The sequence below is a fragment of the Ovis canadensis genome, chromosome Y (genome assembly GCF_042477335.2).
Source record: "Ovis canadensis isolate MfBH-ARS-UI-01 breed Bighorn chromosome Y, ARS-UI_OviCan_v2, whole genome shotgun sequence".
NCBI classification, from domain to species: Eukaryota; Metazoa; Chordata; class Mammalia; order Artiodactyla; family Bovidae; genus Ovis; species Ovis canadensis.
In genome coordinates, this window is record NC_091271.1 from 391,020 (window position 1) to 535,198 (window position 144,179).

The window sequence follows — 144,179 nt, forward strand, 5'->3', positions numbered from 1 at the left end:
AAACCAAGCCTGCAGCAGTGCTCTGCAGAGCCGCTCGATAAAGACGACTTTGATGAAAAGATGAAAGCGTGTGGAAATTGTTATATTTGGTAGGTGAAATGCTTTCACTCAGGGTACCCGAGAGATTCTCGTGCGTCCTGTGAATTATTGATTTGTTTAGGAGACGGGGCTTCCCTGGTGACTCAGATGCTAAAGCATCTGCCTGCAATGGCAGGACACCCGGGTTCAATCCCTGGGTCAGGAAGATCCCCTGGGGCAGAAATGGCAACCCACTCTATTATTCTCCCCTGGAGAATCCCCATGGACAGAGGAACCTGGCGGGCTGCAGTCCATGGGGTTGCAAAGAGTCAGACAGGACTGAGAGGCCAACACTTCTCCACGCACCCAGTGGAGTATTACGCAGCCATGAAAAGGGGGGAAGGCCTGAAGAGGCTGCAGCGTGGATGGACCCTGGGCTCGCGGCGCTCACTGAGACAGGCAGACACAGAAGGACACGCGGTGTGTGATTCTGTCATGGGAAACGTCCTGAACAGGCAGATCCACGGACAGGGAGTGGATTCGCGGCAGCTAGGGGCTGTGGGATGGGGGAGGGGAATGACAGCTCGAGGGGAGGGGAATCTCTGAGAATGTTCCAGAACCAGACAGAGAGGGTGTTTTCACAGTTCTGTGAATACACTCAGTGTCACTGCTGGTCAAGTTGTGTAATGAAATGAAATGAAGAAAAGGTTAATCTGAAAAAGTCTGCCAAGATGGGAGTACTGAAAATCGTAGACAGAGAAGGAGGCCTTGGCGGGTGGGGCTGGCATTGAAACCCACCCCACACTCGAAGTCTCTGAGGCCAGCTTGCTCTGACGTCCGTTCCCACGACATTGCGGCCGGAGGCTTTGCCCCACCTGGAAGCCAGCATGTGGCCATTGTCTGCGTCCCGGGCCCTTCGTGGGGCGGCCTTCACTCCACACAGCGCACGGGACCAGCCCCGCAGCACCGAATGCCTCCCACCCTTGGGTTTGGGGCCACTTCCTCGCACGGCACTGGGGGTTGTCTGGGGATCTGCAACTGGGCATTTCTCGAGCCAAAGAGTCTTCTTGAAAGAGAGAGGTGCTGTCGTCCTAAGACATAGGGCAGCCCGGAATGTCTTTGAAAGGCATCATATTTCATCCGTTACCTCTGCTGAATTATTCACGAGGAGGTCTCCAGGTTTAGCTGGCTGTGGTTACCTGTGTGAACGGCAGGGTTTGCAGAGACTGCCTCCCATCAGGTCTGCAGGGTCAAGACGAATGGTCCCCTAGGCTGGGGACACAGGGGTGTACAGCTTCTTAGCATGGTCCTGCATTGCCCTCCGTTTACGGGGCTTCTGATTCCCACAGTAGGAGCAACCCCCACCCTCCATGCTGCACCCAAAGACTGAAATCTCGAGCACTTTTCAGGGAAGAAGCCACCAAACAGGCAGCGGAGCTGGTCCGTTAAGATATCATCCAAGACTTAACTGACCTTTGCATGCATGCATGCTAAGTCGCTTCAGTCATGTCCGACTCTCTGCGACCCCATGGACTGTAGCCCACCAGGCTCCTCTGTTCATGGGATTCTGTAGGCAAGAATACTGCAGTGGGTTGCAATTTTCTCCTCCAAGTGATCTTCGCTACCCAGGGATTGAACCTGCATCTCTTCTACCTCCTGGTTGGGCAGGCGGGTTCTTTATGACTAGTGATACCAGTTTCAGTTTGGTTCAGTAGCTCAGTCATGTCCTACCCTTTGCAACCCCAAGGACTGCAGGGCACCAGGGTTCCCTGTCCATCACCATCTCCCGGAGCTTGCTCAAACCCATGTCCTTAGAGTCGGTGGTGCCATCCAACCACCTCATCCTCTGTCGTCCCCTTCTCCTCCTGCCCTCAATCTTTCCCAGCATCAGGGTCTTTTCCAGTAAGTCAGTTCTTTGCATCAGGTGGCCAAAGTATTGGAGTTTCCGCTTCAGCATCAGTCCTTCCAATGAATATTCAGGACTGATTTCCTTTAGGATGGACTGGTTGGATCTCCTTGCTGCCCAAGGGACTCTCAAGAGTCTTCTCCAGCACCGCAGTTGGAAAGCATCACTTCTGTGGTGCTCAGCCGTCTTTATGGTCCAGCTCTCGCATCTGAACGTGACGACTGTGTCTCCTCACTTTAATGATGGGCTTGTCAGCCATGGGAGCAAGGGCGGGGTGTGACATTATTAGTTTAAACCAGAATCAAACATGCCCCCGTCTTGTAAATTCAGGGGTGGGGAGGGGGTGAGATTGTCCCTTCCTGATTCCAATCCATAAATCGTTCCTGTGCAGGCTCAACACACCATGACATGCATGATCCGTGGCCCAGCCTCTGGCTCCGGCTGGCACCCGGGGGACACATGCAGCAGAGTGCGCGTGTCCCGCTTGTGGTGGCGGCCCCGTGCACTCTGTTTGAATATGAAGTGGGAGTCCGCCAGCTAACTGCCCCCCCGAAACCTGCTTTGATCTGAACACCAGGCTGATCTGGATGCTGAAACCTCGGCTGTTCAACCCCATTCCCATTCAATCCGTTAGGCCGGCTCTCCGCCGGGCTCCTCGTCACCCTGACTCCTAATTTGACAATGACAAAGAACTCTGGGGCGATTTTAAATTTCATAATTTTAATCTGTCAAGCCTGACATTTAATTACTGCCCTCTCTAACCCGTAGCCAACGCGCGCGGGCTGGCTGCCATTGGCGTTCCCTTGGAAGAAAAGGAAAACAAAAAGATTTTTTTTTTTTTAATTTCTGCCCCCGTGGAAGAGTGGATTAATAAAATCGGGCATTAAGTGCCAGGTGTAAGACAATGTGGTCAGGAGGCTCTATTAGCCCCAAATGTAGACAGATGAGGTTAATCATATTTTGAAGTGTGGCTTTTTATTGTATTAGGAGTGATGAAGGCTCCACTCGGCCCCCACGTGAGAGGTTTGCTGCAAACGTGAAATACGAGGTGTGAGGAGCAGGCTTCGTAGGATGGGTGAAGTGTGCTCGCCACGGACACCATGGTCCCGGCCACCCGAGGATCTGGGGGACTGGGGGAGCCATGCTGGGGTGTCATAAGGGTGTCACCTATGATATCTGAGGAGACAGAGGACTTCTTGGGTCTCTGGTCCTTATGATATCTGAGGAGACGGGGGTCTCCACGGTCTCTAGTCCTTATGATATCTGAGGAGACGAGGGTCTTCATGGGTCTCTCGTCCTTATGATATCTGAGGAGATGGGGGTCTTCATGGTCTCTAGTCCTTATGATATCTGAGGAGACAAGGGTCTTCATGGTCTCTAGTCCTTATGATATCTGAGGAGACGGGGGTCTTTGTGGCTCAGGTCCTTATGTTATCTGAGGAGATGGGGGTCTTCATGGGTCTCTGGGAGCCATGCTGGGGTGTCTTGTCCCTTATGATATCTGAGGAGATGGGGGTCTTCATGGTCTCTAGTCCTTATGATATCTGAGGAGACAAGGGTCTTCATGGATCTGGTCCTTATGATATCTGAGGAGACGAGGGTCTTCATGGGTCTCAGGTCCTTATGTTATCTGAGGAGATGGGGGTCTTCATGGTCTCTAGTCCTTATGATATCTGAGGAGACGGGGGTCTTCACGGTCTCTAGTCCTTATGATATCTGAGGAGATGGGGGTCTTCACGGTCTCTAGTCCTTATGATATCTGAGGAGACGGGGGCCTTCATGGTTCTGGTCCTGATGATATCTGAGGAGGCGGGGGTCTTCATGGTCTCTAGTCCTTATATTTGAGGAGACGGGGGTCTTCACAGTCTCTAGTCCTTATGATATCTGAGGAGACAGGGGTCTTCATGGTCTCTTGGCCTTATGATATCTGAGGAGACGGGGGTCTTCACGGTCTCTAGTCCTCATGATATCTGAGGAGATGGGGGTCTTCATGGGTCTCTAGTCCTTATGATATGTGAGGAGACGGGGGTCTTCATGGTCTCTGGTCCTTATGATATCTGAGGAGATGGGGGTCTTGCTGGGTCTCTCATTGTTATGATTTCTGAGGAGACTGGGGGGCCTTGCTGGCAGGTCTTTGTTCAGTCGCTCAGTCGTGTCCGACTCTTTGTGACCGCATGGACTGCAGCATGCCAGGCCTCCCTGTCCATCACCATCTCCCAGAGCTTACTCAAACCCATGTCCATTGAGTCAGTGATGCCATCCAACCATCTCATCCTCTGTTGTCCCCTTCTCCTCCCGCCTTCAATCTTTCCCAGCATCAGGGTCTTTTCCAAGGAGTCAGTTCTTCCCATCAGGTGGCCAGAGTATTGGAGTTTCAGCTTCAGCATCAGTCCTTCCAATGAATATTCAGGACTGATTTCCTTTAGGATGGACTGGTTGGATCTCCTTGCAGTCCAAGGGACTCTCAAGAGTCTTCTCCAATGCCACAGTTCAAAAGCATCAGTTCTTTGGTGCTCAGCTTTCTTTATGGAAAAGGCAATGGCAACCCACTCCAGTACCCTTGGCTGGAAAATCTCATGAACGGAGGAGCCTGGTAGGCTACAGTCCATGGGGTTTTAAAGGGTTGGACACTACTGAGAGACTTCACTTGCACTCTCACTTTTCTTTACGGTCCAACTCTTATTTTGGGTTGATGGCAAATCATTCTGAAATTTCTCCCTCGCAGAGCGGTGTGTGGTCCCCCACCCGCACCACTTGTATCCTCTGTTCCCAGGGAAGTCGGAATAAACTCAACCCAGCATCTGTTTATAACACTTTTGTTAAAAACGATTGTTTGTTTATTTGGTCTTAGTTGCCTTAATGTGGGCTCTAGGTCCCAGACCAGGGATCAAACCTGCGCCCTGTGCATGGTGAGTAGAGTCGCAGATGCTTGGAGCAACACGGCAGTCTCGGTGACCCTTTTTAAAAACAAGTGCTTTTGGATTTGTATGTGCTGTGCTAAGCCGCTTCAGTCGTGTCTGATTGTTTGTTACCCCAAGGACTGCAGTCCCCCAGGCTCCTCTGTCCATGGGATTCTCCAGGCAAGAATACTGGAGCGGGTTGCCATCCCCTCCTCCGGGGGATCTCCCCGCCCCAAGGATTGAACCTGAGACTTACTATGTAGCCTGCATTGGCAGGCGGGTTCCTTAACACTGCTGCCACCTGGGAAGCCCGCTTTTTTTATGTTTAGTTTGCTACTATTTAGTCTAAATGTTTTTGTCTTTGTCCATAAATGGGCTTGACCTGCAGTTTTGCTTTAAAATAATTCCCCGCTCAGTTCCAACCTCATAAAAATGACTTTGGAGACTCTGGAAAAGTTGCATAAAGTTGGCAATTTTTTCTTCCTTAAGTATTCATTAAATTTACTAGCAAAGATATCTGAACCTGGTAATTTCCCTGTGGCGAATTTTAAAATTATACGTTAAGTGTTTTGAATTCATGTTTTTATTTCTAAGAACTCGTCTGTGGTATCTATGTTTTAAATGTTGGCACGAACTTGTTTTTGAATCTCTTTATTTTTTAAAAAGAAATATAAAGGCTCTACAGACATCTCTCTTCTAATATTTGCTTTTTAATGTTGCTTCTTTGCCCCTTATTTTTCCCTTGGTTGGTCTTGTCAGGGGTATACAATTTTCATTAATCTTCCCACACAGTTTGGTTATGTCGATTTTTTTTTCGGTGTTATGTTCATTATTTAATTGATTCATTTCTGTTCTTCCTTTGGGTTTAAGGACTTTTCTGACGTTTTAGATAACATCTTCATTGAGATATAATTCACATATCATAAAATTTCACCATTTTAAAGTGTGCAATTCTGTGATTTTTTTTCCCTCTAGGATTATAATACATTTTTTCCAATTATACATACAAGTGTGTCTATTGTTTTTTAAAATTCTTTTCCCATTTAGATCGTTATATAATCTATACACTGCTGTATTTAATGTGGATAATAATCAAGGACCTGCTGTCCAGCACAGGGAACTCTGCTCAATCCTCTGTAATAACCTTATGGTCACCGGGGGAAGGATGGGGACGGGATGGCCAGGGAGTCTGGGATGGACGTGGACACACTGCTGTATGTAACATGGAGAACCAGCGAGGACCTACCGTATAAGACAGGGAACTCTGCTCAATGCTTTCTGACTTTTTGAGTTGGGTTTTTAACTCACTAATTTCCAGCCTTTCTTCCTTTCTATAAAAGAACTCAAAGCTGTAAATCCCCACCCCCAAATCTGCTTCCACAGTCCTTTGGATTTGATAGCTCATGTTTTTATTACCATTCGGATTGAAACGCTACCTAGTGTTTGTTCTGATTTTCTCTTTGGCTCGTGGGTTGTTTGAAAGTGCAGTGCCCAAGATTCCAACTCAAGGCATTTTCTAGTTATCTTTCTGTTATTTATTTCTAGCTTAATTGCACTGGAGTGGGAAAATGTGCTCTATATTATTTCAGCCCCTCAAGTTTGAAGACTTTTGGTTAATGGCTCAGCATACGTTTAAATGGGCTGCAAGGCGATGGTGGGGGCATTTCTGGAACCTTCTGCATTTGAAGCAAGATGGGGGTTCTGGAGGCATTCCGCCTCAATCATTAAAACCTCCCAGGAAAGGAGGAATTAGGCAAGGCTGTGTTGTCTGCTTGCAAATATCTAAATGTCAGCTGTGCGGAAGAGCCATTTGAACTGCCTTTCGCGGTCTAGTGTGTGGGATAAGGAATTGCGCTCTCAAGGGACCAGCTTCAGGGGCACACGGAGAAAGAACGTCCAAACACCAGGGAGAAATAGCTTCTTAAAAAAAAAGAACTTTTTATTTTGTGTTGGGATATCGTGGCTCAGACAGTAAAGAATCTGCCTGCAAAGGAGGAGACCCCAGTTTGACCCCTGGGTCGGGAAGATCCCCTGGAGGAGGGCGTGGCAACCCACTCCAGTATTTCTGCCTGGAGAATCCCAGGGACAGAGGAGCCTGGTGGGCTGCAGTCCTTGGGGTCGCAGAGAGTGGGACACGACCCAGCGACTATCACATTCCCTTTTTCTCATGGCTGATTACCAGTGCTGTGATAGGCCCAGGCAGACAGCAGAGGGGCTCAGGCACACACACACACACACGCAGCCACTCTCCCCAAACTCCCCTCCCATCCAGGCTGCCGCGTGACACTGAGCAGAGTTCCCTGTGCTGGACAGCAGGTCCTTGCTGGTTCTCCATGTTACACACAGCAGGGTGTCCATGTCCATCCCAGACTCCCTGACTGTCCCTTCCCCCACCCTTCCCCCGGCGACCATACGTTCATTCTCTAGGTCAGTGAGTCTGTTTCTGTCTCGTGAGTAAGTTCACGTGTCTCATCTCTTTTTAGCTTCCACATGAAAGGGCTGTCACTCCGTGAGAAATCGCTTTCTAATGAGGGGGGTGAGCCTTGAATGCCTGAATGCATCCAAGCGCGGCCTGGACCCTGGTTCCGAGAACACTGAACACAGGTCCGAGCAGGGCTCAGAGGCTCAAGCCCAAGACCCAGCAGGTCTCTTCCAAACCCGCTGCAGAGGACGGCTCACCGCCACAGGCGCCAGCGTCCTCCACTCACGCCCACGGAAGCCAGATGCATCCCTCAGGCACTGAAGCGCTGCTCTGCGTCTTTCTGGAGCACAGCGCGTCTCCAGTGGAAAGAATGGCCTGGTCACCCGGGCAGAGACAGCAGATTCCTCGTAAAATGAACAATTGTGCAACACGCCACCGTCTGACTCCGGACATTATCCTTAATTCATCCCCGAAGGAGACAGAACCGTTTGTAGCCATGCAAGAAAGGCGCCCCTTCCCCAGGTCCATTTCAATCCACCACCCTGCCCTGCCAAAAAAAAAAAAGTCCTGAAAGATCAAATTTTCTTCTCTTAGGATATCCATTTAAAAGCTCAGTCCTGAGTCATCAAGTTATTTCTTTTTTAAAAAAAGTCTGTATTTAATCTGCACAAGTCGCAAGGGCCTTCAATTTGCAATGTGAAGCTGGGGTGACTTTCGGAGCTTCGTACGGCGCTGTTTACGGCGGAACGGCCAAGCACATGAGATTTCTCGGGTAATTTCCCGCAGTAAATGGCTCGGGGGCGACTCAGAGAAAGAAGGGGACCTGTAATTTCACAGGGGATTGGGGAAAGGCAGGTGGCTCAGTGGGAAAGAAGCTGCCTGTCAAGGCAGGAGACACAGAAGACAGCAGTTTGATCCCTGAGTCAGGAAGCTCCTCTGGAGGAGGAAACGGCACCCCACTCCAGTACTCTTGCCTGGAGAATCCCATGGACAGAGGAGCCTGGTGGGCTACAGTCCATGCGGTCGCAGAGAGTCAGACGTGACTGAGCAACTAAGTACGTATATACACACATCTCATATACATGTACCTTTTTTATACATGCACACACACACACACACACACACACACACACACAAGCATCTGAAAAGTGGCTTTGGTTTCCAGCTAAAAAAGAGAAGATATGTGAAACCTATTTTTGAAAAAAACCACATCCACCTCCGTCCCCTCTCAACCTTTCTTCTCACTTGGAGTCCATGTGTTTGAACAAATGTACCCTTAAACAGATACTTTTCAGAAGCTGCGGTCAGTGTAGCTTGGACTCCGGGTCTAGTTTTGAGGGTAACTGACATATTTTCTCGAGAATCCCTTTTCCCTCTGAGCCTCCTGCTTGGTAGATGTGAAATAAGTATTATTGGAGACAGCGATCATTCCCGTGTGTTTACGCAGCTTGCTAATTTTAAGCGAGTACAGAGTGCGTTTATAAACGCCCGGCCCCCTCGTCGCAAGAAGCACAGGTTTGTCCGTCCCCACGCCTTCCCCCCGGCATGTCTGCATTTTTAAAATACAAGTCTGACCGAGATCTCCGAAAGGCATCTGAAAAATGTCTTCATGTGTATAAAGCCTTCATCTCCCCATGGCCGGACGGCTCAAAAATAGATGAAATGGGATTTCTGAAACGTTCCCAGAAAATCCCTTTTGGGCTAAAACTAACATTCGGTGCTAGAAAAGAATGGGAAATCATAAAATACTGAAAGAAAGGGGGGCTTAGGCTAGCATTATAATTTCAGTCGAAAGAATAGGCTTGTTATACTGACATGAAATTCATACTTGCGGTAGCGCTGGGAAATGTGATCGGGTGATGTGGAAAGTAGACAGCCTTTCAGTCACTTCCATTGCAAATCCAAAGCACACCGCCGCAGATGTATGGGATTCAGGATCCCCTATTTTTGGCAACAAAATGTTATCATTAGGGTTTTTTTTTTTTTAATAAACTTTTATTAGAGAAAGAGTTACCAGCCTCTAAATGATCAAAAGTCACAGTTTTATACGCCGATCCCGCCCTTGCCTTGTTTTATCAAGAAAAATTTAATGTTGCCACCTTTCTGAATCTTGCCAGCTCTGGGATAAGACAAGCCTTCCTGTGAGCTCCACGAGAGTTAAGAGTGGGAAGAGCTTGGCAACGAGACACCGTCAGTGCGAACTCGAACGCGGAGGAGAACGTGACACAGGAAACGGGTTCATCTGCTCCGTACATTTTAGACGCTGAAAAATGAAGTGCTTTGGACAGAAAGAAATGTCAGATTTTCTCTCCTCCCCACCCCCCACCCCACCACTCCTGGAATGTTCTGCTAACGCTGAACCGAAAAGAAATTGAAGGAGAAAAGGAAAACTGAAGGAAAATAATGCACGTACTTTAGAGTCTGTTTGGAGGGTGAAACGGCATTTAGAAACAAATTGGGTAGCTGGGATGTTTCTATTTGGTTGCACGCTGGCCGCTGATATCACCAGAATCCTTTTCATGCTTAAAAAATTAGGCTAGGTTACTGGTCTTCAGTTTCGATTAGATCACTGCAAAATGAAAAATCCAGGCGCACCGAGATATTTTTAAGGTGTAGTATTTCCAGCGTGCACAAACATTTACCCTGCCTTCCCTGTGGGATGGGGTTTGTATTGCTCTCTGTGGCTCCTTTTTCTGCTGATCTGTTTTCCATCTCCGCGAGGCCGCTTGAGTTGTTACCCGTGTCCAAGTAATTCTATATTTTAGACAGGTGAGGTTAGAAATGACCAGTTTACCCTGCGGCCACGGGATACACCATCTATGTTAATTTCCTCTTCATTTCTTCTGGCGAGTCGACTATTTCCCTGAAATATTTTTATTATGATTAAACATGAGTCTTTAAATATTTAAACCACCCCCAAGAGTGTGTATGTTAATTCTGAAAACTGTGGCTGTGTTTTCCATCAATCTTCCCACTGTATTTTTTCCCCCCTTTCTTTCTTTCCACTCCTTGCTTCAACCATCATCCTGGTTTAAGGAATCCAAATCTCACCCTTTCTGTGGCTTGAACCGGTGTCTGGAGTTTCGGTTCTAGAATCCCATCTGTTCTGGGTACAAGTGCCTGGGTAGCCTGTGTAACCAGTAACTCAAAGCTCCCTGGGACTTTTCTGTCTCTCTTGGACAATAAGAATCCTGCAGGTAGGCTGCAAGGTTGGGGCAGAGGCTCAGAGACGTTGCGTAGGTCTTTCTGCAGTTTTTTTCTTTCTGTTTTTTCTTTTCCTTGGTGGCTTGTCAGGCTTCCCACGTGGCGCTAGTGGTAAAGAGTCTGTCTAACAATGCAGGAGACATAACAGATATGGGTTCAGAAAGATCCCCTGGAGGAGGAAATGGCAACCCACCCGAGTATTCTTGCCAGGAAAATCCCATGGGCAGAGAAGCCTGGAGTTGCAGGAGAGTCAGGCACAGCTGAGCAGCAGTGGACATGACTGGGCAACTAAGCACCAATGGCTTGTCACAAAACGGCTACGGTAGCTCCTGCCATCACGTCAACATTCCAGATGAGGCGAATAAGAAAAAACAACCAACAACATGGCAAAGGGGGGGGGTGCATTATCAAGAGAAGCTATTCCCCTTTTATAGAATTTGTCTGTAAGCCCCACCTGACAACGTGGCTGCCCCAGTGGGGGTGGGAGACTGGAAAAGCAAAGAAAAGTATGTATATAGTTGGGTATCTGGGGAATCCTACAAAATGGGAGTTGAAGAGCAAAGATGGTGGGGAGACAGGAGAGAGAGCGCAGAGTTTTCTGCATGCTCAGGTGAAAATACCGCCCTCCTGTTTCTTTCATCCGTGTAACGCTGGTGCTGGGAGTTTAGTTGCTCGGTCGTGTCTGACTCTGGAGGGACTGTGGGTGACGCTTTGTGGTTTCTTTCAGGGCAGAGAAAGTAGATGGTCTGAAAACGACAGACCCGGGAGGCCGATTCCCTTTCTGAGTCCTCTTTCCAGAGCAAGACAAAAACATTCCCAGGACAAAGGTGGTGTGTGTCTCCTTTACCTTCAGGGACCCGTCGGCACAAAGTTTGCAATTATTTTCCCATTAAGGAGTCAGACCAGGGAGAGAGGGTAACACAGGCGTAGGGTCTGAGAATTAATCAGCCTGGAAAAAGCTGGGGGACTCCTTGGACCCATGGGTGGCTGAGCCCACGGCCGAGGGAGAGCCCTGAATTTGTTTTATTCTCCTTGTCACAGACAGAGGATGACTTAAAAATAGCGTTTGCATCCGAAATGCTACCATTTGTCTTCCCGAAAGACTCCAAATTTCCCCAAACCGTTGCAAAGAGCTGGATTAAAAGTCCGGCCATCAATCCTGACCAGGGCACTATACCTCAGCGATATGTGTTTCCAGGAAGGCTTGGTGGAAGACATTAGCTGGGCAAGTGTTCAGTCACTCAGGCGTGTCCGGCCCCATGGACGGTAGCCCTCCCGCTCCTCTGTCCATGGGCGTCTTCCCAGGCAAGAAAGAACACTGGAGTGGGTGGCCGTGCCCTTCTTCACATCCGCTAGGAAAAGGTGCTCCTAAAAATATATTTCCCCGGTGGACACATCCAAGGACCCTCACTGGCCCCCGGGGCTGAGTCGGTAATTCCCCTTAATTTTGCTTCTGGTCTCACAAGCTTTCCATTGCATGAAGGAAAATTATCAGTGTTCTTAATACAGTATTTATTCACAATATTTTCAGTGGGCCATGAGTTAGGTTCCCTGAGATGAAAGATGATTTTAAAAATTGCTAAAGGTAATGATTTTTTATAGCTTAATTTAGATTATATTGAAAATTATGAGAGGGGGGAGAGAGTTTAAAAAAAAAAAACAACTCAGGATCTCTGATACCTTAATAAACATCTCCTCGTGTTTGCAATTTAAATACTAACCTCCGTCATATATTCTGTGTATTCATATTTCAACAATAAGCATTCCTAGCATGGTAATATCTTTATTTCCATACTGTGGCTTTAATATACCACGGAGGGGCTGGGAGCAACGTTTCACCCAATAATTATTTCCGTTAGAACCAGCAGGCTTTAGAGAAGGGCTGTGGCATTTTTTCCCTAGGTGGAAAAAAAAACACTTTTTTTTCTTGCCTCTGCTTTAGATGAACAAGTGGGAAAAAAAAAAAAAAAAAAACTGATTCGAAGTAACTCGTCTTTGTTAATCCCAGACTCCTAATTTATCCCTTCTGCACGTTGCCCCTTTGGTCACCACAAGTTTGATTTCAAGAACTGTAAATCTGTCTTTGCTTTGTAAAGAAGCTCACAGGATCTACAGAGACACAGGGCTATACAGAAAACACGTATACAGCAAGGACCTACTGTACAGGGCAGGGAACTCTACGGAATCCTCTGTAATGAATCTATGGGCAAAGAATTTTAAAAAGCAGAATCCATGTTTATGGACTTATCTGTTGAACCACAAATCTAAAACAGAATGAAAATCTGCATGGAGCGAAGTGTTAGTTGCTCAGTCGTGTCCGACTCTTTGCGACGCCGTGGACTGTAGCCCACCAGGCTCCTCTGTCCATGGGATTCTCCAGGCAAGGATACTGGAATGGGTTGCCATGCCCTCCTCCAAGGGATCTTCCCCCCCCAGGAATCAAACCCACATCTCCCATATTGCAGGCAGACTGTTTAATGGTGAGCCATCAGAGAAAGCCCAAGCATAAGTGAAACCACAATACAGAATAACTCAATATGCTTCAATAACCTATACGGGAAAAGAGTCTAAAAGAGAATAGATACATGTCTGTGTATCACTGAATCATGAGAGCACTTCCTGATGCTCAAAAGGTAGGGGACCACTAGTTGAGAGGAATGGAAATACATCAAGAAAGAGATGGGAGGAGAAAAGTGTCAGGCAAGAGACATAACAGGGAAAGATGGGTGGGGGGGCAGCGGGGGGAAATGGACCTTGTTTCAAAAACTAAACAGAGGTGGAATATTCAGCAGAATATTCAGTCAGTTCAGTTGCTCAGTCGTGTCCGACTCTTTGCCACCCCATGATCCCCAGCACGCCAGGCCTCCCTGTCCATCACCAAGTCCCAGACTCTACCCAAACTCATGTCCATCGAGTCGGTGATGCCATCCAGCCTTCTCATCCTCTGTCGTCCCCTTCTCCTCCTGCCTTCAATCTTTCCCAGCATCAGGGTCTTTTCCAATGAGTCACCTCTTCGCATCAGGTGGCCAAAGGATTGGATTTTCAGCTTCAGCATCAGTCCTTCCAGTGAGTATTCAGGACTGATCTCCTTTAGGATGAACTGGTTGGATCTCCTCGCAGTCCAAGGAGCTCTCAAGAGTCTTCTCCAACACCACAGTTCAAAAGCATCAATTCTTCGTGCTCAGCTTTCTTTATAGTCCAACTCTCACACCCATACATGACCACTGGAAAAACCATAGCCTTGACTAGACGGACCTTTGTTGGCAAAGTAATGCCTCTCCCTTTTAATATGCTGTCTAGGTTAGTGGAATATTACTCAACCATTAAAAAGAAAGAAATAATGTCATTTTCAGCAACACGGATGGACTCAGAAGTTGTCATACTCAGTGAAGGAAGTTAGACAAAGAAAGACAAATCTCATATGATATCACTTATATGGAGACTCAAAAAAGGAATGATACCAATGAATTTACTTACAAAACAGAAAGAGACTCATGGACCTAGAGAATGAATTCATGGTTGCTGGGGGGACAGATGGAGGGGAAGGGATAGTTAGGGAGTGTGGGATGGACATGGACACTCTGCTGTATTTAACATGGAGAACCAACAAGGACCTGCTGGACAGCACAGGGAACTCTGCTCAATGTCATGTGGCAGCCTGGATGGAGGGGCATTTGGGGAAGAATGGATATAAGCATATGTATGGCTGAGTCTGTGAACCTATGACAAACCTAGACAGCATATTAAAAAGCAGAGACATTACTTTGCCGACAAAGGTCTGTCTAGTCAAAGCTGGAGTTTTTCTAGTAGTCATGTATGGATGTGAGAGCTGGACTATAAAGAAGGCTGAGTGCCAAAGAATTGATGCTTTGGAACTGTGGAGAAGACTCTTGAGAGTCCCTTGGACTGCAAGGAGATCCAACCAGTCCATCCTAAAGGAAATCAGCCCTGACGATTCATTAGAAGGACTGATGCTGAAGCTGAAACCCTAATACTTTGACCACCTGATGCAAAGAGCTGACTCATTAGAAAAGACCCTGATGCTGGGAAAGATTGAAGGCAGGAGGAGAAGGGGGAGACAGAGGATGAGATGGTTGGATGGCCTCACCAACTCAATGGACATGAGTTTGAGCAAGCTCCGGGAGCTGGTGATGGACAAGGAGGCCTGGCGTGCTGCAGTCCATGGGGTCGCAGAGTCGGACACGGCTGAGTGAGTGAGCCCGCAGAACCGATGGCTGAGTCCCTGCACTGGTCACCTGAGGCCATCTCAACACTGTTTATGGACTCTACCCTAATGCAAAATAAGAAGCTGAAAGGAAAAACGATCCATATGCTACAAAGTAGGACCTTGTTTATCCATCGTATTCAATATCCTATGATAAATCATCATGGTAGAACGCCACTGTTACACTCAATGGTTAAAGACGGGCCCCTCCTCATGGCAGATCCCTGTTGCTGTGCTGCAGAGACCAGCACAATATTATAAAGCAATTGCTATTCAGTCGCTAAGTCGTGTCTGACTCTTTGCAACCCGACGGGCTGTGGCACACCAGGCTCCTCTGTCCGTGGGATTCTCCAGGCAAGAAGACTGGAGTGGGTTGCCATGCCCTCCTCCAGGGGATCTTCCTGACCCAGGAATTTAACTCGGGTCTCCTGCATTGCAGGCAGATTCTTTACTGTCTGAGACACCAGGGAACCCCCTATATTTCAATTTTAAAAAAAACCCCAAACACTAAAAGCATAGCACGATTCGTCTCCATTCTGTTTCTAAAGCAATGCTGGAGGCTTGTCCTGTCACAGAGATTTGTAGATGATGGAAACAGACCCTTGATAAGGGCATGGTCAGCAGGGTCCAGGTAAACACCAGAGGCTCAGCCCCTGCTGAGCCTAAAATGGCCTGTCTTGTTTTTTCTTTTGGGGAGTTTCTAAGTTCTCACTGTCTGCTCTGCTTTGTGGGTGACTTCATGAGAAACCCCCAACTCACTGACTGACTCATTTCTGTGCTCAGTGAGGCCAAGTGCTAGCTAAATACTTGAAGACTTCACTTTTCTGGAGAAGGAAATGGCAACCCACTCCAGGATTCTTGTTGGAAAATCCCATGGACAGAGGAACCTGGTGGGCTACAGTCCATGGGGTCGCAAAGAGTCAGACAAGACGGATTGACTTCACACACACACACACACACACGCACCAACATGATTCTCCCGGAAGCCCCTAGTAGGGACTCAAGAAAGTAAAATTTTCCCTTTTCATCCGTAGAACTCAGAACGCCTGTAAAGGGGACCCCCACATGAATGAGTTTGGTGTCGTTATGAAGCGTTAGTTGCTCACTCATGTCCGACTCTGTGTGACTCCATGGACTGTAGCCTGCCAGGCTCCTCTGTCCATGGGATTCTCCAGGCAAGGATACTGGACTGAATAGCCATTCTCTTCTCCAGGGGAATCTTCCCAGCCCAGGGACTGAACCTGGTCTCCTGCACAGAAGGCAGATTCTTTACTGTCTGAGCCACCAGCTGGTTATCGGCTTGGAATGAATGAGTCACAGCGTCCCTGAATCTCATTTTCCTGTGGCCAAGATGAGACGCTTGTTTGTTGTTTTTCTCTGCAGGAGGAAAGAAAAAGAAAAAACAAAAAACAATATAAGGTCCCATAGAGCTGGCAGAGTTTGGCAGTGATGGTTTCACAGAAGGGCTGGGTGGCAATTACATGAGGTGAGCTCGGATCAAAATTCTCTGCAGCAGGTGTGTCCTGTTCTAGACCTGATGAGAAAGAAGTGGCTCCCCTCATCTCCCCTTTCATTGGAATGTGCCTTTGAGTGGAAATAACTTCCCCTGGCACCCCAGCCTCCACACACGCGCACACACACACACGCACACACACGCATCTGCATCTCCAGTCTCATCCTGAATGCTCCTAATGTGATTCAATCTCCTTCTCCCGGCGGTACCATTAATATTTTAATTTAATCAGAATTTCTTGAACTCGCTTGCCATCCCAAGTAACCTAGTTACCTGTCAGCCTGCATCAGCTTGTCATATTAGAAGGAATTGTCCCCTGAATCTAATCTACTTTAAATGATTCCGGGGTGTGCATGTCTATAAATCATAGCATGGCCGTGCTGACACGGGGAGGCGTGCGTGTGGGTAAACACGGCAGGCAGGTTCTGCACCAGCCAGGGCCGGGGCAGGGGACGGGGCCTTATCTCTTTCTCCTCAATTCCTTTTTGGCTTTTCATTCTGTTCCTGGGGTTCTCAAGCCAAGAATACCGAAGTGGTTTGCCAGCCCATTTGCCAGGGGACCACCAGAGGTTTTGTCAGAGCTGTCCACCATGACCCATCCATCTTGGGTGGCCCTACATAGCATGGCTTGTAGTTTCGCTGACTTATGCAAGGCTGGAAAAGATCCTGATACTGGGAAAGATTGAGGGCAGGAGGAGAGGGGACGACAAGGAAGAGATGGTTGGATGGCATCATCGACTCAACGGACATGACTTTGAGCAAACTCCGGGAGATGGTGAAGGACAGGGAAGCCTGGCATGCTGCAGTCCATGGGGTCGCACACAAAGAGTTGGACACAACTTAGTAACTGAATAATACACTGATCTCTGAGCTCCAGGAGGAAAGAATGTTCTGTTTATATAGAAAAGTACGATAAAGGTGAGTGCTGCATGGGGTTGCCCAGGTAGGATATGTTGACTTTCCATGGTGAATTTGGGGACAACTGTCTAGCTTGGGAACACAGTGGCCCAGCCTCTGGGCTTCTCACATGGCTCAGTGGTAAAGAATCCGCCTGCCAATGAAAGAGATGTGTTTGATTACTACGCTGGGAAGATCCCCCTGGAGCAAGAACTAGAAATCAACAGTATTCTACCCTGGAAAATCCCATGGACAGAGGAGACTGGTGGGCTGGACTTTATGGAGTGAAAAAGAGTCAAACACAAGTAAAATATGACAGAAACTAGGGGGTTCTGATGAAAATTTGACAGAGACTAGAGGGTTCTGAGGGAAAATCTGACCAAAAGGAGGAGGATCTGAGGTAAAATTTGACAGAAATTAAAGAGTTATGAGTTAAATTCTGACAGAAAGAACAAGGTTCTGACAAGGAAAATGACAGAAACTATGGGATTCTGAGGTGAAATCTGACAGAAAGAAGATTCTGAGGTAGAATCTGACAAAAACTAGGGGGTTCTGAGGTAAAATCAGACAGACTAGGGTGTTCTGAAGTAATATCTGACAGAAACTAGGGGATTCTGAGGTAAAATCTAACAGAAAGAGGAGGTTCTAAAGTAAAAGATGACAGACATAGGGGGTTCTTAGGTAAAATCTGACAGTAACTAAGGGGTTCTGACGTAAAATTTGAAAGAAACTAGGGAGTCCTGAGGTAAAATATGACAGAAAGAAGAAGGTTCTGAGGTAAAAACCTGACAGATATTAAGGGCTTCTGAGTGAAAATCTGACAGAAAGAACAAGGTTCTAATGTAAAACATGAGAGAAACTATGGGGTTCTGAGGTAAAATCTGACAGAAACTAGGGGATTTGGAGGTAAAATCTGACAGAAAGAGGTTTTGACGTAAAATCTGACAGAAATGAGGGATTCTGAGGTAAAATCTGAGAAGAAACTAGGAGGTTCTGAGGTAAAATTTGATAAGAATTCAGGGGTTCTGAGGTAAAATATGACAGAAACTAGGAGGTTCTTAAGTAAAATTTGACAGAAACTAGAGGTTTTGAGGTAAAATCTGACAGAAATGAACATTTGGAATACTAAGGTCATGGCAACCGATACCATCACTTCATGGCAAATAGATGGGGAAACAGTGGCTGACTTTATTTTTCTGGGCTCCAAAATCACTGCAGATGGTGAATGCAGCCATGAAATTAAAAGACTTACTCCTTGGAAGGAAAGTTATGACCAACCTAGACAGCATATTAAAAAGCAGAGACATTACTTTGCCAACAAAGGTCTGGCTAGTCAAGGCTGTGGTTTTTCCAGTGCTCATGTGTGAATATGAGAGTTGGACTATAAAGAAAGCTGAGCATTGAAGAATGGATGCTTTTGAACTGAGGTGTTGGAGAAGACTCTGGAGAGTCCCTTGGACTGCAAGGAGATACAACCAGTCCATCCTAAAGGAAATCAGTCCTGAATATTCATTGGAAGGACTGATGCTGAAGCTGAAGCTCCAATACTTCGGTCATCTGATGCAAAGAGCTGACTCATTGGAAAAGACCCTGATGCTGGGTAAGATGAAAGGTGGGAGGAGAAGGGGACAACAGAGGATGAGATGGCTGGATGGCATCACCAACTTGATGGACATGAGTTTGAGTAAACTCCAGGAGTTGGTGATGGACAGGGAGGCCTGGCTGTGCTGCAGTCCATGGGGTTGCAAAGAGTTGGACACGACTGAGTGACTGAACTGAACTGATGGACAAAAAGAAGGTAGTTCTGAGGTATAATTTTGTTTCTGTCAGATTTTATCTCACAATTTGTTTCATTATGTCACATTTTCCTGCGAACCTAGTTCTCCAAAATTTTCCATCAGAACTTCCTTCTCTGTTAGATATTACCTCACAGCCTTCTTCTGTAATTTTTACCTCACAACTTTGTTCTTTCTCTCATATTTTATCTCAGAATCTTTTTTTTTCCAGATTTGACCTCACAGCCTTCAACTTTATTCACATTTTGCCTCAGTGAAGTGAAGTCGCTCAGTCACATCTGACTCTTTGCGACCCCATAGACTGTAGCCTACCAGGCTCCCCTGTCCATGGGTTTTCCAGGGAATAGTACTAGAGTGGATTGCCATTTCCTTCTCCAGGGGATCTTCCGGACCCAGGGATCAAACCCAGGTCTCCCGCGTTGTAGACAGATGCTTTACCGTCTAAGCCACCAGGGAAGTCCACCCAACTATCAAAGTTTACCTCTGTACTTCATTATTTCTGTCAGATTTTCCCTCTGAATCTCCTACTTTGTTAGTTTTCACCTCAGAACTGCTACTTTCTGTCAAAGTTTACCTCTGAATCTCCATCTTTCTGTTATTTTTACCTCAGAATCTTATATCTGTCAGATTGTACTTCAGTATCCTCTACTTTCTATCAGATTTTACCTCAGAACCACCTTGTTTCTGTTAGATTTTACCTTAAAACCTCCAACTTTCTGTTGGACTTTGCCTCAAAAATTCTTTGTCTGGTTTTACCTAGAATCCACTAATATCTATCAGATTTTACCTCAGAACCTCCTAGTTTCTGTCAGATTTTACCTCAGAACCCCTACTTTCTTTCAGATTTTACCTCAGAACCTCCTTCCTTCTGTCAGTTTTTATCTCAGAACCTCCTTCTTTTTGTCAGATTTTACCTCAGAGTCCACTATTTTTTGTCAGATTTTACCTCAAAGCCTCCAAATTTGTGTCACATTTTACCTCACAATCCAATAATTTCTGTCAGATGGTACCTCAAAACCTCTTTTTTTCTGTCATTTTTACCTCAGAACCTCCTTCTTTCTGTCAGATTTTACCTCAGAACGTGTTTATTTTTTCAGATTTTCTAGAGAACCTTTTTTTTTTTCTGTCAGATGTTACCTCAGGTCCTCTTTTTTTTCTTCCTGGTAATACCTCAGAATCTCCTTCCTTCTTTCATTTTTATCTCAAAACTTCCATCCTCTGTCAGATTTTACCTTAGAACCTCCTTTTTTTCTAACAGATTTAAACTCAAATCTTCCTACTTTATTTAGAAGTCTGTCATTACACACCAACACAGACTAGTAAAATTAGACCCATTTTATATCTTCCACCCCTCATTCTTCTAGTGTCGCTTTCCTGCTCTGCAGAAAGAAAATTTTTAAACTGGGTTTGTGAGAAGGAATTACATTAGTTCTTTCCCTTCCATTGCATTTTTGCAATGATAACTCCATTTTTCAGCTTTTCCAAGTTTAAGGGTAAACTGGACTATTTTTTCCCGGTTTCACCCTTAGTTGAATTTCCACCTCACTTGGGGAAAATTATTTGTAGGTTTTTTTTTGTTTTTTGGTTTTTTTTTTTTTTTTTTGCTGATACAGTTTTTAAAACCCACTTTTGCCTTGGTGGGTCCATGGTGCAAAAGGTAACTACATGGGTTCAAACTGGTTATTTTTAGCAAGGTGCAAGACCAAAAGAATTAAGCATGTGTATGTGGCAGCAAGAGCACCTGATCATTTTCTCTGGTTGTGTATTATTGGCTCATCCTAGAATGAAAGCCGGAGAAGGCAATGGCACCCCACCCCAGTACTCTTGCCTGGCGAATCCCATGGGCGGAGGAGCCTGGTGGGCTGCAGTCCATGGGGTCGCTACTAGTCAGACATGACTGAGCGACTTCACTTTCACTTTTCACTTTCAGGCATTGGAGAAGGCAATGGCAACCCACTCCAGTGTTCTTGCCTGGAGAATCCCAGGGACGGGGGAGCCTGGTGGGCTGCTGTCTCTGGGGTCACACAGAGTCGGACACGACTGAAGCGACTTAGCAGCAGCAGAATGAACTGACTTGGTGCTATAGTGGATAATTAACGTGAATTTTATTGTTTGCCTTTCAAAAACTGGGTCAACCCCTGAAAACACTGTAAAACAGTCAGGCCCCCACCAGGAACTGAAGTTCTCCAGGCATGGATGTCATGCTGTGCTACAGACCTGCACCATTTCCACAGATCTGCACAGCATCCCTGGGAGATTCATTTGGAAAACTGAGAAGTCCTCTCCTCTCTGTGGATTGTGTTACAAATGAGCTTCTTCTCTGGAGGTGCCATGGAGGACCTCACAGAATTTAACCTTTCCTCTCTCCAGGCTTCCTGTGTTTATGAGGCCACACAGAAGATGAGAATCAGAAAATGCCACAAAATGGTGTATATATATATATTTATCATCATGCAGATGTGTTTACTGGAGAAGGAAATGGCAACCCACTCCATATTCTCGCCTGGGAAATTCCATGCACAGAGAAGCCTAGAGGACTACAGCCCATGGGATCACAAAGAGCTGGACATGACTTAGAGTCTAAACGATAGCAACAGATATATTTATCATCCAAAATCAAAATAACTGCAGCCGTGAAAGTAAAAGACGCTCGCTCCATGAAAGGAAAGCTACGACAAACCTAGACCGCGTGTTAAGAAGCAGAGACATCACTTTGCCAACAAAGGTCCATCTAGCCAAAGCTATGGTTTTTCCAGTGGTCATGTACAGATGTGAGAGTTGGGCCATAAAGAAAGCTAAGCACCAAAGAACTGATACTTTTGAATTGTGGTGTTGGAGACTTTTGAGAGCCCCTTGGACTGCAAGGAGATCAAACCAGTCCGTCCTAAAGGAAATCAGTCCTGAATATTCATTGGAAGGACTGATGCTGAAACTGATGATGGCCACCTGATGCAAAGAACTGACTCATTTGAAGAGACCCTTATGATGGGAAAGATTGAGGGCAGGAGGAGAAGGGGATGACAGAGGATGAAATGGTTGGATGACATCACTGACTCAATGGACATGAATTTGGGTGGACTCCGGGAGTTGGTGATGGACAGGGAAGCCTGGTGGGCTGCAGTCAGTGGAGTTGCAAAGAGTTGGACACGAGTGAGCAACTGAACAATAGCGTTTATGATCAGAGGCGGCTTGGTCCAACAAGATGACTGGGTTGTAAACGTTCAAGGTGGCTCGTGAAAAAGCGTGTTTCTTCATGCAGGGGCTGGCACGTGCAGAAGACCACCAGGACTCCATTCTGATGCTGACGACCTGTTTCCTGGGTATGAGTAGGTGGTCAATTCAGCACACAGGACTCCAGGCGTCCGAGACAAAACCCAATGCATAAATTATTTGCAAGCTCAAGTACCAGCAATTTTTCTTTTTATGAGCCCATAACAATGTCCCCAGGGATGCGTGTATGAATTTCTGGAGATCATTGCATTTTCATAGCCTTGGCAGAGGCCAGAAGGTGCTGCTTTCGATTTGGAATGTCTCGACTCATAACTAAGAGTCATTTGGGTGGGTTTTTTAATGTCTGATTTTTTTTCTTTTTTTTTTTGCATGAAATATGGATAGCCTAATCCGTGCTGAGAAGTCTTCAAGGGGGCTTTTTTGGGAATGAAAATTAGACTCCGGTGCTTTCAAAAACATGTTGGGTGCCAGAGTCTGCTATCAAAGCTTCAAGCGTCTGTGTGTTCCCGTCTGTCTGCTGATTCCTGACGACGGGTTTGCAGAACTCAGATGCTCCAGGGGTTGAGGGAGATTTATTTCAGAACAAGGAGGGTGAGCCAGGCTGCAGGCAAGGACCCAGGGCGGGACAGCCGGAACCCTGCCTGCTGTCTTCACAGGGCAGTTGTTGTTTGCAATACCACTGATGGGAAAACTGACCAAGTGCAGAAGGGGAACCCTGTCCCCTCTGGCAGGAGATGTCCCCCAGGTCCCGGGCACTGATTTCTGAATATTGAAGCTGGCTCTATGGGAGGAAGTGGCCGTTGAGAACAAGGACCTCAGTCTTGGAAATTTCATGGTCAAGACGTGTAGCTGCTGTGTTTCTTGAGGCTCCCGTGAAAAAAAGGGTCACAAACCAGGGGAATTAAACAAGAATTCCATCCTCCCTTCACCCCTGGGGAGCTTCCCTGGTGGCTCCGTGGTAAAGAATCTGCCCACAATGCAGGAGACCTGGGTTCGATCCCTGGGTCGGGAAGATCCCCTGGAGGAAATGACAACCCACTCCAGTATTCCAGGCTGGGAAATCCCCTTGACAGAGGCGCCTGGTGGGTTGCAGTCCATGGGGTCACCAAGAGTCGGACATGATTTAGCAACTAAACCACCACCGGCATGTAACAGAAAGCAGTGTCTAATGTGCGTCGTTCATACGTGTGACATCACACATGTGTGACGTGTGTGTGCACGTCTGTAGATACACATGTGATGGACACACACAATGAACAAGCGAAATAAGGAAGCTCTCACCATCTCCAGAAACCAGAGCACCGCAGAGGTTAGTTCAGAAGACGCGGACCCAGAAGAGGCACTTCGGACCTTCCCTTCTGGCTGTTGGAACCAATCCATCTCTCAGCACGAGCAATGTAATGAGAGGTCGTGTGTAAACACCACTGGGCTGTGCGTTGGGATTTCTGCACCTTTGTGTTCAGTCGCTCAGTCGTGTAGGCTCTTTAGCCATGCACTTTAGCCCACCAGGCTCCTCTGTCCATAGGATTCTCCAGGCAAGAATACTGGAGTGGGTAGCCATGCCCTTCTCCAGGGGATCTTTCCAACCCAGGGATCAAACCCAGAGCAATGGGGTACTACCATTCCTAAGCCATCTTCTGCACCTGGGCCAGGCTGCCTGGATGGAGGACAAGAAATGAGATTTAGAGCAGCTGAATAGCAAATATGGGGCGTGCGCACTCCTGCACTCTACCCCATCTTTCTCTCGATCGCAAAGGAGAGACACAGACATGAAGGAGAAGGCACACGAAGTCACGGGAGGGAGGCGGCCACCAGCCCAGGGACGGGCACCTGGAGCTCGCAGAAGCCGGAAGAGGCGGGAAGGAGCCTCCTCTGGAGCCTCTGCAGGGAGCGCAGCCCTGGGACCCGCTGACCTCAGATGTCTGGTCTCCAGGCCTTGGGGGGCGATGGATGGAGGTGGATTTAAGCTCCCCAGTTTGGGGGTGTTCTGTTACGGCCGCCCACCTGCCACAGAGCGTGAGTGTTGGTGGCCAACTTGCCCCACAGGAGATGAAAATCCTGTCTCCCCCTGCTTCCAACTGAAGGATCAGACGTCCCTCCCCTCTGCCCCATCAGGGATGACGAGCATCTTGCTCAGAACTGAGGCACTTCCGAAACGCACCAACACTTTGGCTGCCTGATGCAAAGTCCGGGCGATAGTGAAGGACAGGGAAGCCTGGCGTGCTGCAGTCCAGGGGGTGGCAAAGAATCGGACACGACGGAGCTACTGAACATCAAGAACAGAATATAAACCCCGAGACGAACTCTGAGCCACGTGGTTTCCACCAGCCGCAAAGCAAGTCCGTTACGTCAGGCACCGCCCATCGCCACGTGCGCCTTCCGGACAGGTGGAGGAATTTGAGCTTTTTTCCTAAAAGCCACGAGAACCCCAGCACTGGGAGGTGATTAACAAGTACAGACAGGATCTAACCGGTGTTCTAGAGAATTCTGACGAAGGAGAGGAGAACAGCTTGCAGGAAAAACACCAAGAGCAGAGCGGTCATCAGGAGGAGGTGTTTGCTCTAAACCCATGGGAACAAAAATTAATACTTGAAGGAAAACTGTTTCTCTGCTCCAAGCTCTTTCGACACCCAAAGTGTTTTCCACACAGAACAATCTTCTGGTTCTCTTCAGACACTTGCTGGGTGCCCTACCATTCAGGTCAACCCTGATATGACCTGACTTAGTTCAGACCCCACTGCGGTAAAGGGCTCAGCCCCCCAGGACGCCCCCAGTTCAACTCCGACCGCAAGGAGTGGGTCCCCAGGTCACTCACTTCTGTCCAACGTGTCTACAACCATAGGGTCCCCACGACTCTCTTCCTCGTAGAACTTAGGGAACGCTAGACTTAACGTTTATCCTCTAGGGACCAACAGCCACAGGAAGAGATGAAGGCGAGACCCGGGAGGGTCCCCAGTGCAGCAGCTTCTGTCTCCGTGGAGTCTGGGGGCAGCACACTCCCAGCTTGTGGGTGGGTTCCCCAACCCTTGAAGCTCCCTGAACCGTGGAGCTTCCATTAGGTAAGACTGAGTAAATTCCTGGCTGTCTGTAGCAACTCAGTCCACGGCCCCTCTGCCCTCCATGGAGGCTGGGGTTGGGAGGAAAAGGACCAACCCTGTAACCACGCGGTTGGTTCCTCCGGCAGCCAGCCCCCACCTCCCAGAGCCGCCTCAGTAGCATAAGCCCAGGTGCGGCTGGGCTTGTTCTGAGTAACCAAAGATGCCGTCTCGCCTGCATCACTCAGCAGGTTCCTGCGGCTTCCCTGGTGGCCCAGCAGTTAGCACCCCATGCTGCCACTACCTTGGCACAGGTTCGATCCCTGGTTGGGGAACTATGATTCCCGTATGCTGCTTTGTGAGGCCAAAAAAAGAAAAGAAAAAGAAAAGAAAGAAAGATGTTTAACTGATGGACATGTCATTCACTCAAACCAATTGCAGTGGAGGGGGATAAACTTTCCTATATCCTCTTATGTTCTGACCTGCTGCTGCTGCTGCTGAGTCGCTTCAGTCGCGTCCGACTCTGTGTGACCCCATAGACAGCAGCCCACCAGGCTCCCCTGTCCCTGGAATTCTCCAGGCAAGAAGACTGGAGTCGGTTGCCATTTCCTTCTCCAATGCATGAAAGTGAAAAGTGAAAGTGAAGTCGCTCAGTCATGTCCAACTCTTAGCGACCCCATGGACCGCAGCCTACCAGGCTCCTCCATCTGGAGTGGGGTTCTGATCTGAGGGCTGCAAATTAAACTGACAAAAAAGCTTAAGTGGAGAAAAAAACTTGTTTCAGATACATATAAGGTCTTCCAGAATAGAAGGTTTTTAACCTCAAGGAAGTCTGGCCTGGGGGCGGGGGGAGCGTTCTATACCATTTAAACAAATGATGATCAATTTAGAAGCGACAAGACTCAGGAAATGGAGTTTTGGGGCTTCTAGGAAGGTACATTATGGGAAGTTATATATTTAGGAGAATCTAATGACTGATAAGGGTCAGTCCTATAGGAACTCAGTCCTGGAAGAACTGATGCTGAAGCTGAAGCTCCAATACTTTGGCCACCTGATGCAAAGAACTGACTCCTTGGAAAAGACCCTGATGCTGGGAAAGACTGAAGGCGCAAGGAGAAGGGGGCGACAGAGGATGAGATGGCTGGATGGCATCACCGGCTTGATGGACATGAGTTTGAGTGAACTCCGGGAGATGGTGGAGGACAGGGAGGCCTGGCGTGCTGCGGTCCGTGGGGTCGCAAATAACTGGACGCGACCGAGCAGCTGAACAACAACAGGAATGAAGTGGCTGGAGTGGGTGTAAGGTCGCCACAGAGAGAGAAGTGACTGGGCTTCTCCCGTGGTGAGTTGGCCACGCAGGCAGAGAGACAAAGAATGGAGAAGGAAACAGGCTTCCCCCCGAACGAGATACCCGCCGGTTCAGCGAGCTGCAAAGCCCCTGCCAGCGAGCACTCGTGGATCGACGCCAGGCCCGAGTCACATCTTTGTAAGTCCTCGGTGGGTCAGATGAAAATGCACCCATATCCCCAGCTACTCACGGTGCAAAGTCACCTCTGGGCTTAGCTGGAGTCCTTTTTTTTTTTCCCCCTCAAAAAGTTACACTTCCCCCACCCTTTTCCTCCTTGCTGCCGTTAGCTGGGGCTGGAAAAGGCCCATAACTCTAATTGTCATTCCTGTTTCGGGGCGAGGTGGGGGGCGGGTTTCGGGAGGCGGGGCGCCCAGCCCTGTCGTGACCTTGCTCCCCGCGCCAAAGAAAAGGCTGGACTGCATCCCATTTTGCTCACTCTCATTTTCCTGCCCACTTAACAAAATTATATTCAATGAGCTGTGGGAGAAATCCACAATTACGGGCCATGTAATACAATTTCTGGTATATATTCAGGAAGGAGGTGGGGGGAAAAAAGTCCTACATTTTCTTTCATTTCTGTCAAAATCAATCAAATTGTACGAAACGGAACGTAATCTCTTAGAAAGACAGCGCGCATTTCCAGCGAAATAAGCCTCCTCTACATGGTAACACGCACATATTTAAGAGGTGTCTGTCTTAGTTTTTTTAATCATGCCTAATTAGTTTCTTTCTTTTTTTTTTTAATCACGCACACAACGAAGGCTCTTGCCTGCATAATTTATGACATAGAGGGGCTGGTGTCAGAAATCAAATGTTGTAAATTAAAAATAACAAGTTTGAGGCGAGTGATTCAATTAAAACCCGCGAAAACATTGGATTATGCATAATTGAGAGGTTGTACGCGGGCCTGCGTGTCACGCTTGTCAGTTTGGATGGAAAGATTGGATTGGGGATGTCAGGGGTGTTTAAATCAAGTTGGTTAAAAAAAATGGGAAAACAAAGATGATATTTATTATTAACTTCCAGTTTCAAAAATGACACCAAGAGGTCTTTAAACTGAATGCTTACACGGGCAGCCTTTATTTCGAGGGTAAAGTCTCAACACGTCAGCCATCAGCTGGTTGAGTGCGTGCTTCCGACGGGGGGGCCTTGAGCGTACAGGCAGGACCTCTCCGCACAGACTGTAAGAAAACCGCAGAATGCCCCGTCATCCTTTCAGTCCCACCTCTGCCGTTCCTCTGAATAATGAAGCTGTCTCTAAATACTCTTTTCCAAAAACTCGTACGCATGGTCTTGGCAGAGACTTATGACCGTCTGGATTGCGTGGCAATTTCCCAACCGGGAAGAGTCAACTCGTTCTATCGCAACTTGAAAAAAAAAAAAAACCAGGGAGAAAGTTCTGCAGGAGGACAGATTCTCGGAAGATGGGACGATTAGCGTTGGGGGCGTCGCTGTGAAGAATGGGTTGTGGGCCCTAAGGGAGACAGGAAGGCAGGAATTTGTTCCCACCAAAGGTGATCTGGAGGGGCTAAAGGGAAAGAATCCGCCTTCACTGCAGGAGACACAGGCGACCTGGGTTCGATCCCTGGGTCTGGAAGACCCCCTGGAGGAGGGCATGGCAACCCACTCTGGTATCCTTGTCTGGAGAATCCCATGGATGGAGGAGCCTGGCAGGCTACAGTCCACGGGGTCGCAAAGAGTCGGACACAACTGGAGCGACTGAGCATGCACGGTTCTTCAGTGCCTGGTTCAGTTCACTTCAGTTCAGTTCAGTCGCTCAGTCATGTCCAACTCTTTGCAACCCCAGGAATCGCAGCACGCCAGGCCTCCCTGTCCATCACCAGCTCCCGGAGTTCACTCAGACTCATGTCTGTCTCATCAGTGATGCCATCCAGCCATCTCACCCTCTGTCGTCCCCTTCTCCTCCCATGGACTGCAGCACACCAGTCTTCCCTGCCTTCATTATCTCCCAAAGTTTGCTCATATTCATGTCCATCGAGTCGCTGATGCCATCCAGCCATCTCATCCTCGGTCGTGCCCTTCTCCTCCCACCTGCAGTCTTTCCCAGCATCAGAGTCTTTTCCAGTGAGTCAGCTCTTTGCATGAGGTGGCCAAAGTACTGGAGTTTCAGCTTCAGCATCATTCCTTCCAAAGAACACCCAAGACTGATCTTTAGAATGGACTGGTTGGATCTCCTTGCAGTCCAAGGGACTCTCAAGAGTCTTCTCCAACACCACACTTAGAAAGCATCAATTCTTTGGCGCTCAGCTTTCTTCACAGTCCAACTTTCACATCCATACATGACCACAGGAAAAACCATAGCCTTGACTAGATGGACGTTTGTTGGCAAAGTAATGTCTCTGCTTTTTAATATGCTGTCTAGGTTGGTCATAACTTTCCTTTCCGTAGTAGATATAATGGTCGTCTGAGTTAAATTCACCCACTCCAGTCCATTTTAGTTTGCTGATTCCTAGATTGTCGACATTCACTCTTGCCATCTCCTGTTTGACCGCTTCCAATTTGCCTTGATTCATGGACCTGACATTCCAGGTTCCTATGCAATATTGCTTTTTACAGCATCAGACCTTGCTTCTATCACCAGTCACATCCACACCTGGGTATTGTTTTTGCTTTGGCTCCATCCCTTCATTCTTTCTGGAGTTATTTCTCCACTGATCTCCAGTAGCATATTGGGCACCTACCGACCTTGGAAGTTCCTCTTTCAGTGTCCTATCATTTTGCCTTTTCATACTGTTCATGGGGTTCTCAAGGCAAGAATACTGAAGTGGCTTGCCATTCCCTTCTCCAGTGGACCACATTCTGTCAGACCTCTCCACCATGACCTGCCCGTCTTGGGTGGCCCCACAGGGCATGGCTTAGTTTCACTGAGTTAAACAAGGCTGTGGTCCCTGTGATCAGATTGACTAGTTTTCTGTCCTGTGATCAGATTGACTAGTTTTCTGTCCTGTGATCAGATTGACTAGTTTTCTGTCCTGTGATCAGATTGACTAGTTTTCTGTCCTGTGATCAGATTGACTAGTTTTCTGCCCTGTGATCAGATTGACTAGTTTTCTGTCCTGTGATCAGATTGACTAGTTTTCTGTCCTGTGATCAGATTGACTAGTTTTCTGCCCTGTGATCAGATTGACTAGTTTTCTGCCCTGTGATCAGATTGACTAGTTTTCTGTCCTGTGATCAGATTGACTAGTTTTCTGTCCTGTGATCAGATTGACTAGTTTTCTGCCCTGTGATCAGATTGACTAGTTTTCTGCCCTGTGATCAGATTGACTAGTTTTCTGCCCTGTGATCAGATTGACTAGTTTTCTGCCCTGTGATCAGATTGACTAGTTTTCTGCCCTGTGATCAGATTGACTAGTTTTCTGTCCTGTGATCAGATTGACTAGTTTTCTGTCCTGTGATCAGATTGACTAGTTTTCTGCCCTGTGATCAGATTGACTAGTTTTCTGCCCTGTGATCAGATTGACTAGTTTTCTGCCCTGTGATCAGATTGACTAGTTTTCTGCCCTGTGATCAGATTGACTAGTTTTCTGCCCTGTGATCAGATTGACTAGTTTTCTGCCCTGTGATCAGATTGACTAGTTTTCTGTCCTGTGATCAGATTGACTAGTTTTCTGTCCTGTGATCAGATTGACTAGTTTTCTGTCCTGTGATCAGATTGACTAGTTTTCTGCCCTGTGATCAGATTGACTAGTTTTCTGTCCTGTGATCAGATTGACTAGTTTTCTGTCCTGTGATCAGATTGACTAGTTTTCTGCCCTGTGATCAGATTGACTAGTTTTCTGCCCTGTGATCAGATTGACTAGTTTTCTGTCCTGTGATCAGATTGACTAGTTTTCTGTCCTGTGATCAGATTGACTAGTTTTCTGTCCTGTGATCAGATTGACTAGTTTTCTGTCCTGTGATCAGATTGACTAGTTTTCTGTCCTGTGATCAGATTGACTAGTTTTCTGTCCTGTGATCAGATTGACTAGTTTTCTGTCCTGTGATCAGATTGCCTAGTTTTCTGTCCTGTGATCAGATTGACTAGTTTTCTGTCCTGTGATCAGATTGACTAGTTTTCTGTCCTGTGATCAGATTGACTAGTTTTCTGTCCTGTGATCAGATTGACTAGTTTTCTGTCCTGTGATCAGATTGACTAGTTTTCTGTCCTGTGATCAGATTGACTAGTTTTCTGCCCTGTGATCAGATTGCCTAGTTTTCTGCCCTGTGATCAGATTGACTAGTTTTCTGTCCTGTGATCAGATTGACTAGTTTTCTGTCCTGTGATCAGATTGACTAGTTTTCTGCCCTGTGATCAGATTGACTAGTTTTCTGCCCTGTGATCAGATTGACTAGTTTTCTGTCCTGTGATCAGATTGACTAGTTTTCTGTCCTGTGATCAGATTGACTAGTTTTCTGTCCTGTGATCAGATTGACTAGTTTTCTGCCCTGTGATCAGATTGACTAGTTTTCTGTGAGTATGGTTTCATTGTGTCTGCCCTCTGGCAACACCTACCGTCTTACTTGGGCTTCTCTTACCTTGGACGTGGGGTATCTCTTCACAGCTGCTCCAGCAAAGCACTTGGTAGAATATAGAAAGTAAAGCCTTTGGGGTCTAGAATCCTTTGTGTAAATGGGTTTTCTCACTGCAGAGTCCAGACAGCCCTGATCACTGACCTCAGATCCTGACTGTTTCAGGGCAGGTTCTCAGCGGGACTTCTGAGTGGGTGGATTCTGTGTTCCTGAAAGTGTCTGCGTTTCTGGGATGGGACCGGCAGACAGCGGTCGATGGGAAGCTCCGTCTTCAGGGGGTGAAACCTCAGACGGAGGCTCAGCTTGCCCACGGGCGGGGAAGATGCCTCCCTTGGTTGGGTTCACGAGGATGGAGCACATGGAACGCTTGAGGCTGTCGCCAGCTCTCATGTGATGAACCCAGGCTTCAGGGAGACTCCAGGTGAGGAGGTAAAGGAGGGTACAGGCGGTTTCAGGTAGAGGTGAGCTGTTGGAGTCTACCGGGCTGCCGTCCGTGGGGTCGCGAAGGGTCAGATACGCCTGAAGTGACTGTGTGCCCACACATGCACAGCCCTGAGAAGGACGTGACATCCCGAGAAGAGCCCCTGCACGTGGTATCTCCCCCCATTGATTATGTCTGCTTTCCTTTCTCCACAGAATATTCCACAGGAGGCAGGCTAGACGTCTTGCTGTCTTTGTTAGACTTTTTGTCTTAAATATCCCGTCTTTATGCTGTTACGAAAAAGCAGAGCTATCACCTTGCTGACAAAGGTCTGTATGAACAAAGCTATGGTCTTTCGAGGACTCATGTCTGGATGTGAAAGTTGGGCTATATAGAAAGCTGAGCACCAAAGAATTGATGCTTTCTAAGTGTGGTGCTGGAAAAGACTCTTGAGAGTCCCTTGGACTGCAAGGAGATCCAACCAGTCCATTCTAAAGGAGATCAGTCCTGAATATTCACTGAGAGGACTGATGCTGAAGCTGAAGCTCCAGTACTTTGGCCACCTGATGCGAAGAAAAGACCTGACTCATTAGAAAAGACTCTGATGCTGGGAAAGATTAAAAGCGGGAGGAGAAGGGGACGACAGAGGATGAGATGGCTGGATGGCATCACCAACTCAGTGGAAATGAGTGCATGAACTCTGGGGGCTGGTGATGCACAGGGAGGCCTGGCGTGCCGCAGTCCCTGGGGTCACAAAGAGTCAGACACGACTCAGCGACTGAACCGCAAATGTTCTCAAAATTAGTTACCTGTGACTAGGACTCACGACTACCACGAATGTTTTAAATCGATTCGTTTTAAATCCAATGATCTTGCTAAATTCTCCACATTAATTCTAATTTTTACCTGTAATTGTTAAACGGTTACATCGACATTTATATTATGCATGAGGTACGAAAGTTTTACTCCTTTTCTGGTGCATATATTTTTTATAATTTTTAGTTGTTATGTTTTTAAGTAATTTGGCTAAGACCTCCAAGACCATATTAAAATGAACTCGGGGAGAGTTGGGTCCTTACCTGGCAACTCATCTTGAGGCTCTAAGGATTCAAAGTGAAAGAGAAAGTGTTAGTCGCTCAGGCCTGTGCGAGTCTCTTAGAGACCCCGTGGACTGTAGCCCACCAGGCTCCTCTGCCCATGGAATGCTCCAGGCAAGAATACTGCGGTGGGCCGCCACTTCCTTCTCCAAAAGGGAGGGAAGCCAGAGTCTTGGGTCTGGCGCCTTTAGTCCCCTTGGCCATCCTGACACGACGGTAAACGCTTTGTGCTTACAAGCTTCCAGCGTTTCACCGCTGCGTGTGACAACTGCCGTCAATCTTTCATGAACGTCTCGTCAGGTCCAGGGCAGCAGCGACTATTTCCAGCTTGTCCGGGTGTTTGTTTCTAGGTTGATTTGCTTGTTTTCATCGTGAATAAATGCCGACTGGAATCCATTTATCTGCCCTCATGGAGACAGCTGTGTGACGCTTCCCTCTTTATTCTGTAAATGTCATCATCCACTCTTCATTCTGGAGCAGGCGATGGCACCCCACTCCAGTGTTCCTGGAAAACCCCGTGGTCGCAGGAGCCTGGTGGGCTACAGTCCATGGGGTCGAAAAGAGTCAGACACGACTGAGCGACTTCCCTTTCACTTTTCACTTTCATGCATTGGAGCAGGACATGGCAACCCACTCCAGGGTTCTTACCTGGAGAATCCCAGGGACGGGGGAGCCTGGGGGGCTGCCGTCTATGGGGTCGCACAGAGTCGGACACGACTGAGGCGACTTAGCAGCAGCAGCATTCTTCATTCTGAGAATAAGCCTCACTCAGGGTGATCTACTATCTTTTTTATATTGTTAATATTTTATTGATTATTGTTCTATTTCCACAAGAGGCATTATACTGCCTTTTTTGTTCCTAGGTGAACAAAAATGCCAGTGAACAGGCTACACCACTAACATAAAAAAGGGCTGTGACTGAATTCTCTTTTCCTAACTTCTGGAATATTTTGAGTAATAGCATTTTTAAATTCTTAAGTATTTGGTAGAGTATAAGGGTAAAGCCTTTTGGGTGAAGAATTCATTGCGTAAATATGTATAATTACAGATTCTCTCTTGTGTGTGGTTGTAAAACGTTATATTTTCCATTTCTTTGGGTGTCAGCTTGTGAACTGTGTGTTTTTACAGATGTGTTCATTCTTGCTACAGTTTCAATGTTGTAGGCATAACATTTTTCATATCCCTCTCTCACGAAATTTTTAATGTTTTCGGAGTCCATAGTAAGTTCCCATTTTTTAAAAGAGCTTTTCTCGATGTGGCCCCTTTTCAAAGTCTGTATTGAATCTGTCACCGTGTTGAGTTTTTATTTTTCCTCCTGCTTCGGTTTCTTGGTCTTGAGGCACGTGGCATCTCAGCTCCCCAACCAGGGATCGAACTCACACCTCCATACATTGGAAAGCAAAGTCTTAACCACTAGACCACCAGGCAGTTCCCAATTTCCTATTTTTTATCCTTGATTTTATCCTTCTCTGATTTCACTGATCGATATTATCAGGTTTTTCCCCATGCTGTTGCTCTTCAGATTGCAGTGTTCCAAATTAGGCATTCATTTCCCTCTTGATTAACTGAGTTTTATTATGTAATCCCCACTGATTCCTGTGGGCCATTCTTTTTCTAATTTCTTAACAGGTTGTTTTGCACAAAGATTTTTTTTTTCCCCAGATATTTTCTGGTTGTTTTTAAAGTACACATTTTACTTAGAAATATGGGAGGTTTTCGTGGTTTATTATGACTCTCACGACCACCATCACTCAGTTCGAGCTCATATTTCCTTTCATTATTTTTGAGAAGATTGTCCTTAATATGACAACACACTCCCGTGGGTTTTCAAAGTCTAACATTCGTTACTGTTACTTTTTTACCAGAACAATGCGAGTACCTTAGAACACGCGCGTTCACTAACAACGCGAGTACCTTAGAACACGCGCGGTCACTTACTTACTCACCACTGTTCTCATGCCCTGTAATTCTTGCTTCATCTTAACTCCCTGAAGAGGGTGTGGTTTCATCACGCCAATATTTATTCACAGCTATCCACGCTCTCAGGCATCGTTACCACTTCCTGATAAACATTCAACTCCATTCCATGGTGCTTTTTCATATATGATTTGGATCACCCCCCTCTGACTTTAGAGCGTTTCCTTTGGAGGAAGTCTGTGGGTGGCGTATTTTGTCAACTTTTGTGCCCTGAAAAGTGTGTCGCTTTGAGCCCTTTGGGATTTTCTTGACGGATGGCCTATTTCCCTGTCTCGTTCGAAGGAACCGTTCTGAACAGAAGGCAGGCTTCTAGGGACTAAAGGGACAGACCTCGTGAAGAGAAGCTGAGCGCGTGTCCTCAGGCTTGGTGTGTGTTTCATGCTCTTCCCAGGTGGCTCAGTTGGTAAAGAATCTATCTGCCTGCAATGCACGGCGGGAGACCCGGGTTCAATCCCAGGATCGGGAAGACCCCCTGCAGGAGGAAATGGCAACCCACTCCAGGATGCTTGCCTGGAGAATCCCATGAACAGAGGAGCCTGACGGGCCACAGTCCCTGGAGTCACAAAGAGTCGGACATGACTGAGCTACTGACACTTATGTTCTGTGGGTGTGGATCGCAGCAGAAACTCACATGTGATCCCACCTCGCAGGTGAGCACGACCAGGATATCCCGATAATAAGAGGGAGGGAGAGAAAAAACTCGAAGAGACAGAGAGTGAGGTGGAGACTAGACAGATACAGGGACAGAGATGGGGGTGAGAGAGAGACGGCCAAGGCATCTCAGCTTCGCAGATAACACTTCCCTGCTAGCATCCCCTGGCCAAGATTTACAGCTAGGGTGCAGTCAGACCTTGCTTCTGAGACTCAGACGCTGTCACTGCAGGCTTGGAAAGCAGGCAGATCCCTGTGCACACACAGGGGGGCTCGCTGTAAGAGGACAAGCAGAGGGTGCTCACAGATACCCCAAGACCCCAGAGTCGGACCATAAAGAAGGCTGAGCGCCAAAGAATTGATACATTTGAACTGTGCTGCTGGAGAAGACTCTTGAGGGTCCCTTTCACTGCAAGGAGATCCAACCAGTCCATCCTAAAGGAAATCAACTCTGAATACTCATTGAAAGGACTGATGCTGAAGCTGAAAATCCAATATATTGGCAATGTGATGCGAAGAACTCACTCACTGGGAAAGACCCTGATGCTGGGAAAGATAGAAGGCAGGAGGAGAAGAGGACGACAGAGGATGAGATGGTTGGATGGCATCACCAACTCGATGGGCCTGAGTTTGAGCAAGCTCCAGGAGTTGGTGATGGACAGGGAGGCTTCGTGTGCTGCAGTCCATGGGGCTGCAAAGAATCGGACACGACTGAGGGACTTAACAGCAACAGACCCCCCGGGACAGGCGAGAAAGTGACAGGCTCACAGGTGTCAGTCCACACGCCCAGCACGTGTTTGAAGCCACCACAAACTCCTGTAGACAAAAGGGCAGCAGGTCCTTAGCAGCCTGCAAAGATGGTGAGGTCCCAATTGGGAGGCTTGGGCCTCGAGAGTTTCTCTAGCGGAGGGTGGGGGTAGGAGTGAGTGGGGGCGTCAAGATCTGTTTTCTCCTCTCACAGGCAGCCCTCCTGTGTACAGGGAGGACCCCTGCCCCCCAGCTGCTCTCCAAGCCTGCAGTTACACTTTTTTGATTTTCAGCCTCTGCCTAGTTACGCTAATGAGATGAGAATGGGCAACTGCCTGTCCCCCGCCCCGCTTTGATAACCAGCAAAGGAGATTTTAGCAGATTGTTCTGTGGTGTGTTAACTCTTCCCGGGCCCTTCCAAAATCATGACCCTCTTTAAACATTTCCTGTAAACTCGCCATGCCACGGGAGGCGTCTGAAAACCCACGTGGGCTTCCCGCCCCCCCACCCCTTTCGAGCTCTGTTTCATCTCCCTTTGATGTTCGTGTGACTTGCTAAGGTTTACTCTCGGAAATCCTCACGTTTCCTCCTTGAGTGAAATCAAAGTGCGAAACGTGTTAAGCTGTAAGGGCGTCTCGAATTTCTAACCACCCCCGCCCCCAACCCTCAGAGAGGAGGAGGGGAGATTTTCATCAGGAACGGCAGGGCAACGGAGGGAAAAACGAGATGGACAGCAAAAGTGGCTGTAATTTCTGCTGTCCGTGAAATCTGGGTGTTCTGGCTGAAAGGTTAGAGGGGAGTGGAGACGCGATACCGCCCTCAAATTAAAAGCAGTTTCACGGGGCTGAAAATTGCACACACGTTGTGGCGACAAGCTTCTTTCCCTTGCCGTGAGGAAGGGATGCTGAGATTCCGTCCCGGGTCCTCCAGCGGGGAAGGACAGAGATCAGATAAAGGTCAGGATCTCAGCAATGGGGCGATTAACAAAAACCCCTTTCCCCTAAAGACTCAGATTGGAGTAAACATCGCAAAGGAGTTTCCAGGGACCAGAGGAAAACCCAGGGATGTCCCTGCTTCAGGCAACTCTAATTTCTGCAGGCTTAAGAAGACTTTCAGACCTTTTTGAGAGGAAAGAAATGTTTTTTAAAAAGGTGTGATACAATGGCAACATGAAGTATTCGTTTGGGTGTTTATTTACTTTCATGCCTGGGAATTCCAGCATTGTATTTTTTTAAACTGATTTTAATTGGAGGAAGCTGAAGCTCCAATACTTTGACCACACAATGCGAAGAACCGACTCATTGCAAAACACCCTGATGCTGGGAAAGATTGACGGCAGGAAGAGAAGGGGGCGACTGAGGATGAGACTGTTGGATGGCATCACTGACTCGATGGACGTGAGTTTGAGCAAGTTCCGAGAGCTGGTGATGGACAGGGAGGCCTGGTGTGCTGCAGTCCATGGGGTTGCAAAGAGTCAGACACGAGTGAGCGGCTAACAGACACAGAGCATGCAGGCAGTATGAGCGTTCCACCAGAACTGACCCTGAGACGCAGTGTCAGGAAGCTGTCTGCACTGACCGAAAGTAATGAATTCTCAGAAACCGATCCTGTCTGGAGTGTCCTGGGACGACTGACAAGACCTGAGGACCACGGATCACGAAATAATTGCTTACGAGAGCAGCTTCCGACGTCCAAAACTATGCCAACTACGGCAGTGTCTGGAATTCCCAAAATACAAATCAGAAAGACTTCAAAGAAAGCCCGTCTACCCACCGACAACGAGAACAGTGCTAATTAGCAACAATGCTCTTTAATCTATAAATAATAAAGTGATCCCAGAGGTCCCCAGAGAGGTGTAAAAAGAAAAAAAGAAAAAAAAAAACATGCACACAAATGATTTCACAGACTGAGGTCAGTGCTTGACACCAACTTTGGCCAGTCCGTTGGAAATCCTGTCTGGAACTCAGTGGGAGAGACCCTTTTCAAAGGCAAAGGAAGCTTCCCCAAATTAAGGTCTATTTGAACGAGATCACCTTCACTTATGGGACGTTTCCTGGCAGCTCAGACGGTAAAGAATCTGCCTGTAGTGCAGGAGACATGGGTTCAATCCCTGGGTCGGGAAGATCCCCTGGAGGAGGGCATGGCAACCCCCTCCAGTGTTCTTGGCCTGGAGAATCCCATGGACAGAGGAGCCTGGTGGGCTGCAGTCCACGGGGTTGCAAAGTAGCAGACAGGACTGAGCGACTGAACAATCACCACAATAAAATAAAAAGTCTTTTAAAAAAGGAACAAGAATAAATGCATGTCTATGTGTAACTGAACCACTTTGCTGTACACTTGAAACTAATACAGCATTGTGCATCAACTCTGTTGCTGTTGTTCAGTGGCTCGACTCTTTATGACCCCACAGACTGCTCTGCGTACTGCCGATTCAGTCACGTCTGACTCTCTGCAACCCCATGGACTGTAGCCCGCCAGGCTCCTCTATCCATGGGATTCTCCAGGCAAGAATATTGGGGTGGGTTGCCGTCCCTTCTTCCACCATGGACTGCTATACTCCAGTGTAAAATAAAAAGTTAAAAAAAGAATAAAGATGGAAAATAAAAAGGCCAGAGTGGCCCACGTAGCAGATTCTGTAAAGCTCTCAGTGGGGGTGTTGTTAGGAAAGCAAGACTGGGTCAGACCACAGAGGTCCAGGAACGGTTCACCCCATGAACCGCAGCACGCCAGGCCTCCCTGTCCATCACCAACTCCCGGAGTCCACCCAAACCCATGTCCATTGAGTCGACGATGCCGTCCTACCATCTCATCCTCTGTCGTCCCCTTCTCCTCCTGCCTTCAATCTTTCCCAGCATCAGAGTTTTTCCCAGTGAGTCAGCTCTTCGCATCAGGTGGCCAGAGTATTGGAGCTTCAACTTCAGTTTCAGTCCTTCCAATGAATATTCAGGACTGATCTCCTTTAGGATGGACTGGTTGGATCTCTTTGCACTCCAAGGGACTCTCAAGAGTCTTTTCCAACAACACAGTTCAAAAGCATGCACACCCGTGGTGGATTCACGTCAATGCATGGCAAAACCAATACAGGATTGTAAAGTAAAATAAAGTAAAAATTAAAATTAAAATTTTTTTTTTAAAAACGCATCTATTCTTTGGCACTCAGCTTTCTTTAAGTGTGTTTTACGTGTGGGTAATTTCTGGAAAGTTCCCGGCTGTGGGAATGGCTGTACTGGGCAAAGTCAGGCAAGATCTCATCTGGCCTCACAGACCCGAGGGCTCTTTGGGAGACTTAAGATTCTGGACTTTGATTCCTTTGCCCTCCGACTGTGTCATCGTGGCGCCAGGGAGAGGAGAGGTGGGAGACGATTTGACAGTCAAGAGTGGGGAGGTGACAGTGATGTTGTAGGGAGATTAGTGCCTGGGGGAGGGGGCTGGAGTAGGAGAAACCGGAGGGGAGACCCTCAGAAAGGGGCCGCTCGCTCGCCCAGCCAGGAGGTGCTCACAGCCAGGAAACTGTTCTTGCTTGGGCTGAGTGGCCACCACCAATGTAAAGAAAACACACCCCAGAGGTCTTTGAAAGCCTCGTTTGCTCGCTGCCTCCCAGGGAATGAGAGTGTTTATTTTACAAACACAAAGGGTAAGGACCTTCATTCAGAAGCCATTCTGCAAAGCACCGAAAGTGAAGCTGAAGGGCAGACGGCAGTGCAGTTAAAACGTTTCTAGGTACCAGCTGAGCTGTTAGGTTCCTGGAGCCTGGGGATGCATTGGACACAAAACAGGTGGATAGATGGATAGATACATAGCGAGATGATAAAGACAGAGGGATTGATTGATGATAAACATAGATGATAAAGATAGGTTGATAGAAGATAAAGACAGGCAAATACATAGATGATCAGTTCAGTTCAGTCGCTCAGTCGTGTCCGACTCTTTGCGACCCCATGAATCGCAGCACGCCAGGCCTCCCTATCCATCACCAACTCCCAGAGTTCACTCAGATTCACTTCCATCAAGTCGGTGATGCCATCCAGCCATCTCATCCTCGGTCATCCCCTTCTCCTCCTGCCCCCAATCCCTCCCAGCATCAGAGTCTTTTCCAATGAGTCAACTCTTCGCATGACGTGGCCAAAGTACTGGAGTTTCAGCTTTAGCATCACTCCTTCCAAAGATAGAGGGAGACAATAAAGACAGATAAATAAATAGCTTGAAAGATGATAAAGAGAGATGATAAAGATCGATTGCTTGACTGGTAGACGATATTGGTATTATCAATACAGATATAGATGGATAGATACTCTAGTATTAGGATTTAACAGATAAAGATAGATTGATAAGGATAGATATACTGATAGATGACTAAAATAGATTGATAGATGATCTAGATAGATGATAAAGATGATTGATTGATTGATTGACTGCTAGATGATATTGATAGATAAATACAGAGATAGATAGATAAATGGATAGATATTCTAGTGTTGGGATCTAACAGAATATTATGGAAACAAAACAACAAGTAAGTACAGTTACTTACGCGACAACATTCACGCCCAACACTTTGGGACCCCGTGGACTGCAGCCCACCAGGCTCCTCTGTCCATGGGATTCTCCAGGCGAGGATACTGGAGTGGGTTGCCATTTCCTTCTCCAGGGGATCTTCCCAACCCAGGCATCGAACCCAGGTCTCCTGCAGTGCAGGCAGATTCTTTACTGACTGAGCTACAGGGACTTAAGCGAGATGACTGTCTCTTTCTCTCTGATGTGACAGGAAGCCAGAGTGAGCCGTCCAGGGTTGCTATGGAGACCCAGGATGTCAGGCACCCTCCACGGTGTGGCTCCAGCATCCTCAGTGTGTGACTTGCTACTCGTGGTCCAATGTAGCTGCGTGGCCTCCAGCCCTCGTGCCTGCATTCCAGCCAACGGGAAGAGAGGAGAGAACAGCTCACACTTGCTCTTCAGAAAGTCTCTTGAGAGTCCCTTGGACAGCAAGGAGATCAAACCAGTCCATCCTAAAGGAAATCAGTCCTGAATATTCACCGAAAGGACTGATGCTGAAGCTGAAGCTCCAATACTTTGGCCACCTGATGGGAAGAGACGACTCAGTGGAAAAGACCCTGATGAAAGTGGGAGGAGAAGGGGTCGACAGAGGATGAGATTGTTGGATGGCACCATTGACTCGATGGACATGAGTTTGAGCAATCCCAGGAGATGGTGAAGGACAGGGAAGCCTGGCGTGCTGCAGTCCATGGGTCTGCAAAGAGTTGGACACGACTGAGTGGCTAACACTTTCACTTTCACTCATAACGTAAAGTTTACCACATTAACCAGAGTAGACAAGTCAGGGGCGTTTAGTGCTTTGGCGATTTTTCGCCAGCACCACCTCTGTCTGGTTTCAGAGCCTTCTCAGGCCCTCAGAAGCAGACTCTGAACCCATGAGCTATCACGCCGCCTCCCCCAGCCCCCTCGCCATGAGCCCCATTCTGCCTCCGCGCTCGCCTGTTCTTGCCATTCCCCGTCAATGTCATCACACTGCGTGTGTTCTTCTGGGTCTGCCTCTTACACGCTTTCAGCTGTCAGCTTTTCAAATCACAGGAAACCAACACCCCATTCTCAGAAGATTCCAGAAGGTTCTAGCTTTGCAAAATGGAGAGGTGGTCCCCAATCTGGGTGGGGGTATTCCACGTCCAATCCAGGGAGCAAGGCATCTCATCACCTTTGAAAAATTAGTGTTTGTGCTTTCCCCAAGATTATGCTTTTTTTTTTTTTCAGTTAAATGATCCCCATCCCATGATATCACTTGCTAAGTTCCTTCAGTCATGTCTGACTCTTTGCGATCCCATGGACTGCAGTCCACCAGGCTCCCCTGTCCATGGATTCTCCAGGCAAGAGTCCTGGAGTGGGTTGCCATTTCCTGCTCCAGGAGATCCTCCAGACTCAGGGATTGAACCCACGCCTCCTGCATCTCCGGCGCTGCAGGTGGATTCTTTACTGCTAAGCCACCGGGAAGTCCTGTTCAATGGAAACAGTTTCGAATCCCTTCTGACAGTGTTCTGGGAAAATAGCCACTTGTCTTTTTTTAAATCATTGCACTTATTTTTCTGATTGATTCATTTCCTAATGTCTCTGCACCAACTTGAACCTCTTCTCTGAGTAAACCGATTGTGTCTCTGTATATATTTCTTTTAGTGAGATCAATATTTTTTAAAGATTTTTTTTAATGTGGACCATTTTCAAAGTCTTTATTGTATTTGTTACAATACTGCTTCTGTTCTCCGTTCTTAGTTCTTTTGCCCGTAAGGCACGTGGAATCTTAGCTTCCCAACCAGGGATCAAACCCACAGCCCCTGCATTGGAAGGTAAAGTCTTCACCACTGAATCTCCAGGAAAGTCCCAAGTTCAATATTTTTAGGTTGAGAAACTCTAGAAAGTTCATAAATAAGCCAAGACATTTTACTGTGCAAGCCACTTGTGGTGACTGGCTCCATTCAACACCAGTTCATCATCATTATTATTTTTTTTTTCATCAACATCCGTTCATTTTTTTCCACCCAACACTGCTGGTTTGTTCAGCAGACAGGTTGAGCATCTTAGAAATAAATGGTTGCGGATTTAGCCAGCTGGACACAGAGCAGTGCTTCTTCCAGGGTGAGCAGCCAGCCCCACCCACCGCGTGGTCCGGGGATTTCAAAAACACTGAAAGTGCTGGTCACTCAGTCATGTCTGACTCTTTGCAACCCCATGGGCTGTGGCCCACCAGGTTCTTCTGTCCTTGAAATTCTCCAGGCGAGAATACTGGAGTGGGTTACCATCCCCTCCTCCAGGGATCCAGGGATTGAACCTGGATCTCCCACGCTGCAGGCAGATTCTTTACCATCTGGGCCACCAGGGAGCAATCAAACAAGCACAATGGCTCTGGAAGCTCAGTGCAGGGATAAGGAAGCATCTTTACCCAAAGGGCTCAAGGTTTGCAGAAAGCAGAGAGAATCCCACAGGGGAGACCAAGGTGGGATTTTGAATAGTCTAAGCCAAGGGAATGATGCTTAAGCTGAAACTCCAGTACTTTGGCCACCTCATGCAAAGAGTTGACTCATTGGAAAAGACTCTGATGCTGGGAGGGATTGGGAGCAGGAGGAGAAGGGGACGACAGAGGATGAGATGGCTGGATGGCATCACTGACTTGATGGATGTGAATCTGAGTGAACTCCGGAGTTGGTGATGGGCAGGGAGGCCTGGCGTGCTGCGATTCATGGGGTTGCAAAGAGTCGGACACGACTGAGCGACTGAACTGAACTGAAGCCAAAACTGGGAAAGGAGTACATCAAGGCTGTATATTGTCACCCTGCTTATTTAACTTCTATGCAGAGTACATCATGCGAAATGCCAGGCTGGATGAAGCACAGGCTGGAATCCAGATTGCCGGGAGAAATATCAATAACCTCAGATATGGAGCGGACACCACCCTCATGGCAGAAGGTGAAGAACTAAAGGGCCTCTTGATGAAAGTGAAAGAGGGCAGTGAAAAAGCTGGGCTGTAGCTCAACATTCAGAAAACTAAGATCATGGCATGCGTGACATTGTTCATGTCCCATCACTTCATGGCAAATAGATGGGGAAACAGTGGAAACAGTGGCTGACTTTATTCTCATGGGCTCCAAAATCACTGCAGATGGTGACTGCAGCCATGACATTAAAAGATGCTTGCTCCTTGGAAGAAAAGCTATGACAAACATAGTCAGCATATTTAAAAGCAGAGACATTACTTTGCCGACAAATGTCCGTCTAGTCAAAGCTATGGTTTTGTCAGTGGTCAATAGGGATGTGAGAGTTGGACCATAAAGAAAGCTGAGTGTCAAAGAACTGAAGCTTTGGAACTGTGGAGCTGGAGGAGACTCTTGAGAGTCCCTTGGACTGCAAGGAGATCCAAGCAGTCCATCCTAAAGGAAATCAGTCCTGAATATTCATTGAAAGGACTGAAGCTAAAGCTGAAGCTCCAATCATTTGGCCACCTGATGCGAAGAGCTGACCCATGTGAAAAGACCCTGATGCTGGGAGGGATTGGGGGCAGGAGGAGAAGGGTGCGACAGAGGATGAGATGGCTGGGTGGCATCACTGACTCAGCTGGACATGAATCTGGACAAGCTCTGGGAGCTGGTGATGGACAGGGAAGCCTGGAATACTGCAATCCATGGGGTCGCAAAGAGTCGGACATGACTGAGAGACTGAACCGAATTGAACTGAAGCCCACTGGAAGCTTCGAACGCTCTTTCTTGCGTCAGGCCTGCAGGGTCCCTTTGGGAGTATCCTGAGACTTCACAGACAGGCCTCCACGCAGCCAACTCCCTCCCCCTGCCCCTTCTTCCCTCGCGGGGAGTGGTGGGGGACGCATGTGGGCAGAGTCCGTTCCGGCCCCCAGTAATTTCAGGGTGAGTAATTTCCGAGCACGCAATTATAAGTGACTCCAAGACCAAGTGGTCCCTGAAGCACTATGGAGAGGCCTGGATCCCGCCTGTAATTGCATCCAGATCTTAACCTCAGTGTGGCCTGTGTCCTGGCTGTGACCCGGGGCCCCCCGCTCCGTGCTCCGACATATGGGAGGGTTTTGAAAGTTGATTGCTGCGAGCTGATGAAGGGGAGTTATGCAGCATTTCAGAAAGGCCCTCCAACAGCTGCTCCGAGAGAGCATCCCTGCCCAGTTAAGCTCAGCCTTGTCCCTTGAAAGTGATGCCCCCCGGGGTGCAGCAGAGGCAAGAGCTGGAGTGGGGCAAGGGTGAAATGTGGTCAAACAAACAAACAAAAAATTCTTACTGTTTCCAAAAGGTGGGAGCAAAAGGGGGAGATGGAGGAGGTGGAAGAGATGGAGGAGGAAATCGAGGAGGAGAAGGCGGAGGAGGAGGAGATGGAGGAGAAGGCAGAGGAGATGGAGGAGGGGAAGGAGGAGGAGATGGAGGAGGAGATGGAGAAGGAAGGGGAGATGGAGGAGAAGATGGGGGAGATGGAGGAGATGGAGGAGGAGGAGATGGAGGAGAAGGCGGAGGAGATGGAGGAGGAGATGGAGGAGGAGATGGAGGAGGAGGAGATGGAGGAGGGGAAGGAGGAGATGGACGAGGAGGAGATGGACGAGGAGAAGGGGAGAAGGAGGAGGAGATGGGGAGATGGAGGAGGAGATGGAGAAGGAAGGGGAGATGGAGGAGAAGATGGGGGAGATGGAGGAGATGGAGGAGGAGGAGGAGATGGAGGAGAAGGCGGAGGAGATGGAGGAGGAGGAGATGGAGAAGGAAGGGGAGATGGAGGAGGAGAAGATGGAGCAGATGGAGGAGATGGAGGAGGAGATGGAGAAGGAAGGGGAGATGGAGGAGAAGATGGGGGAGATGGAGGAGGAGATGGGGGAGAAGGAGGAGGAAATGGAGGAGGAGGAGATGGAGATGGAGGAGGAGATGGACGAGGAGAAGGGGAGAAGGAGGAGCAGATGGGGGAGATGGAGGAGATGGAGGAGGAGGAGGAGATGGAGGAGGAGATGGATGAGGAGAAGGAGAGATGGAGGAGAAGATGGGGGAGATGGAGGAGGAGACTGTGGTGCCGTGAAGGGAAATGGCTGATGGGGAAGCAGTGCCTGCTTGCCGTCCGCACTCCTTGCCTTGTGGCTCCGTTACGCCACCACCTCCCTTTGTCTCTTCTTGGTTTCTCCTCTGTGCCCCTGTCTGTGACCAATCTCCCCCTCTTACAAGGACCCCAATCATATGGAATTAGAACCCCCCCATGACCCCATTCTGCATCAGTCATCTTTACAGAGACCCCCATCTCCAAACGGAGTCCCCTCCTGACGTTCTGGGGATGAGAGCTTCTCCATATGCATGTGGGGTCACAGGATCCACCCCCCTGGAGGGCATCCAGGGCGCAGACACTGGCAGCTGCGTGAGAGGCCGCCCCCCGCTCGTCGACGATGGCGGGAGTTCCAAGTGTGAACACCGATATGTGGGCCAGGAGCTTCGCTGGGAGAACCATATGGGTCAGAGACCAGATGTCGGAGTGTGAAGATCCCACGCCAGTGGGTTGAGGGTCTTGAAGAAGGAGACAGATCTGGACTGTTCTCAAAGTGAGAAAGCAGACAGCCCTTCTTTGGGCTTTTTTTTCCATTCTTTTTTTTTTTTTTTTCTTCCCTATGCTCTGTAGGCAAAGAGCTGGCTCATTGGAAAAGACCCTGATGCTGGGAAAGATTGAGGGCAGGAGGAAAAGTGGGTGGCAGAGGATGAGACGGTTGGATGGCATCACTGACTCGACGGACACGAGTTTGAGCAAGCTCTGGGAGATGGTGAAGGGCAGGGAAGCCTGGTGTGCTGCAGTCCATGGGGTGGCAGAGAGGCAGACACGACTGACCAACTGAACAAAAACACCGCCAAGTCAGAAGGCTATTTGCAGAGACCTGAGATCCTTCCCGATTTTTCAGACCTGGACCAATACACTCACTTTTTCTTAATGCTGTATTTAATGTTAATATTTTTGATGGTAAAATGCACCACACAGTTATATCCTGTAAAATATACCTTCTGGTATATAAAATATACCATAAACTTTAGCACTGAAACTGTTTTTAACTGTATAACTTCGCTGCATTAACATTCACGCTGTTGCGTAACCTTCCGCACCATCTGTCTCCAGAAATTTCTCGTCTTCCCAAAATGAAACTCTGTCCCCACTGAATGCTGTTTCGTCACGCCTCTCCCCTGTCCCAGATGGCCACTCTTCTGGGTTTTGTCTCTATGGATCTTAAGACTCCTGGGCCCTCTTGTAAGTGAAATCATGTACTATTTGTCCTTTGGCCCATCTGACATTTCATTCAGCATCACGTCCTCAAGGTACATCCACGTGGTAGGCATGCGTGCTGAGTCACTTCAGTCACGTCCGAGTCTTTGCGACCCCGAGGACTGCAGCCCACCGGGCTCCTCTATCCACAGGATTCTCCAGGCAAGAACACTGGAGGGGGCTGCATGCCCTCCTCCAGGGGGTCTTCCCGCCCCAGGGATCGAACATGCGTCTCTTAAGTCTCCTGTATTGGCAGGCGGGTTCTTTACCACTATCACCACCTGTAAAGCATCTGTACTCCAATAATTAAATTAAAAACAAAAAAATAGGAAACAAACAAACAAACAAAAAAAAAAACATAGGAATTCCCTGGCAGTCCACTGGTTCAGACGCTGAACTTTCATTGTTGATGGTATCTATTTGATCCCTGGTTGTTGGGGAATTAAGATTCCGAAAGTTGCACGATGCCGCCAAACACACACACAAACTGAAAAATGGGCAAAGTACCTGAATTTGTCTTTCTCTGAAGAAGATATATAAGCAACTAAGAAGCACATGAAAAGATGCTGATCAATTCGTACGGCAGAAAGCAACGCAATACTGCAAAGCAATTATTCTCCAATTAAAAATCAATAGTTTTCTCAAAAGGTGCTCACCATCATTAGCTATTAAAGAAATGCAAGTCAAAACCGCTGTGAGATGCCACTTCACATCCGTTCAGGATGGCTATTGCCAGAAACCAAAATCAAACAAGAAGGGTTCTCCATGTTGAGAGCGTGGAGCAAGGGGCACGTTTGTGCACTGCGGGGGGGACGCAACATGGAGCAGCCCCTGTGGGAGACGGGGGGACTGTCCTCAGAGCACTAAGCTCAGAACGACCAGGTGGTCCGGACACTGTCCTGGGTGCACGCCTTCTGAGTGGGGACTTGCACATTTATTTGGACACCTATGGTCCCAGCAGAGCCAAGAGTTAAATGCAACCCAAGTGCCCATTGATGGGTGGCTGGCTGGATATGTGGATGGCTGGACGGATGAATATATGATGGATAGATAGTGGATGATGGATGGATGGATGGGTAGATACATAAGTGGGGACTTGGACATTTATTTGTACACCTATGGTCCCAGCAGCATTAGTCACAAGAGCCAAGAGTTAAATGCAACCCAAGCGCCCACTGATGGCTGGCTGGCTGGATGTGTGGATGGCTGGACAGGTGGATGCATGATGGATGGATAGATGGATGGATAGTGGATGATGGATGGATGGATGGATGGATGGATGGATGATGGATGGATGGTTGGACGGATGGATACATGATGGATGGATAGATGGATGGATAGTGGATGATGGATGGATGGTTGGGTAGATACATAAATGGGGACTTGGACATTTATTTGTACACCTATGGTCCCAGCAGAGCCCAGAGCCAAGAGTTAAATGCAACCCAAGTGTCCATTGATGGCTGGCTGGCTGGATGTGTGGATGGATGGACGGATGGATACATGATGGATGGATAGATGGATGGACAGTGGATGATGGATGGATGGTTGGGTAGATACATGGATGGATGGATGGATGGAAGGATGTGTGGATGGGTGGATGAGGATGGATAGATGGATGGATGGCTACATAATGGATTAATGGGTGGATGGATGATGGACGGATACATGATGGATGGATAGATGGATGGATAGTGGATGATGGATGGATGGATGGATGGATGACGGATGGATGGTTGGGTAGATACATGGATGGATGGATGGATGGAAGGATGGGTGATGGATGGATAATGGATGACGGATGGGTGGATAGATGATGGATGGACAGTTGGGTAGATGCATGTATACACGGATGGACGGATGGATGGACATAACAGTGTGGTCCATACACACAGTGGAATATCATTCAGCCTGAAAAAGGAAGGGAACTCTGACACCTACTACTTCATGGATGCCCGGAGAAGGACATAGCAACCCACTCCAGTGTTCTTACCTGGAAAATTCCATAGATAGAGAAGCCTGGCGGGCTACCGTCCATGGGATTGCAAAGAGTCGGCCACGACTGGAGTGACTTAGCATGCATATCATTGGAGTATAATAGTTTCAGAATGTTCTATTGGTTTCTTCTGCACAACATGAGAATCAGACATGTATACACAAATCACCTTCCTCTCGAGCCTCCCTCCTACTTATCAACTGAGCAAGCTTTTGGTTAAGACACAAAAATATGGCTTGCAAAAAGGCCCACTACGCCAGCATCAGTGTGGCTCTGCGTCAGAGAACCAGAAATACGAGTTATCAATTTAAGCCGGTCAGTAAGAAGGTAAGCCCTTGCAGTTGCCACTCATGGGTGGAAATGTGAAGACCCCTCCCCAACACTCTCATCTGACACTGAAGGTTCTGGCGGCGGGGGGGGGGGGGGGTGTATTTATTTCCTTTAATGCTGTACATGGACAAATACAAAAGAAAGAGAAATTTTATTTATGACGACTTCTATTGCGTCTTCACTGAGCTATGACCCAAGGGCCATGTATCTTGAGTCCTCTATGATGGTGGGGGAGCATGGACCATACTCCCACTTTCCAGAGAGACACGGGAGACACGAAAAGGTCTGATGACTGATGCCCACTGTAAAGTGTCCAGGCTGATACCGGACAAGTGAAAGTGCTAATCACTCAGTCATGTCCGACTCTTTGTGACCCCATGGACTGTAGCCCCACCAGGCTCCTCCATCCATGGGATTCTCCAGGCAAGAACACGGGAGTGGGTTGCGATGCCCTCCTCCAGGGGGTCTTCCTGACCCAGGGATCAAACCCACGTCTCCTGCATTGGCAGGCAGATTCTTTACCAGTGAGCCACGAGGGACTGGATCCTAGGGAATTTTCCTCGACGGACATTATTTTTTTCTCAGTGCATCCAAAATGATCTCCATCCTGAAGTTATCTGGAAAGAAAATGTTATGTTCACAGCTATGGAGAAAAGATAACACTTGTCTTTCTACGGAGGGACTAATATTTATATAGCCCTTTTATATTAAAATTTCAGCTCAGTCCCCAGACAGCCGAGAGACATTTCAGAGAAGCGCGCCGGCATTTTAAGGAAGAGGCTCGGGAACTTCAGAGGCGTAGAAGGGGACTGCCCAAGGCGATTCAGAGGGTGAGTTGTAACGCTCAGGAGACTCACAAGTTCTAAGTCTAAAAATCGAGGCTTATTGAGTCATTCTGTTCCCTACACCCGACCTCTTATCTGTTCCTCCTCCATGAAAACCACTGTGACTCAGAGGGACACTACGGTCCTTACGAAGCAGCGCCTCAGCAGGAAAGAACCCGCCTGCCAGTGCAGAAGACGCAGGTTCCATCCCTGGGTCGGGAAGACCCCCTGGAGAAGGGGATGGCCCCCCACGCCAGTTCTTTTGGCCTGGGGAATCCCGTGGGCAGAGGAACCTGGCGGGTTACGGTTTTGTGGAGTTGCGAAAGGGTCAGACAGGATTACAACCACACATTGTCCTTACAATTTTACAAAAATGACGGATGCCCCCTGACACGTTCACGGGCTCTTTGCTGAGTCCTGCAAAAGGGTGAGAGGGTGATGGTTGGAGCGCCCCTGCGTTTCAGCGTCACAAACGCCACGGCTATTAATCAGGGCTCACAGATTCCGGAGAGTTTTGGCAAAGCATCCCTGTTTGCTCATTCCTCATCATCCGTGAAGCAAAACGGACGTTTCAAGCCACGTTTTAAAGGATTAGTGTGTTTACTCAAACAGAGGTTAAGCCCCAAATGGAAGTGGTTGGAAAATGCTTCCAAGTCCTATAGCTCTCACAGCGCTGCAAGCATTATGCCAAGCCAGACAGAGACGGTGTTTTCTCCAAAGCCCTTCTGGACCTGGAAGTTGAGGAGAACCAAGTGGGCCACGTTAGGAACTTTGTGTGGCCTCCTGTTGCCATTCAGCCGCTCAGTCGCGTCCGACTCTCTGCGACCCCACGGACTGCAGCCCGCCAGGCCGCCCTGTCCATCCCCAACTCCCGGAGCTTGCTCAAACTCATGTCCATCGAGTCGGTGATGCCATCCAGCCATCTCATCCTCTGTCGTCCCCTTCTCCTCCTGTCTTCAATCATTCCCAGCATCAGGGTCTTTTCCAGTGAGTCAGTTCTTCACATCAGGTGGCCAAAGCTGAAGCTCCTGAGCTCCAGCTTGAGCATCAGTCCTTCCAGTGAATATTCAGGGTTGATTTCCTTTAGTTTTGACTTGTTTGATCTCCTTGCTGTCCAAGGAACTCCCAAGAGTCTTCTCCAAAACCACAGTTCAAAAGCAGCAATTCTTTGGCCTTCAGCCTTCTTTACGTCCAACTCTCATATCCGTACATGACTACTGGAAACTACGGCCGTTCGATGAAGAGTCGCTTTGGGGAAGTGAAGGTCCGTGATCCAATCAGTGCTGGCTCGTGAAAAGACCGAGAATAGTCAGGGAAATCACAGGACTGGATTTGCAGGTCAAGCCTACAGCCAAAGAATCTTCAGATGAAAGTGTTGTCTCTGCTGCTGGGTCAGTATCACTTGTCAGGATGCATCAATATGGGCTTTCCAGGCAAATGGGGAGTGATACGAACGCACATCGAAGATGACTATCGTGGGCGTTCCGATCTCCATGAATTCGTGGCATGTTTAAGAGGTAATAGAGACTCTGGTCTCTACACGAAGTGCTCTTCTTGAATTTATTTACTTTTGTTTATTTGACCGCACCAGGTCTTGGTTGCGGGATGTGGGATCATCGATCTTCGCTGAGGCGTGAGCGACCTTCAGCTGTGCTGTACAGGAACCAGGAGCTTCCCACTTGGCACTAGTGGTAAAGAACGGCTTGCCAACGCAGGACACTAAGAGACGCAGGTTCGATCCCTGGGTCGGGAAGATCCCCTGGAGGACCTCTTCGAGACCCACTCCAGCCCCAACCCACTGAGAGGCATGGCAACCCACTCCAGTCTTCCTGCCTGGAGAATCCCCTGGACAGAGGAGCCTGGCGGGCTACAGTCCATAGCATCACAGAGTCAGGCACAACTGACTCCGTGTCAACTTAGCGTGCATGTGGGATCTAGCGTTCTGACCAGGTGTCAAATTCGGGCTCCCTGTGCTGGGAGCGAAGTGTCTTAGCCACTGGACCAGCAGAGAGGTCCCTGCAAAGCCGAGGTTTAAGAGAAAGCAATAATAATTTCCCAGAAAGCGAATAGAGGGTGCAAACCTCTGCAACGAGAGCCATCCTCCCATCTTCCTGGAGAGCACCTCCGTGGACTGCGGTACAGGAGCAAGCCCCATCTTTGTCTGTGGCCAGCTGCTTGCAGGAAGCCTGCCTTCCCTGTATCGCAAGGGAAGAGCAAATCTGGCTTCACGTTGGAATCTGTTTCTTTTCACTTCAGCCTTTACCTTCCACTGCTTTTATATCTTTCTTGTAAGATAAGAATGTTGCCTGTAGCCCGAAATTTACAGAAGAGCCCATTCTCAAGACTCTGATCATTAAAGGTGTAACAAGTTTCCATTCATATGGGATAAGAGGTGACAGAACACAGAATAACGTGTCTCGTTGGAGGTTTACAGGAACGTCTTGACCTGACCTACGTGGACAGTTGCAGGAACCAAGGATTCCAGCCCCGAAGTGTTTGCAACAAGAGCCACACCGTCTCCCCGTTATGGTGTCAAAGAAGCCTGAATTCAGTCTTGGGGACAATGGCTCTTTGGGACGCTAGTCCACCATCTCCTCAGCCTGCTGTTTCTGAACAAAGGGCTCTGTTCCTTGCCCCAGCAATGTGTCTCTCCGTTTTTACCTGCCTATTGCATGGTTAGCTGTACAGGCCTGGACTCAGTAACACCTGTTTCTGTCATAAATTAGCGTGTTAATTACATGCACGGGGCTGTCTATTTGCGAGGTGTGGGAGTGAAGGCCTCCGGCTGGGATTTCCAGAGATCCTGTTGCTGACTTGCTCAGGAGAAGTGTTTCACAGCCCGTCTTAATGTGCTCCTGAAAGTGAGCGACAGACGTTTTAACATCTGCACAGCTGTAGACATGTGTGGAGCATGGTTTCCTTTGCTGGCGAGGACGAGATTCATTTTCGACGTGTCCACGGTTGCCTCGACACCACCCAGCAGGCACCCCATTGGAGTAGCCTGACCACTTTGCTACTTTTTATTGCTTTTTTTTTAAATTTAAATAAACCTCTGTTCGAAAATAGACTCAGACATTCTGTGTCACAGACTGAATCTGTTCCCAATTTCTTGTCCAAACAATGAAAAATATACAAGCGCATTTTCCCCGGGACCCCTTCTGACCTTTTCAAAGGGAAATGGCACCCGGCGCAGAGGTTGATGCTTTCTGGATGTTTGATCTGAAGTGGAAGCCACCTGTTTCCACAACTCACTGGCTAACATTTGACTATGCTCCCCAAAGTGGGGCTTTGCAAAACTGACATCCCAGAAGGCTGTAGATCTAAGCTTAGGAAAACAGACAAAGATTTTCTGAAGTGTTTAAATGACTTCTGCTAATTTGATGGTGTTGACTATGGAGATAATCGGTACCAAAGTGAAGTGGGCGCTTATATCATTAGACATATTCCCCAGATCCTTAGAAGTAGAAATTCTCTGTGTGTGTGTTTAGAGAGAAAGAGGGGGAACGACATAGTCGATCCATAGACAGAAATTAGATGAAATAGATGACAGAGATAGAGAAATTTAGATGATTAGTTGATAGAACATGATAGGTACATAGGTGATAGAGAGGGATAGATACCTGATAGACAGATGATGTGAAACATAAATGATGGATCACAGTGAGAGAGAAGACGCAGAGATGACAGGTAGGTTGATGTAGGATAGATACGAAAGATATATGGACCATAGTCAGAAAGATAAATGCCTCATGATCAATCAATTGAAAGATGTTTGATACATAGCTAGATGGGAAGAGAGAAAGCTAGCTAGCTGGCCAGGTGGCCCCCTGGATGGTAGCCCACCCAGCTCCTCTGTCCATGGGATTCTCCAGATAAAAATACTGGAGTGGGTAGCCATGCCCTTCTCCAGGAGATCTTCCCAACCCCACAGGAGGACGGCATAGGAACCCTCTCTAGTGTTCTCACCTGCAGAATCCCATGGACAGAGGAGCCTGGAAGGCTACATTCTGTAGGGTCGCTGAGACTCGGACACGAGTAAGTGGCTAATACTTTCTACTTTCCACCTAGTAGAGCTCACCGTAGCTGGGTCAGGCTTGCGGGGGGGAAGGGGCGTTTGTACTTCTCCATCTCAGGATGCCTCTGGCCAGCACATCTCGCAACTGATGAACAAACGTAGGAAAAAATAACAGCAAGTAATGCCCAGCAGCAGCGTGGTGTGAATCCTCAGGTGTTCCATTCACGGCCACTGTTCTCAAACCGTGTTGACCGAAGGCCGCTAAGCTTTGTTTGCAAAGCTCTCAGAGCCTCTGGCCTTCCCGGTGAATTCCACGTCCTTCTGTTGCCCTGTAGACATCCGTCAGGTGCGCTTGGGGGAGACCCCCCTGGAATTCCTCCACTCGGGACCTCGAAGCCGGAAACAGCATCAAAGCTGCCCCACGGAACAGGCGGGGGCCCTCCCCCTGCCTCTCCCAGAGGCCCCGAGGTGCTGTGCAGTCCGGCCCTGGTGGAAAATAAACTAGTTAATACGACCGGGATCAACCGGCAGGCTTCTCTCTGTGATACATTCACGCAAATTGGATGTAATTGGCTCAACGGAATTCCAAGCAAGTCCTGGCCCGACCTTCTGCCTCATGCTCTGCCGGCTCGGCGGGGAGAGCTGGAGCTCATGACATCATGCAGGCAGTCGGCACATGTTTATACAGTTCGTCGTCATTCTGTCCGTACAGTCTGGAGGCTGGAGAACTTGCCTCTGGCATCCCTGTGAAGTCGGGGACGTGAGAATCGCATGCGGGACGCATGATGTGTGTGTGTGTGTGTGTGTGTGTGTGTGGTGGGGATATGCATGTGTGTGTGTGTGGAGGGGATATGTGTGTGTGCGTGTGTGGAGGGGATATGCGTGTGTGTGTGGAGGGGATATGCGTGTGTGTGTGTGTGCTAAGGGTGTGTCTGTGGTGAGTGTGGGTCTGGGTACTGAGGGCTGTTTGTGTCTGTGTGTGTGGTGGGAATATGTATCTATATGTGTGTATGGAGCAGGTGTGTGTGTGTCTGGAGGGGACATGCGTGTGTGTGTGTGTGTGGTGGAGATGTGTCTGTGATGAGTGTGGTCTGTGTACTGAGTGGTGTGTGTGTCTGTGTGTGTCTGTGTGTGTGCATGTGGTGGAGATGTGTCTGTGGTGAGTGTGGTCTGAGTAGTGAGGGTTGTGTGTGTGTGTGTGTGTGTGTGTGTGTGTGGTGGAGGTGTGCCTGTGGTGAGTGTGGTCTGTGTACTGAGTGGTGTGTGTGTGTGTGTGTTTGTGTGGTGGAGATGTGTCTGTGGTGAGTGTGGTCTGTGTACTGAGTGTTGTGTGTGTGTGTGCGTGTGGTGATGTGTCTGTGGTGACTGAGGTCTGAGTAGTGAGGGGTGTGTGTGTGTGTGTGTGTGTGTGTGTGTGGTGGAGGTGTGTCTGCGGTGAGTGAGGTCTGTGTACTGAGTGGTGTGTGTGTGTGTGTGTGTGTGTGTGCGCGCGCGCGCGCTGGTGGCCTGGATCTGCTGGGCGTGAGGTGGATATCTCCTGACAGACGCCGGGAAAGCGTGCTAGGAGCTAAGGATGCCAGAACACGCACAGACGAGCCCGTGAGTTCGCCGAGCCCGTGCACGCGGGTCCGCGGCTGTGCCTCCGGTGGACCCCGCTGCGCACGCGCCCGCAGGCACAGCCTTGGCAGGCCGCACCCTGTCCGTCCCAAGCTCCACGCCGCGTCCACCGGGCATGGGCCCCCTGCCTTTGCCTAAATGGTGTCCTAAGGCTGAGCCGGAACATCGGGCTTGCCAGGGAAACGCAGCACCGACGGCGGAACGTTCCTTTTATTTTCAGGAAAGCAAAAGGGAAATTTTCAGGGTCAGCACGTCCAAAGTGAAGGGCCTCCCCGACGGCTCAGCGGGGTGAAGAGCTCACCTGCCAAGGCAGGAGTCGCAGGAGGCCTGGGTTCCATCCCTGGGGCGGGAAGATCCCCTGGAGGAGGAAGTGGCCACCCACTCCAGTATCCTTGCCTGGAGACTCCCAGGGACAGAGGAGCCCAGCGGGCTGTATTCCAAAGGGTTGGAAAGAGTCAGACAACTGAGCACGTGTGTACACACACAGGCACGCACACGCACACACACACACATGCGCGTACACGCACACAGACGCACACAGACGCACACACGCACGCACACAGACGCACACACGCACGCACACACGCACACGCACACACGCACGCACGCACATGTGCACACACGCACACGCGCAGCCTTGACATGCACTGTTTGCCTGACATCTAGCTTCAGCTGAGCTTCCTGCCCGTGTAAGGGCCAACCATAGCCACCTGCAAAGAAAACTAACAATTTTCAAACCTCCCTGCCCCCCCGACAAAGTTGCAAATTGGTTTAAACCAAAGCCAAGAAATCTCCTGCGTGCATGCTACGTCCCTTCAATCATATCAGACTCTTTGTGACCCCAGAGACTACAGCCCGCCGGGCTCCTCTGTCCATCGGATGCCCCAGACAAGAACTCTGGAGTGGGGTGCCCTGCCCTCCTCCAGGGGATCTTCCCCGCCGTGGACTGAAACCACACCCGTCACGTCTCCTGCTCTGGTGGGTGGGTTCTTTACCACCACCGGCACCTGGGGAGCCCCCTGAAAACCATGTACATGGTATGAATTCCCGGCAGAGGTTAGGAGGGCCCTGGGTTACCCAGCAGTGGCAAGCTTCTGGTGGAGTTTGGGACAGACAGAGGTGATGGGGTGGCAGACGCAGGAGGGGCGAGTGTGAGCAGGACGCCCCCGTGGAGACAGTGGAGTCGGGTCCACTGGGGGCTGGCTGGCGGGGGCCATCTTCAGGCCAGCCCATCGGGATGGGAACCCCAGAACCCGTTTGTGAACTCGCCACAAAGGAGTGTATAAATGCAGATGAGGCATGACGGAATTAAAGTCTTTCTGAGTCGCAGGCTGGCCGTGGCACCCCGCCAGCTGCGAGGCAGCCGGCTGGCCCCGCCGACCCACGGTTCCAATTAGATGCCGGGATGACCTCATGCAGAGGGTATACTGCCCGAATATTAAAAATTCCTGGGGCAAGTGGCGTTAGGGAGAAGGGAAGGAGGGGGAGGGGTGTGTGCGCGCGCGCACGCACGTTTCATTTTATTTCAACACCCGCTCCGCCGGCCGGCGCAGCGGCGAGAGGAAATTGCTAGGTCTCAGCTTCGTGTTTGAGTGGATGGAAGACAGATTTACAACACATGGAAGAAACAATTAGGACGGGGGCCTCCGCCGACTACAAAGTGAGGAAATAAATTCCCATAATGAGATGTGTGGGGGTGGGGTGGGGGGAGCGCGGGGCAGCAGTGGGCTGCGTGCTGGCATCCAGAGGCTGCGGCGGGTCGCCGTGGAGCTGCCCTCAGCCACACATGGTCCACACATGCCTCAGCTCCTCCCGCTCATGGTTTCGTGAGGCGCTCCCTGCCACCCGGCCCCAAACTCTGGCCCGGGAATGTCACCAGGCCACACAGGGATCTGCAGAGCGAAGCCTCAAAGGTCGGCTGGGGCGTCAAGGAAGGGACAGGAAGAAGACAGGAGTGGCGCTTGTGACGATGCTGGGCAGGCGTGCTTGCCTGCAAGCGGGCAGAGCCCCACAGACGCAGAGGGACTGACCAGAGGTGCCTTCAAAGAGATCAGTGAGGGCAGGGGAGTAGTATACAGCCATAGAAAGGAGGGCGGCTGGTGGTCTCCTGGAAATGGAACCACCCACTGAGTGCTCTGTGTCTGCTTCCCTCACTGAGCCAGTGTGCGCAGGGTCCACCCTCGTTTTAGCCATTGGCCGAGGCTCACTCCTTTTCATAGCTGCATAATATTCCACTGTGTGCATGGACACCCCCATGCTGTTTATCCATCTATCCATCTACGCATCCACACACCCATCCATCCACACACCCATCCATCCACTCATCCATCCATCCACTCATCCATCCATCCACCCATCCACCCATCCTTCCATCCACACATCCATCCACTCATCCATCCATCCACCCACCCATCTATCCATCCACCCACCCATCTATCCACTCATCCACCCATCCATCCACTCATCCATCCATCCACTCATCCATCCATCCACCCACCCATCTATCCATCCACCCATCTATCCATCCACCCATCCATCCACTCATCCATCCATCCACCCACCCATCCACCCATCCATCCACTCATCCATCCATCCACCCACCCATCCACCCATCCATCCACCCATCCATCCACTCATCCATCCATCCATCCACCCATCCATCCGCTCATCCATCTACTCACGCCCCTCCCACAGCCCGTAGCCACCACGAACCCACCTCCTGTTTCTGTGGACTTGCCTTTTCCGGACATTTCCTACAGACAGGATCACACTCTGCGCGTCCTTGTGTGTCTGCGTCTCTTACTGAGCATGGTGAATTCATGCTGTGGCCTGTGCCAGAGATTCGCTCCTTTTCATGGGTGTGTGATATTCTGCTGTGTGGGTGGGCCCCCATGCTGCTCACCCGCCCATCCATGGATGGCTTATCTTTTACACCCTTCAGCCACTGTGTGACTTGCCAGCTATTTTGGAAACTGTGTCCTGGTGCCGTGGAGTCTCCGAGAAGCTGATGGGGGTGAACGGAATTCATGGGACACATTGCTCTCTCTCTCCCGTGACCTGCAAACTTGTAGTAGGGTATGGAAGCCTGGTGAGTTCACACTGAATTGCGCTCCTGCCGCGTCTCACCACACGAGGCAGGATGTCAGTGTCCATCGTCCTTAATTAGAGCCTTGTTGGTAGCGGCCAGCCTTTCCAGTCTCTGCAACGTCCCCCATCTTTCTTTGTGTGTGGATGGTTTAAATGCATAAAAATGATCGTCATGGCTTCCCGGGTGCCTCAGGGGATAAAGAATCCGTCTGCAGTGCAGGACATGCAGTCAAATGTGGGCTCGATCCCTGGGTGGAGAAGATCCCCTGGAGGAGGGCACGGCAACCCACTCCAGGATTCTTGCCTGCAGAATCCCCATGGACAGAGGAGCCTGGCGGGGCTACAGTCCATGGGGTCCCAAAGTGTCAGACACGCCTGAAGCGCCTTAAAACACGTGCACTCACGAATGACCATCACACGGATTTGTGTGCTTATGTTTCAGCTGCAGAGAGGCACAGCTCCGTAATTCACTCCGCATTTCTGAGCTCAGACTCTTTCAGGACTTCCCCGGGGTCCAGCGGTTGGGACTTCCCCTTCCAATGCAGAGGGTGCGTGTCCAGTTCCTGCTCAGGGAACTAAGATCCCACATGCTTTGAGGACCAAAACAACCGAAGCATGAAACAGAAGCAAATATTCTAACAAATTCAACAAAGACTTTAAACATGACCCACATCCATAGGTATACAAAAGTCCACTGACGTATGGCAGAAACCAACACGATGTTGTAAAGCCATTATCCTTCCATTTAAAAGGTCAGTGTTCATTCCAATCCCAAAGAAGGGCAAGGCCAAACTACCACACAGTTGCACTCGCCTCACATGCTAGCAAAGTAATGCTCAAAAGTCTCCAAGCCCGGGTTCAACAGTATGTGAACCGAGAACTTCCAGTTGTGCAAGCTGGATTTAGAAAAGGCAGAGGAACCAGAGATCAGATTGCTAACGTTTGTTGAATCATAGAAAAAGCAAGAGAGTTGCAGAAAAACATCTATTTCTGCTTTATTGACTATGCCAAAGCCTTTGACTGTGTGGATCACAATTAACTGTGGAAAATTCTAAAAGAGATGGGAATACCAGACCACCTGACCTGCCTCTTGAGAAACCTGTATGCAGGTCAGGAAGCAACAGTTAGAACTGGACATGGAACAACAGACTGGTTCCAAATAGGAAAAGGAGTACGTCAGGGCTGTATATTGTCACCCTGCTTATTTAACTTCTATGCAGAGTACATCATGAGAAGCACTGGGCTGGAAGAAGCTGGAATCAAGATTGCCGGGAGAAATATCAATCACCTCAGATATGCAGATGACATCACCCTTATGGCAGAAAGTGAAGAACTAAAAAGCCTCTTGATGAAAGTGAAAGAGCAGAGTGAAAAAGTCGGCTTAAAACTCAATATTCAGAAAACTAGGATCATGGCATCTGGTCCGATCACTTCATGGCAAATGGATGGGGAAACAGTGGAAACAGTGATAGACTTTATTTTGGGGGGGCTCCAAAGTCGCTGCAGATGGTGACTGCAGCCATGAAATTAAAAGACGTTTGCTCCTTGGAAGAAAAGTTATGACCAACCTAGACAGCATATTAAAAGGCAGAGACATTACTTTGCCACAAAGGTCCATCTAGCCAAGGCTATGGTTTTTCCAGTGGTTATGTATGGATGTGAGAGTTGGACCATAAAGAAAGCTGAGCACCAAAGAATTGATGCCTTTGAACTGTGGTGTTGGAGAAGAATCTTGAGGGTCCCTTGGACTGCAAGGAGATCCAACCAGTCAACCTTAAATGAAATCAATCTTGAATATTCATTGAAAGGACCGATGCTGAAGCTGAAGGTCCAGTAATTTGGCCACCTGATGCAAAGAGTCAGCTCATTAGAAAAGACCCTGATGTTGGGAAAGATTGAAGGCGGGAGGAGAAGGGGATGACAGAGGATGAGATGGTTGGATGGCATCACTGACTCAACGGACCTGAGTCTGAGTAAGCTCTGGGAGTTGGTGAAGGACAGGAAAGCAACTGAACACCAACAACAACAAAAAAAATTTTAATAAATCGATAAATAATTTAAAATTTTGGATTGTTAAAAAAAATGACCCACATCAAAAAACCTTTTTAAAAATCCCTCCCTCTAATGCGTTCTGCTGTAGCTCACTCACTGTGTCATGTCTGACTCTTTGCGGCCGCGTGGACTGTAGCCTGCAGACCCCTCAGTCCGTGGAACTCTCCAGGCAAGAACACTGGAATGGGTTGCCATTTCCTCCTCCAGGGGATCTTCCCAATCCAGAGCTCAGATCCAGGTCTCCTGTATCTCAGGCAGATTCCTTGCCATCTGAGCCACCAGGTAAGACCACCTCATGTGTAGATAGTCGGAAATACACAATGCACGGGAAGACGAGAAATTGAAAACATTTTTATTTTTTTAGTTTTCAAAAATCAGTTTTTGGAAAAGTGACTCCGTGTTCTGGTTTCCTCCAAAGGTAATGCACGAGCCTCTCTCTCTGTCTCTCCCCTTCTTTCTGTAGTAGAGGGAGTCAGAGATCGGCCACATTTGATGAGCTTTGTAGGATTCCCGTCACTGTTGATGTGGGCTCTTGCTTAGCATCATCGCAGATCGGGGCAGCCCTTGTGATCAGCCCCAGTGTCCTTTGAACATGAAACAATCGCTCTTTGATAGCTTTCATGCCGACTGGGGATATAAGAGGCCCCCAACTCACCTTGTGTATTTCCCACCCGGACCTGGAGGCGTTTATTCCTGGGAGTCTTGGCACCGGACAGCCAGTGAGTGTACAGGGAAAGTGAAACCCGGTTTTCTTGTACAGAACAAGCCGGTGATGCCAACAGCTATGGTTTTCTTTGTCCATTTCTGGGCTTCTCTGCTGGCTCAGACGGTAACGCATCCACCTGCTGAAGCAAGAGACCGGGGTTCAGTCCCTGGGTCGGGAACATCCCCTGGAGAAGGAAATGGCAAGCCACTCCAGGATTCTTGCCTGGAGAAACTCCAGTATCCTTGCCCTGGAGAATCCCATGGACAGAGGAGTCTGGTGGGCTGCAGTCCATGAGGTCACAGAGAGTCAGACGGGACTGGGTGACTCTCACTGTCACTAATCGGTTCGTAGGGAATAGATAATTGGTGATTTGCAACACATGAGACAGAATAGCATATGAAACATGTCAGAAGCTTTAAGATCATAATATGTCATTGTACACAATACTTTCAAATGTTATCAGCTTTTGCATTGGGCATATTTTTCTTAAGATTTTTCTTTGATGTGGACCGTCTTTAGTCTTTATTTGTTACGTAGCTTCTGTTTTGCCTTTTGACTGTTTTTGGCCACGAGGCAAGTGGGAATCTTAGGTCCGTGTCCAGGAATCGAACGCCTGTCCCCTGCATTGAAAGGCAAAGACTTAACCCCTGGATCACCTGGGAAATGCCAGATAGCACATATTTTGAATTAAAAGAAATAAAACAAAAAACAGTGGCCCCAACGCTTTCCAAGAGAAGATTCTACTCAAGGTGACTGCCGTCTCTGTGTGATAATTCCCTCCCGACACCCTCGCTATTGAATAAAATTCAGTAATACAATTTGCTCAAATCAAACCCCACTTAAGGAGTCCATCCAATTTCCCGAGCCACCAAGTCTGAAGGGGTTAATGCTCTTTTATGCTTGAGATTACCATTTTATGACCCATGCTTTGCGAAAGACCCATTATCATAAAATTGAGAAATCCCATCAAACCCCCCCTCCCAGCTCCTGCCAAGTGAAAGAGAACAAGCGTGTTTTGTTTTTTTTTTTTTTCCCCACCCGAGCAAGTCAGACGGTTATGCTAGGCAATTACCGGGTGACCGCGTCGCGGTCTGTGTGCTAAGGATTAAAAATGAAAATTAAAGTAATGAGGCATGCGTTGGATTTAAGGAAGCGTCGCCATACTTCACTTGCGTTTGTATTGAATTATTTAAACCCTCTCCGCCTGCCCGCACGCATCCACTTGCGTTTGTAGGCTTGTCGTTGGGGGGAAGACAGGGGCTTCCTCCTTCCCGGGAAGGGGAGTCTAGGGGAGCTGCTAATTAGTGATGTGATTTTTGTTTAATGAAGGGGAAGCTTGATCTGGGGCTGAGTCTGTTCCCCACCCACAGGAGGCGGAGGAAGGAAAGGGGGGTGGGGTCAGGTATTGATTGACAGGTCATTCTCCGTAGACAAGAGAAGGTCCTCCTCCCGGAAGGCGGTCTCTGCTGGGAAAAGGACGATTGATCCGACCCTAATTATGTGATAATCTTCTCATCTCCAATCTGCAGACCGAGGCAGGCGTCTACACATCCCGCTTCTGGGTGTTAGGACGCATGGGTTCTTGCGTCTCTTAAACCCATCCCTCGAAATCCCAGGCAATTCTTTCCCTGGTTTTGTCTTCCAGTGGTGACCACAGGACCTAGCTTTGAAAATACCAATTGTCCACCATCTTGGGGCTTTTTTTTTTTTTAATTGGAGTCTAGCTGATTTATAATGTTGGATTCGTTTCAGGTGGACAGCAAAGTCACTCAGTTATACATACATACAGACACACATATATGTGTGTGTGTGTATATATGCATGCCTGCATGCATGCTGAATTGCTTCAGTCGTGTCCGACTCTGCAACCCCGTGGACTGTAGACCCCCACGCTCCTCTGTCCATGGGATTCTCCAGGCAAGAATACTGGAGTGGGTTGCCCTGCCCCCCTGCAGGGGGTCTTCCCAACCCAGGGATCGAACCCAGTTCATCTCCTGCATTGGCAGGTGGGGTCTTTACCCCTAGCACCACCTGGTAAGTCCATAGAAATAGACATAGACATAGGCATAGGCAGCCCACTCGAGTCTTCTTGCCTGGAGAATCCCGTGGACAGAGGAGCCTGGCGGGGCTACAGTCCACAGGGTTGCAGAGAGTCGGATACCACTGCAAAGACTACACAGCAGCCCTGTGCATATACATCCATGTAAATCCACTCTTTTTTTTAGATTCTTTTACCATAAAGTTAGTTACAGGCTATTGAGGGTTCCCTGCGCTATACAGCAGGTCTTTATTAGTCATCCATTATATGTTGCTGTTTTAGAGTAGAAAATGGCAACCCGCTCCAGTAGTCTTGCCCGGAAAATCCCATGGACAGAGGAGCCTGGTGGGCTACAGTCCATAACATCACAAAGAGCTGGACATGACTGAGCAATTGAGCATACATACGTCCATACATACACGTTGCTGTAGAGTTGCTAAGTCGTGTCTGGCTCTTCGGTGACCCCATGGACTGTAACCCACCGGGCTCCTCTGTCCCTGGGATTTTTTCCCAGGCAAGGATACTGGAGTGGGTTGCATGCCCTTCTCCAGGGGATCTTCCTGACCCAGGGATCAAACCCGTGTCTCCTGCATTGGCAGGGGGATTCTTTATACACACACACACACGCACACACATACATAATGTGTGTGTGTATATACAGATATCTATACACACAGTAATATATGTTAGTATAATATGTGTATATATGTACACTAGTATACTGTGTCGTATACACATTATACGTGTGTCTATACACTCAGGCATGCGTGTGCATACATGTATATGCACATATGTTCACATATGTTCATGTGTGCGTGTGTACACATGTGAGTCGTGAGTGTGTGTGTATATAGATGTGTGTGTGTGTGTACATGTGTATATCAGTACTAGTGGGTATACCCAAGCAATCCAGAAGAATCAGTTGCTGAACTCCTGCTGTGTGTTCTACGATAAATGGATGGTCTAAGGTGTGGTTTTGATGGCAAAGTAACCACCACCACTTCTGATTCTCACGTGAGACATTGAGTGTCCCTCATTAATAGACCAGATTAAGATACTCTCTCACCGGTTGACTAGGAATTTCACTCAATCCTGGGCTCGCCCCTCCCACCCAGCAAGCCCTTTGGGGTTCTTAACACAGAAGTGTTGAAACGCAGCTCTCCGGATATGCTGTGTTGAAAGAGGTTTCATCAGGGTTTAGAGTTTTTCCTTTCAACACAAGAATCCCACTAAAAGAGTCTGGATGGGGGGGGGGGAGTTAAAAAGTCTTAGAGTGTGGAAAATACAGCTCAAATAACTAGCTAGGGGGTGGCAACAACCTGAGGTCCTGCCTGCCCCTGTCTGCACGTCTCCAGCATGGCGAGGGCCCTGTGTGTCTGCATCACCGCCTCACTGGACAGGAGCTCGGGCAAACTCCGGGAGGGGGTCAGGGACAGGGAAGCCGGGAGTGCTGAGGTGCGTGGGGTCGCGAAAAGCCGGACACGACTTGGTGACTGAACAGCAACAAGAAATAATTCCAGAAGGCGGAGAAGCAGAAATGCAGTCTGCAGACTGGGAGAAAACATTTGCAAATGGTTGACCTGATGACGCTCTGGGGTCTGGGGGATGCTGAAGAATGCTTGCAATCTGGCAATAAAACGACAGCCTCATTGGTTGGTAATACAGGGTAGGCAGAGGTGAATCAGACATTAGTCTATCGCTAGGACTGAGCTTAGCATTGCCTGAGTACTAGTGCAAGAACAGTTCAGTTTAATAGTGTTGGTAAGTAGTCCAGTATTAATATTTGGTGTTAGTTTGGTATTGGGTTATGCTTCCTATGAGGAATTAGCTCAGGGTTAGTGCTGACTTAGCGTTACTTGGCTATTGGTCCAGTATTAATATTCAGTGTTAGTTTGGTGTTGGGTTATGCTTGCTATGAGGAATTAGTTCATGGTTAGTACTGACTTAGCGTTACTTGGCTATTGGTCTAGTATTAATATTTGGTGTTAGTTTGGTATTGGGTTATGCTTACTATGAGTAATTAGCTCAGGGTTAGCACTGACTTAGCGTTACTTGGATATTGGTCTAGTATTAATATTCAGTCTTAGTTTGGTATTGGGTTATGCTTACTATGAGGAATTAGCTCAGGGTTAGTACTGACTTAGCGTTACTTGGCTATTGGTCCTGTATTAATATTCGGTGTTAGTTTGGTATTGGGTTATGCTTCCTATGAGGAATTAGCTCAGGGTTAGTACTGACTTAGCGTTACTTGGCTATTGGTCTAGTATTAATATTTGGTGTTAGTTTGGTATTGGGTTATGCTTACTATGAGGAATTAGCTCAGGGTTAGCACTGACTTAGCGTTACTTGGCTATTGGTCCAGTGTTAATATTCGGTGTTACTTTGGTATTGGGTTATGCTTACTATGAGTAATTAGCTCAGGGTTAGCACTGACTTAGCGTTACTTGGATATTGGTCTAGTATTAATACTCAGTCTTAGTTTGGTATTGGGTTATGCTTACTATGAGGAATTAGCTCAGGGTTAGTACTGACTTAGCGTTACTTGGCTATTGGTCCTGTATTAATATTCGGTGTTAGTTTGGTATTGGGTTATGCTTCCTATGAGGAATTAGCTCAGGGTTAGTACTGACTTAGCGTTACTTGGCTATTGGTCCAGTATTAATATTCAGTCTTAGTTTGGTATTGGGTTATGCTTCCTATGAGGAATTAGCTCAGGGTTAGTACTGACTTAGCGTTACTTGGCTATTGGTCTAGTATTAATATTTAATGTTAGCTTGGTATTGGGTTATGCTTCCTATGAGTAATTATGCTTCCTATGAGGAATTAGCTCAGGGTTAGTACTGACTTAGCGCCACTTGGCTATTGGTTTTGTGTTGAGAGCTCTTACGTACTTAGTATTAGCATTTAGTTCAGGGTTGGTTTTGCTTCAGTCTTTCGTTTAGTATGTCAGTTTCCTCTTAGTTTGCTATTATATTACTTTGTGTGTAGTACTGGTAATTTGTTTACTCCGAGTACTTAGCTTTTTATGAGTTCGGTAGTTTGTATTAGTGACTAGATTTGTATTTGGCTCCGAGTGCTGAGTTTGGCGTTAATTTACTATTTAGAATTATTATTTAGTATTTAATTCCATATTACTATTTTCTTTAGTGTTAGGTTTGCGTTAGCTTTTAATATTTAGTATTCAGTTCAGTTCGGTCGCTCAGTCGTGTCCGACTCTCTGCGACCCCATGAACCGCAGCACGCCAGGCCTCCCTGTCCATCACCAACTCCCGGAGTTCACTCAGACTCGCATCTGTCGAGTCGGAGATGCCATCCAGCCATCTCATCCTCTTGTGTTAGTGATTAACTTAGTACAAGCACTTCGCTGTAGCTCAGATGGTAAAGAATCTGCCTGCAATGCAGGAGGCCTGGGTTTGGTCCCTGGTTCTGGAAGCTCCCCTGGAGAAGGGAATTGCAGCCCACTCCCGTCCTCTGGCCTGGAGAATCCCACGGACAGAGGAGCCTGGCAGGCTGCAGTCCTCGGGGTCGCAGAGAGTCGGTCATGACTGAGCGACTAGCACTGCTGCTAGCATTCACTGTGATATTAGTCCGGGCTTTGTTAGTATTAACGTTCTGTTCTCTATTAGTTTTCCATTCGTTTAATACCAGTATTATGCAGTATTTGGTGGTGTTAGTTAGTCTAGGATCAGCATTTAGCTTAATGTCTGTCTGCTGTTTGCTTAGTCCTACTATTTAAGTTTACTTTTGTCTTTGTTCAGTATTAATTCAATATTTAGTATCAGTAGTCGGTTCGGTGTTAGTTCTTAGTTTAGTACTAGCCTTTTGCGCGTCAGTTCTTAATTTAGTAGTGCTGTAGAATAAGTGTCTAGTTTCGTATATACAGCACTCTCGCCTGGAGAATCCCAGGGACGGGGGAGCCTGGTGGGCTGCAGTCCATGGGGTCGCTAAGAGTCGGACACGACTGAGCGACATCACTTTCACTTTTCACTTTCCTGCATTGGAGAAGGAAATGGCGACCCACTCCAGTGTTCTTGCCTGGAGAATCCCAGGGACGGGGGAGCCTGGTGGGCTGCCATCCATGGGGTCGCACAGAGTCGGACACGACTGTCGCGACTTAGCAGCAGCAGCAGCAGCTAGTAATTAGTTTCATAATAGTGTTTAGTATGTAATCAGTGTAGTATTTCTTTAGTACAAGTACTTAGTATATACAGCTAGCGATTAGTATTAGTATATAGTCTCAATCTGGTATTTGTTTAGCACTAGTAATCATTGATACTAGTAACTGATGTTTTTGAGCTGTGGTGTTGGAGAAAACTCTTGAGAGTCCCTTGGACTGCAAGGAGATCCAACCAGTCCATCCTAAAGGAAATCAGTCCTGAATGTTCATTGGAAGGACTGATGCTGAAGCTGAAGCTCCAGTCCTTTGGCCACCTGATGAGAAGAGCTGACTCACTGGAAAATACCCTGATGCTGGGAAAGATTGAGGGCGGGAGGAGAAGGGGACGACAGAGGATGAGATGGTTGGATGGCATCATCGACTCAACGGACATGAACTTGAGCAAGCTCCGGGAGTTGGTGATAGACAGGGAGGTCTGGCGTGCTGCAGTCCATGGGGTCACAAAGAGTTGGACACGACTGAGCAACTGAACTGAACTGAGTAATTAGTTGAGCATCACTCTGGTACTATTATTTTGTTCTGTCTTAACTTGATACTAGTTTAGCATGTAGCATTAACAATGACTTTGGTGTTAGTATTGGTTTAGTATCTAAGTGAAAGTGAAAGTCGCTCAGTCGTGTCTGACTCTTTGTGACCCCACGGACTATACAGTCCATGGGATTCTCCAGGCCAGAACACTGGAGTGGGCAGCCTTTCCCTTTTCCAGCGGATCTTCCCAACCCAGGGAGCCAACCCAGATCTCCTGCATTGCAGGCGGATTCTTTACTAACTGAGGCACCAAGGAAGCCGGGTTTAGTATGCAGTGTGAATAGTAGTATTCTACAGGTGAGGAGCCCCCATGTGACACCACAGTGTGAATATTGGTATTCTACAGGCCGGGTTTAGTATGCAGTGTGAATATTAGTATTCTACAGTGTGAATGTTAGTATTCTACAGTGTGAATATTGGTATTCTACAGTGTGAATATTAGTATTCTACAGTGTGAATGCTGGTATTCTACAGTGTGAATGCTGGTATTCTACAGTGTGAATGCTGGTATTCTACAAGCCGGGTTTAGTATGCAGTGTGAATGCTGGTATTCTACAGGTGAGGAGCCCCCACGTGGCACACTGACGGTCCATTCATCTGATTCTTTGACTCTGAAAACTCTTGACTCTTGGCCATGAACAATGAAAATTAAACACTTCTGGGTCCTTCCCCCGCCTCCGCTGCTCACCTCGAGTGTGCTTTCTCAGTTAATATTGTGATTCTGCGAGAGGTGTATTTGTGACTTCAAAGGTCGCGCTCCTACCCATTTCCAACAGGATCCGTTGGCTCCCCGGTCTCATAAAATCACCGCTTTTATCCCCCGTTCCACCGCGTCCTCCCCTCCCCCATCAGATCTCAAATGAAACTTGAATGTATCGTTACGATACTCGGCTTCCCCTGCACCTTCAGACAGGCCTGTGTTTTACGTGCGTACCGGTTCTTCTCAACAATAAAATCCAATAACTGCCCTCTCCGGTGGAACAGCTTACATGGCATGCACTGTTGAAATGAAGTAGTGGAGAGGAGATGAAAGTCCAAACGTTAAACCAGCACAGAGGGTGTGAGCGTGCAAAGTCTGAATAATGTTAGAAAAGCATCTGAACTTTGTGGAGGTTTTCCCAGCCTGGCCCGTGGAGGTGCCCCACCTCCTGATTTTCCATGTGGGTGTTCACCTCCATTTTCCTGGTGCTTGTTTTCAGTGTGGAAGTTGTTGTTCAGTTGCTCAATCGCGTCTGACTCTTTGCGACCCCATGGACTGCAGCACGCTAGGCTTCCTTGTCCTTCAGGATCTCCCAGAGCTTGCTCAAACTCATGTCCATCGAGTCGGTGATGCCATCCAACCATCTCATCCTCTGTCGTCCCCTTCTCCTCCTGCCCTCAGTCTTTCCAAGCGTGAGGGTCTCTTCAAATGAGTCAACACTTAGCATCAGGTGGCCAGAGCACTGGAGCTTCAGCTTTAGAAGCATCCGTCCTTCCAATGAATATTCCAAGGTTGATTTCCTTTAGGATGGACTGGTTGGGTCTCATTGCAGCCTGACGGACTCTCAAGAGTCTTCTCCAACACCACAGTTGGAAAGTGTCAACTCTTTGGCGCTCAGCCTTCTTTATGGTTCAGCTCTCACATCCGTACACGACTACTGGAGAAACCATGGCTTTGAATATTCACACCTTCGCCGGGAAAGCAATGTCTCTGCTTTTTAGTATGCTGTCTAGTCTTGTCTTCACTTTTCTTCCAAGGAGCAAGTGTCTTTTAATTTCGTGGCTGCAGGCATCATCCGCAGTGATTTTGAAGCCCAAGAAAATAAAGTCAGTCACTGTTGCCACTGTTTCCCCATCTATTTGCCATGAAGTGATGGGGCCAGAGGCCATGATGCTAATTTTTTGAATGTTGAGTTATCGAAGCCAGCTTTTTCACTCTCCCCTTTCACCTTCATCAAGAGGCTCTTCAGTTAAAAATGAAGTGATCTCGAAAGTAAAGTTTCTGACACAGTGTAGAGAATTGATGAGGTGGGCTTGCTTTTCTGTGGTTTAAAAAACAGGTCTGCCCAGTGAACTCTAGTTCAGCATTGGGGACAGCTTGCACAGAGTCGAAGGAAGAATCAGCTTCTACACTGCCTCGTGTATGAGGAGGACCCCACCTCCCACACAAATAGAGCTTTCACAGCCGCTTCCGAGGTCTGTGCTCCCCACGGACTAGCTGCAGGAAAAATGGATGTTGCATGACCCCAGAAGAGCAGGTGATGGGACTCGAGGCATGAAGAGCAGGTGATGGGACTCGAGGCATCCAAGCAGGAAACTTCAAAGTCGACCGTTTATCCTCGTGTGGACCGTTGACCGATCCTTTGATGGCCGAGGTACACTGAAGGGACAGCCATTGAACAGGGTCTGAAAGCTTTGCCCCTGAGATTTTCTGCCTCCGACAGTCCTTCTAATCACCTTTTGGATTCTAACACCCTTTCTCCAGCTGTGTCAAGCCATTCATTAGGTTCCTCTGAAGTCAAAATCGCCCAAGGACTGTGCTGTGGACGTCACCATCAGCCTGTGCTCTGACCCAATCTAATGTGTCTTCAGACATTACCACGTGACTGCCTGGTTTCTGTTTAATGACCCTCTGTTGAGGTCTCTGAGGTCACCGTTTACCATTTGCGGTCCCCTCTTCTCGAGCAGAGATTTCCAACGTGGCGCTCCGAGTCTATGCCAGCTGATGAGAACCATCATCTCGGAAAGAGTGATGAAGCCACACGCCTTTGAGTCTACATGCTGGAGAGCTAAAGAGACTGGTCAGCTGGAACCCGTCAGGCCTGAGTCCCTTCCCCAGGACACGCCTGCGTCTCTCAACACACTGCACTCAACTGAGGCCAAACTGAGAGCGGCCTGACCTGGTTGAGCCTGCCCTCGGGTTTACGCCGTGTTATGCTGTTTTTCTGGGCCCTCCCTGCTGGCTCAGTTGGTGAAGAATCTGCCTGCTGCGCAGGAGACCCAAGTGCAATCCTTGGGTCGGGAAGATCCCCTGGAGGAGGAAACGGCAACCCACTCCAGTCTTCTTGCCTGAGGGATCCCACGGACAGTGCATAGAGGAGCCTGGAGGGCTACGATTCATGGGATTGCGAGAGTCGGACTTGACTTAGCAACTAAATGGCGTTAGTTTAGATTAAAGGATAGATACCCTTGGTTCTCTTACTGGCTCGTTGATAAGGGCTCACAAACAATCCCGTTATTTTCTCACCGCGCCCAAGTCTTACTGACCTTCACGCGCGTTGTTAAGATGGCCTTCGCGTCAACCACCTTAAGCCGGCTTGGTCCAAGGTTTACGTGGGGAGAGGAGTGTGTGTCTTCACGACATTCCACCGCCTCTTTGTCTCTTTCTCGGATATCGCCCACAGGGCCTTTTTGCTTTGGGAGGACGTGTTCACCAAGCTGTGTGCAAGCATTTGACCCCTAGTGAACGGGTGAACTGTTCACACGGTGCGAGAGGGAGGGTGAGGGGTGGGGGTGGTGAGGGGGATGCAAAAATAGAATCCTTGCAACATGGTTTGAATAAAAGATGGCAGTGGGATGAATTCCGACCCGTAAGAAATGCAGACATTTCAGGGTCTCGGAGGACTCGTGGGAACGTTTTTTTTTTTTTTTTGCCAGGGGTGGGGGGTGGGGAAGGGTGCAGAACCGATTAGCATTCTGTGAGTTCGCATTTGAATTTTATTTCTGAACCGTGTCCCGGTGTCAAGGCAAGCGTTTGCCGGGGTGAGCTCTGCAATCATTAAGTTTTGCATAAGCAACCTTCGAAATCTGGCTGCAATTGACTTTCTGCTCTGCAGAGCGCCAGTGCAGATGGACCCTGAGAGTGGGATTGCTTGTAGAAATTAGGCAGCAGGGGGTTGGGGGAAGTCTCTTCAAAGAAAACGTTTGTGCCTCTCATGGCTGAGAGGGAAAAGTCTGCCCTGGAAATGAATGAGATTCTGTGACTCAGTTTCCCTGTCAGGAAGGGAGAGTCGATGCCTGACTAATGGTTAGCCACGGACCAGGTACCCACCTGGAATGTGAGCGTCTGGGGAGGCTTGTCTGCCCCCTGACAAGAGAGAGGCTTTGTCTCTCTCTCTCTTGCCCTCTGTCTAGCTCCCATCTGCATAAAGTTCTAGAGAATTCTCTCTGGTGTCTTCTGGGGAAACAGTGAGTAAAGAGCTAAGGAGCTAGGGATGGTCTAGGAGTCACTGTCTTCCTCTTCTCCGGATGGTTCCAAAAATTCTGCTCACTCTCAGCCACCACCTCTGTTCTGCCCAGTGGCTCGCCTTGTTGGATCTTTCTCCGTCTTTCTCTGACTTTCATAGATGTTTCTGTCTGTATTTATACCTGCTTATCCAACATCTACCAAACAAGCACCTATCATCGCCTATGTGGTTATCTACCATCAACCAAGCTGTCTATCCCTTTTATCTGTCTTTATATCCACCTGTGTCTACGTGCATCTGCCTTGGATCTCATTCATCTGTCTTTCTATTAATCTGCCTGAGTATCTGTCTAGGTATCACTATCATCTATAATTCTATGCATCCGCCTATTGCCTGTCTACCATCTATCGGCCTATCTATCTCGTCTACCTTGATATCCGTCTGCCTCTATGTTCACCTACCTGCTAACTATGTATCTGTCTATCACTATCGTCTATAACTCTCTCTATGCATGGGCCTACTGCCTACGTGCCATCCGTCAGCCTGTCTATCTCGGCTACCTTGATACCCATCTGCCTCTATGCGTATCTATCTTTCTTTTATGTCATTTTATCTATTAATCTACCTACTATGTATCTATCAATATCATCTCTATGCATCGGCCTATTGCCTGTCTACCATCTATCAGCCTGTCTATCTCGGCTACCTTGATACCCATCTGCCTCTATGCATATCTATCTTTCTTCTATGTCACTCTATCTACTAATCTACCTACTATGTATCTGTCTAGCACTATCGTCTATAACTCTCACTCATCCGCCTATTGCCTCTGTGCCCTCTGTCACCCCAGCTACCTTTCGGTCGACTTTTGCGTCTATCTGCCTCCATATCCATCTCCCTTTTGTCTGCCATTCCACCTGCCTATCCTCTTCCCAGGTGGCTCAGTGGTAAAGACCCCACCTGCCAAGGCAGAAGACGCCGGGGACGTGGGTTCCATCCCTGGATCAGGAGGATCCCCTGGAGGAGAAGACGGCCACCCGCTCCAGTGTTCTTGCCTGGGAAATTCCGTGGACAGAGGAGCCTGCTGGGGGACAGTCCATGGGGTTGCAAAGAGCTGGACACGGCTGAGCGCAGCACAGACACATCTACCAAGGTATCTCCCTGTCTGCCTCCCTGCTCAATCTGTGAGTCCATCCACTATGACCCAGCTACCTGTTTATCTACAACTTTCCAACCTATCTACATTTTACCTTTCTTTATATTTGCCTCTATATTCCTCTATTTTTTATTTGTCATTCAGCTATCTCCTTACGTGCATGTCGTATCTACCTATCCACACCTCCATCCACCTCTCATCTATCTGTTTATCTGGGTGCTAGGTTGCTTCAGTCGTGTCTGACGCTTTGTGACCTCATGGACTGTAGCCCTCCAGGCTCCTGTGTCCATGGGATTCCCCAGGCAAGAACACTGGAGTGGGTTGCCATCTCCTCCTCCAGGGAACTCTTCCCGACCCAGGGATAGAACCTGGGTCTCCTGTATTGCAGGCAGATTCTTTACCATCTGAGCCTCCGGGGAAACCCAACATCTCAGGAGGCACAATAAGAAGTGAGGCGTGCAATTCTGATGGAGCTCTGATTAAAAAAGAGAGAGAGAGAGAGTGGCCATCTCTGAAAGCCTTAGATGAGACATTCACGTCCAGGGTTCAACATCACGCCGTTGGGTTGCACTGAGTGTCTCGGAAAGCCAGACAGGCATGACAGGTCCCTCCTCCTGTCTTTCCATGAAATACACACGCACTGCTCCATGGACATGGCAAATTGTTTGGAATTATCCCGAAGGTGACTCAGTTAAGAGCACTTCCTCTCAAGCCCACAACCTCATGGATGCAATGTCAGCCACAAATCCCATGAACTTGGCCACCGGCCTTCCCTGGACCCAAAAGAATTCCCATCTGCAGGGCTTCCCTGGAGGCCCAGTCGGTACAGAATCCGCCTGCAATGGAAGGGGCCGAGGTTCGGGCCCTGTGCTGGGAAGAGCCCCTGACAAAGGAGACGGCCACCCCCTCCAGCATTCTTGCTTGGAGAAGCCCATGGGCAGACGAGCCTGGCGGGCTACAGTCCCTGGGGTCGCAGAGAGTCGGACACGACTGAGCGAGTGAACCTGAGCTGAAGCGCCAGGGGTGTCTGAAGCCCGTAGCCACGCTGGGTGCGGCGGTTCTCAGACTGCTTGCCCTGCGTCTCCTCCTGCCGTCAATCTGCTGCTCAGCTCAGCCCTTATTTTTCTAATTCACCTCCACATTCTTAATGTTTATGGCTCCATAGAAAGCAATACGCGCTTTGCCGGAGAGAAGGCATTCTGGCTTCATTCCGTGCCGAGCGCCTCTCTGTCCTCTTCCCGCGGCCGGGACTTGTCACGGCTCCCCCAGCCGATCCATTTTCTGAAATATGTAAAAGCGTGCGTTTGAAACATTGATGAGCACGCATCGCGGGGCCGTGAATCAACGTATTTAAAGATCAACTCTTACGGCTTGAAAGATACAATGTAATAAATGACTGGAGGAGCTGATTAAATAGTGAAACTCTGCCGAGGCATTTAATCTATCTATCTCCCGCGCCGTTTACCGGGGGAGCCGGCCGCCCAGAGCGAGAGCAGTGATTGCAAATTATGTGACAAGCCATAAAACGAAAAATAGAAAATATACTGGATGGAAAGTAATAATATTGTAATCAAAATGTATCTACTTTACACCGGAGACAAATGCACCGAGAATAATTCCAGACGGACACACTGTGCCTTGCTTCCGCAAGGGTGGGGGTCACTGCTACCAAAGGAGGATTGTTCGGGCTGACCTCAGAGGACACGAACTTCTATCGAAGTAAGATCGGGCCCAGTAGGTAACGCTGGAGAGCCTCCCCCTGAGGCGACTACAGGCCAAGGCCGTCGCTGTGGACATGAACCCTAGCCCTGTCTTCGCTGCCACCTCCACTGTGTGTGTTAAAAACAACAGCCCAAAGTGAGTCCTTCTAAAGAAATAATAATACTGTTGCTGGTGGCGTGGTTTGCCTTGTTGATGTAAATTCTTCAAGAGCTCTGTTGGGCGTTTCCCAGGGTGTCTGTGGCCACTGACCACAAACCAGGGCATTTGTACGAAGAGGAAATCCACCCTCCCCCAGCCCTGGAGACCAGATGTCTGAGGTCCAGGGGTCCCAGGGCTGAGCTCCGTCCAGAGTCTCCAGGGGAGGGTCCTTCCCGCCTCTTCCGGCTTCTGGGGGCTCCAGGCGTCCGTCCCTGGGCTGGTGGCCGCCTCCCTCCCCTCTCTGCCTCCGTCTCCACGTGGCTTCTCTGCTGTGCCCGTGTCTTTCCTCTTGTGTGTCTTATAAGGACCCTGTCCCTGGGTTTAGGGCCACCCCCATCCAGGAGGACCTCATCTCAGACCCCATCACCTCTGCAGGGACTCTGTGTACAAATGAGCTCCCACTGCTGGTTCCAGGGTGTCAGACATGAACATTTCGGGGGGTGCGGGCAGGGACCAATCAACCCTTCACAGGGGCACACTTGTACGCCCCCTTTCATGGGGTCAGGCACTCGGCCATGTGACTTGTGTGTCCCACGCATGTCAGTGGAGGGAGCACAGACAGACGCATGCCTGGGTTTGCCCTCGCTGTGAGTCTACATCACCGTGAGAAGAACTTGCCTTGAGGGTAGCTATGGCCCTTCATCGCGGGTCCCGGAAGGAGATACGAGGAGCCCGGTGCACACCCTGGGTGCACACTGGTAGCAGTAGCTTAACAGATGCAGGGTGCAGCCCTGGGACAGCCTGTTCCCTGCAGCTCAGGTCTGAAGCCCAGGGTCCTCGGTCTAGCCCAGCCCAGCTGGACTACAGCTGACCCACAAATCTCCTACGAAAAAATGTTGTGTTTTGGCCACTGAGTTCCAGGCTGATCTGTTACAGAGTGCTCTTGTGGCAGCAGCTGACAATCACGACAAATAGCGTATTAAAAAGCGGAGACATCAGCCCGGCTGACAAAGGTCTGTCTAGTCAAAGCTTTGGTTTCTATACAGAAAGTCATGTCTGGGTGTGAGAGCTGGAGCATAAAGAAGGCTGAGTGTCGAAGAATTGATGCTTTTGAACTGTGGAGTTGGAGAAGACTCTTGAGAGTCCCTGGGACTGCAAGGAGATCCAAGCAGTCCACCCTAAAGGAAATCGGTCCTGAATATTCATTGGAATGACTGGTGCTAAACTTGAAGCTCTAATCCTTTCGCCACCCGATGCGAAGAGCTGACTCGCTGGAAAAGACCCTGATGCTGGGAATGATTGAGGGCGGGAGGAGAAGGGGCCGACAGAGGATGAGATGGCTGGATGGCATCACTGACTCGATGGACATGAGTTTAAGCAAGCTCTGGAAGGTAGTCAAGGACAGGGAAGCCTGGTGTGCTGCAGTCCATGGGGCTGCAAAGACTCGGACACAGCTGAGCTACTGAACAACAGGAGGACAGAGCTCAAGGGCAACAGTTGTGATCTTGAAACGCCTTTCCACTCAACGTACAGAAATTCACTAAGGAGACTTTCTAGTGCCTCGTGTTACGAACTAGCTCCTCATGGCTTTAACGAAGAACATACTTGAGCCAATTATTTTTCTTTTTTTAGTTCTTTAGGCCTTTTCCCTACAAATGGAGCTATTTTTATGACAGTGATGTCGGAGTGCCCCAAAGATTGCAAAATGATTACGCACGCTCCGCCGCAAGATTTTAATAATTACGAAAACATCTGAACACAATTAGAACTTCCTGCGTAACTCCTCAGTTCCTGTTGGCCCGACGAGTCGCCTCTGTGGAGTGAGGAACTGTGAGGCATTCTTTACGCTACGGGGCAATTTAAGAACCAAACAGAGTCCTTCCTTCTGAGCCGGGGGAGGGGAGCGGGTCTCTGGGTTTTAAGGGGCTGTGTGTCCCGTAGGCCATTGTCAAAAGGTCCGCTTGCCCAGAGCACAGCATGAAACCTGGCATCTCAGCTTCTGTCTTTGCAGGTTCCCCTCTGGAGAGGAGAGCGGCCAGTCCCCAGAGACTCTTCTCATCATCACTGGACATTAGAGAAGAGTCAGATGGTGGCAGGGGGTGGGGCGGGGGGACCCCAAGGGAGAAGGTTTGCCCGGGATATTCTGTGAGGGGCTGAGTCCCCAGAGGAGGAGAGCAACAGACTCAACACCTGCTCGTTATCCGTCGCAACCGTCCCCAGCCTTCTTGGCGCCAAGGACGGGTTTCGTGGAAGACGATTTTTCCCGGGATTGCGGGCTGGTTTCATGATGATCCAAGCACACTGCATTTACTGTGCATCTGTTTCTCTGATTAGGACATCTGTTTCCATCTCAGATCATCAGGCTTTAGGTCCTGGAGGTTGGGGACCTCTGATTAGGAAGAAGGGTTCTACAAGGACCTCAGCAATTGCATCTCAGATGCGCACCTAGAGATGGGCACTTCACTCCCGGAGCAGGAAGCAAGGAAAACTCCACGTTGGGGCAGAAAGTCACGTGCTGCTTTGGCGCTTCGCCCGAGGGGAGGTGTTGACCTGCAGACCGCGGGAGCTGGGATGGACAACGGATGTAGAAGCGGACGGCTCCGGGCAGCCCTTGATGGTTGTGTCCAACAATCCCAGATACGCAGTTAAGGACGGACAAGGATGTTCACGGGGAAGCGAGACCCACACTCACAACGCGGGTGTCCGCAGGAGAGAACTCTGGATGCCTGGGAGTTGACAGAAAAGTCATCCTGGGTGGAAACAATCAAACGGTGCTGTTGTGTGAACTGAAGTGCAGGTCACACCACTGAGCCCCACTCTCTGCGACCCCGTGGGCTGCAGCCCACCAGGCTCCTCTGTCCATGGGTGCTCCAGGCAAGAACACTGGAGTGGGTAGCCATTTCCTTCTCCAGGGGATCTTCCCAACCCAGGGATGGAACCGGGGTCTCCAGCACGGCAGGGAGATTCTTCACCATCTGAGCGGCTATGGAAACCCCAGTGTGGTTGAAAGCGCGGTTTTCGTTTGGGCAGAAGTAACCGAAACCAGGACAGCTTGGCAATGTTTTCAAAGACCATCACTCTGCACAAACGTGGGACGTCCAGGTCTCCACGCAGAGACCTGGGAGACTAGAGAGGGCCTCCACAGTGCCCACCGTGAGAAGAGAATTCTTAATAACCGGAGCGACGCGGCACCCTTAACATATGGTACGGCCAACACCATTCTACGCTCTCGGTTTTCTCTGAAAACCGAGCTTTCAGCATCTCCGTCGTCGGATGACGCGCCGCATACACCTTTAAAGTAGAGATTCAGAGGCTTGGACTTTCAAGATGCTGTGTAAATGATACCCCCGATCCTCATATTAAACTAGTGAGGAGAGATATTTATGAGACAGTCTCCCCCACACATAAGAGATTACAGGCAGAATTGAAAGCAGCAGGCAGGATATTTCCCTCAACAAGGCTGCGTGCAAAAGATGGATGTAATTGCAAACAAGGAATTTATGAAATGCATTCGCTATGTTCGTCCTCAAAAGACGGTCGCAGCGACAGCGGTCTCTACAGCGCTGCCCCCACCCCCCGCCCCCCAGGGACAGCCCTGCTCGGGGCTTGTCCTGATCCCGGCAGCTGTCTTCTTGCCCCTCTCCCGTGTTACTCCTCTGTGGCTTCCGTCTGCCTGTCGGGCAGGGGACTCCTGTATGAACCACACGAACTAGCAAAGAACCGCCGTGTGACCCAGCAATCCCGCTGCTGGGCGTATAACCCTCAGAAAGGCTAAGCTGAAAGAGACACATGCGCCCCTCCGTTCATCGCCGCCCTTGTTTTTTTTTTTTAAACAATGGCTAGACACGGAAGCAACCTAGATGTCCGTTGACAGATGAGTACCACAGAAATTGCGGTGCATATATACAATGGAATGGTCCTCAGTCTTTTACAAGGACGTATTTGAGTCAGTCCCCGTGAGGCGGATGAACCCAGAGCACAGTGTGAAGTAGGTCAGAAAGAGAAAGACAAGTATTGTATGTTAACACGTGCACATGCCATCTAGAAAGGTGGTACTGATGAGGCCGCGTGCAGGGCAGCAGTGGGGATGCAGACACACAGAGAATGGACCTCTGCACGTGGACAGGCGGGAAGGAGAAGGTGGGACGAGCTGGAGAGTAGCGGGGAAACGTGTACGCAGCCGTGTCTGAGAGCAGCACGCCAGGCCTCCCTGTCCATCACCCGCTCCCGCAGCTCGCTCAAACTCATGTCCATTGAGTCGGTGATGCCATCCAGCCATCTCATCCTCTGTCGTCCCCTTCTCCTCCCGCCCTCAATCTTTCCCAACATCAGGGTCTTTTCCAGTGAGTCAGCTCTTCCCATCAGGTGGCCAAAGGATTGGAGCTTCAGCTTCAGTCATTCCAATGAATATTCAGCCCTGATCTCCTTTAGGACGGACTGGCTGGATCTCCTTGCAGTCTCAAGAGTCTTCTCCAACACCACCATTTAAAAGCATCAATTCAAAACTAAAAATTAAAAAAAAAAAAAAAGAAAGTGGGAGGGGGGTTCATGTTTGGGAATGCATGTAAGAATTAAAGATTTTAAAATTTAAAAAATAAAAAACTAAAAATTAAAAAAAATAAAAATAAAAAATAAAAGCATCAATTCTTCAGCCCTCAGCCTTCTTTCTGGTCTGACTCTCACATCGGTCATCCGTTCACAATCGCTGGATATACGGCAGAGGCCAACACAATACTTTAAAGCAATTATCCTCCAAGAAAAAAATAACGGGGTTGGGGGGGGTGGTGGAAAAAAAGGACTCAGTTGAAAGGACTTTCCTGGTGGACCAGTGGTTAAGACTTCACCTTCCAATGCAGCGGGTACGTGTTCGACCCCTGGTCAGGGAGCTGAAACCCCACGTGCCTCGTGGCCAAAAAAGAAAACAGAAGCAACCAATTCAGTAAAGAGCTTAAAATGGTCCACGTCAAAGAAACACCTTTTAAAAAACAAAAAAGAATTCAGTGGAACACAGCTGAAACTTGTGTCCAGAAATGCAGAGGAAGGTAAATCCTGAGAGCCTATCCAAGTGCACTGGGCTTATGGTCAATCTTTTCTTTTTTCCAGATCTGTGCACCCCTGCCAGGAATTTTAATTATCCCAGAAATTATACATGATAATTCCAGCTTATAAAAAAATCTTTTGTAAAATTAGAACTTGGATTCGTCTTCAGAAAAAAAGGAAACCGAAATCCCACTCATCTCGCAGGCGTATTTAGTATCGAAAAAGCAACCCGCATATTTGCATATAATATTCTAAATAAGAACCATCTGCTTGCAATACAGCTGAAACAAGGCAGAGTTCACATAAAACAGAGCATCCCTTTATTAAAAAACATTTGCACGAAATGTTTGTGTGTAAGGACATTTTTCCACATGTCCCAAGATAGTTGCTCTAAAATGGTTAATTTTTTTTTTTTTGTATTCTACCACATTGAAGAAAAGTTGCAGGCATTAAAATCCAACACATTAATTTTGTCTCACTGAAAACCTTCTGGCCGATTATAGACAAGCTCTGGGGGCTGCCCCATGAGTAAATTCACTTACTCTCATGATGTGGGTATATTCTCCTTTTTCTAATACACTGGGTAGCAGTGACACTATTGATCTGATGTTATTAGATATATTAAAACTCCAAAACTACTTTTGAAAATATAATAATTCTGCAAGTTTTCAGAAACTTAAGAACGTTAAAAAAAAAAAAAAGAAAGAAAGAAGAATAACCCATAACCGAACGTCGGGCGAAATATAATTCTCTCTTATGAATAAAATCATCTTTAGATTCCCAAGAAAAACTCAGAAAAAAATTGTCTGCCAGTCTCTAGCACGGCATGATAAATATCTCTTTGCAAAGACCCCTCTTCGAAGCAGAAATTAAAGGGACAGCATTGTTGGGATTAAATTTCTTCTGGAAAATTACTGCTCCAGGAAATATCCCCAAAGAGTTGATTGGCCCATGTGTTGAGAGTTATCCTTCATGTGATGTGAGCTTGCCATGGCGTGCAGAAAGAGGAAAATGGGACCAGGGAAACATTCCTTAATTAGCAGAATTATATCTGTCCATCACCAATTAGGAGGAAATTATAAACCCCTCAGAAATGGAGGAGGGACGTGAAAATCAATTCTTGCTTTTATCCTTTTTTTTTTTCTGTCATATTGAAACTTCAATGCCCAGAGCTCCAGGGCTTTAAAAAGTCAAACTGAATACAATCCAATTAGGGTTAATTTGATGTCTCATTTGTGGTTCAGTGTGGTGAGCCAATGACGAGGTTTATGAACCCAGAGAGCACACACAAATTAGCCTCAGTTGCAGCGTGCTGGCTGTAACCCTTTAAGCAGTAACTTTTCCAATGAACTTAGCGTTTACAGGAGTGCAAATCAGTAAGCACACGGGGGCTCCGTGTGACCGGCAGACAGCTGTGTCCAGAGACCAGGCACTCGACCCCCTTAAGCAAGGGGGTTCTGGATTGAACTCTGTCTTTTTTTCCTGGAAACACACCTGGTTTCCCAAGGGCCCTGTCCCAGAGTGCTCTCGTGGGTAGTGAGTTGGGGCTGAGGTGGGTGAGTTCTCTTTACATCCTCTGTCTGCATCTCTAACCTCTCCTGCCCTGGGACCTTCTGCCCCACTACGCTTCTCCAGCTGCCCAAGAACTCGCAGATAGCACCCTTTGCTCTGGAGCCGTGTCGAGAGAGTTCTGTTCAATTAGGCCAAAATATGGCGTCATCCATTCATGCGCCCAGCCACTCACAATGCATGCACCCAGCTCTCCACCCCCCCGTTCCCCCATGCAACCATCCATCCATCCATCCACCCATCCATTCACCCATCCATCCACCCACTCACAATGCATGCACCCAGCTCTCCACCCCCCCGTTCCCCCATCCAACCATCCATCCATCCATCCAGCCACCCACCCACCCATCCATTCACCCATCCATCCACCCACTCACAATGCATGCACCCAGCTCTCCATGCACCCGTTCCCCCATCCAACCGCTTATCCGTCCATCCATCCATCTATCCACCCACCCATTCACCCATCTAGCCACTTATCCACCCATCCACCTATACATCCATCCATCCTTTCACACATCTATGCATCCATCTATACACCCATTCATACATAAACCCAACCACACATTTATCCATCCATCCATCCACTCACTCACAATCAACCCACGTATCTATCCATCCATCCATCCACCCACTTATCCCCCCATCCATCCACCCATCCATCATGCATTCATCTATCCACCTATCCATCCACCCATCCACCCATCCACTCATCCACCCACCCGTCTGTCCACCTACCCACCCATCCATCAACCCATCATCCATCCATCCACACAGCCTTTGCTCACTGAGAAACAACAGCTTCCCCTTCCTCACCCACAGTGCAGCATCCCCTCGGTCACGACCAGCATTATCGTATGGAGCCGTACAAGCAAGATGAGCGGTATAAGCACACGTGGGGCCCAGAGACTCATCCAAAGACGCCCGTGCAAAAGGCAGAATCATGCTTGATCTGCTCACTCAGCAACTAAAGAGGAACATCGAACCAACCAGCGTACAATCGTGCGTGTGACAGGCGTACCATCCGGACCCCACTCTATCATTTATTGTTAATAATTTTTAATTGCTTAGTTTATTGGACTGCAGTGGGTCTTAGTTCTGGCATGCGGGTCCTTTAGTTGCAGCCTATGGAATACAGTTCCCCGACCAGGGGTCAAACCCACACCGCCTGCAGCAGGAGCACAGACTCTTAGCCACCGGACCACCAGAGAAGGCCCGACTGTGCTGAATCTTCTAACAAAAATCTTCCCAGCTTGCATAAACATGACTTCTCAGCGGACTCCTGCCTCTTAACCACTTCTCAGCAGGCAAATTCCTGGGGGTGTGCGTTATAGAATCCTTATCAGTAAGACAATATTTGGAATTACAAAAAAATCGTTAAACATGACCCTAGGGAAATCTCTCACGCGTATCCTCTAAAAGGTAGCCGGCTTGCATTCCACATCAGCAAAACGTTCTGAAGCTGGGGCCAGGGCGGGAGGCCCTACAAGGAAGGTGGTAGCTGCCATGGGCTTTTTCCAGCTTGACTGAGGGGCTCAACAGGTACCATCTTCTCTGTCTTGGCTTTTCCAAGAGGTGCGTCTGGGGTGCAGGGACCTGGAAAGTCCGCTTTTCGTGAATGGTGAGTGGGTAGGAAGAGGGACGTCTCCAGGAGGGGAGAGCCAGCATCTCCAGGTGTCTTCACGTCTCCACAGAAATGCTTCTCTTTGACCGTGTGTTTCCTTTCTCCTCTGAAGCTTTGCAGATAAAGGTCCTCATTAAGTGGTTACAGGCTTGAGTGAGACTTGGACTGTAAAGAAGGCTGAGCACTGAAGAACTGATGCTTTTGAACTGTGGTGTTGGAGAAGACTCTTGAGAGTCCCTTGGACTGCAAGGAGATCCAACCAGTCCCTCCTAAAGGAGATCAGCCCTTATATTCATCAGGACTGATGCTGAAGCTGAAACTCCAATACTTTGGCCACCTGATGCAAAGAGCTGGCTCACTGGAAAAGACCCTGATTGAAGGCAGGAGGAGAAGGGGACGACAGAGGATGAGATGGTTGGATGGCATCACCAGGTCAATGGACCTGGGTTTGGGTGGCCTCCAAGAGTTGGTGATGGACAGGGAGGCCTGGCGTGCTGCGGTCCATGGAGTCGCGAAGAGTCGGACACGACTGAGCAACTGAACAATGGATTTGAGTACTGCCCATCACTTGGGGTACCCACTCTAGTACTCTTGCCTGGAAAATCACATGGATGGAGGAGCCTGATAGGATGCAGTCCACGGGGTCGCTAAGAGTCGGACACGACTGAGCGACTTCACTTTCACTTTCCACTTTCATGCACTGGAGAAGGGAATGGCCACCCACTGCAGTGTTCTTGCCTGGAGAAGCCCAGGGATGGCGGAGCCTGGTGGGCTGCCGTCTATGGGGTCACACAGAGTCGGACACGACTGAAGTGACTTAGCAGCAGCAGCAGCATTACATGGGGTGCCTCTGTGTTTGCCCTCAGAAATGCCAAACCTAGGTACCTGGCATGGTTTCTCCTTGGAGGTGACAACTCTTTGCAACCCCATGGACTGTAGCCCTCCAGGCTCCTCTGTCCGTGGGATGCTCCAGGCAAGAATACTGGAGTGGGTTGCCATGCCCTCCTCCAGGGGATCTTCCCTACCCAGGGATCGAACCTGTGTCTCCTGCATGGACAGGTGGATACTTTACCACTGAGCCACCCGGGAAGCCCCCAGTTGTGCGTAGCTGGCACGGTTTATCCTCAGCTCACAAAGGCACCCCTGTCTCCCACCCCCAAGGGGACCGTCTCGAGTCCCCTGATGACCGCGGGCTGTTCAGCAGCTCACCCTGGTCCTTACCGGCATCTCATTTCCCTGCCCATCGTTGTCATTTCCAAGCTGCGCTGTATCTTCACGTCTCTCTTAGAGGCATTTATGACCCCTCCTGACCTCATGTCCTCTGTCCAGAGTATCAAATCCGGCATCTCTTCCCGCTGTTAATGAAACTACAGCGGAACCGCAGGTCCTTCTCAGAGGTCTCCCAGCTGTCCTCCCCGCATCCTCCCAACCTGACAGGGAGTCGTTAACGACGACCTCGCCGGGCCTGACTTCTCAGACAGCGGCTCCGTAATGCTGCCTTCCCACATCTTCCTAGGATCTCGTTGAGATGCTGGGGCCGGGCTCTGTCAGGTTTTAATAAGATTCAACCACGGCCGGGGCAACATCCTCCCTTCCTCCCTCTGTGGGCTTTTCTTGCCCTGAAATGAATTCATCTCTTTGACAGGATTCAGGTGAGAAATTCCAAATGCGCTGTCTTATGATTGAATCACTCGCGGAACCCGAAGGCCCCCTTTGATAACGTAAATGGCGTTCCGTTGAAGGGCTTCCCTGGAGGTGCACCTGGTGAAGAATCCACCTGCACTGCGGGAGACCAGAGTTTGACCCCTGGGTTGGGAAGAGCCCCTGGAGCAGGGAACAGCAACCCCCTCCAGTATTCCTGCCTACTGAAACCGATACTGAATTGTTAAAAAAAAAAAAAAAAAAACTAAATGCCTGGGGACGTTCCTGGCAGTCCAGTCGTTTAGACTTTGCCTCCCAGTGCAGGGGCTGAGGGTTTGATCCCTGGTCAGGAAGCCAAGATCCCCGCGCCTTATAGGCAAAAAGCCAAAAGAGAAAACAGAAGCAATATTGTACCAAATGCAGTAGAGACTCAGGAAATGGTCCACATCCAAAAAAGAGAGAAGAGCTGAGTACCTTGACAGCAGTGCTTTCCCTGGTGGCTCAGTGGTAGAGAATTTGCCTGCAAAGGCAGGAGTCACGGGTTCAGTTCCTGGGCCGGGAAGATCCCCTGGAGCAGGGAATGGCAACCCCCTCCAGTACTCCTGCCTGCGAAATCCCACGGACGGGGAAGACTGGCGGGCTGCACTCCATGGGGTCGCAGAGTTGGACACGACTGAGCGACTGGGCAACAGCAATACAGCTGATTTACAAAGCTGCGCTCGCTTCAGGTGAGGGGCAACATGATTCGCTTAACCGCGCGCATCCGTGCGTTTTCTCCTCTTTATTTTCCCTTTACAGACGATTCCAAAACGTTGGCTAGAGTGAGAGCGCTCCCCTGTGCTAAATGGGGCGCGCTCACCGGGTCAGTGAGGTCCGACTCTTGGCGACCCCACAGACTGCAGCCCGACAGACTCCTCTGTCCACGGGACTCTCCAGGCAAGAATGCTGGAGAATCTTGGGTTGCCGTTTCCTACTTCAGGGGATCTTCCTGACCCGGGGATGGAGCCCAGGTCCTCCGCATTAGCAGTCAGATTCTTTACCCTCTGAGCTACCAGGGAAGTCATCTATATATACACATACATATGTATGTACGTGTGTAATATGTATGTATAAGGGGATGACTGTAACGTATGCCGGAAGCTAACACAACATGATGCGTGGACTACACTCTAACATAAAACGAAAGTGAACTTTAAAAAATGGGGAGGGAGGTGGGAGGGGGGTTCATGTTTGGGAACACATGTAAGAACTAAAGATTTTAAAATTAAAAAAATAAAAAACTGAAAAAATAAATAAATAAAAATTAAAAACAAACCTACAGTTACTAAAGGGGAAAGGGGGTGAGAGGAGGAATAAATGATGTGCTTGGGAGTATCAGATACACACAGCACTAGATATAAAATAAATACCCAGCAAGGACCTGCTGCCCAGCTCAGGGAACTCTGCTCAATTCTCCGTAATAACCTCATGGTTCCCAGGGGGAAGGGTGGGGGAGGGGATGGTCAGGGAGTCTGGGATGGACATGGACACCCTGCTGTGTTTAACACGGAGAACCAGCAAGGACCTGCTGGACAGCACAGGGAACTCTGCTCAACACTCTGTAATAACCTCATGGTTCCCAGGGGGAAGGGTGGGGGAGGGGATGGTCAGGGAGTCTGGGATGGACATGGACACCCTGCTGTGTTTAACACGGAGAACCAGCAAGGACCTGCTGGACAGCACAGGGAACTCTGCTCAACACTCTGTAATAACCTTATGGTTCCCAGGGGGAAGGATGGGGGCAGGGAGAGTCAGGGAGTCTGGGATGGACATGGACACACTGCTGGATTTAACACGGAGAACCAGCAAGGACCTGCTGCCCAGCTCAGGGAACTCTGCTCAATCCCCTGTAATAACCTTATGGTTCCCAGGGAAAGGGTGGGGGAAGGGAGACTCAGGGAGTCTGGGATGGACATGGACACACTGCTGGATTTAACATGGAGAACCAGCAAGGACCTGCTGGACAGCACAGGGAACTCTGCTCAGTATCTTATACTAACCCATAATGGAAAAGAATATGAAAAAAAGATGCATATATGTATGTTTGTATAACTGAATCACTTTCTCACGTACTTGAATGCACACAACCATGTCCACCAACTATACTTCCAAAAATTAATAAAATTGAAAAAAACAAACCAGAAGCAGACCCAACCTTGAGTTCTCCATGCAAACAGAAATGAACGTCGAGGCACGATCTGGGGGGCCTGTTCTTTCATTCCTCCGGGCACAGAGATAAGCAACCCACCCAAACAAAGACCTCACAGGACCTGTGGGCTCAGAACTCACCCTGACAAGGAGGTTGGCCCCTGCGGCTCGTGCTTGGCGGAGACCCCCAAGGCAGGCAGAGGAGGAGGAAAGGTGTGGAGTGAAAGTCCGTAAAGAAAAGAAGGAGGTCATCCTGGGGGAGGCTGTCCCCTGGCTCTGGTTTCTGCAGGGACGAGGCGTCTCAGTAAAGAACCTCGCACTCCCCGAGGTGGGTGGGCCTCGTCTAATCGGGCGACGGCCTGCATAGTGAGAAAAGCCGGAGGATGGAAAAGTCTCGGTCTGTGTCTCTCAGCCTCTCTTGGTGTCTCTCTCTCTTTCTCTGTCTCTTTCTCAATCTCCCTGCCTCTCTCTGTGTCTCTCAGTCCCTCTGTCCTTCTCTGTCTCCCTGTGTCTCTCTGTCTATATCTCCGTGTCTGTCTGTCTGTCTCTCTCTGCTTGAGCTAGGACACTATCATCTCTTTCCCTCCAGGCTGTGTCCTTGGACTGAACATACCACCAGCTTTCCTGGGTCTCCGGCTTGCAGACGGCAAGCGGACTGTGTTCTCAGCCTGTTCCTAAGATCCATCTCGTCTGTGAATGCTAAGCCGCTTCAGTCGTGTCTGACTCCGGGCGACCCCGTGGACTGTAGCCCGCCAGGCTCCTCTGTCCGTGGGATCCTCCGGGCAAGAACACTGGAGTGGGTTGCCATGCCCTCCTCCAGGGGACCTTCCTGAGGCAGGGATGGAACCCGCGTCTCTCGGGTCTCCTGCGTTGGCAGGTGGATTCTTTACAACTAGCACCACCTGGGAAGCCCTAGATACACGCTGTCTAGGTATACATGGCACATGCTGGCCAGCCCGTCTCATTTGTGTCTAGATGCAGCCTGTGGGTTTTATTTCTCCCGAGCACATTCACTGATACTGTATGTGTCTCTAGAACTGGAAGGAATAGTGATTCTTCCCAAATATGCTCACACGTCCCCGTTAATATCTCGGGGTGCATCTTGCAGCGATGAATGGCCCCAACGATATAGCGATAAAATTACACTTATGGAAGGTGCATTCAGGCTCCTCCCAGCCAGCCTTGGGACGTTCTGTCCTTAAAGAGCAGAGGTGTTTCCTGACCCACTCCCCATTCCTGTAACCAGAGAGATGCCGGCGTATTCACACGCCACGGACTTCCAGGGAATGACTCTGTTTGTTTCCAGCTGCTATCTGCAAGCTTTAGGGGGCACCGCAGTCAGCGATGCTGCAAACCGCTTTTTTTTCTTTCCAGTGTGAGTAAAGTGGACCTTTCGCGATTATTTACTTTTTAAGAAAAATCTCCCTCCATACAATGCCCTGTATTTTGCAGGAAGCCTCTCTCCCTCTCCCTCACCCTCTTTCTTTTATTTTTTTTCTTCGACTTCTTCTAATGAGGCAGAATATAGTTATTTTCAAGGCGGGCATGGCAACCCACTCCAGTCTTCCTGCCTGAAGAATCCCGTGGACAGAGGAGCCAGGTGGGCTGCAGTCCACGGGGTCGCAAAGAGCCGGACACGACTGAGTGACTTGGCACGCACACAGGCATAGTCATTTTCAAACATGCCCTTTTAATTGAGATGAAACCAGCCATGAGATTGTTCAGTCCAGTTACTAGTCCGGCCGAAAACATGTTTTATTCAGACGCACGCGTATTTTTTCTCCCCCAACCCCACTTTCCTCTGCGCCTCAAAAAAATGGTGAGTGAAAACGAAGCCATATGAAAATGAACTCCTGTCTATGAGATATTTCCACCGCGGAGCTGGAATCCTGTCCATAGTTTCTGCTGTGCAGGGCCTGGCCGGCAGGCTGCATAATCAGCCTTCTATGGGGACCCATCAATTCTTGCATGATTTTCTCTTGCACCAAATGCATGGACTTCATATCTCAACAATTTGAATTAAACCTTTCCTTATAAGCTTACTGATTTTTTTTTCCCCCTCCACGGACCCATAAAAGGGTGGCTGAACATTCATTTCCCTACAAAATGCCAGCGCTTCCGTTCAAAATAAAATGCAGGCATGGTTGAGCAGAAGAACATTTTTATCATTCTTTGAAGACGTGGGGGTATGAATGAGAGCTATCTAATAAAAGAGATTCCAGCAACTACTCTTTTTTTTTTTTTTTTTTTTGGATGGTGTACCAGAAATAAGCAATCTCCACATGCAAGTTTTTATTTTTCTGTAATATTTGTTTTGCACAGGGGGAGTTTGTTCAGCTGTTGTTTGCACAGAATTGAAATGATACTAATTCCAAGGCAATCTTAATCAACTTTTAACACGCAGTATAAATATTAGGATTGCTGACGACCGTAAGAGATTTTGTTTTCACTTTTGTTCCTTAAACAAGGCAGGCTGTGGGTGCTGCTACAATTTGGACTCGGTTAGTTAAAAATAGCCTGGAAACATTTTGAATTAAATTAAAATAGCAACTGTCACCTCCTTTTCCTGTCAAGTTCGGGATCAGCCAGCTTTTGCATATGTTGACTTTTGTCCTCCCCGACCCCCGACACCCTTCCGCAAATAAATTGGAAGAATCATCAGCGTTGTCAATAAAAGTGGTATCAAGAGATGAATTCCTGTATGCAAATGATTTACAGGTTTCGGTTTAATTTTAGAAAGTCAAGGGAGGGGAGGCGGGCAGACCGCTGGCTGCGGTGGGCGTTAACACCTCATCATAGGTACTGTGTGTGTGAGCAGGTGTGTGCAAACACGCATGTCTGTGTGTGATGTGTGCAGCACAGGGGTGTTCTCAGAAAGGACACGTGTTGCAGGTGGGGCTTTACAACCTGGGGAAAGCAGGCTTGCCCGGGGACCCACATTCCAGGCAGATGGTCACCGAACCCAGAGGAACCCCTCCCCGCTGCTGTTTCAAGCCACATGTCTTTACTGGCCGAGACCCCGGGCACAGACTGATTTTGGAGCTCGGTGAATATTTTCGAAAGCAGTCTCGACATGCAACCGCACTCCGCAGCTCTGCTGTAAAAAATTTGTTTTGAAAATGCGAATCTGTTCCAAAGCAACTGATCTCTATTAGAGAAACAAGTTGGACCCAATGGGAGCTCTGCATTTGTTTATGCAAAAATCGCAGGCTGGAAAGAGAAAAAAAAAGCGAGGTGACTGCAGAAAAGCGCACGCAGTTGGAAACAAGGCCTTAGAGGGAGAGCACACAGACGGCACTCACGGGGGTGGGCACGCCGCCGAGAGCAACCCAGGCCCTCTGTTCACGGGGGGATCAGGAAGGTCCCTGCCTGTCGCTGTCTGGGGTTACACCAGTTTGTCTGAAAACAGACAGAACTTTTTTCCATTTCCTCACCTAAGGCTGCAACTCCACTGATGCCCAATTCCACCAGCAAGCCGCAAATGTGACCCTTCTTCAGGTCAAATGCCACAGGCATTGAAACGTGGAAGCGTGTCTTACTTGTTCAGCACTGTATAAAATCACACCAGCATTTCTCTTGGAGTCCTACCTTTTTTGCTTACTTATCTTTCATTGCAGGATAATGCCTTTACAACACCGTGGTGGTCTCTGCCGTACATCAGCATGCATCAGCCATGGGTACACGCGTCTCCTGTCCCTCCTGAGCCTTCCTCCCGCCTCCCACCCCATCCCACCCCTCTAGGTTGGCAATGCGTGCTAAGTCGCTCCAGTCGTGTCGGGCCCTCTGCGACCCCCATGGACTGTAGCCCGCCAGGCTCCTCTGTCTGTGGGATCCTCCAGACGAACGCTGGTTGTCACAGAGCAGTGGACTTCAGCTCTCTGTGTCACAGTGCAAACTCCCGCCCTCTGTCTAACTTATAGGTGGTAATACCCGTGAGGGTCCCTAATCCCGTTTCCCCTCATCACGTCCATGGTCACGCGCTGATTTTGCACAGCACACTGATTTTCCGACACGCATATATCTATTGGAGCAAAACCGACTTCGGGATCTCCTTTAAATTGCAGTTTTGTCTCAGTGTGAACGATTCCTATCCTCTGTGTTTGCAAAGGAGGCAAGGAGGACAGGACTGCATATTATTCTGAGTGGGCTCCGTTGCTACGTTGTGTCCGACTCTTCTGAAACCATGGACTGTAACCCTCCAGGCTCCTCTGTCCGTGGGATTTCCCAGGCAAGAATCCTGGAGAGGGTTGCCATGCCCTGCTCCAGGGGATCTTCCCCACTCAGGTGTAGAACCCAGGCCTCCCACATTGCAGGGGGATTCTTTACCCTCTGAGTCACCAGGGAAGCCCAAGAATACTGGGGTGAGTAGCCTATCCCTTTTCCAGGGGATCTTCCTGACCAAGGAATCAAACTGGGGTCTCCTGCATTGCGGTGGATTCTTCACTAGCTGAGGGACCAGGGAAGCCTGCAGGCATATAGAGCTGATCTGAGCTATCTAGGTCACTTCAATAACAGGGTATCCAAATATACCCCAAATATATATATATCCCCAATATATGCCAAATACATATGACATTGCAGCTACATAGCATACCCCAAACTGCATAAGGTGTCACAACTATATACGTTATATTAATAACACAGGGTACCCCAGGGATAGAAGACAGCCCAACTACTACCTAAGTTATCTACCTAAGTTATCCCAACTATACAAGAGAGCCATCTGCAAAGAAAACAGCACCTTCACAGGCTGCCCCGCCTGCACTTCCTCAGCCACCCGCCTGTGCAGGTCTCACGCTGCCCCCTTTTACACACATTACGTATCAGTGGTTCAGTATCCTCGTAGACTTCGGCATCACACGTGTACGTCTACGTTTGAAGGAAATAGTCCTGAATCAAGGCACTATAAAGAGCATGAAAAGGCAGAGACGTCACTTAGCTGGCAAAGGTCCGTTAGTCAAAGCTATGCTTTTTCCAGTAGTCATGTGTGGATGTGAGAGTTGGACTATAAAGAAAGCTGGGAGCCCAAGAACTGATGCTTGTGAACGGGGTGCTGGAGAAGACTCATAGGAGTCCCTTGGACTGCAAGATCCAACCAGTCCATCCTAAAGGAGATCAGTCCTGAATATTCGTTGGAAGGACTGAGGCTGAAGCTGAAACTCCAGTACTTTGGCCACCTGATGCAAAGAGCTGACTCATCTGAAAAGACCCTGATGCAGGGAAAGGTTGGGGGCAGGAGGAGAAGGGAGCGACAGAGGATGAGATGGTTGGATGGCAACATGGACTCGATGGACGTGAGTTTGAGCAAGCTCCGGGAGACAGTGAAGGACAGGGAGGCCCGGCATGCTGTGGTCCATGGGGTCGCAAAGAGTCAGACACGACTGAGCGACTGAACAACCCCACTCTGAACTGAGGCCAATGTACACGTCTGTGATGTGTGAGGATCTGGGTAAACAATACCCAGAGTCCTTATGCCAACGCACCGTGTGGTCGGAGCGGAAGCCGCTAAGACGGTGCATCCGCGCTGGGGACTCCTGCGTCACATCCCCACCCTCCCCGCCGCAGAAGTCGCCTCGGAGGTGGCTTTCACCCCGCTTAAGATTATTTCAGAACCAGAAAAGCCTGGCGTTCCAGGCCACCTCTGCTTCCTCTGTGGGTTTCCATGGACTCTCACACGGGTTTATTTTTCGTATCTCTGTGGCTCAGTGAACAGAGCCAGTGCGGGGGGCGGGGGGGAAGCAAGCTTCTTTCTTGCTGAGGACACTTTTCCCGCACCTTAATTGACGAGGAAAGTGGGTCGCTTACTTGCCTCGTGTACCTTTTTTACATAATAGGTTACTTTTAATGGCTCCTTGAAAACAATTTCTCAAAAATCAGATAATTGCAAAATGTACTGCCCTAGCTCTTTTTTTTTTTCTTTCTTTTTTTTTTTTTTTTGTCCAAATACGCCAATTTTTTTTTTCAAAGTCTGACCTACTCTCCTTTCCCTGAATTCCTTTGCTTGATTGAAAGAGATAACTTTAAGGTGGTACATGATCACCCAATTGTGTCAGGGCACATATCATTAATGAGATGTAACTAATGTTCAATCTGAAAGGAAATCAGTCCTGAATACTCATTGGAAGGAGTGATGCTGAAGCTGAAACTCCAATCCTTTGGCCACCTGATGCGAAGAGCCGACTCACTGGAAAAGACCCTGAGGCTGGGAAAGATTGAAGGCAGGAGGAGAAGGGGACGACAGAGGATGAGATGGCTGGATGGCATCACCGACTCGATGGGCCTGAGTCTGACCAGACTGTGGGAGCTGGTGATGGACAGGGAGGCCTGGCGTGCTGCGGTCCATGGGGTTGCAGAACTGGCTTAGTGAGTGAACTGAACTGATGTTCCCAGGTGTTGAAAAATCTGCACCAGACATCTTTTTTTCCCTGATGGTCATGAGTCTCTTTTGAACACCCTCAGTCCTCGTCTGTCAGAACGAGGGCATGAGAACCCTCACGGAAGACAAAGGCGCTTTGTTCTTATTTTCACAGGAAAAGACCTGGGCCAACGTGCTTGACAGGAGATGGGGATTCGAAGATGTCTTCCTTTCACCGGGGTCTGAAGCCTCCACTTCATGGCTTGAAGTATGTCAGTGTCCCGGGACGGTTGTAACAACATACCCCACACTGGGGGCTTAAACGAGAGACACCCATCCCCCCTGGGGACCACACGTCTGAGGTCAAGGGGTCCCCTGGCTGGGCTCCCTGCAGAGGCTCCAGGGGAGGGTCCTCCCCGCCGCTTCCAGCTTCTGGGGGCTCCGGGCGTCCGTCCCTGGGCTGGTGGCCGCCTCCCTCCGGTCTCTGCCTCCGTCTCCACGTGGCTTCTCCTCTGCGCCCGTGTCTCTCCTCTTCCATGTCTAACAAGGACCCTGTCCCTGGGTTTAGGGCCAGCCCCGTCCAAGAGGACCTCAATTCACACCCTTCAGTTCATTAGCTCTGCAGAGACCCTGTTTCCTAATAAGGTCCCGTTCCAAGAAATCAGAATTTGGAAGACACCGATTAAGCCCAGGGCAGGGGAGAATCAGATTCAGGAGAAGCCAAGAGCCCCAGGGATACCTTAAGAGCCAGTGACGCTGCCAGACAGATGCCTTTCTTAGCGGACCATGTCGCACAGCTGGCAGAGAAGACCCAGTCGGGCCCTGCCCATCGCTGGCCTGCCGCTTCCTTCCTCCAACAAAAGTTCCCAGAGAACTAGAGACTCATCTTTGCTGGAAGAAGCCTGAGAACACGCACCCAACACCCACCATGTTGCGGGAACTCAGGACTTCCCAGCAGCTAAAAAAAGAAATATTTCACCCCTGCTCTCTCTTTATCTTGTTTGCCTGTCAGTTAGAGACATCACCTTAACCTCCCAGACGCTTGCTCCTTGTCCCCGAGAAGTGACATCTCTTCTTCATCAAGTCAGAGGGCGACTCTGAGGCTTCCAGGAAACCCACACTCTCTGCAGGCACCGTATTTGATCTCTGGAATCTGTGATTCTGTCCTGTGTGTGCACGGCTCCTGTGATCACAACAGATTTGGGAGGAAAAAAAAAAAAAAGTCAGCGAGTATACACTGGGAAAAGGGACCTCTTTCACTGGCAGTTGCTAGGGCTGTGAGCAGCTCTTTAAACAAGCAAAACTGTGCTTTTTGTAAAGCCTGGCTTCTGGGAGAGGGAAAAAGAAAGTTTTTTGTTTGTTTGTTTGTTTTTAAAAAGCATGTTTGTCTTGCAGCAGGAAGGTCAGTTTAGTCCTCAGTTGGACTCTTTAGCATGAAGCAGGTACCCTGGTTTGTTTTGGATAAACACAAGTTACACATCTCTGATACACAGAGATGCTTTTCCATTACCTGGGGCTCCTCTTTACAGTTGATGAAATAAGGTCCTCAGTGAGAAGCTGGTCTTCCCTGGTGACTCAGGTGGTGAAGAATCTCTCTGCCATGCAGGAGACCTGGGTTTGATCCCCGGGTCGGGAAGATTCCCCTGGAGAAGGGAATGGCTACCCACTCCGGAATTCTTGCCTGGAGAATTCCATAGACAGAGGAGCTTGGAGAGCAGCTACAGTCCATGGGGTCACAAAGAGTCGGACACAACTGAGCGACTAACACACAGCCCATGAAGACTTCACCATGCCGCATTGCGAGGCTCTGTCTAGCTCTCCGTCTGTTTCGCCTTCTGAGACGGCCCACGCTCTGTCTGTGGAGTGTGTTTCTGTCTAAATAAAGTCACTTCCTACCGAGAAGAAGGAAGGACCTCAACATCACCAGCAACAGTTGCAACGCGAGCTGCAAGGAACCTCAGCTCCCCAGACGATGATGAGAAAAATGCTGAATGTTCAGCCAATGTGGGAGTAGAGGCTTCTCGTCTGTAGGTGCAGAAACAAAGGCGGCCTGCTGGAGTTCCTGGGGGCTCGCCTGTATGGCAAAACAGGTCCCTTCCAAGACCTCTGGCTCCGTGGGTGCACCCAGGACCATCGCGCCTGGAGACTGCTCATGGGTGGGTGGTAGAACAGCTGCTAAAGCTCAAAGTGGCTTTGGACGATGCCCAGCTGCCACTCAGCGCACGAGGCCCTGCTCCAGGCTAAGTAGGAGCCCCAGCGCGCCTGTGACCTTGTTTTATGGCCCTGCCGAGGCCATAGCCCATAAATCTGCCCTGAGCTGCCGTAAAATCCCTACATCTCCCCTTCTCTCTCCCAGCTAGGGCCACCTGAGTGAGATTATCAGACCACCATTCCCACAAAGTTCCTGGCAAAGGTGGGGACAGGGATGGGCCACCATCCCTGTCTGGAGAGGGGGCCAGCTCTTTTGTTCGTGGAAGGCAGCACCCCGAGATGAGAGACGGGAGAGCCCCTGAGAGTGAGTCTGAACAGCATGGAGGTTTGCCTGCCAAGAAAAGTCAGGGGGAGGGTATAAAACACGAGCTAGGAGAAGTGAATCTGGGCTCTAGAAAGAAGGCTAAACTGTTAACCCACACAGGAACACCTGCCGGCCAACCCAGGGTGCTGGGGAGAAAGGGGGTGCCCAGATGGAGACCCTCGGGTCGACTCTCTTGGGCACCCTAAGGGCATCTGGAAAGTGGGTGTCGAAATGGAAAATCAGATACATGCGTCCAAGGCTGCACAAGTCACAACAGCCAAAATGTTGAGGCAAGCTGAGTGTTCTCAGGGGGGTGGGTGGTGGGCGGGCAGATGATGGATGGATGGGTACATGGATGATGGGCGATGGGTGGATGGATGGTGGGTGGGTGGGTGGATGGATGATGGATGGATGGGTGGATGGATGGATGGATGATGGATGGATGGGTGGATGAATGGGTGGATGGATGATGATGGATGGGTGGATGGATGGATGATGGATAGATGGGTGGATGGATGGATGGATGGATGGGTGGATGGATGGATGGGTGGATGGATGATGGATGGATGGATGGGTGGATGGATGATGGATGGGTGGATGGATGATGGATGGGTAGATAGATGATGGATGGATGGGTGGATGATGGATAGATGGATAAATGGATGGTGGATGGGTGGGTGGGTGGACGAATAAATGTATGTATGTATGCATGGATGGATGATGGATGAATGGTTGGATGGATGGTGGATGGGTGGGTGGATGGTTGAGGATGGGTGGGTGAATGGATAGATGATGGATGGATGGGTGGATGATGGATGGATGGATGAGTGGATGGATGATGGATGGATGGATGGATGGGTGGATAGATGATGGATGGATGGGTGGATGATGGATGGATGGATGAGTGGATGGATGATGGATGGATGGGTGGATGGAAGATGGATGGATGATGGATGGATGATGGATGGATGGATGATGGATGGATGGGTGGATGATGGATAGATGGATAAATGGATGGTGGATGGGTGGGTGGGTGGACGAATAAATGTATGTATGTATGGATGGATGAATGGTTGGATGGATGGTGGATGGGTGGGTGGATGGTTGAGGATGGGTGGGTGAATGGATAGATGATGGATGGATGGGTGGATGATGGATGGATGGATGAGTGGATGGATGATGGATGGATGGATGGGTGGATAGATGATGGATGGATGGGTGGATGATGGATGGATGGATAAATGGATGGTGGATGGGTGGGTGGGTGGACGAATAAATGTATGTATGGATGGATGGATGGATGATGGGTGGATGATGGATGGATGGGTGGATGGATGATGGATGGATGAGTGGATGATGGATGGGTGGATGATGGATAGATGGATAAATGGATGGTGGATGGGTGGGTGGGTGGACGAATAAATGTATGGATGGATGGATGGATAGATGATGGATGGATGGGTGGATGATGGATAGATGGATGGATGGGTGGATGGATGATGGATGGATGATGGGTGGATGGATGATGGATGGATGGGTGGACGGTTGATGGATGGGTGGGTGAATGGATAGATGATGGATGGATGGGTGGATGATGGATGGATGGATGAGTGGATGGATGATGGATGGATGGGTGGATGGATGATGGATGGATGATGGATGGATGATGGATGGATGGATGGGTGGATAGATAATGGATGGATGGGTGGATGATGGATAGATGAATAAATGGATGGTGGATGGGTGGGTGGGTGGACGAATAAATGTATAGATGGATGGATGGATAGATGATGGATGGATGGGTGGATGATGAATAGATGGATGGATGGGTGGACGATGGATGGATGGGTGGATGGATGATGGATGGATGAGTGGATGATGGATGGGTGGATAGATGATGGATGGATGGGTGGATGATGGATGGGTGGATGATGGATAGATGGATAAATGGATGGTGGATGGGTGGGTGGGTGGACGAATAAATGTATGGATGGATGGATGGATAGATGATGGATGGATGGGTGGATGATGGATAGATGGATGGATGGGTGGATGGATGATGGATGGATGATGGGTGGATGGATGATGGATGGATGGGTGGACGGTGGATGGATGGGTGGGTGAATGGATGGATGATGGTGGATGGGTGGACGGTGGATGGATGGGTGGGTGAATGGATGGATGATGGTGGATGGGTGGACGGTGGATGGATGGGTGGGTGAATGGATGGACGATGGATGGATGGGTGGACGGTGGATGGATGGGTGGGTGAATGGATGGACGATGGATGGATGGGTGGACGGTTGATGGATGGGTGGGTGAATGGATGGATGATGGTGGATGGGTGGACGGTGGATGGATGGGTGGGTGAATGGATGGATGATGGTGGATGGGTGGACGGTGGATGGATGGGTGGGTGAATGGATGGACGATGGATGGATGGGTGGACGGTGGATGGATGGGTGGGTGAATGGATGGATGATGGTGGATGGGTGGACGGTGGATGGGTGGGTGGGTGAATGGATGGATGATGGTGGATGGGTGGACGGTGGATGGGTGGGTGGGTGAATGGATGGATGATGGTGGATGGGTGGACGGTGGATGGGTGGGTGGGTGAATGGATGGATGATGGTGGATGGGTGGACGGTGGATGGATGGGTGGGTGAATGGATGGATGATGGTGGATGGGTGGACGGTGGATGGATGGGTGGGTGAATGGATGGATGATGGTGGATGGGTGGACGGTGGATGGGTGGGTGGGTGAATGGATGGATGATGGTGGATGGGTGGACGGTGGATGGGTGGGTGGGTGAATGGATGGATGATGGTGGATGGGTGGACGGTGGATGGGTGGGTGGGTGAATGGATGGATGATGGTGGATGGGTGGACGGTGGATGGGTGGGTGGGTGAATGGATGGATGATGGTGGATGGGTGGACGGTGGATGGATGGGTGGGTGAATGGATGGATGATGGTGGATGGGTGGACGGTGGATGGATGGGTGGGTGAATGGATGGATGATGGTGGATGGGTGGACGGTGGATGGATGGGTGGGTGAATGGATGGATGATGGTGGATGGGTGGACGGTGGATGGATGGGTGGATAACTGGAGGGAGGGAAGGAGATGGGCACGGAAATGGAGATATACCAACAGCCAAAGTCAAACCCGTTCCCCCGCTTGGACTCTTTCTAAAGCCACAATCAGTGACTCGGTGAGCTGGAATAACTAGAAAAGAGTTCATTCAATCTTCTCACTTTTCAGGGGGGGAGTCTAAGACCTGACTGCATCTAGTCACCTGAAGATATCTGACAACAGGTCTTCAAGCAAAAAGTGGCTTTTGGACATTTGCAGCAGTGTTAGTCACGCAGTCTGAAAGGTGGAGGTAGGTGCTACGTGGCCAGCTTTGCAGGGAGAACTGCCGCAGCCTTTTCGCTCCCACGAGGGCCATCGAAAGTGGGCCATCCCCAAGGAGTTTAGCGGGGAGAGGTAGGAGGAAAGAACCCAAGCACGTGCAGCTGAGCAAAGCGCCTTGACAGAGCCATTCCTGAAATCCATCTCACAGACGTTTGCATTACATTAAGCTAATACTTTCTGTGTCACTTGAACCAATTAAGGCTGGGGTGTCTCTGAGAGGTGCCGTAACATCTGCACACCCCACCATCCTTCTTTCTTCCTTAAATCCCAGCTTTGAGAATGGGGTTCCCACGTCTGCTGCCATGGCTTAAAAACTGCCAGTGTGCCTCACAAGAGCCTCTCATTTCTAGGACAGCCTGCAACGCTAGGTGTTTCTTGTTTTCGGGGTGAGATTCCCCTTGAGAGCTGGATCAGCCCTGTATTTGAGGGCACCTTACAGAGCCATGGAAGGCTTCCCTGGTGGTGCAGATGGTAAAGAATCTGCCTGCATTGGGGGAGACCTCGGTTCAATCCCTGGGTCGGGAAGATCCTCTAGAGAAAGGGATGGCTACCCACTCCAGTATTCTTGCCTGGAGAATTGCATGGTGGGCTGCACACTCCATGGGGTTGCAAACAGTTGGACATGACTGAGTGATTATTGCTTTTCCTACAAAGCTGTAGGCTTCCGTATCTAATTTCACATCAAGAATGCCACTGAGCTGCAGTTCTATGTCAAAATACATAAACATATAAACAGAAAAAGAAAACCTTTAAGCACTTTTTATACCATTCTAATTAATTAGGGGATGTGAAGCACTCAGCAGAAAAATGTAGGATTATCCTATGGCCTGATTTTGGATGGAGGGGGAAAAAAAGAACAAAACCACAACGGCATTGCTTGAATTCTAAACAATGGGAATTTTGTTCCATTTCCATCATTTCACTACTGATTAAACCTGAAAAGGTGAAAGGGAAATAGACCAGCCCGAACACATGCTTTTAAGGAATAAACCCAAGGTTTACATCCTTTGTGAATTCGGTTGTGGTGTGTGTGTGTGTGTGTGTGTGTGTGTGTGAAAGGGAGTTGTCTCATGCTTCCAGATCATAAGAAATATAGACGACAAGGAATTAAGGGGAGAACATGTAAATATGATCACTTAAACCCTGAGCATATTTCAACTGGAATGAGGCTGCACACAGGCGAACAAATTTATCGTAGACTCGGGGAGGCCGTTTTCGTGCACTCCTGCTCCGGGAGGCCAGAGGCGCCAGCCGGGGGGGGGGGGGGGGGGGGGTTCAAGGATCGCAGAAACCCCTTCTATTATTTTATTCCCTTTTATTTTTCTGTGGCCGCCTCTGACCCTGCAAAGAAAGACCCGATTCATAGAGAAACTGCAGGCTCGCCCTCCTGGACGTGATCCTCATTAACACCCCCCAATTGCAGGCGAGTGTATTTTCAATTTGCTAAATGGCGAATAAAACTTTACAGCCACGCGGGGGGGGGGGGGGGGGGGAGGGGGGGAGCTAGCCTGTGAGTGGCAGCCCGCGGGCGGTGGAAGCCGCCACCCAGCGCCAATGCCGCGGCGGAAGGCGAGGGGGCCAAGCGGAGACACCCCGGGCGTGGTTTTAGGCCAGGGTCGGAGCAGAGGGCCTCAGAGAGGTGGAGGGGGCGGGTCGGCGGGGGCAGCTGGTGCGGAACAGCCGTGTCTGCGTCTGCAATAAACAAGGGCGCCAGCACACACGCCTGAGCCTGCACTCGGCCCAATAACACGTGCATGCGTGCGTGCGTGCGTGCATGCGTGCGTGTGTGCGTGCGTGCGTGCGTGTGCGAGCATTCGTGCGTGTGCGAGCATTCGTGCGTGTGTGCGTGCGTGCTCAGTCGCTACGTCGCGTCCCACTCTCTGCAACCCCATGGACTGTAGCCCGCCAGGCTCGTCTGTCCATGGGGATTCTGCAGGCAAGAACACTGGAGTGGGCTGCCATGCCCTCCTCCAGGGGATCTTCCCCACCCAGGGATCAAACCTGCGTCTTCTGCGTCTCCTACCTTGCAGGCGGGGCGGGTATCAAAAGCTATGAGAATCTGGTGTTCAGCAAAGAGAACTCTGTTCAGTGCTCTTTGGTGACATAAAGAGAAAGGAAATCCAAAAGAGAGGGGATGTCTGCATACCTACATCTGATTCAGTTTGCTAGACAGCGCAAAGTGGCGCAACTTTGCAAAGCCATCATAAAGGGAGCGTGAAAAAGTCACTTAGTCGTGTCCAACTCTTTGCGTATACTCCAAAATAACAAAGTTTTAAAGAGGCATGATCCAGGTAAGTGTTACTTGCTCAGTTCTGTGTGACTACTTTGCAACCCCATGGACTGTAGGTCGCCAGGCTCCTCTGTCCAGGGGATTCTCCAGGCAAGAATACTGAAGCGGGTTGCCATGCCCTCCTCCAGGGGATCTTCCCAATCCAGGGATGAATCCGCGTCTCCTGCACAGCAGGCAGATTCTTTACGGTCTGAGCCACCATGGAAGTCCCCATGATCCAAGGAAGACGGACATTAAACAATTACGCAGACACTTGGTATGATTCCCGGCTTCCGCACGGGGCCTGGCACGAGGTGGCCTGGCCATCCGTGTCTGTTCCTCCCCTGCTGCAGAACTCTGTCTGACACGAAAGCCACTGTTTTCGCGAATGGAAAAACACCGACTTGGGCTGCGTTCTGCAGCTGTGCCTCGTGTCTGCGGGCAACGGCACAGATCCCCTCCACGCCCCGCTTTCTGCCGCAATGCGTTTCTTTAAGAGATCCGGGGTTGGCGGAGATTTCGAGGAGGGGTACCGCGGGCCTGTACCGACCCCCACAGCCAGACAGCCTCGCCCTGTGAGAGGTGGCACCTGGAAGCTTATTGCAATGTGAACGAACACTCATTATTCTGCCACCATCTAATTGTTATTTTGCCAAGAGAAAAGCCCGGAGTTTGCTCTTAAGAAAGCAGGAAAACAATGGTCCTTTCCGGGGTCCCCTGGGGAGGAGGGGAATCATCTTGAAAGTCTTCCCTCCCTGTTTTTTTTTTTTTTTCCTCCAGAGGTGCCATCACGTTCCGTTACTGTGCAGGGTGAAGGCCGTGGAGTCAGGGAGGAGGTGATGGGAAGGGTCGGGTGTTGAGATTCCACCCTCTGGCTGGCAGAGAAATCGGTGAGGGTTCTCCAAACTCGCGGCCTTAAAAACCCTTGACAGCTTGACATTCTCACCGCTAAGTGGAAGCGACGGAGGCCCGTCAAGAGCACGACACGCTGATGGAGGCTGGCAGGGATCACGCCAGCAGCGTGATGGGAACTGATGACTCCGGGCCCCGCGCACGCAATTGCGCTTCAGTTCTTGCCGCTTGTCTGCCGGGCCGAGAGAGGAAGTCGTTCAGAGAAAACCTGTGTTCGCCCCATTTCCACCTCCCTCGTCTTGGAAAGAGGTTGCAAATTGTTTAAACGGAACCCCCTACCCACCCACCCACCACCGCCCCAAAATACGAAGGCATGAATACCTCATTATGACAATGAGTTTTGATACATCTTGGAGGGAAAAAATTTTTTAAAAAAGAAAAAAAGAATAGGCTCCACTGATGGGTTTCAGATGTGGGTGTCCGCCAACGCAGAAGAAGCCAGGCGCACGATCGAAACACACAGACACACACAAAATTAAAAGGCAGCTATCACAGGCCTTGCCAGTCCGTTGTCTGTCTGTCTGTCTCTCCCCCATCCCTCTCTTCATCTCTCCCCATCTCTCCACGTCTGTCTGTCTCCACGTCTGTCTGTCTCCACGTCCGTCTGTCTCTCTCCATGTCTCTCTTTCTTTCTGGCTCCATGTCTGTCTCGGCTCTCCGTCTCTCCCCATCTCTCTTTCTCCATCTCTCTGGCTCCCGCTCCATCCCTCAGTCTCTCCCTGTCTCTCTCTCTCTCTCTCTCCTTTCTGCCTGCCCCTCGACGATCTAGCTGCGTTAATGAGAGTCTCGGCTCGCCGCGCAGGCCTGTGACCTCTCACGTGCGGGACCAGCGGAGACCCCGCCGCCTGCACCTGAGTGACGGGGAACCGGCTGGATCGGAAGGCTGCCCGCGGTCCGGGGAGAAATGATTTCTGACAAGTCTGAGCTGAATTCCCCCAGCACGGACACGGCCGCCTTCCCCCTCTTCCTTTGCCGTTTTTTTTTTTTTTCCTTAATGGTCCCAAATTGGCTGTTTAATATCTGAGCGCTTACAGAGTCCCCAAGGGTGTGGAAACGGAAGGCGAGGGCCCCGGGCCACCGGAGGGGCCCCCGCAGCCGGTAAGACAGCTCTGATGACAGGCCCAGGGGGGCCCGGCGCCCCCCAGACACATGCCACCCGCCCCCTCCCTGCCGCCACCACCCTGGCCGGGGGTGACCTTCAAATACCGCGTAGGAAAAAAATTAACGGAAGGATTTGGGGGGCTTACCTTCCCTCCTTGTCATCCTGCTGCAAGAGAGGCAGTCAATAAATTAAAGGAGAGATGAAATACGGGCCTTTCAGGGCCAGAACCCGTTGACAAAAATGAAGTATGAGACGTGGGGAGAGGGGCCCCAGTGGAGCGCTGGCAGCAGAAGGCCCCCTGGGGGTGTCCTGGAGAGCGACCCTCATACGAGAGCCAGCAACCGCTGCACCCTGATTCTAAGCGGACCTCGGGAGAGAAGTCCCTTCCAGAGAAGACAAGCCCTTCCCAGTCCATCATCGCACGCACATCAGTATCAAGAAAAGGAATCTGGGAGAACAGTGAGGACGCAGAAAGGGGCTTGCTGCTCAGAAAACTCTGTTAAGGTCCGTACGAATCCCTGCGTTTCACAAGATACACACAACGTCCTTACCTGGAACTTACCGAGATAGTGAAACTCGCTCAGTCGTGTCTGACTCTTTGCGATCCCGTGGACTGCACAGCCCATGGAATTCTCCAGGCCAGAATACTGGACTTGGTGGGCTTTCCCATCTCCAGGATAACTTCCCAACCCAGGGATCGAATCCAGGTCTACAGTACAGCAGGCGGATTCTTTACCAGCAGAGCCACTCAGGAAGCCCAACAATGAATATGCGCTTTCTATAAGGTATAAACCTAAAAAAAAAGGTATAAACCTCTGTCCAACATCTGCAGGGCCTGTATCTACAGAGAAGCACCCCTGTCCTGCTCCTGAGGGCCTGTATCTACAGACCAACACCCCTGTCTCCACCCGAGGACCTGTATTTACATGAAACACACCTGTCCTGCACCTGAGGACTTGTATCTACATAGACACCCCAGTCCTCCTCCTGAGGACCTGAATCTACAGAGAACAACCCTCTCCTCCACTTCAGGACCTGTATCTACAGAGAAACACCCCTGTCCTCCACTCGAGGACCTATATCTACAAAGAAACATCCCCCGTCCTCCACTCGAGGACCTGTATCTATAGAGAAACACCCCTGTCCTGCTCCTGAGGACCTGTATCTGTAGAGAAACACCCCTGTCCTCCTCCTGAGGACCTGTAGCTACAGAGAAACACCCCTGTCCTGCACCTGAGGACCTGTATCTGTAGAGAAACACTCCTGTCCTCCTCCTGAAGAGCTGTATCTACAGAGAAACACCCCTGTCCTCCTCCTAAGGGCCTGTATCTACAGAGAAACACTCCTGTCCTCCTTCTGAAGACCTGTATCTGCAGAGAAACACCCCTGTCCTCCTCCTGAGGGCCTATATCTACAGACCAACACCCCCGTCTCCACCTGAGAACCTGTATTTACATGAAACACGCCTGTCCTGCATCTGAGGACTGTATCTACATAGACACCCCTGTCCTCCTCCTGAGGACCTGAATCTACAGAGGATAACCCTCTCCTCCACTTCAGGACCTATATCTACAGAGAAACATCCCCTGTCCTCCACCCGAGGACCTGTATCTACAGAGAAACACCCCTGTCCTCCACTCAAGGACCTGTAACTACAGAGAAACATCCCCTGTCCTCCACCCTAGGACCTGTATCTACATAGACACCCCTGTCCTGCTCCTGAGGACCTGTATCTACAGAGAAACACCCCTGTCCTCCACTCAAGGACCTGTAACTACAGAGAAACATCCCCTGTCCTCCACCCTAGGACCTGTATCTACATAGACACCCCTGTCCTCCACCCGAGGACTTGTATCTACAGAGAAACACTCCTATCCTCCTCCTGAGGACCTGTATCTACAGAGAAACACCACTGTCCTGTTCCTGAGGGCCTGTATCTACAGAGAAACACCCCTGTCCTGTACCTGAGGACCTGTATCTACAGAGAAACACCACTGTCCTCCTCCTGAGGGCCTGTATCTACAGAGAAACATCCCTGTCCTCCTCCTGAGGACCTGTATCTACAGAGAAACACTCCTGTCCTCCTCCTGAGGACCTGTATCTACAGAGAAACACCCCTGTCCTGCTCCTGAGGACCTGTATCTACAGAGAAACACCCCTGTCCTGCTCCTGAGGGCCTGTATCTACAGAGAAACACCCCTGTCCTGCTCCTGAGGACCTGTATCTACAGAGAAACACCCCTGTCCTGCTCCTGAGGGCCTGTATCTACAGAGAAACACCCCTGTCCTGCTCCTGAGGACCTGTATCTACAGAGAAACACTCCTGTCCTCCTCCTGAGGACCTGTATCTACAGAGAAACACCCCTGTCCTGCTCCTGAGGACCTGTATCTACAGAGAAACACCCCTGTCTTCCTCCTGAGAGCCTGTATCTACAGAGAAACACCCCTGTCCTGCTCCTGAGGACCTGCATCTACAGAGAAACACCCCTGTCCTGCTCCTGAGGACCTGTATCTACAGAGAAACACCCCTGTCCTGCGCCTGAGGACCTGTATCTACAGAGAAACACCCCTGTCTTCCTCCTGAGAGCCTGTATCTACAGAGAAACACCCCTGTCCTGCTCCTGAGGACCTATATCTACAGAGAAACACTCCTGTCCTCCTCCTAAAGACCTGTATCTACAGAGAAACACCCCTGTCCTGCTCCTGAGGACCTGTATCTACAGAGAAACACCCCTGTCTTCCTCCTGAGAGCCTGTATCTACAGAGAAACACCCCTGTCCTCCTGAGGACCTGTATATACAGAGAAACACTCCTGTCCTCCTCCGAGGACCTATTTCTACAGAGAAAGACATCTGCCCTCCACTTGAGGCTCCCCCACCTGATAGTATTAATTCCCTCTCTCACCGTCACGACTTTGTCGACGGAGAGAAGTGACTTATCAGCTGCCACTCGTGATCCAGGCAGCTTAACCACAGGTTTTTGCGATCTCCCTGCTTTCATCTGTGGTGACTTCTCCGGAAACAGAGTTTATCAAGGCTTGTACCTATGAAGACTGCCTTCCTGTGTCTCCCTAAGAAGCCTCCACACAGAATTCCGTCAGACCCCAGCGCTTGCCCCCCAACAATCCCAAGTTTCCAAGGTCCGCCCGCCCCCGCCCCCTGCCGGTCCCCTGAGTGTAATGTTCATGATGCTCTGAAAGTGTTACCACTGCTAGAGGGCTGGGAGACAGTCACTGAGGATGGAAAGCTTCCTTGGAGTGGCAGAATGCATGTCACCCTCCCCGGCTTCCTATCCCCGGGACCCCTCCACTTTCTGCGGTGACAACCCCAGCACCCCGGCCCCCCCGAAGGAAACACCTGTTTTTCGTGCACCCCGGGGGCTGAGCTCTGCCCAGGTGCCTCCGTCCCCTCCTTCCCGGTCTCCAGGTCACCTCGGCCAACAGGTGTTTTCCCTCAGAATCGGCCCTCGTCTGAATTCAGCCCAGGAATCACAGGCCTGCGGGGTCAGGGGTCAAATGCAGCCGCGCGGGCTCCCCCGGGGGGCCGAGGCTTACCAGGTGTTCAATATTATCAGCCCTCATTTGCCGAGAGTCTGACGGCGTGTTCTCCGCGGTCCCAAATACATTTAACGAGAGTAACTTTCAAAGCCCGCTTATTAGAGCGTCTGCTCAGTGGACGGGCCGGTTAACAGTAATTCGAGGAGGCAGGTGGGCCCTTTCTGAGAGGGTACACATACGCTCCGCGGCCTGGCCCCATTTGCGGTAATTTTGGGGTCTCATTTCCATTTGTAAGGAAGATAACTACTTACATATGGAAGCAATAAATAAGAGAAGTCATTAAAATTTCTCTCATTTAGGGGAAAAAAAAAATCTTAATGAAGTAATATCTTTGCCAGGGCAGGCAGAAATGTAAATTAGACATAGGACCGAAACCTATTAAAGAGAATTGCTGTGTTGCTAGTCTTTTTTTTTTTTAATCTAATGAATTTATGAATTGTTGGTTGTTGGGTCACAGACTTGGTTAATTTCCGACGTGTTTAGCTCGGCTGGAAGGAGGAGGGAACAGCCTGCCTAGGAGCCCACAATGCTGAGTCCATTAGTGAGGTCTTGCTCATCGGAACACAAACGCCTGTGGCGGGGGCCCGATGTTAAAAAAATGTGGGTTCGAGCTTTTTGACTCTGGGTTGTTTTTTTTGCCTCCGACATCTCTCAGTTGTCGTGAGAGAAGGGAAACGGCAGAAGGCACGCCCCGCCTGCTCCACCGGCCAGCTAATTATAAAGTTTACGCCGAGGCTCTGCTAATGTCTTGTCACCCACTCCTCCTAGCGGGGTGTGCCCATGAAGCGAGACAGTCACTGAGAAATGCATTGGGTGGTTGTTTCAGAACAGAGGGAAATGCTGGACGGAACAGGAATCTAATTTAGGGGTCCCTGGGCAGCTGTGTAATAAAAAGAGAGGTTTCTCCTACGCCACTGTGGCTTATGTGGGGACTTGAAAAGCCCTTTGCTTGAACCTGCAGGAAAAGGGCTGCTGTGGGTCTCAGCAGAGTTTCAGGGGGGTGAAGCTCTGTGCACCCCTTCACCAAAACTGGGTCAGGCAAGATTCCCATTTCTGGAAGTATGTGATCGCTGTGAGATTCCTGCGGGTCGAAGTTTTTGTCAGGAACAGCCATCACATGTGTCTGAGCCGCCCAGGGACCGTGCTGACATTTCAGAGACGCATGCGATCACCCGGAGAGCCCTGACTGAAGCTTCGGTGATCCCTCATTCCCCTGTGATCCAATAGCTGCGCGTGAGTACCGTGTCACGGCTTTTCACGGAAACCGCGTCCTAAAAGTAGAAAGGGACTCTGGTCTTCGTGAATGTTGGAGGCTGGATTCTGTCTCCTCCAGATTCCTACCTGGAAGTCCTAAACCCCTAGGACCAAACGATGTGGTTGGATTTAGAGATGGGGATCTAAAGGGGATAAATGAGGTCACTAGGGTGGGTCCTGAACCCGAAGGACTGGGATCCTTAGAAGAAGAGGAAACCTGACAGGCACACACAGAGGGACAAACACCCATGACACGGAGGGGAGAGAGCCGTCTACACATTCGGGAGACAGGCAAGCCCTGCAGACGCCCGGATACTGGGCTTCCGGTCTCCAGTACTGGAAGCCAACATGTCGTTACTTTTCAGTCGCAAGGTCATTACTGACTGCTTCCAGCCTCATGGACTTCAGCACGACAAACTTCCCTGTCCTTCACTATCTCCTGGAGTTTACTCAGACTCAAGTCAATTGGGTCGGTGATGCCAAGCAACCATCTCAACCTCAGTCACCCCCTTCTCTTCCTGCCCTCAATCTTTCCCAGCAGCAGGGTCTTTTTGAATGAGTCGTTGCTTCACATCAAGTGGCCAAAGTATTGGAGCTTTAGCATCAGTCCTTCCAGTGAATACTGGGGATTGATTGTCTTTAGGATTGACAGGTTCGATCTCCTTCCTGTCCAAGAAACTAGCAAGAGTATTCAAGCACCATTCTTTGGCACTAATCTTTCTTTATGATCGAACTCTCACATTTATACATGACTACTGAAAAAAGAATAGCTTTGACCATACAAGCCTTTGATAGCAAAGCGATGGCTCAACTTTTTTGTAATGACATAAGATGTGATATTTAACAGACAAAATCTGACAGAACCTAAGGGGAGATGAGGTAAAATCTGACAGAAATGAGGGGGTTCTTGAAAAGCAGAGACATTACTTTGCCAACAAGGTCCATCTAGTCAAGGCTATGGTTTTTCCTGTGGTCATGTATGGATGTGAAAGTAGGACTGTGAAGAAAGCTGAGCACCAAAGAATTGATGCTTTTCCACTGTGGTGTTGGAGAAGACTCTTGAGATTCCCTTGGACTGCAAGGAGATCCAACCAGTCCATTCTAAAGGAGATCAGTCCTGGGTGTTCTTTGGAAGGAATGATGCTAAAGCGGAAACTCCAGTACTTTGGCCACCTCGTGCGAAGAGTTGACTCATTGGAGAAGACTGTGATGCTGGGAGGGATTGGGGGCAGGAGGAGAAGGGGACGACCGAGGATGAGATGGCTGGATGGCATCACTGACTCGATGGACGTGAGTCTGAGTGAACTCCGGGAGTTGGTGATGGACGGGAAGGCCTGGCGTGCTGCGATTCATGGGGTCGCAAAGAGTCAGACACAACTGAGCGACTGAACTGAAATGAACTGAGGTAAAATATGACAAAAAGATGGAGGTTCTGTGGTAAAATCTGACAGAAAGAAGGATTTTCTGAGGTAAAATCTAACTGAAAGTAGGAGTTTCTGATGTAAAGTCTGACAGAAACTAGGGGGTTCTGATTCCAAATTTGATAGAAACTAGGGGTTCTGATGTAAAATGTGACAGAATGAAGGATGTTCTAGGGTAAATCTGACAGAAAGTAGGCATTTCTGAGATGATATCTGACATGAACCATGAGGTTGTAAGGTATAATCTGACACAGTTAGGGTTCTGAGGTAAAATCAGACAGAAATTAGGGGGTTCTGATATAAACTCTGATAGAAACTAGGGACTTCTGTGGTAAAATCTGTAAGAAACTAGGTGATTCTGATGTAAAATTCACCAAAAATACGGTATCAGTGTGAAATCCATAGTAAAAATCCAACCAAAAGACGAAGTTCTGAATTCAGATTTGACAGAAAGAAGGTCTTTGTTATCACCTAAAATTCTGAGGTAAAATCTGCTAGAAAATGGATGTTTCTGAAGTAAAATCTGGCTGAAAGAAGGTTTTCAGGTAAATCTGACAGAAAGTAGGAAGTTCTGAGGTAAAATCTGATTAAAAAAGGAAGTTCTCATGGAAAAATTCATAGAATACAGGAGGCTCTATATAAAATATGACAACAAGAAGCCGGTTTCAGGTCCAATCTGAAGTTCTGATGTGAAATGTGAACATCGAATAAAGTTCTGAGTTAAAGCCTGACAGAAATAGGGAAGTTCTGAGGTTAAATCTAAGGTTCTGTTGTGACATTTGACAGAAAGAAGGAGGTTTAGAAGGCTGGTCAAAGGATTCTTGAGTGTGGTAGTGTTTCATGGAATTTTCATGATGGAGGTTATGAGGGAATGATGGAATTTTGAGAGACGTATGGTGACAGGGATTTCTGTGAAAATTAGAGAGGTTATTCTAAGACTAGGAAAATAGAGGTCATCTAATCGATGAATGGTGAGAAGGTTTTCTGAGTAACAATGTGTGAATGATTTCTGCTAGATACAATGTGAGTGAGGTTTCTGACACATCGGAAGGATGGGAGGAAATTCTGAGAGGAGAGTGAGAGGTAATTCTGAGGAGGGGAGTGACTGGAATTCTGATGAGGGTTAATGAGGTCATCAGTGTGGGCCCTGATCCCATAAGACTGGGGTCCTCAGAAGAAGAGATCAGGATATAGACACACACAGAGGGGTAGCAACGTGACGACGCAGGGAGGACGTGGCCGGCTACACACCCGCCAGAGAGGCCTCAAGGGGAACCAGCCCTGCCCACACCTGGAGCTCAAATCCCACCCTCCAGCGCTGGGACGAACAAGCGTGTTCTTGGAGCCACCCCGTGTGGTATTTGCTCTGCAGCCTCGAGCAAACTCATACCCTGATAAACATGCCGGGATTTTCCAGTCATTCAGGGAGTGTTCACCTTGTTCCACAGAGAAGAGATGGCTGGGTCACAGAGCGGCTGGTGCTGGAAATGGGGTCCATTCTTCGGCTCCATGCAGGTGGAAGGTGTGCCAACAACTACATGATGACTGGAAAGAGAAGTGGAGTCCGGTTCTTCCTGGAGAGGAGGGTGTGCTCTTCTCAGGGGGGACAGTCTGGCTGTCCCATGTCCTCAGTGCTCTTGGTGTCAATGAAGTCTCTTGTCAACGAACAGACCAGGAATGCAGAGACCAGTTCACAGCTCTGTCCATACACACAGGTGGCGCTAGTGGTAAAAAAAAAAATCTGCCGGCCAACATAGGAGACTTGAGAGACATAAGTTCGATCCCTGGGTGGGGAAGATCCCCTGGAGGAGGGCACAGAAACCCACTCCAGTACTCTCGCCTGGAGAATCCCATGGACAGAGGAGCCTAGTGGGATACAGTCCATGGGGTCACAAAGAGTCATGGCAGGTCGGTTACGACTGGCACACACACACACACACACACACACACACACACACGTGATTGGTTTATGTTTCAGGCTTCCTCGGATGAGAAACACAGTCACAAAAGGGATACATATGGCCTGGAGATCCAAGGTGGCAGTCGGGTTGACCTGGCTTGGAGATCCCATGTGCCAGTGTGGTAAATAAAATAAATTAGAAAACTAATTTGAAAAATAACAAAATAGGTGATCAACAAGGACCTACTGTCTAGCACAGGGAACTCTGCTCAACATTCTGTAGTAACTAAATGGGAAAAGAAGAGAGACTCGTCTATATCTAAGTGAATCACTTGGCACCTGAAATTAACACAATGTTGTTAATCAACTCTATTCCAGTATAAAAGTTAACAAATTTTCCAAATGAAAAATAATAGCTTTATTTATGCGTCCAGAGATATGAAACTGGCATCTGCTCCCCCATGTTCATTGCAGTGTTATTCATAATAGCAAGATATGAAAAAAATTCAAGTGTCCGTGGTGTAGATACACAACAGAATAGTATTCAGCCTTGATAAAGGAGGCGCCCATGGCTCTTTGCAACCCCATGGACGGCAGCCCGCCAGGCTCCTCCATGCCTGGGATTCTCCAGGCAAGATTACTGGAGTGGGTTGCTATTCCCTTCTCCAGGGGATCTTCCTGACCCAGGGCACACCTCTTGTGAAAAATCTCAATCTCTTGACTACAGTTTTACACAACAGGTGTGCCTGAAATACATTTATTTGTGTCAAAGCATCTTTGGAGCCATTAATTCCAAGAAGACAGATGAAAATACCCAGAAGGGAACACTTCCAGCAGATGTTTTTGTGCATCTGGACATCCATCCATGAGCCCAAAATGCATATTTGAATACAAGACACAGTGACAAACACTGGTTTCTTCATGGGGTGCTCTTGCAGGCAATAGGTACATTATCAAGGAAGTTTTTTCTAAGCGCTCAGACTGGCGAAGATCTCGTAGCCCTGTTTCGTTGTTGTTCACTCATGAAGTCAGGACCAATTCTCTGAGGCCCCATGGACTGCAGCACGCCAGGCCTCCCTGTCCATCACCATCTCCCAGAGTTTGCTCAAATTCAGGTCCATCGAGTCGGTGATGCCATCCAACCATCTCATCCTCTGTTGTCCCCTTCTCCTCCCGCCTTCAATCTTTCCCACATCAGGGTCTTTTCCAATGAGTTGGCTGTTCGCATCAGGTGGAGCTTCAACTTCAGCCTTGTTTGGTCAAGGAAAAAAAAGAGAAAAAAAACTAAAACGCTGTGGGCTGGCGACTTCGAGGGGGCGGGCGGGTAGGAGAGTTGAGAGGCAGGCATGGAGAAATCCACCGCAGAGTGTTGTGGATTTTATGTCCTGACCACAGCGGGTATACATGGAAATACTTGGGTGGGTTTGTGTGAATTAAAACATTTATAGAGCCCCCGGCTCCCGTTACCTCTTAGCTGTCTTATTAAAGTCCCGTTAGTGTCGACACGGGGCTTGTAAACCTGGTGGGCCCCGGCACCAATTAAAATAATAAAAAACAAGCAGCTGCCACGGAGCAGAGGGTGTTGGGACGAGGTTGATGGAGGAACAGGGAGGGGAGGGGAGCCCGCTCAACCAAGAGGCAGGGCGTTGGCTGGAACAGAGAGCGAGCCCCTGGGCTCCTGTTTTGACCGAGGTGGTGCGTTTTCAGGGACTGGGACGGAGCTTAAGGTGTGTGTGAGCCTTTGGGGAGAAATGAGGGAAAGGAAAGGATAGACACTCAGCCGTGTCCAACTCTTTGTGACTCCGTGAACTATAGGGCTCGGGGCTCCTGTGTCCATGGGATTCTCCCGGCAAGAACACAGGAGTGGGTTGCCATTTCCTCCTCCAGGGGACCTTGCCAACCCGGGGATCGAACTGCATTCCAGGCTGATTCCTTACCGTCTGAGCCACAAGGGAAGCCTTAAATTGTGAAGTGAGAGGACAGCCCTAAGCTGTTGCGAAAGCAAGAAATAAGGCTATGGGCCAGCTAGCTAGATGGGTTGTGTGTGATGTGATGGGTCTACGCCCACCCTCCGTCTCCAAGGATACAAGGAGAAGAGGTGGGGTGTCCACGCCCTCTGGGCAGACCACAGACCCGGGATGGAGGGGACAGGGACGTGCCCATGTCGCTGATGGGCCGGGGCTGGCCCACGTCCCTTCCTCTGCCATCCACCTGCCTCCCAGCCTTCACTCCTTTATATCACCACCTCCTGCTCCACCACCGCTTAGCCAGCTCCTTCAGCATGCACGCCCCCCACTGCACCATCCCCACGCCCTTCCCCAGCAACCCCGGCTTCCAAGATCCAGTCGCTCCCCCGCAGGCTTTCCCACCTTGAGCCCAGCTTCCGAGATTCCATCTCTTCTCGCCATCTTTCCTACCTTGTGTTCGTCTCTGCCCGTCGGTCGTGGAGACGCCGAGAGGCACCAAGTTTCCAAGCAGAGAGTGTGTCAGGGACGTGGCCAGTAGAAACAGCAGATCACTGGTAGTAGACGGATGGGCTGCTGGTGGTCTGAGAGCCCCCATGTGTGGGAGAGGCTCAGAACTTATTCCGCTCATCAGTCAAGGACCCGGACCTGGGCTCTTGTAGGTGCTACGATTCTTAAAGAGATGGGGTTATCAGACCACTTGAGCTGCCTCTTGACAAATCTGTATGCAGGTCAGGAAGCAACAGTTAGAACTGGACATGGAACAACAGACTGGTTCCAAAAGGAAAAGGAGTACGTTAAGGGTGTATATTGTCACCCTGCTTATTTAACTTATATGCAGAGTACATCATGACAAATCCTGGGCTGGAGGAAGCACAGACTGCCGGGAGAAATATCAATAACCTCATATGCAGATGACACCACCCTTATGGCAGAAAGTGAAGAGGAACTAAAGAGCCTCTTATGAAAGTGAAAAAGGAGAGTGAAAAAGTTAGCTTAAAGCTCAACATTCAGAAAACTAAGATCATGGCATCCAGTCCCATCACTTCATGGCAAATAGATGGGGAAACAGTGGAAACAGTGGCTGACTTTATTTTGGGGGGCTCCAAGATCACTGTAGATGGTGACTGAAGCCATGATATTAAAAGACACTTGCTTCTTGGAGGAAAAGCTATGAGCAACCTAGACTGCACATTAAAAAGTAGAGACATCACTTTGCCAACAAAGGTCTGTCTAGTCAAAGCTATGGTTTTTCCAGTGGTCATGTATGGATGTGAGAGTTGGACTATAAAGAAAGCTGAGTGCCAAAGAATTGATGCTTTTGAACTGTGATGTTGGAGAAGACTCTTGAGACTCCCTTGGACTGCAAGGAGATCCAACCTGTCCATCCTAAAGGAAATCAGTCCTGAATATTCATTGGAAGGACTGATGCTGAAGCTGAAACTCCAATCCTTTGGCCACCTGATGCAAAGAGACAACTCATTTGAAAAGACCCTGATGCTGGGAAAGATTGAAGGCAGGAAGAGAAGAGGACGACAGAGGATGAGCTGGTTGGATGCATCACCGACTTGATGGACATGAGTTTGAGTGAACTCCAGGAGTTGGTGATGGACAGGGAGGCCTGGCGTGCTGCAGTCCATGGGGTCGCAAAGAGTCGGACACAACTGAGCGACTGAACTGAACTGAACTGAACTGAACAGCCACCTGAGCTACCGCCTGGGGGGAAAGGCTGGGAGGGGCTGGGGCTGGAGGCAAATGTGGGAAACTCTGCTCATTGGAACCGACAAGGCAGCTAGGCGAGACACCGGGGAACTTCCAAGAAGAGCTTGTTTGCAGTAGACCGGGCAGTCCCAGCCTGCCGCTGGGTCAAGGCAACATCTTAAAATGATCTTTTTTTCCCCACTGCCCGCCCTGCTCTTTTCCGACAGCCTCTCCCATTTCCCAATTCATGAAGGTTCTCTGCCGAAAAGTGAATCCATCTGGTTCCCATTTGATGGCCGCTCACTGGCAGGTCGTCCTGGTGGTTTTCACTTTTTTTTTTTCCTTCTAGGTTGACAGGCGTTTTAGGAGCTGAGCTGGAGCTAGGAGAGTTCTGACAACGGCGAAAGGCATTTTCGGGGCTAAAAGTCGAAGAGTCCAGATGTCTGGTGTTATACACACACAGCTCACCCATTCTCCAGTCTGGGTGCAGGAGAGGGGGGTGCTTCTGGAACCTTCCTTCGGGGAGCATCCTCCAATGAGCCCGTACCCCAAGCCTGAGAGAGCTTGGCCAGGGGTTGACAGATGGTAATGTAATTTAAATGTGGCCGTGTGTCCCTGTCCATCCCAGACTCCCTGACTGTCTCTTCCCCAACCTTCCCCCTGGTGACCATAAGGTTATTACAGAGTACTGAGCAGAGTTCCCTGAGCTGTCCAGCAGGTCCCTATTGGTTCTCCATGTTACATACAGCAGTGTGTCCATGTCCATCCCACACTCCCTGACTATCCCTTCCCCCATCCTTCCCCCCGGGAGCCATAAGTCCTGGTCTAAGTCTGTGAGTCTGGGAAACTGGGTATTTTGGATCAATCGGGTGACTGTTGCTATTCTAGGCACAGAAATCAAATTCTAATCACCGGATTCAGTCGTGGTGAATCCATTTATTCACTCGGCGTGCTGTATGACATTTTGAGGATTCTCTGCTGAAGGGATACCTTATCCTCTATTTTTTCCCTAAATGGAAGCTTCTGTCTGCTCACATGCAAATATATAAATATTCAATTAGGGGCTGTAGATAAACAAGATCTGAGTCGTCGTATAAAGTGGTTTTTAAAAGTCTATAGTTGATTAAAGACTGTATTTACTGGAATTTTATAAATCCCCCCAGTGTGTTATAAATTAATAATTCACTATATTTATTTGTGTGCCATCTATGTAATCCAGTCAATTATTAATGAATACATTTATTGCATATAAATAGGAAGACTTTCCGTCTCAGAACACGACCGACGCCTCATGTTAATATACCGAGAACAGCACGTAAATAATGAAGGGAGGGTAGAATAAATAATCGTGTCGGAGCTGCCAAGCATTTGTTTTCAATTGTTTTAATTGAAAAAAATTTTTGCGGAAGCGTGCTTGACGTACATTCCGAGCATTCGTTTTTATCCAGACGCTGCAAAGCGATGTCTGAAAAAGCACGGGAAGGACAGGCGGTTGAGCTCAGAAGGATATTCATGTAACACTTGCACTGCAGACAGGTTGAAGCCTTGTACAAAGAAACTTCCAGGGTAGGTCCACATTCATGTTTCTGCCCTTCAGTACAGCAAGCATTTCCTGGGTACCTACCACTAGCCAGACCCTGTACGAGGGGCTGACATAGCCTCTGCTTAAGGCTCATGGTCCTCCGGCAAGTGGATGCCGTTACCCTCAAAACCAAAGCTGTACTTAATGATCCAATAGTCGTACAGATGCGAGAGTTGGACCATAAAGAAGGCTGAGCGCCCAAGGGTTGATGCTTTCCAACCCTGGTGCTGGAGAAGATTCCTGAGAGTCCCTTGGACTGCAAGGAGATCCAACCTGTCCATCCTAAAGGAAATCAGTCCTGAATATTCAGTGGAAGGACTGATGCTGAAGCTGAAGCCCCGATACTCTGGCCACCTGATGTGAAGAGCTGATTCATTTGAAAAGACCCTGATGCTGGGAAAGACTGCGGGTGGGAGAAGGGGACGACAGAAGATGAGATGGCTGGATGGCATCACCAACTTGATGGGCGTGAGTTTGAGAAAGCTATGGGAGATGGTGATGGACAGGGAAGCCTGGTGTGCTGCAGTCTGTGGGATCACAAAGAGTCCAACACAACTGAGCAACTGAACACCACCACCCTTATGACCCAGAAATCCCACTTCTAGGTAAGTTCCTAGAAGGATTGGAAGCATAGTCTCTGAGAGATATTTACACACATGTGTTCAAAATGCCATGATTCACAGCAGGCAGAGGCAGACGAAACCTGGTAGTCCAAGGCTGGATGACGGATAAAGAGAATATGCTCTATGCCCTCTGGGACAGCGGCTTCCCGGCGAGGTCTTTGTGGATGCCGCACGCCCTCTTCGTGGAGGTCAAGACGCCCATCCCCGAAGCTCCGTTGGCACGTTCAGATCTTCATCTGTGCTTGTTTTCCACTTGATTACTCCCCAAAAGCTTGTGGTCCCCAGGGATGTGATGTCGTTTATCCCTGCATCCCACACAGCTGGAAAATGGTCGGGTTTGTGGTTTTCGCAGAAAAAGGGAGCAATTTCAGAAGCGAGAACTCTGTGCCTGGAGTTCCCAGGAGAGGGAATGAGCCCCATGTCTGGTCCTGTGTTTGCTGTCCGGTTACCTAAGTCTCCAATCTGCATCCCGAAGGGCCTCTCTCTCTCTCCACCACCCCGTGGGGGCACTGCCCGTCTCCCAAGTCCTGTGCATCCTTAAAAACTCTGCCAGCATGCTGGGTCTTTTCCGGACATCTTTGCTGACTGACGAGGCAGAGGATGGCGGTGAGGTCAGCCGCTTGGGAGGGGTGGCCGACGGCCTCATGTTAAGAAGACTTCTGAGGTTCGGTTTGGCTTCCAGAGAAGGAAGCTGTGCCGTCCCTCAAGAAGGAGCCCCTGTGGTGTGTCCCAGGGAGGGAGAGGCAGGGAAGAAGTCGGAGAGAAGGGACTTTCTGTTTCCTTTCTGGAAAAAAAGCTGGAGAGAAGGAAGCCGCGACGGCTGCAATACTTGGAGGTGGGAGGGGCTAGGATTTTCAGCCTAGAGTCTGTAATGCAGCATCTTTCTTTCCGTCCGCCCTTCCATCCTTCTTCCCTCCTTTCTTTCTTTGTCCCTTCCTTCTTTCACTCTCTCTCTCCCATCCATCTCCTGGTCTCTGTTATCTATCCTATAATCTATCAATATGTTGTATCGACTGTCCATCCATGTAGCTACCTATCAATGTAAGCATCTATCGGGGATGCCCGGGTGCCTTCAGACGGCAAATGATCCGCCTGCAACGCGGGAGACGCAGGTTGGATCCCTGGGTTGGGAAGATGCCCTGGAGGAGGGCATGGCAACCCACTCCCGTATTCTTGCCCGGAGAATCCCACAGACAGAGGAGCCTGGCCAGCTATGGTCCATGGGGTCGCAAAGAGTTGGACATGTCTGAGTGACCCTTTCAAGCATCTATCCATTCCTGTGTCTCTTCATGGACCGTATCTATCTATCCGCTCTATCCTCTGTCTATCATCTTTTATATGCATCAGCTAGCTCTTAGATCTAGCTGCGTACTCACCCATCCATCCATCTCTCTTTCTGTCCGTCCGTCTGTCTGTCCGTACTCATCCATCGATTATCTATCTGTCTGTCTATCCATGTATTTATCTGTCCATCCACTGCACGTAGCTAGCTACCCATTCTGTCCCTTGTCCACCTATATACCGATTTATCTACCCTCTCTCCCCGCCTCCCTTTTTTCCCTTCCTCCTTTTTCTTCCTCTTTTCCTGCCTTCTTGCCTCCCGCATCCACCCCCTCCCCCTCTGCTTCTTCCATACCCCTCCCTGTAAACTGATTCTGTTAACGGATTTGTCTGCGGCACTCTGGGCAGAAAGAAATACAGCTGCACGCCGAGTTTACAGACGTCTTTGGTGTCAACTGAAAATTGGAAAGGCATGGGTGAAGATGAGATTAACAGTGCTCTCATCAACAGAGACCCACTAGACGTAAGCCCTATCTATCAAAGCTTAGAACACCTAAGAATACATACAAACGTCCAGAATGACGCCTTGTAGGCACACAGAACCAAATGTCAAAAAAAAGGGGAAACAATCCCAAGCAACACACCCAGAAGATAAGCTTAAACCTATCGTCGTTTAAGCTTATCAGATGAGCCGAGGGGAAGACTGCCAAACACGTGAACGCTAATTCAATGTTTACTTGGGATTTTCATCATGAGAACCTTATCTGTAGTGGGACGTTGTAAAGAAAACACCAGAAGGAGAAAACATCTTTCCGATTTTGAAGTGAGAACAAATTCTGCAGTGTTTCTTGTTCAAGCTTTTCCTTTTGTCTTTGAAAAACGGGCTGCGGTTTTCAAATACAGCAACTATCTCAGAGCTGTAAGGCCCGCGGCGTGACCCAGACTTCTTGCATAGTCACGTTTTCAAGTGTGTGTGTGCGTGCGTGCTAACTCACTTCAGTCGTGTTCGACTTTTCGCGACTCTATGGACTGCAGCCCGCCAGGCTCCTCTGTCCTCGGAATTCTCCAGGCAAGAATACTGGAGTGGATTGCCATTCCCTTCTCCAGGGATTGAACCCTGGTCTCCTGCACTGGCGGTCAGATTCTTCACTGTGTAATGAAGTCGACCTCAATTTCTTCATTTTACGCCACTTGGCCACTTTTCCAAGGGCTTCCGTCACAGCTCACTTGCTAAAGAATCCGCCTGCAATGCAGGAGACCCTGGTTGAATTCCTGAGTCAGGAAGATCCCCCGGAGAAGGGATAGGCTACCCACTCCAGTATTCTGGCCTGGAGAAGTCCACGGACGGTATAGTCCATTTGGTCGCAGAGAGTCGGACATGACTGAGCGACTTTCACTTACACTTTTCCAACGTAGTCCAAGCTCTGAAACGGAGACGTTTAAAATACATCTTTGTCCTGTTCATTTATCCAATGCATTGTTCTTATGAACACTGACATCACCCCCAAATAACCACACAGAAGCACTGAGAGGTGTGTGTACCGTGGGGACGTGGGGACTTGTTGTTCTTTGTTGTCATTCCGTTGCTAAGTCGTGTCCGACTCTTTGCGACCCCCGTGGACTGTAGCCCTCCAGGCTCCTCTGTCCGTGGGATTCTCCAGGCAAGAACACTGGAGCAAGTTGCCATGCCCCCCTCCGGGGCACCTTTCTGATCCAGGGACTGAACCCCCGTCTCGTCTGTCTCCTGCTTTGGCCGGTGGGTTCTTTGTGACCAGCACCACCCGGGAGGCCCTTTCAAGGGCTTGAGGCCAGTCATGTTCGGCATCCTGTGTGTAAAGAGAGAAAGTGAAAGTGAAGTCGCTCAGTCGTGTCCGACTCCTTGCGACCCCATGGACTGTAGCCCACCAGCTTCTTCCGTCCATGGGATTTTTCTAGGCAAGAGTACTGGAGCGGGCTGCCATTTAGTAACTCTAGACTGCAGTGTACCTTGAATGAATCTTCTGTAGTCTCAGCACCCGGAAGGCTAAGGAGAAGGCGCTCACACTCTTATATACAGAAAAGTGCGCTCTTTAGGATGACTTTCTAATGACAAGGGGGTCTAAACATTATCCAAGGAACCGTGAAATCCACTGGACGCGGGATCCCAGTCATCGAGCCGAGAGACACAGCGACCCTCTTCGGCCCAGACCTTACTGTCCCCAGCAGGACTGGCTGCACCTGCCCCTCTATCTGTGGCCACCGTCTCTGCCATCCACCGAGTGTGTGCAAACACCACGGCCACCTGCCCGCTCCCTGTCCGTCCCTCCGACCCTCCGCACATGCATCAGCTCCATGACTGTCAACGCAACCCGCCGTCCGTCCATCACACCTGCTGGTGTGTCTCTATCTATCATTACCTATCGGTGCAAGCATTTTATCTACCATCCAACTACCTGCCCGCCCATTCATCCCTCCGTGCATCTACCATCTCTTTAGCTATATGTCAGTCATCTCGTATCTGCAAGCATTTTATCCACCGTCTAGCTAACTACCCACGCATTCTTCTAGTTAGTCACTCATCATCTGTGTAACCATCAATGTAGCTAGTTATCCGTTCATTGCCTATGTACCTACCCAGCTCCTGTATCTGTCTATCCATCCGCCCATCTATCTATTGACGCAGCATCTATATAACCGTATGCCAGTGTAGCTAGCTGGCCATCCATCACATCTAACCACATCTGATCTACCTAGCTTTACAGACCTTATATCTACCATCCAGCCATCTGTCCATCCATTCATCGGTTTTTTTCACTTATCTGTGTAGCGCTCAATGTAACTATCCATTAGTTACATTAGCGCTCAAAGTATCCATCCATCGTATCTGTCTGCCCACCTACCTCACATATCTATCCATATTCATGCTTCCTTCCTCCCTCCGTCCATCCGTCCCCTCTTGCCTTCATTCTATCTATCCGTACATCCCGTCTATCTGTTCTCTCTCCATCTCACAGTGGTCCTCACGTGCGAATGACTTTGCCTTCCTGAGAACACCCGTCTATTCGTGGAGGCATTTCTGGTCGTCACAACTCACAGGAGCGGCTCCACTGACACGTAACGGGTGGAGACCACGGCTGCCGCTCAGGGCTCAGGACGCCCCGCATCAGAGGGCCGTCCAGCCCCGGATGCCAGCGGTGCTGAGGCTGAGAAACCCTGCCCAGGCGTGACTGTCCCATTACCTCTCTATCGACTTATGCTATCTGTCAGCCTTCTTAGTCTATGGATCCACTTCCTGTGTCTATCCACTTATTCTGTCTGCCCATGCATCATCTCTCCACACATCTGTTCACTCATCGGTCCAGCTGCTTGTGCCATCTGTCCACCCACTCACCCAGCCATCTACTTATCCATCTATCCGCTTATTCTGTCTACCCACCCACTCACCCAGCCATCTACTTACTCATCTATCCGCTTATTCTGTCTACCCACCCACTCACCCAACCATCTATGCACTTATTCCATCTGTCCACCCATTCATCCATCTGTCCACTTACTCTATCTATCCATCCATCCCTCTATCTACTTATTCTATCCATCCATCCGTCTGTCTGTCTACTTACTATGTCTGTCCACTCCTTCATCCATCTAGCTACTTATTCTATCTACCCCTCCATTCACCGTCTATCTATCCCTCCATTCATCATCTGTCTGTCCACCCATTCGCCCATCTACCTATGTATTCCATTTATCTACCTACTTACTCTATCCATCCATCCATCCGTCTACTTACGCTATTTATCCATCTATTTGCTTATCCTATCTTTCTGTCCATTCATCCATCAGTCGATCTATCCATCACCTCATCCATCCATCCCTGTATCTGCCTCTGGCTGTGGCTCACAACCTGGGAGGATGTTTGCCCCCAGGGGACGCTTGGCAAAAGTCTGGGCACGTTTTGGTTGTGACAGCGATGGGGGAAGGAGCTGCACCTGGCCTGTGGGGTGAGGTGAGCAGAGATACCCCTTCCACACTCCATGCAGTGCCCGGGGGCGCCCCATGTCAGAGACTCACGGCGCCCCCAGTGTCAGCGAGACGAGGCTGAGCAGCCCTGACCCAGACGAACGCCGAGTCTCCTGCCTGTCCATTTGGCAGCTCCCCAAGAATCTTCTTCCCTACCCCTTTTCTCTTCATTTTCTGACCGCCACGCTGCCCCTGAAATACAGAATTCAGGCCCACAGCCACCAAAGTGCACTCAGAACGAGAGCCTGTTGCCCTACTTTTTAAGGAAAATGTGAAGCCAGACACAACACGTGTCGACCGTCTGCTGGGGGGCAGGCATCCAGTTGGACTCTCAGGGGTTTTCTGGGCCTTCGTTGCGACTTCTCCCTGGGGCTCGGGTCATTGTAGGAAGACAAAGCAAAGAATGGGCCCCTGCCGAGACCAGCTGTGCCAGCGTCCAGCCTTTCTCAGAGGCCTTTCGTATTCAAATGCACCCCTCGCCCCATCCCCGGTGTTGGGGGGTGGGCTGTAACCTCGCCAAACTCCTTCCTCCTCAGATGTGGAATTTGGAAACCTACACCACCCCCACCCCACCCCCCCCAACCACCCAGCCTAGAAGATCTCAGCTCAGACCCAGAGCAAGGCCAGTGCCAGTCCAGCCCAGTCTGTTTGCCAAGCAGAAACTCCAAGAATGTCTTCCAAGAAGCCCCTATTGTCCGGCAGGACGTCTCACCCCACAGCCAACGGCCTCTCCACCTTTCACGGTGTTGAGCGAGACCGTCTCACATTCTTATCATTCATGCGCTTCTCAAGGCAGGAAGGCTGCAGCGCTGTGCCATTCCTTTCTCCAACAATGTGGCCACCTGACGATGCTGCGAAGGGCTGACTTGTTGGAAAAGACCCTGGTGCTGGGAACAACTGAGGGCAGGAGGAGAAGGGGACAACAGAGGGTGAGATGGCTGGATGGCATCACCGACTCCATGGACATGGGTTTGAGCAAGCTCCGGGAGTTGGTAATGGACAGGGAGGCCTGGCGTGCTGCAGTCCATGGGGTCGCAAAGAGTTGGACACTGACTCAGCAACTGAACTGAACTGAACTGGGGCTTCCGATGGAGTTCTGGCCACATAGCGGTGGTGGGGTTCAGGACATGAGACCCCAAATGTGTCACCTTGCCAGATGGAATATTTTAGGCTGAAAGAGTTCGAGAAAACAGAAGAGAGAAGGTCAGTCTGCCCCTGTCAATGTGATATATCAGGAAAGCTGGCTTGCAGGGGTTAGAAGCAGGGCCTGGGGTGGGGATGGGGGGGAAACATGAGGGAGAGGAGACAGATCACGTATTGGGAAGAGGACTCTGTTGTTCAGTTGCTCAGTCGTCTCCGACTCTTTGCAACCCCATGGACCGCAGCACGCCAGGCCTCCCTGTCCATCAGCAACTCCCAGAGTTTACCCAAACTCATGTCCATTGAGCCAGTGATGCCATCCAGCCATCTCATCCTCTGTTGTCCCCTTCTCCTCCTGCCCTCAATCTTTCCCAGCATCAGGGTCTTTTCCAGTGAGTCAGTTCTTCATATCAGGCGGCCAAAGTTTTGGAGCTTCAGCATCGCGACAGTCCTTCCAATGAATATTCCAGGACTGATTTCCTTTAGGATGGACTGGATGGATCTTCTTGCAGCCCAAGGGACTCTCAAGAGTCTTCTTCAACACCACAGTTTGAAAGCATAGATTCTTCAGCACTCAGCCTTCTTTGTGGCCCAACTCTCACATCCATATGAGAGGGCATTCCGTTCAGTTCAGTCACTCAGTCGTGTCCGACTCTTTGCGACCCCATGAATCGCAGCACGCCAGGCCTCCCTGTCCATCACCAACTCCCGGAGTTCACTCAGACTCACATCCATCGAGTCCGTGATGCCATCCAGCCATCTCATCCTGGGTCGTCCCCTTCTCCTCCTGCCCCCAATCCTTCCCAGCATCAGAGTCTTTTCCAATGAGTCAACTCTTCACATGAGATGGCCAAAGTATGGGAGTTTCAGCTTTACCATCAGTCCTTCCAAAGAAATCCCAGGACTGATCTCCTTTAGGATGGACTGGTTGGATCTCCTTGCAGTCCAGGGGACTCTCAAGAGTCTTCTCCAACACCACAGTTCAAACACATCAATTCTTCGGCACTCAGCCTTCTTCACAGTCCAACTCTCACATCCATACATGACCACTGGAAAAACCATAGCCTTGACTAGACGGACCTTTGTTGGCCAAGTAATGTCTCTGCTTTTCAATATGCTATCTAGGTTGGTCATAACTTAGGAAGAGACAAGCAAAGCTGTGACGTTATGGGAGTACGAACAGGGTGGTATCAGACAAGGGGTTCGTAAAACGGCAACATGAAATGGACTTCTCTAAAGTTGAAACGCTGCAAGGATTCACGTTGATGACACTGAAAATGTAAAAAAGATGGATTATCACCAGCCAGTAACTGGCAAAAATAATGATAATAATTCGTTTAGGAAAAGTGTACACGTACTGTGTTTTCATAGATCATGTAAAGAGCATGTTACTATTAGAACAAAATAAACTTCACGAGAAACGTTAAGTGGGCTGTCGAAGACAAAAGAGGCCAAGCTTCACTGAGAGGCACATAAAAGAAGAATTAGATGGAGACACGTTATTGCTTTTCTGGATGTAGAGGTTTACGATTGTAAATATGTCACCATTTCCCAGATTAAAATATGAACTTCATCCCCTAGGAATTTTTTTTTCAAGATTTGAAAAGAGACGAGTGATTCAAAAAATGTGGTCATAAGCATAAATTTGGTAAAAAGAAAAAAGAAAAACTCCAAGCCATTTCTGAAGAAGAGTGAGGAGAAGGAACATACATTAGCAGACAATAAAATCTTTTATAAATGAAAGCAGGAGCGTCCTGGCATAGACACAGACAGATCAATGACAGCTGAGAAATATATGACGTGATGAAGGTGGTTTCTTTAATTCATTCCATAAAAAATATCCAAGACTTCTGTGCGTCACAAAATATATGCAAAATTAAAGGGTACATGGGGGGAACACTTGGAAAATGCATTATGGACCAGAAAACATCATTAATTCATAAACGGCTGTTTCGAATCAAAAGTAATGTTCCCCAATCTGAGAGCCAAAGGACGTGAGGCAATTGGCCAGTAATCAAAAGAAAATGTTCAAGTCCAGTAAACATTAGACTCTTCAGAGTCCCTTGGACAGCAAGATCAAACCAGTCCATTTTAAGGGAAATCAACCCTAAATACACACTGGAAGGACTGATGCTGAAGCGGAAACTCCAATACTCTGGCTACCTGATGTGAAGAACCGGTGCCTTGGAAAAGAAAAAGACCCCGATGCTGGGAAAGATTGAAGGCGGGAGGAGAAGGGGACAACGGAGGATGAGATGGTTGGATGGCATCACCGACTGGATGGACATGAGTTTGAGCAGGCTCTGGGAGTTGGTGACGGACAGGGAGGCCTGGCGTGCTGCAGTCCGTGGGGTCAGACACCACTGAGCGATGGAGCAAGCACAGAAAGTGTTGGAGGGAAGTGGGTGACACGTTAGACCGCTGCCCTTCCTCACCTGGACTGGCTGGGCCCAGGCTGCATGCTTAAAAACGGCAGGGGTAGGTCAAGACACTGTCAGATCCTCGACGCATCCGCTGAAACATCTGTTCTGTAGGGGTTTTTTTTTTTTTTTCCTTTTTTTCCCTCCCCTCAGCAGCCCATGTCTTACCAGAGGGGAGGAAATGCAATTAAAATGAGGACTCATGGACGTATTTCTGAAGGCGGTTTTAGAGTTTCGGTGGTGACCTTGGATTGGACCATAAATATAGAATTCATATGTGCCTGGCTTCCTGCCCGTAATTACCTATCAAAAGGTTCAGGCGTTTAAAAGAAGTTCTTTATGAAGGAGAAACAGCCTCATCGTAAGGGTCTGGCTGGCGGCTCCCTCACCAAGCCCCTCGGAGGCCCGCCTCACCCCAACACACACAGGAGAAAGCCCGGTTTTCACGTTTGGAAGACGTACGAGGGCATGTGGGCTCCAGGCACGCTGAGCGTTGTAATCTTATCACAAGACGTTGCTTTATTTTATTAATGTTCCTCGCGGAATGTTTCCTTTCTGCTCGTGCGTGCTAAGTCACTTTAGTCGTGTCCGACTCTCTGCGACCCCACGGGACTGTAGCCCACCAGGCTCCCCTATCCACGGGGATTCTCCAGGCAAGGATACTGGACTGGGTTGCCGTTTCCTCCTCTAGGGGATCTTCCCAACCCAGGGACTGAAGCTGTATGTCCTGCGTGGATGGGCAAATGCTTTGCCACTGACTCACCTGAAAAGTGTTGTCGATCAGTCCTGTCCAACTCTTTGCGACCCCACGGACTGCAGCCTGCCAGGCTCCTCTGTCCACGGGATGCTCCAGGCAGGAATACTGGAGTGGGCTGCCATGCCCTCCTCCGGGGGATCTTCCCCACCCGGGGATCGAACCCGAGTCTCTTTCGTCTCTTGCATTGGCGGGCGGGTTCCTTACCACTAGCGCCACGTGGGAAACCCTTCTGCTCGTAAACCGTGCGTGATTAGTGCAAACAGGTCTCGCCCTGCAAAGCGCCGGAACTTGGCTTTTTGTGAGCCGAGGAACCGGGTTGCGTGTTTGCAGCTCCGCAGTCGTTATCAGCACGTCGTTGACCAGCACGTCATCCCACCTCGGATCTGAAAGTTCTATGGGGTGTAGACAGTCCCTTGGTGGTTTTTTGTGGGTTTTTTTTTTTTGCCTCCTTCTGTTCTAAATTCTTCCAGGAAGGCTTTAATCACGGAGGGCCCTTTCCAAGAATGTCTGTATCTATTCTAGTCACCCGCGGGGGTGGAGCGGGGGCAGGGGAGGGAAGCTTATTGTTTTTGCATTGTGTCTACCATTTCCTCCGTGTGGACGTGCGTATGTTCTCAAATTTCTGCTCATGTTTCCGGAGACTCTGTGTCGTCTTGTCTACTGACGAGTACCACGGGCACCGCTCGCGGAACGGCAGATCCAGTCTCGTGCGTCGCCGTGGAGAGCCCGCCTGGGGGCCGGGGGCTTGAAAAAAACGAACAGGGTGCCGAAATCAGCCGTCACTAACGCTTTTCAAAGGCTCGCCGATCGTCTGGCAAATCAATATAATTCTAATGGATGTTTCTGTCTGCTCTACAAATAAGGCTGGGCCATGTGTTACAAATTTTTCCCCCCTCTCTTTTCCTCTGCATGTAATTTTTAAACTTTTTTTTTTAACCCCTCTCGCCCCCGCCCCCACTCCCCCCTTTCCTTGGCTTAGTTGCTGAGACGGAGCTAAATCAAACTAATTCTGGAGAAGTACAAATTCCGGGTTAATCGGAATCTGTGCTTGTTAAGATAAAGACCGCGTGACATCTGGTCTTTATTTGCAGGGAGCAATTTGCAGAGAGAGGGGCCTGGCGGCTGTGGTCCGGGGGGGAAACGTGCAATGTGAATGCCGTCCGGTGTAGCCTGTGGCCCACAGATCCGAAGGAAGGAGGCCTGAGAATCTCAGTTGCAGGACTGACCGTCTTTGACCCGGACGCGGAAGAGTCATCTCCAAGGCTCGGGGGCGGGGCTGATAACCCCGGCTCTCACCTGCGCGACCTCCGCTTGGAACCTTGCGGCAGGAGCAGCCGTCTCTAAACACGCCTCGCTTCTCAGCAGCGCCGAAGGACTTGTGCTCTCTCGCCTCTTGACAGCCCGGCCGGATCCGACGTGTGACACCGGGTCTCGGGGACGTCCCTGCTGCTCCGCTGGTTAAGAATCCACCTACCGGTGCAGGGGACACGGGTTCGATCCCACACGCTGCAGAAAGACCAAGCCCGTGAACTACAAGTACTGACCTGTACTCCAGAGCCTGTCTCCGAAACAAGAGACGCCACCGCAGTGAGAAGGCTGGGCACCCCCAATGGAGAGCAGGCCCCCCTCAAGGTAACCAGAGAAAGGCGGAATGCAGCAATGGAGACCCAGCACAGACAAAAATAAACAATTTTCTTTAATTTAAAAATTATATATATTAAAAAAAAGAAACTAGGTCTTCACAAGACAGGCAAATCGGAGAGCAAAGGATATTTTTCAGAATTAAAAGTCATAACCTGATGCCTCCTCCCACCCCCTCCAAAAAAAAAAAAAAAGGTAGAAAAATCCCTTAAGCATCATTTAATATATATTTAAAAACACTACTGGGCTTCCCTAGTGGCTTAGATGGTAAAGAATCTGCCTGCAATGTGGGAGAGCCCGGTTCAATCCCTGCTTCAGGGAGATCCCCTGGAGGAAGGGCATGGCAACCCACTCCAGTGTTCTTGCCTGGAGAATCCCGCCGACAGAGGAGCCTGGCGGGCTACGGTCCATGGGCTCACAAGAGTCGGACTTGACTGAGTAACAGACTCTGTTCTCCCAAACCACGTTTTTCAAGCTTCTCCCCGGCTTGAATGAACATGCCGTCATCTCAGGAAACTCTGTCACCCCTAAGAGATGCTTCTCCAATGGATGCCAAGGACGAGCTCCCAAAGTTTAATTTTGGGATTTCCAGTTACGTGTACCAGTTATCTCCGGGGCCGAGTTAACACAGTGGTGGTGGTTTAGTCTCCGAGTCACGTCCGACTCTCCGTGACCCCATGGACTGTGGCCCACCAGGCTCCTCTGTCTGTGGGATTCTCCAGGCAAGAATGTTGGAGTGGGTTGCCATTTCCTCCTCCAGGGAATCTTCATGACCCAGGGATTGAACTGGGGCCTCCTGCACTGGTAGGTGGCTTCTTTACCATTTGAGGCACCAGGGAAGCCCCTGCCGGCCGGGTCCCCTCGAGGAAATGTAGTGAATTTTGAGACCTAGCCTTCATGAGCCTCCGTCTTTTCCACGGCCGAGTCGATGCGTGGAGGCTGCGTCTAAAAACGCCTTGGCTGTAATGACCCACGGAGGTCAATAACCGGGAGGGTCTCTTAAGTGACTCACTTACCAGTTGCAAATTGAAATCTTTAGAGTCTTCGTTGGTTCATTAGCAAAATAGGCAACGTCACTCTTGTCGTCCCGGAGACAACGAGATAGATGACCTAACGAGCAATTAATAGGCTCATAAGTTATCTGACGAGTCGATATTGAGGCTGGACTCTGTCCATTATTTAGCCATCAAGATATCTGATTAGGATCGACCCCTCAATGTCAGATGAGTTCCGACGGACCCTCACGGCAGCAGGACTGAGGGGCACTCCCACACCAGGACACCCACAGGTGTGAACCCAGGTGAGTCACTCAGGGTCAGCGTTCCTTCTGGCCAGGAGACGTCCAGCTCTGGCGGTCACTCCGGACAGGACCTAAGGCAAGGCCAGTGAGGCTTTGCCTCAGGAATGAAATTTACTGGGGGCTCCAAAAATTCACTCAACACAGGTGTTTTAATTGCCATGTTGTTGTTGCTGTTCTATTGCCAAGGCACGTCCAGCTCTTCTGCGACCCCAAGGACTGTAGCCCGTCCAGCCTCCCCGTCTCTGGGATTCTCCAGGCAAGACTACTGGAGTGGGGTGCCATGCCCTCCTCCAGGGCACCTTCCCCACCCAGGGATCGAACCCAGGTCTCCTGCATTGCGGGTGGGCTCTTTACCACTGAGCCACCCGGGAAACCCTTTTAATGCAATTGCTCTAAACAAATTGAACGTCGAAGGAAAATCTGTGATGAACAAATATCAACAATTTACAGAGAACCGACAAGGACCTGCTGGACAGCACAGGGAACTCTGCTCAACCCTCTGTAATAACCTTATGGTCACCAGGGGGAAGGATGGGGGAGGGGATAGTCAGGGAGTCTGGGATGGACATGGACACACTGCTGGATTTAACATGGAGAACCAGCAAGACCTGCTGGACAGCACAGGGAACTCTGCTCAATACTCTGTAATAACCTGATGGTCACCAGGGGGAAGGATGGGGGAAGGGATAGTCACAGAGTTTGGGATGGACATGCACACACTGCTGTATTTCACATGGAGAACCAGCAAGGACCTGCTGGGCAGCACAGGGAACTCTGCTCAGGGTCACGTGGCAGCCTGGATGGGAGGGGAGTTTGGGGGGAGATACATGTGTGTATGGCTGAGTCCCTTTGCTGTCCACCTGAAATCTTCACAACACTGTTAATCGGCTATACTCCAATATAAAATTAAAAGTTTAAAACATAATAATAATAAATAGGGCCAAGATATTTGAAAAAAAACTTTAAAAAAAAGAATTTCAGGAGTGTGTGATTCAGGGACGAAGATGTCTGGAAGGGTGACAACGTGCATCTTGTCAGTCTTGCCTGTTGCAGCAATGGCCACAGACATGTGCCCCCCCCACACACACACAGAGAGAAGAACCACCATATGACCCAGAAATCCCACCGCTGCATGTCCGCCTGACAAAACCGTACTTCAAAAGGCCACGCGCACCCCAGTGCTGACTGTGGTCCTGTTCACAAAGGCCAAGACGTGGAAGCGCCCTAGGTGTGCGTGGGCAGAGGGGTGGAGAAGGAAGATATAGTATAGATCCCGGCGGAATATTACTCGCCCACGAAAAAGGAAGGGCCGTGGGGCACTGGTAGTGATGGGCATGGAGCTAGAGCCCGCTGTACAGGGTACAGTGAGTCAGAAAGAGAGAGAGAATCATCGTATGTTAGCGCATATATGTGGAATCTTAAAGGGTGGAGATGAACCTATTTGCAGGGCAGGGATAGAGACACAGACATACAGAGGGGACACGTTACGTGGGCACAACACGGGAAGGATGGGGGGCAATGAGGTGGGAGGGCAGCACTGATATGTATACACGACCATGTGTGAAAGACAGCGGGCGCGAAGCTGCTGTATAATCCGGGGAGCTCAGCTCCGGGCTCTGTGATGACCGAGAGGGGTGGGTGGGGGTGGAAGGCAGTGTCAATTAAGTTGAGTGTGATCATCATTTCTCAATGTGTGGGTATATCAAAGAACAAAACACTCTGCCTGGCGAGCAGGAGAAAGCTCTGCACCTTGGGAAGGGGATGAGACGGGCAGGGTTGGGGTGCCAGTGGGGGGCAGAAAACGGCCTTAGACGCGTTTTCCGCAGGTTGAGTCCGAAGCGCTTTCGGCCGGGGCTCTGGGGCTGAGCAGGACGTGGAGATTCGGGCCTGCCTTCTGGATGGAGCTGGTTGCATCCTGAGCCGGGCTGAGTCTCTGAGTGGGTGCGGTCCGGCCCATCTCCGAAGGGGCTGCGGTTGTGACGGCTTTGCGCATCGGGAGAGAGGAGACGCGGGACGGGGCGACGTCCCAGGGCGGGCTGCATCCGAGGGCTTGGAAGGGACCGAGTTGCCCGGTGGGCTGGGCGGCGCCGTGGGCGGTCCTCGCCGGGGTTCATCTGGACCACGGGCAGACCCGTCGTTCCGCGAGGCCACACAGAGCGCCGGCTGGAAGGGCCATAAAACTCAGCAGCCCGCCCATCCGCGTCGCATATTTGGCATCGGGCTTTTATTAAGATGACTAAGCGCCTGAGGAGCTGGGGGCGGTGAGCATGGGAAGCCGTGTTGGAAAAAAAAAAAAGAAAAACAGGAACACTCTGGGTCTTTTGAGTTAACGCTTTAATTATGCAACCCGGGGATTTATTTCCACGGCGCTCACGGTAAGCCGGCGAGCGGTGGGTGGGGGTGGTGGGCTTTCTTCTTGGCCTTCTCGCTCACCCGGGTCTGCAAAGACAATCGGCCGATTGATGACGGAGTTGAGATATGGGAAATCCTGGGTTTGGAGGGAAACCCCCTGCGAGGTGAGCAGAGGACATGATTATAGTGGACGTCTGGCCGGACGTCCGTCTATGGAGCTTTCTCCTCCTGGTGCCCGAGAACCCCAGAGAACCAAGGCAGGGAACAGAGGAGGTTGGAAGGATGGTGAATAAAGAACCCAGCCAGTGAGTGCCCCCTGACACACAAACACAGCCTGGTGTCCCCTGTTGGAGGCTCAGTTACAGAGCACCTCAGGTTCCCTCCATCATCAAAATGAAGGTGGACCCTCTCCCCGATGGGTCCCGTGCAGGCCAGGATTTCTGCAAAGGTGCAAATACCACTTGGTAACAGCAGAGAGGCTGCCTGACACGCTAGCGACACCAGAGTTTACCCTCAGGCAGCACCGGAGAGGCTGTATCTCTGTTTGTCTGGGGCATATTTTTCTAACCTTCTGGGCTTCCCTGGTGGCACTGATGGTAAAGAATCCACCCGAAATGCAAGATACCTGGTTTCAATCCCCGAATGGGGAAGATCCCCTGGAGGAGGGCATGGCAGCTCACTCTAGTACTCTTGCCTGGAGAATCCTGTGGACAGAGCAGGCTGGCGGGCTACGCTCCCATGGGGTCACAAAGAGTCGGACACGACCGAACGACACCCAGGTCACCACGGAATGTGAGGTATTGGTGCCTGTCTGATGCATGTTTTATGAGAGGGGATGCTGCTGCTGCTGCTGAGTCGCTTCAGTGTCCAACTCTGTGTGACCCCAGAGACGGCTGCCCACCAGGCTCCCCCGTCCCTGGGATTCTCCAGGCAAGAACACTGGCGTGGGGTGCCATTTCCTTCTCCAGTGCGTGAAAGTGAAAAGTAAAAGTGAAGTCGCTCAGTCATGTCCTACTCTTACCAACCCCATGGACTGCAGCCCACCAGGCTCCTCCGTCCATGGGATTCTCCAGGCAAGAGTACTGGAGTGGGGTGCCACCGCCTTCTCCCATGAGAAGGAATATTTAATACTAAAAATCAGAGTGCCCTGCGGGAACCTCTGAGTCCTGGTTGGTTGGCTGGACTCTGAGGAATGTGGTCGTAAAAGACAGAGTTTTTCCTACACAGAAACCGTTCACCGTTATCACAGGCTTCTTACCCACAAAGACCCCGGAAACCAAAAGACAGGGCCAGACGTCCTGTCAGCTGGACGTCCGGCCAGCTTCCGAAAGCCTCACTCGCCCCAGCAACCTATCCACTGGCCAATTTGCTGCTCAGTCGCTCAGCCCAACTCTGTGCGACCCCATGGACTGCAGCACGCCAGGCCTCCCTGTCCTTCACCATCTCCCGGAGCTTTGCAACCCCGTGGACTGCAGCACGCCAGGCCTCCCTGTCCTTCACCATCTCCCGGAGCTTGCTCCAACTCGTGTCCATTGAGTCGGTGATGCCACCCAACCATCTCGTCTTGGCCCCAAAACGTGGCAGACGTGGAAAGACCTCCAAAAATGATGGAGTCCCGCCCTCAACATTTCACAGATGCAGGAGCTGAAGTAGAAAGGGATGGTTTGGCTTCCCCAGATCATACTGACAATGGGTCGATTTTTTTTTTCAACCCCTGTCCTGTTTCAGGATACTGCACTTTCTAAATCCATCTTTCTAAATTCCTAGAACGTGAAACTGTTAGTCACTCACTGGCGTCCGACTCTTTGGGACTCGGTGGACCGTAACCCACCAGGCTCCTCGGTCCATGGCAGTCTCCAGGCGAGAAGGCTGGAGTGGGTTGCTATGCCCTCCTCCAGGGGATCTTCCTGACCCCGGGTTGGAATCCAGGCCTCCAGCATTGCAGGCAGACTGCTGTCTCAGCCACCAGGGAAGCCCACAGGTGGTCCCAAGGGATGGAATGGCAGAACCCATGCTTATGACCTCATTTACCGTCATCCCCCCTGTAAAGACCTCTGTCCCCAAACACACCTGCATTCTGAGGTCCCGGCACTTAGAGACTCACCATAGGAACTGGGGTGGGGGTGGCGCTATTTGTAGAGAGCCCGCCTGCCCGTGCAGGAGACAGGAGACAGGGTTCGATCCCTGGGGGGGGGAAGATCTCCAGAGGAGGGCGTGCCCACTCACTCCAGCATTCTTGCCCGGAGCATGCCATCGACAGAGGAGCCTGGCGGGCTACAGTCCGTGGGGTTGCAGAGAGTCGGACAGGACTGAGTGACTTAGCACGCACGTTCAGCCCAGAGGAGGGGTAAGTTCCACGCCATGGCATTCCCGGGGAGCTCAGAAGTGTAGCCGCAGAGAGTGTCCCGTCAGCCCAGGCTGATGGTTCAGAACGTGTCCAGCTGACCAGGCAAGGCTGCATTCCTGCTGGAAAGAAAGAGATCCCGTGATTCCGTCCACGACGCCCAGCTCGAGCCTGCTCTCTTCGGAGATGAAAATCAGACAAGAGCTGGCGGATCTCGGGGTACGGCCCCCCCCAGGGTCTTGCTAGCTGACTAAATTAGCACGGCGCTGTCATCAACGAGTGCGCGGTCGTGGTGGGACGCGGGGCGGCTGGCGTGATCAAACGGAGCCTCCGCCGAGTTGACAGCGGAGGCGCGGGAGATGCCGGCGTGGCCCCCCTGGTCCCCTCGCTTCGGCAGCAGGAGGGGCGGAGACGAGCCCCGGCTCCCCTGCGCTCCTCAGAGGAGGTTGCCGGGGCAACCGGGGGAGCCGCAGACGCTCGGGAGGGGGCGGAGCCCTCGGGACGCACGTGCAGGCCCGTGTTAATCAGGGGACCTCGGGGGTGCGGGCCCGCCTGCCCGGAAGGATGCTCTCGGCGCGGGGACCCCGGGGACGTCCGGTCGAAGCTGACACGTACCCTCGTTGCCGTTGTGAAGTGGGTCCTCGCCTCCCCTGCGAGGGAACGGATTTCCGTCTGGACTCCCTCCGGTTTAAAGGACTGTCTGATCTTGCAAGAAAAAAAAAAAAAAAATAGTGTTTGCCAGTTGCACGGTTCCAGGCGGGACGTCAGGAGTGTTGGTACCTGGGGGTCCCACAGAGGTGGCGCCTCTGAGCAGCTTGTTGGGCCTCCCTTGTGGCTCAGCTGGTAAAGAACCTGACTGCAATGTGGGAGACCTGGGTTTGATCGGTGGGTTGGGAAGGTCCGCTGGAGAAGGGAAAGGCTCCCCACTCCAGTATTCTTGCCTGGAGACTCCCATGGACAGAGGAGCCTGGAATCAGAAAAGGTCGGACACGGCTGAAGCCACTTAGCATCTATGCCGGCGACACCCCGTCTTGTTATCCGTAACGCCCCGAGCTGACTCCGAGGAGGAGGAAGTGTCCCTGGCTTGGCTTACGCCTTCCCTGCAGAGCACGTGTCTTTTGCTCGCTTGGGTTTCCCCGGGGGGTCCTTACCGCACATGTATGCGTGTTGGGAGCTTTCGCGTCATGGGTCCTTCATGTCCCGGCCGGAAGAAGGGGCGTGTGGACAGCTGGAGCCGAAAGTGTTGTCTGCTCATCACCAGGATCCTTATTCAAGCAGTCGGGCAGAGAGGAGAGACGCCTCCCTTTCTCTACGTCCTGTTCAAGTCAGACCGTCAACTGATTAGACGAGGCCCACCCTCACCCCCAAGCATCCGAGCGAGGCCCACCCGCTTCACTCAGTCCATGGATTCAAACACTCATCTAGAAACAAACGCTGCAGACACGCCCAGAGTCACGTTTAAGCAGCTCTCTTGCCGCCTCTCAGCCGGGTCAGGTGGATGGCTAGAGCTCACCATCACAGAGCCGCTATGCAACCAGATGCCAAGGACTCCTCCCAAGTGGAAACACACAAAGCAGGGAGACAGAAACGCCTTAAAGAGAATGTGGATGCAGACCCTGTTGGGTTTAGAAGGGCAAGACCCCCACGCACACACACAAATGTCACAGTGACCTGCTTTAGATGTCTCCCCACTTATGTTCCTATAGTAATAAATTTTTTTAAGATGGGGTGGGGTGCAGAAGGCATTGGCACCCCACTCCAGTACTCTTGCCTGGAAAATCCCATGGACGGAGGAGCCTGGTAGGCTGCAGTCCATGGGGTCGCGAAGAGTCGGACACGACTGAGCGACTTCACTCACATGGGGTGGGGAGTTCCCCGGAATCCTCTGGTTAGGACTTTGCCTTCCAATACAGAGGGTGCAGGTTCTATCCCTGGTCACAGAGCTAAGACCCCACATGCCTCCAGGATGAAGAAACCAAATCACAGAACAGAAGGAACCTGTAGCAAATTCAATCAGTTCAGTCGTGTCCGACTCTTTGCGACCGTTAGACCGCAGCACGCCAGGCCTCCCTGTCCATCACCCACTCCTGGAGTTCACTCAAACTCACGTCCATTGAGTCGGTGATGCCGTCCAACCCTCTCATCCCCTGTCGCCCCCTTCTCCTCCCACCTTCAATCTTTCCCGGCGTCAGGGTCTTTGCCAATGAGTCGGCTGTCTGCATCAGGTGGCCAAAGCATCAGCTAAACGTACGCACACACCCCCTCCCACCTGAGCCTCCCTCCCACTCCCACCCACGCCTCTAGGGCATCAGAGACCACCGAGCTGAGCTCCCTGTGTTACCTAGCAGCTTGCCACTCGCTGTCTAGTTGACACGTGGCAGTGTGTATATATGACAAGGCGACTCTCTCCGCTTATCCCAGGGATGCCGTGTCTCTCGATAGCTCTCTTTCTCATGGAGTTGCTTTCCGAATCACTCTTACAATATTCCTCGTGGTTCTGCACACGGTTCCCGCCAGGAAGAATTCAGAGACCAAGTTCCAGGGCATAGACTAATGAGGAGGCAGGGGGGGTGGCCCTGGGCACCCGTCTCTGGCAAGAGACTTGCCACTTTCCAGGACTTCTCATCATCCAAGCTGTGCTCAGGACCCACGTACGGTTCTGCATGGAGGAGAGAGGAGGGTATGCTGGAAAGGGGATTTCGGGTGCTTCGAAGCACTGGGGGTGCTGGTTACAAACGGGGTGCCTCTAATTACCTCTAATCTACAGGCAGAGCAACCGGGGCCGCTCCAAGGACTGGTAATCTATGGAGATGTAAGCTAATGACTTAATCACTTGCATTTGTGAATCGCATTATTGGAAAAGAAATTACTCTGGTGATCGAATTACAGATATTTATCTGCTAATAGGCCTGATTAACTGGTGATGCTAATCCGTCATTTTGAAAGCTAATATTAACAGCATCAATCTCACCGGAAAATAAACAGTTTATAGGAAATAAAACTCGGGTCCGTTTAAAGAGCGGAAGGTTGGGAGGAGCTGCTGCCGGGCTGCTGCGGGGTGGCATCTCCCCGGGCTTGTTAACCTTTCTGTTGGTGTCGTTCACTCGCTCTGTCCTGTCTGATCTCTGCGACCCCATGGACTGCAGCTCACCAGGCCGCCCTGTCCATCACCCGCTCCCGGAGCTTGCACAAACTCACGTCCATCGAGTCGGTGATGCCATCCAACCATCTCATCCTCTGCCGTGCCCTTCTCCTCCTGCCTTCAATCTTTCCCGGCATCAGAGTCTTTTCCAAATGAGTTATCTCTTCACTGAACATCTGAGTAACTTTGCTGTACATGTAAAGCTATCACAATATTATAAATCGACTATACATCAGTTTTTTAAAAAGCCCTACAACAAAAGTCATTAAAAAAAAAAAAAACTAAGGTTGCTTGAAATATCATGTTTTCCCTAAAGCTCTTGTCAAAGAGGTTCCTATTCTCCCAGCTTCTCTCTGAGCTTTCTCCATCTCTGCTTGCCTTTCCTTCTCACCTCCTGACTTTCCAGGTGCACTCATCTCTTGGCAAAGGAAGGTCAAATCCTTCTTAGAATCACTCACTCGTGGACACCAACACTGTTGACCCCCAAAACTATCCGTGTGTGTCCAGCTCCACGGAAACTAGAGAATTTTTACTGCTGTCTTGTAAAACTATACGTATTCATTCCCTGGGAAACAAGACACATTTTAAATCGATGGTGCCATAAATGGTTTTTTGATGAGGTCGGGGTATTGACATCCTGTAGGCTCAACCAGGCTCAACATCCTTGTTATCAAAAAATATATGGAACGCATTATCATAGGAATGAGTCACCAGGTGGGGAATTCTCAGAAAAGTACGAGGAAACCATCAAGAGGCATGGGAGGGTAAAGAACTCGCCGGCCCGTGCAGGGGACATGGGCTCGATTCCTGGTCCAGGAAGATTCCACGTCGCCGAGTGACTTAACCCGTGAGCCACAACTCCTGAGCTCGCATGCTGCAGCTCCTGACGCCAGCACCTGCTAGAGCCTCTGCTCAACACACAACAAGAGAAGGCACAGCAACGAGAGACCCTCACACCGCGATGGAGAGCCGCCCCGCTGCCCGGCGCTAGAGAAGGCCCACGTGAGGGAGTGTGCCCGAAAATAAATGGATGGTAATTTTAAAGGTCCGTCTAGTCAAAGCTATGGTTTCCCAGTAGTGGTGTTGGAAAGTGAGAGTTGGGCCATAAGCAAGGCTGAGCCCTAAAGAATGGATGCTTTTGAACTGTGGTGCTGGAGAAGACTCTTGAGAGTCCCTTGGGCTGCAAGGAGATCCCACCGGTCCATCCTAAACAAGATCAGTCCTGGGTGTTCATTGGAAGGACTGATGCTGAAGCTGAAACTCCAATCCTTTGGCCACCTATACAAAGAACTGACTCACTGGAAAAGACCCTGATGCTGGGAAAGATTGAAGGCAGGAGGAGAAGGGGACGGCAGAGGATGAGATGGTTGGATGGCAACATGGACTCGATAGACGTGAGTTTGAGCAAACTCCAGGAGTGAGTGATGGATGGGGAGGCCTGGCGTGCTGCGGTCCATAGGGTCACAAAGAGTCGGACATGACCGAGCAACTGAACAACACCGAACACTGTGTGATGCCAGCTAGAATGTTCTTCCTAAAGCTTTGAAAATGATCATTTCCCTGTCATCCCAAGACGTTGTGACATTTCAGGTCCAGACAAATTACTTTTCACCAATTTCCCCAGATATCTGGTAAAAAAAAAAAAAAAATCTGTAAACTGATTTCGTTTAATAAGCTCGACGTTCCATTCTATCTTGTAACTTCCTAAATGGGTCTCATGGCATCCCTGGAATTTCCTTAGAGGAAGTCGTTTTGCTTTGGTTAAGCTGTGCGTTTACATCTCTCTCCTCTTTCTAAGTACCCAGTCCTCTGAAGCAAGGTTTTCATCCTTTTTCCACTACACGCCCATGCTACTGCTGCTGCTGCTGCTAAGTCGCTTCAGTCGTGTCCGACTCTTCGCGACCCCATGGCCTGCAGCCCACCAGCCTCCCCCGTCCCTGGGATTCTCCAGGCAAGAACACTGGAGTGGGTTGCCATTTCCTTCTCCAATGCATGAGAGTGAAAAGTGAAAGTGAAGTTGCTCAGTCGTGTCCGACTCTCAGCGACCCCATGGACTGCAGCCCATCAGGCACCTGCGTCCCTGAGATTTTCCAGGCAAGAGTGCTGGAGTGGGGTGCCACTGCCTTCTCCACACGCCCATAGCGGTCACTAATATATTTTGACCAATGAGTGCTAAGGTTTCACACTCGGTTGAAAAAAAAAAACCCACTCAATGGGAAAACAGAAGTCCAGTTAAGTTAAAGGTTCAGTGTGTGTTTAATGAATTATTCAGGCTTCTTCGGATTCGAATATAAAGCAATAAAAAAGGAAAATGTGAAGGATTTAGGGTTCAAGGTGTCCTCACATCCGGGTGTTCACAAGCTCCTCAGGGGTCCTTTCCCTAATGCCAGCAGGCGTTCTCCCGGCCCTGGGGATCCCATCCCACGGGGACTGTGAATCCGGTGATGGAGATAAACCAGGAGCCGTTGCAGAAAGAGAAGTTGCTTTTCCTACAGGAAGCTGGCCCCTCCAGCATTCACAAGGGACCGTGTCAGCCCCACTCGGCTCAACCCTATTGTTGGAATTCTTTCTTTCAAGGCTGAACCATGACCAGCGGCATCCGGTGGTCGCCTCACTTCATGGCAAATAGATGAGGGGGGGAGAAAATGGAAGCAGTGACAGACTTTATTATCTTGGGCTCCAAACTCACTGCAGATGGTGAGTGAAGCCCTGAAATTGAAAGACGCTTCCTCTTTGGAAGAAAAGCTACGATCAGCCTGTGTGTGGGTCGCTCAGTCGTGTCCGACTCCGTGTGCGACGCCATGGACCGCAGCTCACCAGGCTCCTCCGTCCATGGGATTTTCCAGGCAAGAGTGCTGGAGTGGGGTGCCACTGCCTTCTCCACATGCCCATAGCGGTCACTAATATATTTTGACCAATGAGTGCTAAGGTTTCACACTCGGTTGAAAAAAAAAAACCCACTCAATGGGAAAACAGAAGTCCACTTAAGTTAAAGGTTCAGTGTGTGTTTAATGAATTATTCAGGCTTCTTCGGATTCGAATATAAAGCAATAAAAAAGGAAAATGTGAAGGATTTAGGGTTCAAGGTGTCCTCACATCCGGGTGTTCACAAGCTCCTCAGGGGTCCTTTCCCTAATGCCAGCAGGCGTTCTCCCGGCCCTGGGGATCCCATCCCACGGGGACTGTGAATCCGGTGATGGAGATAAACCAGGAGCCGTTGCAGAAAGAGAAGTTGCTTTTCCTACAGGAAGCTGGCCCCTCCAGCATTCACAAGGGACCGTGTCAGCCCCACTCGGCTCAACCCTATTGTTGGAATTCTTTCTTTCAAGGCTGAACCATGACCAGCGGCATCCGGTGGTCGCCTCACTTCATGGCAAATAGATGAGGGGGGGAGAAAATGGAAGCAGTGACAGACTTTATTATCTTGGGCTCCAAACTCACTGCAGATGGTGAGTGAAGCCCTGAAATTGAAAGACGCTTCCTCTTTGGAAGAAAAGCTACGATCAGCCTGTGTGTGGGTCGCTCAGTCGTGTCCGACTCCGTGTGCGACGCCATGGACCGCAGCTCACCAGGCTCCTCCGTCCATGGGATTTTCCAGGCAAGAGTACTGGAGTGGGGTGCCATTGCCTTCTCCTATGATCAACCTAGAGCATGTTAAAAAACAGAGACATCACTTTGCCAACAAAGGTCCATCGAGTCAAGCCTATGGTTTTTCCAGTGGTCACGTATGGATGTGAGAGTTGGACCATAAGGAAGGCTGAGCTCCGAAGAACTGATGCTTTCGAAGTGTGGTGTTGGAGGAGACTCTTGCAATTCCCTTGGACTGCAAGGAGGTCCGACCAGTCCATCCTAAAGGAAATCAACCCTGGATATGCACTGGAAGGACTGATGCTGAAGCTGAAGCTCCAGGACTTTGGCCACCTGATTCGAGGAGCCGATGCATTGGAAAAGACCCTGATGCTGGGAAAGATTGAGGGCAGGAGGAGAAGGGGGCGACAGACGGAATATTCTTTCCAATGAATACTCACGGCTGGGTTAGGATCTATGTTAACTTGATTGTATCTGTGAAGACTCTGTAACAAATAAAATCACAATTGCAGGTAGCGGGTGTAGGGCTTCTACAAGCCTTTGGGGGCGGGGGTAGATGGTACAGAATTCAGCTCACAAAACCCTGCCCAGTACTCCTTTCTGTAAACACAGACATGTCCCACCCCACGTTGTCCAGCATGGGAGCCACCCAGTCTCACCTGTGACAGGGGGCAACTGAGGAACTGAGGGTCTAATTTAATTAATTGCAATTAATTTCCATTGAACACACCCGGTCTGGCTACTGAGTCCTGGGAAAGTGGCTGGGGCTCTGGAGGAATTGAATGTTTACTTTAATTAATTGCACTTCATTTACATTTAAAAGCCACATGTGGCCGGTGGCTACGGCTCGCTGTATTGAACGGCCCACCATTCTAGGGATTTTTTTTTTTAAACGCTTGTGGGGGCCACAGAGGAAGCTGATAGGGAATGAATTCTTCCCAATCAGATCGCATTCGTTGAGGGCTTACTGTGTGCAGCTGTGACCAGTCATGCCCTGAAGGAGGCAACATTTTCAGCACGTAGACAGACGAGAAAGAAACAGGGATTGTGTAGTTTGGGGGTGTAAGCGCCCCAGAGAAAAACAGCCAGGTGAGGGTGATGGGGGGCAGAGTGTTGGATGGGCATGGAGACACGTGATCAGGGTGCTCAGGGCAAGCCCTCACTAATGACCTAAAGCACGTCCAGGAGAGTGGTGCTGCCTCGTGGTCAGACTGTGTGGAACAAAGCCAGCTCCTCCACCTGCACGCTCCGCGGTTTCTCATTCTGCAGAAAGTGGCGCAGCTGTGCTGAGGCGCTTCAGTCCTATCCGACTCTCTGCGACCCCGTGGACCATAGTCCGCCAGGCTCCTCTGTCCATGGGATTCTCCCAGGCAAGCACACTGGAGTGGGTTGCCATTTCCTCCTCCAGGGGATCTTCCCCACCCAGGAATCGAACCTGCGTCTGTCATATCTCCTGCGTCGGCAGGCAGGGTCTTTACCACGAGCACCACCTGGGAAGCCCCCCAAAAAATGAGGTCAACAACAAAACTCCAGTGCGGAGTAGATGAGCTAATGGGGGCTTCCCTGGTGATTCTGTAGTAGAGAATCCACCTGCCAACACAGGAGACCTGGGTTCCATCCCTGGGTGGGGAAGATCCCCTGGAGGAGAGCATGGCAACGCGCTCCAGTGTTCTTGCCTGGAGAATCCCCACGGACGGAGGAGCCTGGCGAGGCTAAAGTCCACGGGGTCGCAGAATTGGACACCGCTGAGCAGCTAAGCCACAGCAGTTGCTTTACAACTTTGGGTTCATTTGTGCCGCACAGCAAAGTGACTCTGTTATACACATATATAAATCTTTTTTTTAATGTATTTTTAATTGGAGGATAATTGCTTTACGAGTGGTGTTGGTTTCTGCTGTACAGTAACGTGAATCAGGCATCAGTTCAGTTCAGTTCAGTCGCTCAGTCGTGTCCGACTCTGCGACCCCATGAATCGCAGCACGCCAGGCCTCCCTGTCCATCACCAACTCCCGGAGTTCACTCAGACTCACGTCCATCGAGTCCGTGATGCCATCCAGCCATCTCATCCTCGGTCGTCCCCTTCTCCTCCTGCCCCCAATCCCTCCCAGCATCAGAGTCTTTTCCAGTGAGTCAACTCTTCGCATGAGGTGGCCAAAGTACTGGAGCTTCAGCTTTAGCATCAGTCCTTCCAAAGAAATCCCAGGGCTGATCTCCTTCAGAATGGACTGGTTGGATCTCCTTGCAGTCCAAGGGACCCTCAAGAGTCTTCTCCAACACCACAGTTCAAAAGCATCAATTCTTCGGCACTCAGCCTT